At 41.8% G+C, this 112,526-nt stretch overlaps 5 protein-coding genes across 9 annotated transcripts; 3 read left to right on the top strand and 2 right to left on the bottom strand.

Annotated features, from left to right (window-relative positions):
• The first annotated feature begins 7,270 nt into the window (after positions 1-7,270).
• On the top strand, positions 7,271-24,762 carry rufy2 (RUN and FYVE domain containing 2). 4 transcript variants are annotated; one of them, XM_029640196.2, is made up of 19 exons: positions 7,271-7,462; positions 8,528-8,653; positions 11,946-12,119; positions 15,839-15,956; positions 16,258-16,359; positions 16,637-16,760; positions 17,103-17,167; positions 17,480-17,545; positions 17,909-17,978; positions 18,078-18,179; positions 18,309-18,425; positions 18,690-18,857; positions 20,245-20,342; positions 21,542-21,661; positions 21,806-21,935; positions 22,068-22,162; positions 22,475-22,523; positions 22,800-22,880; positions 23,059-24,762. In XM_029640196.2, the coding sequence occupies exons 2-19, from the start codon at positions 8,578-8,580 to the stop codon at positions 23,200-23,202; spliced, it is 1,899 nt and encodes a 632-aa protein (XP_029496056.1). In that variant the 5' UTR covers positions 7,271-7,462; positions 8,528-8,577; the 3' UTR covers positions 23,203-24,762. The 4 variants fall into 4 exon arrangements, with proteins under 4 accessions (XP_029496056.1, XP_029496055.1, XP_029496057.1 ...); XM_029640195.2 differs by lacking the exon at positions 7,271-7,462 and adding an exon at positions 9,447-9,634 and having other exon boundaries at positions 8,576-8,653; XM_029640194.2 differs by lacking the exons at positions 7,271-7,462; positions 8,528-8,653 and adding an exon at positions 9,117-9,634.
• A 4,226-nt stretch (positions 24,763-28,988) lies between these two features.
• hnrnph3 (heterogeneous nuclear ribonucleoprotein H3 (2H9)) lies at positions 28,989-34,723 on the bottom strand. The gene is made up of 11 exons (XM_029640193.2): positions 34,637-34,723; positions 33,844-33,942; positions 33,553-33,708; positions 31,732-31,875; positions 31,079-31,217; positions 30,280-30,464; positions 30,065-30,157; positions 29,842-29,975; positions 29,531-29,666; positions 29,366-29,422; positions 28,989-29,260 (listed from the first exon to the last, which is right to left on the bottom strand). Exons 2-11 carry the CDS (start codon positions 33,929-33,931, stop codon positions 29,187-29,189), a joined length of 1,206 nt encoding a protein of 401 aa, XP_029496053.1. The 5' UTR covers positions 33,932-33,942; positions 34,637-34,723; the 3' UTR covers positions 28,989-29,186.
• Positions 34,724-36,532: 1,809 nt separating this feature from the next.
• On the top strand, positions 36,533-39,539 carry LOC115113016 (phenazine biosynthesis-like domain-containing protein). Its single transcript, XM_029640192.2, has 9 exons — positions 36,533-36,686; positions 36,822-36,921; positions 37,165-37,263; positions 37,375-37,484; positions 37,612-37,641; positions 37,730-37,818; positions 37,932-38,107; positions 38,187-38,249; positions 38,598-39,539. The coding sequence occupies exons 1-9, from the start codon at positions 36,603-36,605 to the stop codon at positions 38,708-38,710; spliced, it is 864 nt and encodes a 287-aa protein (XP_029496052.1). The 5' UTR covers positions 36,533-36,602; the 3' UTR covers positions 38,711-39,539.
• dna2 (DNA replication helicase/nuclease 2) lies at positions 39,535-69,875 on the bottom strand. Of its 2 annotated transcripts, XM_029640191.2 has the most exons (23): positions 69,530-69,875; positions 59,474-59,530; positions 57,836-58,884; positions 57,516-57,689; positions 52,380-52,563; positions 52,135-52,283; positions 51,319-51,450; positions 50,978-51,206; positions 50,733-50,850; positions 50,458-50,611; positions 50,156-50,350; positions 49,581-49,814; positions 47,884-48,000; positions 47,682-47,791; positions 47,418-47,527; positions 46,645-46,866; positions 44,616-44,809; positions 44,121-44,210; positions 43,757-43,964; positions 43,458-43,547; positions 42,776-42,958; positions 42,446-42,592; positions 39,535-40,002 (listed from the first exon to the last, which is right to left on the bottom strand). In XM_029640191.2, the coding sequence occupies exons 1-23, from the start codon at positions 69,557-69,559 to the stop codon at positions 39,949-39,951; spliced, it is 4,230 nt and encodes a 1,409-aa protein (XP_029496051.2). In that variant the 5' UTR covers positions 69,560-69,875; the 3' UTR covers positions 39,535-39,948. The 2 variants fall into 2 exon arrangements, with proteins under 2 accessions (XP_029496051.2, XP_064868783.1); XM_065012711.1 differs by lacking the exon at positions 59,474-59,530 and having other exon boundaries at positions 69,530-69,874.
• A 36,508-nt stretch (positions 69,876-106,383) lies between these two features.
• LOC115112660 (transmembrane protein 100-like) lies at positions 106,384-107,296 on the top strand. Its single transcript, XM_029639689.2, has 2 exons — positions 106,384-106,467; positions 106,735-107,296. The coding sequence occupies exon 2, from the start codon at positions 106,857-106,859 to the stop codon at positions 107,265-107,267; it is 411 nt and encodes a 136-aa protein (XP_029495549.1). The 5' UTR covers positions 106,384-106,467; positions 106,735-106,856; the 3' UTR covers positions 107,268-107,296.
• The last annotated feature ends 5,230 nt before the right edge of the window (positions 107,297-112,526 follow it).

Below are 112,526 nucleotides of genomic sequence, written 5' to 3'. Positions count from 1 at the left end.
CTTCACAAGGTCCTTTGCTGTTGTTCTGGTATTGATTTGCACTTTTCGCAACAAAGTACATTAATCTCTAGGAGATTGAACTCGTCTCTTTCCTGAGTGGTATGACGGCTGCGTGGTCCCATGGTGTTTATACTTGCGTACTATTGTTTGTACACATGAAAGTGGTACCTTCAGGCATTTGGAAATTGCTCCCAAGGATGAACCAGACTTGTGAAGGTCTACAATTTTTTTTCTTGGGTCTTGGCTGATTTCTTTTGATTTTCCCATATTGTCAAGCAAAGAGGCACTGAGTTTGAAGGTAGGCCTTGAAATACATCCACAGGTACACCTCCAATTGACTCAAATGATGTCAATTAGCCTATCAGAAGCTTCTACAGCCATGACATAATTTTCTGGAATTTTCCAAGCTGTTTAAAGGCACAGTCAACTTAGTGTATGTAAACTTCTGACCCACTAGAATTGTGATACAGTGAATGATAAGTGAAATAATCTGTCTGTAAACAATTGTTGGAAAAATTACTTGTGTCATGCACAAAGTAGATGCCCTAACCGACTTGCCAAAACTATAGTTTGTTAACAAGACATTTGTGGAGTGGTTGAAATGCGAGTTTTAATGACTCCAACCTAAGTGTATGTAAACTTTTGACTTCAACTGTACATATCCTAACCAGAAGCCATGGATTACAGGCAACATCTACATTGAGCTAAAGGCTAGATCTGCCGCTTTCAAGGAGCGGGAGACTAATCCGGGCGCTTATAAGATATCCCGCTATGCCCTCAGATGAACCATAAAACAAGCAAAGTGTCAATACAGGATTAAGATTGAGTCCTACTAGACCGCCTCTGAGGTTCGTAGGATGTGACAGTGCTTGAAAACTATTACGGACTACAAATGGAAACCCAGATGCGAGCTTCCCAGTGACGCGAGCCTACCAGACGAGCTAAATGCCTTTTATGCTCGCTTCGAGGCAAGCAACACTGAAGCATGGACGAGAGCACCAGCTGTTCTGGATGACTGTGTGATAACTCTCTCGGTAGCCGATGTGAACAAAACCTTTAAACAGGTCAACATTCACAAAGCCGCTGGGCCAGAGGGATTTCCAGGACGTGTACTCAAAGCATGCGCGGACCAACTGTCAAGTGTCTTCACTGGCATTTTCTCCCTGACAGAGTCTGCAATACTTACACATTTCAAGCAGACCACCATAGTCCCTGTGGCCAAGGAAGCGAAGGTAACATGCCTAAATGATTATCGTCGGTAGCCATGAAGTGCTTTGAAAGGCTGGTCATGGCTCATTTCAACAGCATCCCCTGGACACCGTAGATCCACTCCAAATCGCATACCGCCCCAATAGATCCCCAGATGACGCAATCGCACTCCACACTTACCTTTCTCATCTGGACAGAAGGAACACCTATATGAGAATGCAGTTCATCGACTACAGCTCAGCGTTCAACACTATAGTGCCCACAAAGCTCATCACTAAGCTAAGGACTCTGGGACTAAACACCTCCCTCTGCAACTGGATCCTGGACTTCTTGACTGGCCGCCCCCAGGTGGTAAGGGTAGGCGACAACACGTCCGTCACGCTGATCCTTAACACTGGGGCCCCTCAGGGGTGCGCACTTAGTCCACTCCTGTATTCCCTGTTCACCCACGACTGTGTGGCCAAACACGGCTCCAACACCATCATTAAGTTTGCTGACAACACAACAGTGGTAGGCCTGATCACTGACAACGATGAGACGGCCTATAGGGAGGAGGTCAGGCAATGTGGTGCCAGGACAACAACCTCTCCATCAATGTGAGCAAGACAAAGGAGCTGATCGTGGACTACAGGAAAAGGCTGGCCAAACAGTGTTAAGGCCAACTTCCGGCGCCGACAGAGATGGCCGCCTCGCTTCGCGTTCCTAGGAAACTATGCAGTTTTTTGTTTTTTTACGTGTTATTTCTTACATTAGTACCCCAGGTCATCTTAGGTTTCATTACATACAGTCGAGAAGAACTACTGAATATAAGATCAGCGCCAACTCACCATCAGTACAACCAATAATATGTTTTTCGCGACGCGGATCCTGTGTTCTGCCTTACAAACAGGACAACGGAATGGATCGCATGCAGCGACCCAAAAAAACAACTCTGAAAAAGAGGGAAACGAGGCGGTCTTCTGGTCAGACTCTGGAGACGGGCACACCGTGCACCACTCCCTAGCATTCTTCTTGCCAATGTCCAGTCTCTTGACAACAAGGTTGATGAAATCCGAGCAAGGGTAGCATTCCAGAGGGACATCAGAGACTGTAACGTTCTGTGCTTCACGGAAACATGGCTCACTGGAGAGACGCTATCCGAGGCGGTGCAGCCAACGGGTTTCTCCACGCATCGCGCCGACAGAAACAAACACCTTTCTGGTAAGAAGAGGGGCGGGGGCGTATGCCTTATGGCTAACGAGACATGGTGTGATGAAAGAAACATACAGGAACTCATCCTTCTGTTCACCTGATTTAGAATTCCTCACAATCAAATGTAGACCGCATTATCTACCAAGAGAATTCTCTTCGATTATAATCACAGCCGTATATATCCCCCCCAAGCAGACACATCGATGGCTCTGAACGAACTTTATTTAACCCTTTGTAAACTGGAAACCATTTATCCGGAGGCTGCATTCATTGTAGCTGGGGATTTTAACAAGGCTAATCTGAAAACAAGACTCCCTAAATTTTATCAGCATATCGATTGCGCAACCAGGGGTGGAAAAACCTTGGATCATTGTTACTCTAACTTCCGCGACGCATATAAGGCCCTGCCCCGCCCCCCTTTCGGAAAAGCTGACCACGACTCCATTTTGTTGATCCCTGCCTACAGACAGAAACTAAAACAAGAGGCTCCCACGCTGAGGTCTGTCCAACGCTGGTCCGACCAAGCTGACTCCACACTCCAAGACTGCTTCCATCACGTGGACTGGGATATGTTTCGTATTGCGTCAGATAACAACATTGACGAATACGCTGATTCGGTGTGCGAGTTCATTAGAATGTGCGTTGAAGATGTCGTTCCCATAGCAACGGTTAAAACATTCCCTAACCAGAAACCGTGGATGGATGGCAGCATTCGTGTGAAACTGAAAGTGCGAACCACTGCTTTTAATCAGGGCAAGGTGTCTGGTAACATGACCGAATACAAACAGTGCAGCTATTCCCTCCGCAAGGCTATCAAACAAGCTAAGCGTCAGTACAGAGACAAAGTAGAATCTCAATTCAACGGCTCAGACACAAGAGGCATGTGGCAGGGTCTACAGTCAATCACGGACTACAGGAAGAAATCCAGCCCAGTCACGGACCAGGATGTCTTGCTCCCAGGCAGACTAAATAACTTTTTTGCCCGCTTTGAGGACAATACAGTGCCACTGACACGGCCTGCAACGAAAACATGCGGTCTCTCCTTCACTGCAGCCGAGGTGAGTAGGACATTTAAACGTGTTAACCCTCGCAAGGCTGCAGGCCCAGACGGCATCCCCAGCCGCGCCCTCAGAGCATGCGCAGACCAGCTGGCCGGTGTGTTTACGGACATATTCAATCAATCCCTATACCAGTCTGCTGTTCCCACATGCTTCAAGAGGGCCACCATTGTTCCTGTTCCCAAGAAAGCTAAGGTAACTGAGCTAAACGACTACCGCTCCGTAGCACTCACTTCCGTCATCATGAAGTGCTTTGAGAGACTAGTCAAGGACCATATCACCTCCACCCTACCTGACACCCTAGACCCACTCCAATTTGCTTACCGCCCAAATAGGTCCACAGACGATGCAATCTCAACCACACTGCACACTGCCCTAACCCATCTGGACAAGAGGAATACCTATGTGAGAATGCTGTTCATCGACTACAGCTCGGCATTCAACACCATAGTACCCTCCAAGCTCGTCATCAAGCTCGAGACCCTGGGTCTCGACCCCGCCCTGTGCAACTGGGTACTGGACTTCCTGACGGGCCGCCCCCAGGTGGTGAGGGTAGGCAACAACATCTCCTCCCCGCTGATCCTCAACACTGGGGCCCCACAAGGGTGCGTTCTGAGCCCTCTCCTGTACTCCCTGTTCACCCACGACTGCGTGGCCACGCACGCCTCCAACTCAATCATCAAGTTTGCGGACGACACAACAGTGGTAGGCTTGATTACCAACAACGACGAGACGGCCTACAGGGAGGAGGTGAGGGCCCTCGGTGTGTGGTGTCAGGAAAATAACCTCACACTCAACGTCAACAAAACTAAGGAGATGATTGTGGACTTCAGGAAACAGCAGAGGGAACACCCCCTATCCACATCGATGGAACAGTAGTGGAGAGGGTAGTAAGTTTTAAGTTCCTCGGCATACACATCACAGACAAACTGAATTGGTCCACTCACACAGACAGCATCGTGAAGAAGGCGCAGCAGCGCCTCTTCAACCTCAGGAGGCTGAAGAAATTCGGCTTGTCACCAAAAGCACTCACAAACTTCTACAGATGCACAATCGAGAGCATCCTGGCGGGCTGTATCACCGCCTGGTACGGCAACTGCTCCGCCCTCAACCGTAAGGCTCTCCAGAGGGTAGTGAGGTCTGCACAACGCATCACCGGGGGCAAACTACCTGCCCTCCAGGACACCTACACCACCCGATGTTACAGGAAGGACATAAAGATCATCAAGGACATCAACCACCCGAGCCACTGCCTGTTCACCCCGCTATCATCCAGAAGGCGAGGTCAGTACAGGTGCATCAAAGCTGGGACCGAGAGACTGAAAAACAGCTTCTATCTCAAGGCCATCAGACTGTTAAACAGCCACCACTAACATTGAGTGGCTGCTGCCAACACACTGACACTGACTCAACTCCAGCCACTTTAATAATGGGAATTGATGGGAAATTATGTAAATATATCACTAGCCACTTTAAACAATGCTACCTTATATAATGTTACTTACCCTACATTATTCATCTCATATGCATACGTATATACTGTACTCTATATCATCGACTGCATCCTTATGTAATACATGTATCACTAGCCACTTTAGCTATGCCACTTTGTTTACATACTCATCTCATATGTATATACTGTACTCGATACCATCTACTGTATCTTGCCTATGCTGCTCTGTACCATCACTCATTCATATATCCTTATGTACATATTCTTTATCCCCTTACACTGTGTATGAGACAGTAGTTTAGGAATTGTTAGTTAGATTACTTGTTGGTTATTACTGCATTGTTGGAACTAGAAGCACAAGCATTTCGCTACACTCGCATCACATTAAGGGGAAAAACTCATTTTGATTAGCTGGGCCTGGCTCCCAAGTGGGAGGGCCTATTCCCTCACAGGCCCATCCATGGCTGCGCCCCTGCCCAGTCCACTACCTGGATCTTTCATCTGCTGCCCTCTGCTTCATCCAGTCCATTCCCATTCCCCTCCTGAATCCTAATTTCCATTCCCTCAAATATTCTAAACCCAATTCAATGTCTGGTCTCGTGAATTTCCATCAGTATTTGAGTCGACCAATATTCAGTATGTGTATTATTCTGTAAAGCCACTTTGATAATCTCCTTTTGGTTCCTAGTTGATTTGCTTTTGGGTTCAAGCAGTGTGATGGTGCACTCCCTTAAGGTGATTATTTATCTATTGTGTATTTTTTAAATTTGTATTAACTTAATATGTAAGTTCAGTGGCTAATTGTTTTGTCTTTCATCAGGACAGTTTGTTACTGTTTTTGGTCGTCACCTGTGAGCAGAGTAGCTGATTTGAAGCCATTGTGTGTACTCTTACTGTATCCCTATTGCAAACCTTTAACATTAATTTAACTTTAGTTTTTTTAATCTGCCTAGAACATTCCATTTTAAATGGGCCTAGAACCTGTGACTTTAAACAGATATTACATTGAGTCAAAGTTATTTAAACAAAAGGGCACTTACATTGCATTAAATAAAATGTTCAAACACTGGTTTATGAAGGGTGCATTAGTTGGAATGTGTGATCATGTTAGTGTCTGGCAGCTGACTTTGAATAGGAACCACAAATTATTTTGTTTTCTTTCCACCATCCCTGTTTGACCACATGGTCAAACATTGCCATTATGATCCGTCATTGCTTTTATCAACACAAATTTGACAGATTCTCAATCTGATGGCAGAAGCTGGTACCATGACTCTTGCCTTGGGAGCTACTGCTACCTCCTGGGTAGGATATAGAACAGCATAATGGAAAGTAAATATTAACTTTTTACTGATCGGACCATAGCCCCTTTTCCAGTACACGACACACTGTCATCACACACAGATGCAAGCGACTCTTGGGGGCAGTAAGAACGCCATCGCCATCAGCGCCCATTCAATTCAAGTGTTTTTTATTATGGTGTAATGCAGTTGATTTGCGATGATGACACAAACATATTAAGCAGGACATTCATACGAGCCTTAAAATCGAATTATAATCCAAAAGTAGTGTGAAATGCACTCATACGAAACATGTATATAGAGTATTTTTTTGTCTCTTATTCTGCCATCAATTTGAGCGCAACGCCCTCGTGTGGCAATGTTTGCAAACACAGAACGGGATGTATTTTCCAGACAGTTGGATAACCATTTGAACGTAAAAGGGCAGTTCTTTGTTGTATGTCATAAAACAATGTGCTTCTACATAATACAAATATATTACTAAATGATTTGAAATTAATATCCATATTAATATTTACAGAATTTGTCACTGATACATATTGGGTGATCTCTTTTGTGACTATCATCTTAATATGTGTATGTTCCATGCATTTAGATAGTAATGCATTCTAACAGAGGTGTCGCTCAACTAAACCACTTCCTGAATGTCTTTGTAATTTATACTTTCAAAACTAATGGGAACTGGATGGGGGGTTAAAAGAGGTCGAATCATGACGTAGGTGATCTTCAGTTCGGAAAATTGGGGCTCTAGAAAGATGCCTGATATTTCGAGTTAGAATTTCGAGCTGGATGACGGTTCAAAACGATTTTCCCCAGTCGGCGCTCGTTTTTTTTCTCGAGTTCGCGGTTATTTTGAAAGCACTGAAATCGGAGATTTCCGAGTTCTGAATTCCCTGTTGTTTTGAACGCCGCATTACTGCAAGAGGGCAGGGGTTGGCTGGTCTGTGTAAATTTTTTCGTCCCCCTCAACAAAACTATGTCTTCCCCTTTTCAGTGGGAGACTCCTCCCCCGCCCTCATCGACCCCTCTACTCTGCTACCCGTATGTGTATTATGTGCTCCAAGTGGTTCCTCTGAGAGACATCCCCACTCCTTTGCCTGTAACTGCAGAGGGATTAGACTCCCTCGGTACCAAGGTCCAACGCAGCACAGCCAACAGGCCTCGGCCCCAGCCAGGGAAGGTCTGGAGTTACTGATTCAGTCTGAGCCCAGCTGAACCAATACAAATAGTGTGTTGCTGCTCTGCCTGAGGTAAGTTGTCACAATTTTATGTCACTCTAGTAATGCTGTAGAATCCAGGGGTCCATTTGGCAGAGTCAGACAGCAGCGGTTAGTTTAGTATCAGTGTATAATGTCAATTAGTATATGTCCAGTGTACATTCTACAAGAGAACACAGAAGGGAGGATGTTACAGTGCAGAGTACATACAGAATCTCAGGCCATGTTGGACTGACACAGAAGGGAGGATGTTACAGTGCAGAGTACATACAGAATCTCAGGCCATGTTGGACTGACACAGAAGGGAGGATGTTACAGTGCAGAGTACATACAGAATCTCAGGCCATGTTGGACTGACACAGAAGGGAGGATGTTACAGTGCAGAGTACATACAGAATCTCAGGCCATGTTGGACTGACACAGAAGGGAGGATGTTACAGTGCAGAGTACATACAGAATCTCAGGCCATGTTGGACTGACAGAAGGGAGGATGTTACAGTGCAGAGTACATACAGAATCTCAGGCCATGTTGGACTGACACAGGCGGGGAGGATGTTACAGTACAGAGTACATACAGAATCTCAGGCCATGTTGGACTGACACAGACGGGGAGGGTGCAGCAGGAAATTAGTCATATGATAGTTTAGCACTGACTGGCTAATCTGCAGGAGAACAGCAGAAACATGACTGACACTGTCAATGGACTCCACATAGTCCTGCTTCTGAAAATATAAGAAGGCTGTTCTGCCGAACAATGTTCAGTATCGAAGAACAACAGTTATAATCGTATTGCTTTATAACACAAACCAAATGATAATCTCCATGGGTTCATGAGTTGCTGTGTTATGATCCAGGTTCAAAACTAAGGACAATAAAGTGCACATTATTATATATGTTGGTTTATGGCAAACTGACTGTGTATTCCCTTCAGTTGGCCCTCGTGCACATAAATGAGATTTTCCCCCTTTAATTCTGTAAATTTCACATTTAAAATATCCACAAATTCATAACCCTAGTAATGTTGGTTTTGTATGAATGATAATTGCTGTTGGCATTCCTATTGTGTAGCACATTGACTACTCTCCTTTCTTAACGCAGAACAAATATTGGTGTGTCCAGGATCTTCTTGGGCCGAAGTGATCTTCACTATGTATTCCCCTCAGAGTTTACATCGCTGGGGCATCACTCATAGTGAGAGCATGGAGCGACTTTCAAACAGTCAAGGTAAACAAAAGCAGATACCAGAACCTATATTTTCTTCTCAATCACATGGTGGTTGGTACAAGACAATTGGCTACAACACAATTTATTTTAGAGACACTGGAATCCTACTGAAAGACTATATTGAATTATTTAAACTATCAATTTCAGATGATTAACTTCACAGGGACATGCATCACGTTTATCTACTGACTTAATTTTTTAATTCATGAGTAAGATTATACATTTCTGTTAACTTGTTGACAAGAAATATACATGGCTGATCATCACTTCCATTTTCTGTAAACACTAGGCTAGTAAAATATATATTTTACTAACATTTAATTAATCATATTTAACATTTTACTCAGTTTAAAGAATTGAAACATATATATGTATAATCAACTGGAGTTCTTCCAGCCAGCAGTAGAGGGTAGCAGAATCCCAAGTATGGCTCTCCATTACGTAGTGCTTTTGTTTTGTGAGCGTTTTTGACACCACCCTACGGACTTGAGGGATTCAGCTTCAGTAGGGTGTAAACAAATCTCTACACTACGCCGAATAAGGGATAATTTGTTATTGATGACTGTGAAAGCGGACTTCACTCGTAGAATGTAGACGAAATGTGTTGTACATTAAAGGGTTGGCATTGGATAATTTAGCAATGTTATCCCAAACATTTGTGCAACAATGGTCGCCAGGTGAATTGTCCATAACCATATGATATTTCGACGATGGCGACACCTGCAGAGCAAGACCTTGCATTAGCTGAAGCAGAAAGCAACAAGGAGAAGTCTCAAAGATTTGGAATCCTTAGGTTACAGGAAGAAAAATCGGCCGGTGAAAAAGCTAGCACCACGACCATGATGGCAGGGGATGGGAGATGGCAGGCGCCCATATTTGCCCTAGCCAGGAAAGCATCCGAGACCTTTTCAGGAAGCAGCAGTCACGTTCTGGCAAAGGTAGCGGAACCCACATCTTTTGTAAACGAATGGAGTGTCCCAGGTAATTTGGAGTAATGTGTTCATCATGTTGTTCTTGATTTTTGTTTAAATCAACAAAGCTGTCATGTCATCGTGTGCCTGCTCCCATGTTACAGTATCAAATGCATATGTCGGTCATTGTTGATTTAGTGCAACATACAATCAATTTAGCAGCATGCATATATTTTTCCGCTTGTGCATCAGAATCGAAGTCATATTCATTCATTGACTATTTGGAGAAGGGTGTAATTGCGGCACGCATTCCGGGGCGTTCCTGCATGTGGGCATTCCTTTATCTGCAGGAACCCCTCTTTATACTTATATTGGCAAATGTTTACGCGAGGACGCTGTACACAGGCGGGAGACTGAGCTGCTCCTGTACACTACTGTAGGTGCCGGTAATGCACCAAAACGCTGCTTTCTTGTAGATATGTTAACGACTGCGAAGCTAGCTAGTTAGGACTCCGGTACACAATAAGGGAAAGTCCAATGGGATGCTAGTGGGGGGGTTCTGGCACAATAGTGTGTGATAGCGGACCGCAATATTGTTAAATTGTGATAACTTTCTTGTGATAATGTGGTTTTTCTACAGACCAATAGCTGGTTCGAAACCACACCCCGCCCTATGAGCAAAATACATTGAAAGGACTTATTTTCAAGGTCTCGTGCTCTCTGGTCGGGCTCATAGCGTGATCCAGATGTGATGCTTGCTGCGGTTACTATGGGTGATGCAGGCACGCTGCATCTCGTATGAAGTTGGAATTACTGGGCCTGTAATGCAAGGATAGATCTCTCACACATGAAGTGGTGCGACAGAATGACAGCATACTGACTATGATCTGAAACAGAATAGCAACATACTCATTTGCCCAATTTACATTTTGATCATTTAACAGAGCTCTTATCCAGAGCAAGCGCCATGCTCTACCATGTGTCTGAATATTTGCGTAAATGTTATCCTATTGTCAGTGGCTCGCTCTGTCAACATGGGGAGAGTGTTGATTTGATTGGGGATAGGTTATTGTGCAGGGGTCTTTAATCTTATCTTGCCCAGGGACCCCCTCCCAGGCAAACCTGCGACCCAAGGACTCTCATCATATGTTAGCAAAACAATTAATTAACATGTCTTATCATGTTAATGATAATGGCAAGGAGAAGTACTCAATATTTTAAAGTAAATAGATTTGGTAGATAGTTTTTTATTATTTTGACCACCCCACATTATAATTGGAACAGGAAGTGTAAATTCTAACAGACCTTTCTAGCTAATAGGCTAACTCCAAACACAGTTTCGCTAAGAGCAACTGGTTAAACAAAGGTTAGCCATGTGTTGGCAAAAATGTCCAATTCCAGAAAGCTTACAGCAGCCAGCGGCATTTGTCGTAATGGTAGCCTGTTTGCGAGTGCTGTCAGATACTCCAGTGAGTATAATTTGCTCAATATTAGGAGTTGAAAAATAAAGCTGACTTCATTAGAAATATATTCTACTGCTGGTATGTTAATAAAAATACAAGTATTCTATTGTTGTGAGCAATATTCATAAAAACATCAGGGGGGGGGGGGGTACTGCAGGGGTAACTACCCCTTTTATAGACCACTAGTTCATCACTGAGGCCTAGACTCTGAAACTGTAGGCCTGCTGCCATATCTTGCTGGCCTTTCAAAAACGCAGAAGATACTGCCCAAAGCATGGCGCAGCGGTCTAAGGCACTGCATCTCAGTGCAAGAGGCGTCCTAGTCCCTGGTTCGAATCCAGGCTGTATCACATCCGGCCGTAATTGGGAGTCCTGTAGGGCGGTGCAATTGGCCCAGCGTCGTCCGGGTTTGGCCGGGGTAGGCCGTCATTGTAAATAAGAATTTGTTCTTAACTGACTTGCCTAGTGAAATAAAATGTTAAAAATCCATAGAATTACATATTAGAACTCATATTAGAAATGTAAGAAGTCATTTAATAGGATCTCTGTGGACCCTGCATATTTCCAGCTAGAGGCCAGTGCAAAACTGTTTCTGATCAATGTTTTTCTTCTGGTTTGATCAGAAGTGGTGAGTGACTCCATCAGAAAATATTATTTATTGGCCAAGATTAAATCCAATTTCGTGCCTACATACAGTATCATGTCTGTACAACACATGTTGTAGGCAATTATGAAATGTGAGATGTATCCATGACTGTTTGTTGAAATGCTGTAAGATGGGCACTATAGATGTCAATATCTGCTGTATGTATGTGTGCACTACTATGAAAAACATAATCGCATGGCTCTTTGTTGACATACTATAGGTAGTTTGAATTGACCACTCCCTATTGTGGGTCTGTTTCCTTCCCTCTCTAGCTCTGCGGGACCCTATGTCGATGGAGAGAACTAACCTGCTGAACATGGCCAAGCTCAGCATCAAAGGCCTGATCGAGTCGGCCCTCAGTTTTGGACGCACCCTGGACTCCGACTACCCTCCACTCCAGCAGTTCTTTGTTGTCATGGAGCACTGCCTCAAACATGGCCTCAAAGGTATTCACTCACTCATTGTTACGATGGTGCAGAACTAGTTGAATCCTATTCATAATGGTGACAGTATCAGCTTATGGACATGTTTTCATTGCATAATAATTTATGTTCGTTACATAATGAATACATACAGCTAGCTACACACAATTGCACACACAGCTAGCCACACACACACACAATCACACACACATACATACATACAGTGGGGCAAAAAAGTATTTAGTCAGCCACCAATTGTGCAAGTTCTCCCACTTAAAAAGATGAGAGAGGCCTGTCATTTTCATCATAGGTACACTTCAACTATGACAGACAAAATGAGAAGAAAAAAATCCAGAAAATCACATTGTAGGATTTTTAAAGAATTTATTTGCAAATTATGGTGGAAAATAAGTATTTGGTCACCTACAAACAAGCAGGATTTCTGGCTCTCACAGACCTGTAACTTCTTCTTTAAGAGGCTCCTCTGTTCTCCACTCGTTACCTGTATTAATGGCACTTGTTTGAACTTGTTATCAGTATAAAAGACACCTGTCCACAACCTCAAACAGTCACACTCCAAACTCCACTATGGCCAAGACCAAAGAGCTGTCAAAGGACACCAGAAACAAAATTGTAGACCTGCACCAGGCTGGGAAGACTGAATCTGCAATAGGTAAGCAGCTTGGTTTGAAGAAATCAACTGTGGAGCAATTATTAGGAAATGGAAGACATACAAGACTACTGATAATCTCCCTCGATCTGGGGCTCCATGCAAGATCTCACCCCGTGGGGTCAAAATGATCACTAGAACGGTGAGCAAAAATCCCAGAACCACACAGGGGGACCCTGCAGAGAGCTGGGACCAAAGTAACAAAGCCTACCATCAGTAACACACTACGCCGCCAGGGACTTAAATCCTGCAGTGCCAGACGTGTCCCCCTGCTTAAGCCAGTACATGTCCAGGCCCGTCTGAAGTTTGCTAGAGAGCATTTGGATGATCCAGAAGAAGATTGGGAGAATGTCATATGGTCAGATGAAACCAAAATATAACTTTTTGGTAAAAACTCAACTCGTCGTGTTTGGAGGACAAAGAATGCTGAGCTGCATCCAAAGAACACCATACCTACTGTGAAGCATGGGGGTGGAAACATCATGCTTTGGGGCTGTTTTTCTGCAAAGGGACCAGGATGACTGATCAGTGTAAAGGAAAGAATGAATGGGGCCATGTATCGTGAGATTTTGAGTGAAAACCTCCTTCCATCAGCAAGGGCATTGAAGATGAAACGTGGCTGGGTCTTTCAGCATGACAATGATCCCAAACGCACCGCCCGGGCAACGAAGGAGTGGCTTCGTAAGAAGCATTTCAAGGTCCTGGAGTGGCCTAGCCAGTCTCCAGATCTCAACCCCATAGAAAATCTTTGGAGGGAGTTGAAAGTCCGTGTTGCCTAGCAACAGCCCAAAACCTCACTGCTCTAGAGGAGATCTGCATGGAGGAATGGGCCAAAATACCAGCAACAGTGTGTGAAAACCTTGTGAAGACTTACAGAAAATATTTGACCTCTGTCATTGCCAACAAAGGGTATATAACAAAGTATTGAGAAACTTTTGTTATTGACCAAATACTTATTTTCCACCATAATTTGCAAATAAATTCTTAAAAAATCCTACAATGTGATTTTCTGGATTTTTTTCTTCTCATTTTGTCTGTCATAGTTGAAGTATACCTATGATGAAAATTTACCGGCCTCTCTCATCTTTTTAAGTGGGAGAACTTGCACAATTGGTGGCTGACTAAATACTTTTTTGCCCCACTTTACATACATACATGCATACATACATACATAATCACACATAGCTAGCTACACACCATCACACACAGCTAGCTACACACACACACAGATCGACCGATTTAATTAGGGCCGTTTTCAAGTTTTCATAACAATCGGAAATCGGTATTTTTGGGCGCCGATTTGACTTTTTATTTTTTTACACCTTTATTTAATCTTTATTTAACTAGGCAAGTCAGTTAAGAACACATTCTTATTTTCAATGACGGCCTAGGAACGGTGGGTTAACTGTCTCGTTCAGGGACAGAAAGACAGATTTTCACATTGTCAGCTCGGGGATCCAATCTTGCAACCTTACAATTAAATAGTCCAACGCAATAACGACCTGCCTCTCTCTCCTTGCACTCCACAAGGAGACTGCCTTTTACGCAAATGCAGTAAGCCAAGGTAAGTTGCTAGCTAGCATTAAACTTATCTTATAAAAAACAATCAATCATAATCACTAGTTAACTACACATGGTTGAGGATATTACTAGATATTATCTAGCGTGTCCTGTGTTGCATATAATCTGACTGAGCATACAAGTATCTAAGTATCTGACTGAGCGGTGGTAGGCAGAAGCAGGCGCTTAAACATTCATTCAAACAGCACTTTCGTGCGTTTTGCCAGCAGCTCTTCGTTGTGCATCAAGCATTGTGCTGTTTATGACTTCAAACCTATCAACTCCCGAGATGAGGCTGGTGTGACCGAAGTGAAATGGCTGGCTAGTTAGCGCGCGCTAATAGTGTTTCAAACTTCACTTGCTCTGAGCCTTGGGATAGTTGTTTCCCTTGCTCTGCATGGGTAACGCTGCTTCGATGTGGTGGCTGTTGTCCTTGTGTTGCTGGTTCAAGCCCAGGGAGGAGCGAGGAGAGGGACGGAGGCTATACTGTCACACTATCAATACTAAAGTGCCTATAAGAACATCCAATAGTCAAAGGTTAATGAAATACAAATGGCATAGAGGGAAATAGTCCTATAATAACTACAACCTTAAACTTCTTACCTGGGAATATTGAAGACTGATATTAAAAGGAACCACCAGGTTTCATATGTTCTCATGTTCTGAGCAAGGAACTGAAACGTTAGCTTTCTTACATAGCACATATTGCACTTTTACGTTCTTCTCCAACACTTTGTTTTTGCATTATTTAAACCAAATTGAACATGTTTCATTATCTACTTGAGGCTAAATTGATTTTATTGATGTATTATATTAAGTTAAAATAAGTGTTAATTCGGTATTGTTGTAATTGTCATTATTACAAATGCATTAAAAAAAAAGCTGCCGATTTAATCGGTATCGGCTTTTTTGGTCCTCCAATAATCGGTATCGGCGTTGAAAAATCATAATCGGTTGACCTCTAATACATGCATATCTATATAATCACACATAGCTAGCTACACACACATTATCTCACACACACACAACGGGCTAGCTACACACACACACACACACACACACACAGCTTCTTTTACACACACACACACACACACACATAATCACACATAATCCCACACAGCTAGCTACACACACACACACATAATCACACACACACAGCTAGCTGCACACATACATACATAATCACACAAACACACATACATACATAATCACACACAGCTAGCTATACACGCATAATCACAAACACACATATATGCATAATCACATACCCACATATGTCTATAATCACACACACACACACACACACACTCATTCATACATAATCTCACACGCAGCTAACAACTGCATAATCCCCAATGCCAGCCCTTGGCGGGACCTGCTGGATATACAAATATGCAATCTCCCCTTTCCCATGCATTATTTGATAGTTAAGGTTGCAAAGACACAATTTCTCGACAGTGTTGTGTAACATTACCCATGGCATAAGGATCAATGTTTGTTTTTGCAACCCTAGTGAAGAAGTCCTTTCTTGGATACAACAAGTCACTGTGGGGTCCTCTGGAGATGGTGGAGAAGTTGTGTCCTGAGGCAGGAGAGATTGCAGCCAGCGTCAGGGACCTACCAGGACTAAAGTACACACACACACACACCTTTTGATTAAGGGCTTGATTCAATATGCTTCACCGAAGTTCAGCACTATAGCGTGTTTGAAATGTAAAGGTAATTTCCAATTGAAATGACAGATGCAGCATTTAATGTGAATGCAGTCGCTGCTGACGCGGGAACTCTGAATTTAAATGTCAATTGTGCTACAACGCTGATCTTCAGCTCTACGGATTGAATTGAGCCCTCTTCACTTGGAATGTAAATAGGGATATAATATGACTATGGATTGTTGGACTAATAGTTGCAGTTTGTGCTCTGTTGTTGTAGGACTCCACTGGGCAGAGCTCGGGCCTGGCTGCGTCTGGCCCTGATGCAGAAGAGGCTGGCTGATTACCTCCGCCTTCTGATCACCAGAAAGGACCTGCTGAGGTACTGGAAGTACCTCCAGTCTCAATTCACTCACACTGTTTTTCTCACACACTGTTTCACCTCCAATCACACCCCTTGGGCAGGCAGACAGGGGAGGTTCCTCAGTGGTGGTTCACCATCTGCCTCTCAGCAGGCTAGACGCTAATAACTTCAGATGGGTAAAGGAGGTGTCAAAGTCTCATGCCATTTTCTATAAAGATATACGGTTAGTATAAACAGTAATTATATTTGTTTTCGCAATTTAATGTGAAATATGTTTCTTTGTGTGTACCCACAGTGATTTCTATGACAACTCTGCTATGATGGTAGAGGAGGAGGGTGCTGTCATCGTTGGCCTGCTGGTGGGACTCAATGTGATCGATGCCAACCTGTGTGTCAAGGGCGAGGACCTGGATACACAGGTGAGTCAACGCCCCTCAATTCAGTCATTGTTAAAGAATTCCCCATTGACAGCCTTTAAATTAGGCAAGTGAGTGGACACTGTTATTCAGGGTCCTACTTGCTGACAGAGGATTGGCGTTCCTTTCACCTCATGGAGATTTACTCGTCTCATCCCAACAGACTAGTATCTGGAAGAACTGTCACACTGCAAACTGTTCAGCTGTGCTTCTAATCTGCTCAGATTGTAGATGTGGACATTTTATAGTCTAATTATCTCAGCCCAACTTGAGAAGGAATATACTGGTCACAGTCTATGTAGACATTTCTAAATAATGGTGTATGTGACATTTAACATTTCTTAGGTTGGTGTCATTGACTTCTCAATGTACTTGAAAAATGACATTGATGACTACAGAAGTGGAGAAAGGTAAAGTAGATACTCTTGTTACTTTAATGCAGTGGTATTCAAACTTTTTCAATGGGGACTTCATTTTTCCCATGCAGAATTTCTGGGGACCCTGCCCCAAATCTAAAGACACAACGTTAAAATGTGTGTGTGTATATATATATATATCTCAATCACTGCTTTAATGAGATGGAATATACCCATTAAAACATCTACTACTATACTTTATTTGTCTTGGATAAGCTGACAAGGATAATAGTATGCTTGAAACATTTGAACATAAATGTTGACTAATTTACAGATTTTCTCTTCCATGATTTGTTTTCCCAATAGAAATGGTCAAGTAGCAGCCATCCTAGACCAGAAGAACTATGTTGAAGAATTAAATAGGCAGCTTAAGTATTTTTCTTTTTCTTTACCATACTGTATCATTTTTGGAGAAAAAAATGTTGGTGTGATAATTGCTCAACCATGTGTTTCAGCTCTTATTTAGGCCAAGTCATTGGTACTGGTTATGCAAGTACAGATGTCTCTTCTGTTGTATTGGCTTACGTTCCTTGCACAACCTCAAACACTACAGAACTCAAGCTCACTAGTTCAACGGCAGGAAATGTAATTGTAAAGGACAATGAAAGGACTACTCAGGTTCTTTTGTGAGGACTTGTAAGTCTGATTTGAACATGCAGTGTGTTTCTTCAAATGTCTGTTGGGAGAGACTAAATATGAAATGGCACTAAATTAGCAGTTGTTTTTTTGACACAGTTCTTCAGTACACGGCTTACAAGGGAGGGTCGATAACTTGGAGAAATCAAACTCTAAACTCATTGAGGAGGTATGGCATTCTCTCTTAATAGTACTGTACTAACATTCTGAAGCATTTACCATTTTATACATCTGATTTGGTGTTCATTTGAACCTCTCTTCATTGTAGCTGGCGATTGCAAAAAATAACATAATCAAACTGCAAGAGGAGAACCATCAGCTTAGAAATGAGAACACTATTATTCTCATAAAAGCTCAGCAGCAACTTGAGGTTTGCCTTTTACAATGTCCTGCTCTCTGTCTTGGTCAGTCAGACTTCAACATGTTCCTCATTTGTTGTGTTTGTGGTCTAAGGACATGTGGGTCTGGTCTAATCCACTAATGTCTCTGTCACTGTCAGGTGACCCAGGTTGACGTGGATGTGGAGCTGGACACCTATAAGCAGTCGAGGCAGGGCCTTGACGAGATGTACAACGAGGCCAGGAAACAGCTCAGGGAGGAGTGTCAACTACGCCAGGTCAGTTGTCATCCAGTTGTTTCCCCTTTATACTTTTTCTATAATGGGCACAGGCTGAGGAAAGAGCTACAGTAGAAAGTGGAGCCTGCCTCACCTATACAGTAGAGGCAACACTGCCAATGTAAGCCAACTCATAATTCTGAAATGGTCATCTTTGCTTGCAAGGTGCTATCAATAGCATTGTCTGTGTAAGGAAGGTCAGTGGTTTACAGTTAAGCAGGATTTGGGGTGACTGACAGCTGCTGTCCTTGTACCCCACTGTAGGATGTGGAAAATGAGTTGGTGGTACAGGTAAGCATGAAGCAGGAGATGGATCTGGCCATGAAACTGTTGGAAAAGGACATTCACGAAAAACAGGACACACTAATCGGCCTGCGCCACCAGCTGGATGAAGTCAAGGCCATCAATGTGGAAATGTACACAAAAATGCAGGTACTGTGGAGCTTTTTGTATGGCACATTTTGCTGGTGCTTTTGTGAATAGAGTAGGCTATATTGTTTGTTACAGTGCCTTCAGAAAGTATTCATACCCCTTGACTTATTCCACACAATACCCCATAATGAAAAAGTTAACATGTTTTTAGAAATGTTAGCAAATTTATTGAAAATTAAATACAGAAATATCTCATTTACATAAGTATTCACACCCCTGACTCAATACGTTTATAGAAGCATTTTAAGCAGTGATTACGTCTGGGAGTCTTTCTGGGTAAGTCTCTAAGAGATTTCCACACCTGGATTGTGTAACATTTGCCCATTTATTATTTTCAAATTTCTTCAAGCTCTGTCTAATTAGTTGTTTATCATAGCTAGACAACAATTTCTCAGGTCTTGCCATAGATTTTCAAGTAGATTTAAGTCGAAACTGTAACTCAGCCCCTGGAAAATTCATTGTCTTCATGGTAAGCAACTCCAGTGTAAATTTGGCCTTAGGTTATTGTCCTGCTGAAAGGTGAATTAATCTCCCAGTGTGTTGGAAAGCTGAACCAGGTTTTCCTCTAGAATTCTGCCTGTGCATAACTCCATTATGTTTCCTTTTTTATCCTGGAAAAACTCCCCAGTCCTTAACGGTTACATGCATACCCATAACATGATGCAGCCACCACTATGGTTGAATATATGGAGAGTAAGTACTCAGTAATGTGTTATATTGTATTTGCCCCAAACACTTTATATTCAGACAAAAAAAGTTATTGCTTTGCCACATTTTTTGCAGTATTACTTTAGTGCCTTGTTGCAAACAGGATGTATGTTTTTTAATATTTTTATTCTATACAGGCTCCCTTCTTTTCACTCTGTCAATTAGGTTAGTATTGTGGAGTAACTACATTGTTGATCCATCCACAGTTTTCTCCTATTGTAGCCATTAAACTCTGTAACCATTTTAAAGTTACCATTGGCCTCATGGTAAAATCCCTGAGTGGATTCCTTCCTCTCCGGCAACTGAGCATGTATATTTGTAGTGACTGGGTGTATTGATACACCATGCAAAGTGTAATTAACAACTTCACCATGCTCACAGGGATATTCAATGTCTGCTTTTATTATTTTTTGACCGATTTACTAATAGGTGACTCAAGCAATATTGACTCAAGACATTTCAGCTATTCATTTTTAATTCATTTGTTAAATAGATTACATATTAAAAACATATTCAACTTTGACATGGGTTATTGTGTAAGCCAGTGACAGATCTCAATTTAATACATTTTTAATTCAGGCTGTAACACAACAAAATGTCAAGGGGTGTGAATACTTTGAAGGCAGGGTATTTTACAGTGACTATACTGATCTGAGGGCTTTCTTGTGTTGTCAACCAGACTTCTGATGATGGCATGAAACAGAAGAACGACATGATCACTCGTTTGGAGGAGAAGACCAATCAAATCACAGCAACCATGAAACAGCTGGAGCAAAGGTAAGGGTGTTGACTTAAAGATCCTCTTAAATAATTTGGAATGAATATTTAAGGCCCGGTTTCCCTGATTAAGCCTGGCCCTGAACTAAAAAGTGCTTTCAGTGGACATTAAATGCTTCATCTGAGTGCAGGAAACCGGGCCATAATGTGGCATGCAAAGTATTTCCTCTTTTTGCATGTAGGTGTATTTTTTATAAATATATGTTTCACCGTATCAATCATTTGGAGCATTGACTTGGCTGTAGTCTGGTTGTGTTGTGATGCGACCATAGTTTTGTCACGTCTGTCAACACAGACCATCCTTCCCTTTGTCTTCCTTTGGTTTGCCATCTTTATGAGAATGCTTTGCTTAACAATTTCTTAAGGTTTTTGGTAAAATGGAGGTTCACTGATATTGACATCCTCTTTCCCTTTTTGCTTTCCTTCTTGCCTTTTATTTCTTCCATCTTTTACCCTCATACTTTTCATTTCTACATCGATATACCTCTTTCTATCATCCTGTACCCCCCCATCATGCCTACTTGATCTCAATAGTGATAAAGATTTGCTGAGCCAGACACGTACACTCGCCATGTCATTTGTAAAATGTGCCAGCACAGACACTGAGAACCAATACAAGCTTGTTAAAGACATCTCTTTCTGAGCTTTTAAACACAACCACTAACTCTCAGCAAACACTAGGCAGGGGATTTGTTCATATGCAGTATCGTAAAGTAACAGTTCATTGGTTTTTGTATCAGTCTAATGTTAAGATAAGCTTCTTTCACAAAAGGAAGTTTTGTAGTGCATCCCATTATTGTGGCACTGTAATAACTAATACACTCAAACATATCTGTAAGAGCAAATACTATACTCATTATAGCCAATAAGAAGTATAACAATTGTTTATCACATGAAACAATAAAGTTAAATGTTTTGAAATTGTGGTTGTGGAATGATGAAATCATTGGCAGCACCATTACGTTTGTCTTTGAGTGTAGTGAACACACCATCTTTAGCCCCATGAGTGTGTTCATGGAAATGTTAAACTGGCCTGCCACTGCCTGGCCATCTTCCCTCCAAAGGGGCCTGCCTGCCTGTAGGTGTTTGGTCTTCCCTTTTTCTTCTGCCAGTTTGTCCCATTGCATCCCAACCCCCTGTACCCCCTTTTCTTTGTGATTGGAGCCTCAGTTTTACCCAGTTGGTTTGAATTACACCAGATTACAAGAGGCAGAGCGGGACCGCTGGACTGCAGAAGATGGAGCTCGCAAATTCAAGCACGACTTTGCCAACAAAGCCGACAGCCTCCAAAAGCAGATAGCCCAGAGAGAGAAACAAATGTAAGTACACATACATACGGTATATTTATAGTAGCTCTTAGCACTTATTCCTATAAACAATACATATATTGTTTGTCTCTGCACCAAAATGAAGATTAAGGGATAGTAATCTGGCTGTAATCCAGGATTTTGTTCCTGTTGTAGGCTGCAGCTGGAGACAGACCTAAAGATTGAGAAGGAGTGGCGGCAAACCTTACAGAACGACCTGGAGAGGGAACGAGACATCGTCGCCCAGCTCAGTGCTGAAGCCCAGCAAATAAATGGACTTAAAAAGGTTTGAGGGTTCTTCGTGGGGTTTATTGTGGAATTAAGAAGTATTATGTTCAACATAGTTTCTGTTGCGTCACAGGTGTAGAGTATATTTATACACACGGTGGATTGATGGATTTCACATGTTTTTCTCCAGGAGTTCCACAGGCTGCAGGATGAGAACAGCCAGCTGAAGGGGATTTGTGAAGAACAGGAGCAGGCCCTGGAGGAGCTAGGCTGCAAACTCAGCGAGTACTTGTCTATTTTAAACTCATTTGATGTACGTTTTTATCAAACACTGTCTCTTTCAAATAGGAATTCGGCCTCTTTCCCCCATCAATTACAGCAATCTCAACGTACCTTTTAAGATAAAAGTGGAAAGGCTGTATCAGAAGCAACATTATTTTATGTTGTGGAGGGGCTATAATCACATACATGAGCCCCTTTCATTCTTCCTGGCCTTTAGTTAGTGCTCTTACTGTTTTAATGTTCCGTTCAGGATTTTTAAATTAATAATATGAGACATGAATTCAGTTAACTGATGCCTGGCTTTTCTTAATCCAGATCAAAACTTAAAATCGAAGACATAAAAGAGGCAAATAAAGCTCTTCAGGTAAGTGTCTTGAGTTCTACATCATTGTTCAAATGAAAGTTCAATCCAATCAGTACATTTTCTGATGAAAACAACTTAATTGAAATGTCTGAATTTATTTCACTTTTAGATTGTGTGTATTGTATTGCTGCACTGTTTGAGTGAGAAACATAAGTATTTCGCTGCACCTGTGATAACATCTGCAAAACTTTTATTTAATTTGAATTGAACTACCAACAAGCATGTTGAAATTTGCCAGTGCTGTTCCATGAGTGCCCTATCTAACAAATATTCCAGGGAGGGCAGGTCTGGTTGAAGGACAAAGATGCTACCCACTGTAAACTTTGTGAGAAGGAGTTTTCCATCTCTAGGAGAAAGGTTAGGATAAACTCATTACATTTTTCATGTGAAATTAATTAGGACAATGCTGAACCAGCAATCAACAAAGTGTAACATTAACAAGAATAGCAACTATGCAAACCATAACCCACCTTCTCCTTGGGGTGTACTTCTTGCCTAGATAAGCTGAGGTGTTTTCCATGTCTCATTTCTCTAGCACCACTGTAGAAACTGTGGGGAGATCTTCTGCAATGCCTGCTCTGACAACGAGCTGCCCCTCCCTGCCTCACCAAAACCAGTGAGGGTCTGTGATACGTGCCACGCCCTTCTCCTCCAGCGCTGCTCCTCCAATGCCACGTGAGATGCCCCCCTTCAGGCCCAGCCGCAGCTTTAACTCAATTCCCCGCAGCTCAGACTACCAGGAAACCTCTGAGCTCATGTGACTGATGTCAAGTGTGTACATTCTACAAGGTATATCGCTTTGTGTAGCATGAGATTTGAGATGTTATATCTGTGACACTAAGGTTCTTGTGATAAATGTCAACATTCCCTTACAAAAGATAAACCATTTGGGCAGCTGAGCATATCATTCCAAATCTGCAGTAAGAATATCTTGATGAGACAATTTTAAAGTATGTTTCTCTGTGTGACACAGTGGCTGAGCCTGATGTGATTAGGACTGGAGTCATATTTTTTGTTTTGAGTCATGTTATTTCACTTGAACGGTCTGAAAGGACGAGTACATTTTTGTTGTTGTTGACCAAATCTCTTTTTTATTTACATTTGTGTGCTTTCTCATTCCCATTATGGTGAGAACCTGGGAATGCTTGAACACGGAAAGTATCACTCGAGGTTAACAAAATGGAATAACATTGGATAAAGTTTAATGACACTTGTGTACAACATCTAAAGAAATGCATCACTATACTGAGTGTTGTCGTTTCTAAAAATATATATGTTTTTGGAGCTGTTTTATCTGTGTCCCTGCAACTGTAGAAAGAGCACGAGGAAATAACTTGCTGGTGGGGTTTCTCAAAACCAAGTGAAATCGCAAAAGAAGTGGCTGAACACTTCTATAGCATGCCATTTACAAAAAAAGAGATTTGGTTAAACAAAGTGAACTTCTTCTCCTATAACTGATGTAATTCACATGTGCCTCTAATAAGCCAAAATACTAAATGAGTACCTTTCAGACTTGTTTCTGCATGGTAGAATGCAGGCACATTTCAGAAGTATGTTTACCAAAAGCACTAATGTTCCCGATACTGCTTTGTGACGAAGAAGCAGAAACTACATGAAACGGCGCAGCAAATGTATGTTGTACTTTTGATTAAGTAGGCCTAATAAATTATTACCTTAAGTATTCAAATACAGTATCTAGAGCTAACAATTCAGTTTGGAAACATGCCAATCTTATTTCTTTTCAGAGACTAATCAGGCAAGTTAAAAAACTTGGATCACTAAGTGGCAAGGAATTTGAGATGCACTCATTTGTGTAACCACTTATACACTTGCTGGAATTTGTTTTGTATTCAATCAGCAAAGCAATGTTTGCAATATATAATTTTACAAAACTGGAATTAACTTTATTACAAATGGATGTGCTACATCTCACATTGATGATCAAAACATACTGTGTGCAGTATGTTTTCAATATATTGTCTTGTTCGCTAGAAGCCAGTTACTTTGCAAAGCATTAATTCATGTTGCCAATCATGTCATTTTGACTATGAAATTTAAAGTGATTGAACGGGATCTTAAGCATTTACAAATATGTAACATATTGTACGAATTACAATTCGTAACATATACAGATTGCAGGATTTTTTTTTCATAGTTTTGCTGGACATAAAATATGAAATGGATGTAGTACACAATAGCGGACATGAATAAAGATGGCGTCCCCCATCTACTTACAGAACCCTCAAAGTATTCATACCCATTTTAGTAATTTAGCAGACGCTCTTATCCAGAGCGATTTACAGTAGCGAATGCATACATTTTCATATTTGTTCATACTGGTCCCCTGTGGGAATCGAACCCACAACCCTGGCATTGCAAGTGCCATGCTCTACCAACTGAGACACACTTGACTTATTCCACATTTTGTTAAAGCCTCAATTAAAAATGTATTAAAGATTTCTCTCTCACTCACACACAATGTGAAAACATGTTAAAAAAATATATACATTTGCAGATTTGAAAAGGAAATACAGAAATCTAATTTACATAAGTATTCACAAACCTGAGTCAATACTTTGTAGAAACACCTTTGGTGCCAATTACAGCTTTGTGTCGTCTTGGGTGTCTGTATCAGCTTTGCACATCTGGATTTGGGGATTTTCTCCCATTCTTCCTTGCAGACTTAAGTTTGATGGGGAGCAGCGGTGAACAGCATTCTTCAAGTCCTTCCACATATATTCTCAATGGGATTCAAGACAGAGCTTTGGCTAGGCCACTGAAGGACTTTCACATTTTTCTGAAGCCATGTCAGTATTGCTTTGAATGTATGCTTCGGGTCATTGTCCTGTTGGAATGTAAATCTTCACCCCAGTCTGTTTGCTCTCTGAAACAGGTTGCGCATACTCGCCAACCATTTTCCCCTCTATCCTTACCAGTCTCCCAGTCCCCGCTGCTGAAAAGCATACCAATAGCATGATGCTGCCACTATGCTTCACGGTAGGGAGGGTATAAAGATGGGTGATGAGCTGTCTATTTTTTTCAGACAGCGCTTTGCATTCTGGCCAAGGACTTGTCTCATCAGACCAATCTTTTGCCTTATGCTGTCTTTTACGTGCCTTTTTGCAAACTCCAGGTATACGAACATGTCCCTTGTTCTCAGGAGTGGCTCCCGTCTGGTCATGCTCCCATAAAGCCCAGATTGGTGAAGTGCTGTAGATTGTTGTCCTTCTGGCAGGTTTCCATCTCAGCCAAGGAACTCTGTAGTTCTGTCTGGTCATTAAGTTCTTGGTCACCTACTTGACCAAGGTCCTTCCTTCCCGGTTGGTGTTTGGTTGAACGGCCAGCTCTAGGCAGAGTTTGGGTAGTTCCATATTTTTTTCTCCTCCATTTCCCAATGATGGAGACCACTGTGCTTTTGGAAACTTTCAACACTCAAATTGTGTTATACCCCTCCCCAGATATGCCTCATCACAATTCTATTTCAGAGATCTACGGACAGTTCTTTGGAATTCATGGTATAGTTTCTGCTCTGAAATGCACTGTCAACTGTGGGACCTTAGACAGGTGTGTCCAATCAATTGAATTGGCCACAGGTGGACTCCAATCAAGTTGTGACATCGATGATCGGTCCCACTATTTGAAGTGCATCTTATGAAGACTTCATAAGCACTGCATAAATGGGTCACAAATCTGTAACTGTATTTCATGCTCCATAAGATAAAATGTGAATAGATTGTCACAGTTATGCAACGTTACAAATCTTTATAGAGCATGATATACAGTTATAGATGATTTGAGAAGCATCTATGTAGTGCTTATGAAACCAAAAGATGCACTTCAAATAAAGCGGGACTGGATGATCAAAGGAAAGTTAACAAACCTGAGCTCAATTTGGAGCGTCATAGCAAAGGTGTGTGAATACTTCACAGTACCAGTCAAAAGTTTAGACACATACCTACTCATTCCAGGGTTTTTATTTGTACTATTTTCTACATTGTAGAATAATACCGAAGACCAAACTATGAAAAAATGCATTTGGAATCATGCAACCAAGTGTTACACAAATCAAAAAATGTATTTTACGAGATTCTTCAAAGTAGACACCCTTTGCCTTGACAGCTTTGCACAATTTTTTGCATGCTCTCAACAAGCTTCATGAGGTGCTTGCTCTCATGAGGACCGCCACAGGAAAGGAAGACAAGAGTTACCTCTGCTGCAGAGGATAAGTTCATTAAAGTCACCAGCGTCAGAAATTGCAGCCCAATTTGGTGTTACTTGATGTGTCAAGTAACAGACATCTCAACTTCAACTGTTCAGAGGAGACTGCGTGAATCAGGCATTCATGGTCGAATTACTCCAAAGAAACCACGACTAAAGGACACCAATTAGAAGAAGAGACTTGCTTGGGCCAAGAAACACGAGCAATGGACATTAGATTGGTGGAAATCTGTCCTTCAGTCTGATGAGCCCAAATTTGAGATTTTTGGTTCCACCCGCCATGTCTTTGTGAGACGCAGAGTAGGTGAACGGATGATCTCCACCATGTGTGGTTCCCACCGTGAAACTGTGGAGGTGTGATGGCCCTTTGCTGGTGACATTGTCAGTGATTTTATTTAGAATTCAAGGCACACTTAACCAGCATGGCCATCTGGTTTGCGCTTAGTGGGACTATAATTTGTTTTTCAACAGGACAATGACGCAACATACCTCCAGTCTGTGTAAGGGCTATTTGACCAAGGAGAGTGACGGAGCACTGCATCAGATGACCTGGCCTCAAACAATCCCCCGACCTCAACCCAATTGAATGGTTTGGGATCAGTTGGAGCGCAGAGTGAAGGAAAGGAAAAGCAGTCAACAAGTGCTCAGCATATGTGAGAATTCCTTCAAGACTGTTGGAAAAGCATTCCAGGTGAAGCTCATTAAGAGAATGCCAAGAGTGGCTACTTTAAAAAAAATCAAAATATATTTTAGATTCTTCAAACACTTTTGGTTATTTCATAGTTTTGATGTCTTTATTATTCTACAATGTACAAGTAGTAAAAAAAAGAAACTAATGAGTAGGTGTCCAAACTTTTGACTGGTACTGTATGTAAAATAGATTTCTGCTAATTATTTTTTAAATGTGCAAAAATTTCTACATATTTTTTCGCTTTATCATTATGTGGTTGATGGGTGAGAAATGTAAGCCATTTTGAATTCAGGCTGTACCACAAAGGAATAGTTTCTGAAGGCACTGTACCACAAATGCCTCATTTGCTAAATTCACTGTATGATACAGTGCTCTCCATTACTCAGCCTGTATGATCTTTAGCACAGTAAACTTTATCCCAATTATAGCTCCAAGACAGATGCAATTTTTAAAAACCTAGCGTGCTGATTTATTGGCACACTGAACCATGCTGCGCACCATAATTTAAAAACTGGGTAGTGCTAGAGGTCGTCACTAGTTACCACAGCAACTAAATCAAACCCCACAATTCATCTTAAAAATATGATTCTAACCTTAAAGGAAGACCAAAAAGCAAATGTTCATGAATTTTTACAATATAGTCATAATTGGCTATATCTGAATACTCCATCTTTATGCAACATTTTCAGGGGACCCGTTTTGGCTCATGAGCGCTACTTTCAAAACGACTGGCTGGAATTATAAAAAAATGTCTGTAGCATTAATAAATTAGTTATAATTCAAATTTAGATATCAATAGCTGACATACCTTGTTAATTCTAGGTAGATTTTCCATGAACATACCACCATTCCACATACACATCTTGAGCCTGGATCCATGTTTGTAAAAAGACCAAGGCAGGGAGAGCGCTGTCTAAGTCTTCTCTTACACTTTGGACTGTTCTCTGAACCCCCCTCCCTCTGCACTTTAACCCGTGCTAGCAATGACTTTCAAGTCTAAGGGCTAAATTCAATCAGATGGTGTCAGAGGTGGCACTGTGTTAAGAGCTGTCAAATCCACATGCGGCTCCTTGCGTTACCGTATCACGGACAATGCGATTGCATGCAACGAAACCACCCGATTTTACAATTCCGCAGCCGCGCTATAAATTCATCCATCCTTGTTACATTCAAACACTCGAATTAAACTGAGGCATGTTTTCGCGTTAATTTGGATGGGGGGATTTATAGCCTAACATCAATGGTTTGACATTTTAGTCATTTCTATCATCGATAGAGCCTACACTTCTAACATGGTAGAGATGAGGGAATTGTTTGACACGAGCAGCTGTTCACCGATTTGTCAGCTCATACCGCAGTTACACATCCAAAACCGCCACATAATCTGCTATGCAGATGTCGGCAAACACAGGTTAATGCTCGATCTGATTGAATCAAGCCGTAAAGCGTAGAAAAATGCAGACAGAAGAGGGGAAATTACCTAACAATAGTAGTAATTAACTAAAATATGCATTATAGCTAATGGTCTTGAAATGATCTTAAACTGAGACACAGAATTAAATATAAAATGTATTAAGTAAAATGTACAATAGTTGGTTAGCCTATGCAACTGCTCAAATATATACTTTTTATTCCACTCTTTGAGACTGGAAAATATTTTAAGTAGGTACTTTTTCTGAACATGTGAAAACATTCAAATACAAAACAAATCTTCAAAACTTGAACGTTTGGTTTAGAATGGTGATTACTCCTGTTTAGAACATCCCCCTCAGTCCACTCCGTCTCAAGCCCATGCCTCCTGAGTTACCATAGAAACCGCCGCCGCGGCCTAAAACCAACCAGGAAATAAATTCAGAAATGGCATTAAACATTGATTCAACCATTGTTGTCTGAGTGTTTCCTGAAATACTGGCAGGTGAGAGAAGAAACTTACCCATTTCAGATGCTCCACTAGCAGTTGAGTTTAAGAAGAGCTCAATGTATCGATGTTCTGCAGAACAAAAATTAATAAATCCCATTTAAAAAAGGTTATATTTTATGGTTCATTTTGAGAGTGGGGTAATCATAACGGGGTAAAACGAAGTAGGGATCCACGTACGCATGTGATTCTTGTCCTTCGACATAGCTGAAACAGCATCTTCATGAGACCTAAACTCAACATCGGCCTCGCCTGTGGATTTCCCATTTGGTCCAAAGTCGATATGAACTCGCACAGGAGTCAATGGGGAGAAGAACTAAACCAAAAAGGAACACGCATACACACCAAAGAGTAAGGGGCTGCTCTGACCACCATGATTGTATAAATTCAAGTTACATAATTGGACTGTCAATATTTACTTTAAAATGTGTTGACATCATTGGAAGGAGAAATGGGAGTGATTATGGGTACTAGAGAAATGTGATTCTTACATTGGCTATGTCTCCCTCAGTGGCACGGAAAGGCAGGCCCCTCATGTGTACAAAATGGCCGCTATGGAAGCCGCTGTGGGAGCCGCTGTGGGAGCTATGATCACCTGCACCACCGTAGCCATGGCCACCTACAGCTGCAAGCCAAGCACATAATACATTTTCCTGAGAAGGAAATGGAGGCACACCTTCAGTGTGACATTAAAAAGGAAAGAGCATATCTTACCTCTTCCTCTATCGCCCCTTATTCGGTCATCAAACATGCCATTGCCAAAACAGTAATTACTGAAGCCATTGTAGTTGTCAAACCCGCCATAGCCTACATGAACAGACACAAAGAATAGGGAATCAATGATCATCTTTTCAGACCATTGGCCATCCTCAATCCAGTCCATTCACAAACACTAAATTGACTTCACTAACCAAAACTATTGCACATACCCCCACTGTAGCCTCCTCCACGCATTTGGTCCAAAAGAGCACCCCCCCGTCCTGGACCAGGGAAGAACCCACCTCGCTCCATTATGGGCCTGTCGTAGGGACTGGGTCTCTGCCCCATCATCCTTCTGGGGAGCTCATAGTAAGCTCGGATCTCATTCCGGCTGCTCTTAAAGATTTCTATGTACCTGAATGGGTTTAAATGCAGGTGGGGTTATGACAAGAACACTACACGGGACAATAGCCATATGGAAAACATCAGCAGACAAGACATTGTGCATGATTTCATATGGGCAACTTTATCTAAGCCAAATAGTTGGGGTCAAACAGATAGCTTTATTGTACATCTAGAGGGGCAAGGAATAATACAATTTATTAATTTTAGCAATAGCAGTAACAATATGGCACAGCTTTCACATAATCTGCTAATATTACAGCAGGTTTTGACTTTGCACTTTCATCATGTATTAGAAGGCACTCTGACATAAATAGCCTAGTTCCCACAATTCAGCTATTAACAGCTCTATGGTGGTACTGTCATACAATATCTATTGTACTGTCAAAGCTCTCAATTCTGCAGCACTGATCTTAATTCCCTTTTCCCCCATTGCACTGCTTGACAAATAAATTCAATGGAAGACAATGCCCAGATTAAGCATGGTAACTGTCCAAGTAACACAAAAAATATTCAAAGTGTGATTTATGAATGATCATACCATCTTTAACTTATAGGAAAGATGCATGACCCCCCGCCCCATATTAGTCATAAAATTAATACCCAGCCCAGACTTTCCGTCCCCACCTGTGCCCTATTCTTTCCTTGTGTTTCCCCAGTGCCTTTTCTGCTATCTCCTTTGAGGCAAACTGCACGAAGGCTTCCCCTGTGCTCCTCCCCTGGTAGTCCATCGGCAATGTTATCCCATTTGGCACGATTTTCAACCCTTTAACCCAAGGACAAATAACCCCACAAGGGGAGACATGTTAAAAGCTGCAACATTCCCATATGTACAAAAGAAAAACCCTTTCCGCTTTTATTTGACTATTTCAATGTGATATCTCTTAGTATTAGACACACCAAAAGACCCAAGAACATACTGCTGAACTTTATTCATGAACACATTGACTTCATGTTATTCAAAGAACAGTAACATCAGAGCAGCATCATGCCATCCAGAAGATGTGGTGACTTTGCATGTGGTTTTATAAACAGATATTTGTACATTTGTGTGCATGTATGTTATTGAACTATAAGAGATTGAATATCATGCTATACTAAGTCACCACATTCTTATAAAACCAAATACAGATTTAATTATTTTGAATTGTATTTGCTTGTCATGCACTTACTTGAATGCCTGAAAACTCTAATCCAGCAATAGGCCTGTTTTTGCATTCATAGTTTAAGACATACACTTTGTTCATAGACACCTTACTAAAGCAACACTATGTATGTACCTGCAAAGAACTGCACTATCTCCTCCTTACTGCATCCAAAAGGAAGTCCCCGGAGACGTATCATACACCCGCTGCAGCTGTCGTAGTCAGTAGGGCCGCTGCGTTTCAACACCCAGTCCATCTCGCTACGGTTTGACTTGAAAACTACAAGACCGGACAGGAATGGCAAGGATTGACATTAAGGTCTGAAAGGTACTCGGTAGGTGGGCAAGTTTTGGGGCTTTTTTGGTTGCCAAAAGACTATGATCACTTGCCCGAAAGTATAAAATTAACTATTTGCACAAACACATTGGGGAGGAATCAGAAAGACCAGACTAGAGGTCGACCGATTAAATCGTAATGGCCGATTAATTCGGGCCGATTTCAAGTTTTCATAACAATCGTAAATCTGTATTTTTGGACACCGATTTTTTTTTACACCTTTAATATTCTTTATTTAACTAGGCAAGTCAGTTAAGAACACATTTTATTTTCAATGATGGCCTAGGAACGGTGGGTTAAATGCCTCATTCAGTGGCAGAACGACAGATTTTCACCTTGTCAGCTCGGGGGATCCAATCTTGCAACCTTACAGTTAACTAGTCCAACGCAATAACGACCTGCCTCTCTCTCGTTGCACTCCACAAGGAGTTCCTGTTACGCGAATGCAGTAAAGCCAAGGTAAGTTGCTAGCTAGTTAAACGTATCTTATAAAAAACAATCAATCATAATCACTAGTTAACTACACATGGTTGATGATATTACTAGATATTATCTAGCGTGTCCTGTGTTGCATATAATCTGACTGAGCATACAAACATACAAGTATCTAAGTATCTGACTGAGCGGTGGTAGGCAGAAGCTGGCGCGTAAACATTCATTCAAACAGCACTTTCGGGCATTTTGCCAGCAGCTCTTCGTTGCTGTTTATGACTTCAAGCCTATCAACTCCCGAGATGAGGCTGGTGTAACCGAAGTGAAATGGCTAGCTAGTTAGCGTGCGCTAATAGCGTTTCAAACGTCACTCGCTCTGAGCCTTGGCGTGGTTGTTCCCCTTGCTCTGCATGAGTAACGCTGCTTCGAGGGTGGCTGTTGTCGTTGTGTTCCTGGTTCGAGCCCAGGGAGGAGCGAGGAGAGGGACGGAAGCTATACTGTTACACTGGAAATTCTAAAGTGCCTATAAGAACAACCAATAGTCAAAGGTTAATGAAATACAAATGGTATAGAGGGAAATAGTCCTATAATAACTACAACCTAAAACTTCTTACCTGGGAATATTGAAGACTCATGTGAAAGCTGGTGGTTCCTTTTAACATGTTCTTATGTTCTGAGCAAGGAACTTAAACGTTAGCTTTCTTACATTGCACATATTGCACTTCTACGTTCTTCTCCAACACTTTGTTTTTGCATTATTTAAACCAAATTGAACACGTTTCATTATTTATTTGAGGCTAAATTGATTTTCTTGATGTACTATATTAAGTTAAAAGTGTTCATTCAGTATTGTTGTAATTGTCATTAATCGGTATCGGCTTTTTTGGTCCTCCAATAATCGGTATCGGTGTTGAAAAATTATAAAATCGGTCGACCTCTAGACCAGACTACTGGAATACTTTTTATTTTGGTTATCATCAGTAAAATATAATAAATCACCTGCCCAATGGGGCAACCTCTGAGCAGGCTCAACATGTGCAACTGCTCAGGTCACTTGTCCCGGACAACCCTTCATGTCAATCCTTGGGCGGGCAATGTCAGTCATAATATACTGAATAACAACTAGCTGACTGATTGAGAAGTCTAAATGTGACGACAGACAGATTAGAGATCTGTCAGACAAAATACCTTCAATATAGCGATGACCCATGTGTTTCCTATCCTTTGCTATGGCTTTTTTAAAATCCTCTGCTGATTTCAGCTCCACGAAAGCTTCTCCACTGGGCCTTCCTTCTTTGGAAAACGTGAAGCACACTCCATTCACTTTCCCGACAATGTTACAATCTGCAAGAGATACACAAGATTAACTTCATTTGAGCCTTCTTCATTGAGCCTTCATTCTTCCAGCCAGGTGCAAACAAACGATAAAGTGACTATTGAATGCCACCACTTTCAGTTTTTTGAACGTGGCCTACTCACCAGAGAAGAACCCTGCCACCTCTTCCTGGGTGCAGGACCAAGGCAAGCCACGAATTCTCACCACATACCCATCATCATTCACAGACATAGTCTCTTCCTCTGGACCATGGTTAAAAAGGGCAATACAAGTCTTCATTAACGTTAGCAATATTGTGCATAAAATGTACAACCTTACTAAAGTACTAACTAGGCCTACATGTGGAATTAGATTTCCTAGTAATTAACATGAGCTAGCTAATTGTTAACTAGTTAAACCAGCTAATGTTAGTTGTTTGCCTCAAGGTCGATTGCATCTTCTTGGGACTTTGGCGAACCTCGCAATTATTGACTAGTTTAACTTAACTAGCTACAAGGTTACCGGTCTTTTTTTTGACTATACAACTCGATAGTTAACGTTAGCTAGAATGAAATCAGAGATTCATTTCTCACTCAAGCGCTGTTAATTGTGTTCTGTCATTATAGATGTCCTTGATAGTTTACTGACTCTGTGACTAAAATAACAATTTCCATAAACTATCCAGATGGATAATGGTATGTTTTCGACAATACATTATTAGCTATCTAGCTAGCCAGTCTTGTTCCGGAGTAGACGCTAAATAACGTTAGCTAGCTAGCCAACTCTTGCTAAGCTAGCTAGCTAGGACATCGCAACGGTCAAACGGTCTAGGTCAGAAAACAAAACTGTCCATCCAGTTCCGAAAATATATCCATTCCAAAGCTAACAAAAATGCATGATATATTTCAATAGGAAGCTACAAACATTTTGGGAATAAAATGATAAAACGCGTCTTACAATTTATTTTCCCCGGTCTCAGTTCTTCTCAGGTGACAGGGAGTTCCGCAGCAGGTAATGTCGCGAGAACATAAAACCTATTCTACCAACAGCCGCCCTCTAAAACGCAGAGGCGCAACATCGCGAGACTTCTGGGAACGCTTACCAAATTTACCAAAGGCCCAGATTCACAAAACGTTCTTAATTGCAATTTTCCCTGAACTATACACTTAAGAAGAAAGTTAAGCAAAGTTGCTATTCCTCAAAAAGGTTATTGGAAATGTTCTTATGTTTCTCCTTAAACTAAAAATTAAGAAGAAATTATATTATTGAAAATAAAATTATTAATTCCAAGAAAGCTAAACCCTTGTCTTAAGCAGGGCAGTCAGAATAAAAGCTCCTGAAAGCCATTGAACATGTTTAATTCACACAAACTTTATCTGAAAATTTTACTATTGATTATTTTACACCCAAGAACATGTTTTAGAACAATAATCTCAGTAAGGAATATGCTAACATGATTGCCATTGCTAGATAAATAGCTTGCTAAAACGGTTGCCTAAGCAACAACCACATAACATTTGTAAGAAGATATTGGAGAAGTTCCTAAAAAAAATCATTCAATATTAAGATACTGTTGAGGAATTGCACTTACGAACTATTTGATTAACTTGTTGTTTTTCTTAATAAGCTTCTTAAGTTTTTGCGTAAGAAGTGTTTTGTGAATCTGGGCCCAGGTCGGGATTTGTAGTTTGAGAAGTCAATAAGAGAAGTGAAAAAATTATTAATTAGTTGTTACTTTTCACTAAATCTAAAGGCACAACCTAGATTCGAGCCAATGTCTTAAGTAGTTGAACATGTTATTACTCCAACCTCGTTAACGAATGTTATTTTTTTTATATAAACAAAATCAATACAAAAAGTACACGGGGGAACACAAGAATATAGAAAGGCCCATTGGGCTAGGGGATACAATATCACATTACACAAGGACCTTAAGGGACATACACACACTTAGACATAACATACATAACAGCTTTTTTGTTGGTAGAATATTTAATTGTCTTAAAATTTAGTTCAATTTATTTTGTAAGGTAAGAAAATGTGTTTTATTTATAAATGTACATTTGTGAATATGACATTTGGCCAAAATAATTAAATTAATGACCTATAATTGTTTCATATAGGCGCAGTTCTCCATAGGAATTAATAGAATTCTACAGTATTTCAATTAGAATGTTTGAATGACAAATTTACATGTATTTAGGTATATGTTTGTTGTAATGGGGACAGTACTTTTTCATGTTTTATTTTTATGTTTAGGTAATAATATGTAAAAGTATGCATTAAGATATCTGTAATAGAATACATGTGGCAAAAATGTATGTAGACATTAATAAATACATTTCTATAGCCTCCAAAATATATATATATGCCAAGATGGAGGCATGGTGGCTTTAATACAGTGCCCCCTATCTATCATCTAGTGTATATATAAATAATTGACCGCAAAGGCTGTTGAAGAATGGTGCGCGCACGGTTTTGGGGAAATGTGTCTTTCAGTACAAACCTTCACATAACCTAGCAAATGTGGAATCAAACTGAACGCACCCCTGTTTAAGATGGGTTCCTCTCCTTGTGATTTTGAAATATAAAAATAAAAATGAACCCAGGGCAGATGCGTACCGAGAGATAGCTACACCTGTCCGTTTCTATTAAATCAATTAAATATCGTATTCATCTGCACTACCTAAAAAGACAGACAAGAGCACTATTTCAAGGTGGGCCTATTCTATTGGGGAGATTGTCTAGCCAAGACAGCACTATCAAGTGAGTGCAGACGAAGGAAAGGAGAAAAGGAGAGGAAGCAATGGACTTTAGACTTTTGGGACGATACACCCACTGGTTAAAGTCCATTTGGAGGCGTGCAGCTCTTAAACTTCTGCACTTCTCACTGGGAAATCAGCATAGGCCACTCTAATAAGTAATGGAGATACCAGTATTCATTGTTGATGCATTTACCAATTTACCTTTCAAAGGAAATCCTGCAGCAGTTTGTCCCCTTTTACATGCAAGTATACTTTCTTTATACATAATTACATCTTATTACATATTCTCATGTATTGCTGAATAATCAACATTAGTATTTGCTTTAAGTTATCTAATCATGAAAAAAAAATACTGTTGACTGTTCTCAACCAAACAGGAATTGCAGGATGATATGTACCAGAAAATTGCTGCTGAGATGAACCTGTCAGAGACTGCCTTCATCATAAGGCTAAATTCAAAAGATGACTTCAGCTCAGGTATCTTTTTCGAGACATTCTGAAATAGAGTTGAAACTGTACTCTATTTCTGTGCAGAAGTTTTCCAAATCTGCCATCTGGTGGTACTCTATTTTATTGCAATTAACCAAGAGGGGGTGATTGATGCCAATGAGAATGAGAGTATATGGGACTCAGGAAAGAAAAGGTAAATCAACTCATCACAACATCCTGAGATTACTGACATGGGAACTTGTATGTATTTTGGTATGTGTTGTATTGAAGGAGCACGCTTCCGCTTGCGTTGGTTCAGCCCCACCAATGAGGTTCCTCTGTGTGGACATGCCACCCTAGCTTCAGCTGCTGTACTGTTTTACAAAAAAAGTAAGAATGACTGTCATAATACAGTATCTCACATGTAAGCAAGTGAATGGCAACTAGTACAAACATATAGTGCAATTCAATTGTTTCTATCCCACAATTCCCTTCCTAAAGAAAATGTCAACGCAACAGTGGTATTTGAGACTTTGAGTGGAGAGCTGTATGTGCAACAACAGGGGGAATCTATAGTGATGGATTTCCCTCTGAACAAACCTACTCCGCTGGTAGGTGATGAAATCAATGTGGTACACTCATGTTCAACATATATATACACACTGTACACGTTATAAGTTTTGCATAAAAGCCTTTGCCTTTTAATGTAACTTCAGAATTGAAACTTCATATCCACAGGGTCTCAATGAATTTAAAGACATAGTTAATGTAAGTGCATCATCCTTCTTACCACTGTTTCTATAATTTATGGTGAAGAATTAAGATCATGTCCATCAGTCTGAATATGTATGTGCAGGCTGCTGTGGGAGACCAGCCGGTTCGAGAAGTGTGCCTCTGTGGCACCACCAAAAAGCTAATGGTGCGCCTTGCTGACACTTGTGACAGGTAAAAAAAAAAAGTAAACACTTTACTTTATACATTATCACTGGTGCTGGGAAACAGGATGGAATGGCAAACTTCACTTGAAAGGGATTGAAAAAGTGACTTTTTGGTTTTAGGTCAGTGCTCACATCCCTGCAGCCAGACCCAGCAGTTCTTCTCCGTGTAAACACTGGAGGAAGGGTTAGGGGTCTGATTGTCACCATGATTGGAGCCCCTGGCTGTCAGCCTGGCTATGACTTCTACTCCAGAAACTTCTCCCCCTGGTTTGGGATTCCTGAGGACCCTGTGACTGGTAAGTACAGCGGACATTGGCAAGTCTTTTCTGTAGTCTTTTAGAAAGTTTAATTTGGTTTGTTTTTACATCATTGCAGGCTCTGCACATACTGTCCTTGCAGGCTACTGGTCTGAGAAACTGGGCAAGAAAAAGATGCTGGGTGGGTAACAGTGGAGGCTGCTAAGGGGAGGACGGCTCATGACAACAGCTGGAACCGCACAAATGGAATGGCATCAAACACGTGGAAACCATGTGATTGATACCATTCCACTTACTCCGCTCCAGCCATTACCACAAGCCCGTTCTCCCCAATTAAGGTGCCACCAACCTTCTGCGGTGGGTAATGTAAACAGCATTGCAACATGGAGTTCAAATTCCATTGCACAGAACCCAATCAATTTACAGATATTGATGGACAGGTACATCTAGAGTAAAATAAATCCAATAAATAAATAATGTAAACATCATTCAAAGAACTACCAAACTGCATTCTCCTCCTGTGTGACAGCCTATCAGTGCTCCAGTCGTGGTGGGGAGTTGGAGCTGGAACTACGGGATGATGGCAGACTGAATATCGCTGGCCAGGCTGTAACCGTCCTGCAAGGGATTCTAACTGTGTAGAGGCTATACTGTTCACGTCGACCTAGCCAAATAATCTGTAGACCTAGCTGTGGCTAGATTATTTGAGTTTGAGATTAACAATTTGATACAATGGAATAGTCATTTAACAGATGCTGTTATCCAGAGCGATTTACAGGTTTGGGTTAAGTGCCATGCCAAGGGCACAGGCAGACTTTTCACCAAGTTGGCTCAGGATTCAAACCAGCAACTTTTCAGTTACTGGCCCAACGGTCTTTAACCGCTAGTCTACCTGCCGCTCTAGTGAACACTCGGCATACAATCCTCACCATTTGTATTTGGACAGTAATCTTAATTTAACATTTAGGCTCTATAGTCCAGCATTTTGGATTTGAGATCAAGTTGAGTAGGAGGCGAGAATACAGAATGTCACTTAATGTGAGGGTATTTTCATACATATTGGTTGCAACACTATATACACAGAGCGTTGCCATTCTTAAAATTACTTATTTTGGTGTTCAAACTTTTGTTCATGTTTTATCTAAACTCTGGCACTGCAACATAAGCATGAGGAAGTGTATTGCTGGTTAGGGTAAGTTTCTGAAAACCAAGTGAAATCGCAAAAAAAGAAAGTGTCTGTAACCTCCTGTTCTCTACATGTGACCCCATGTCTGGACTCCAAAATGCAGATTTGGTTCCAATAAAGAAAACTTCTCATTTAATAAGACAAAAGCCCTTCATGAATCGTGTCCCCCCATTTTAAGTCAGAATTAGAATTTATGCTTCATTTTCCAAATACATATGGTGAGAACTGTATTTCAACAGTCTGGAATTTTACTGACAGGGACACAAGGGAAACAAAAATGTACAACACTTAAAATGATTTATTCACATAGAAATTTTCAAAATTAACGTCAATATAACAAGTAAAAGCTTGACAATCAGCACTGGCTCAGAAACAAGACTAATGACCAATCTTAATCTAACGGAGGTCTGTGAGGCAATGTCTGAGCAATTGCTACATAGCAGATTTAGTGTAAATGGTGCCTGTACTTCAACTTTCGAATGGTCACATTCTGTTGTAATAAAAATAATTAAAACAATAACACCACAAACATAGCTGCCATGGATTCTTGTTAAAAGATGAATTAAATATAGAGCATACTATCAACTATTTCAAGTAATCAATATTGAGGAATCGATACATTGCTTGATCAGTCTAAAGGCTTATTTCCAGATGGTGTGTGGAGGAAAGGCAATGTTCTACCTCAGATGTCCCGTCACAGGTGCATGGTGGGTAATACCTCATGGGCTGCTGGAGGGAGCTGGAAGACGTGGGCCAGTTAAGACAAACACCCTGAGTGGATTGAACAGTAATCATTATCAATCATCAAACAACTTCAACCTGTAAAACATTGTTAAAACCTGTAAAACACTGATGTCTACTGCCATTGGCCTGGGGGATAGGTTTATGAGTCATAAATACCTCTTCCCCCCTTTTCCCTCTCTCTACCCTACTGAGGTTACATTTGCAAAACCCTTGGTTAATCTTGAACCTATGGGGGCGCTATGTCATTATTGGATAAAAAAAACGTGCCCGTTTTAAGTGCAATATTTTGTCACGAAAAGATGCTCGACTATGCATATAATTGGCAGCTTTGGAAAGAAAACACTGACGTTTTCAAAACTGCAAAGATATTATCTGTGAGTGCCACAGAACTCATGCTACAGGCAACACCAAGATGAAACCTCAAACAGGAAATGAGCAGAATTTTTGAGGCTCTGTTTCCCATCGTCTCCTTATATGGCTATGAATGTGCCATGAATGAACCTAAGCTCTCTGCCGTTCGTCCAAGATGTCTGCAGCATTGTGACGTATTTGTAGGCATATCATTGGAAGATTGGCCATAAGAGACTACATTTGCCAGGGGTCCGCCCGGTGTCCTTTGTCTAAATTGTTGCGTAATCTTCAGCTGCATACATTTTGCATTGGATTCAGAGGGGAAAGCAGACTTCCACGAACCATATATCATCGAAGAGATATGTGAAAAACACCTTGAGGATTGGTTCTAAACAACGTTTGCCATGTTTCAGTCGATATTATGGAGTTAATTTGGGAAAAAGTTCGGCGTTTTGATAACTGAATTTTCAGGGTTTTTTTGGTAGCCAAACGTGACGCACCAAACGGACCGATTTCTCCTGCACAAATAATCTTTCAGGAAAAACTGAACATTTGCTATCTAACTGAGTCTCCTCATTGAAAACATCCGAAGTTCTTCAAAGGTAAATGATTTATTTGAATGATTTTCTGGTTTTTGTGAAAATGTTACCTGCTGATGCTAACGCTAAATGCTACGCTAGCTACGCTAGCTACGCTAGCTATCAATACTGTTATGCAAATGCTAGTTTTGCTATGGTTGAGAAGCATATTTTTGAAAATCTGAGATGACAGTGTTGTTAACAAAAGGCTAAGCTTGAGAGCTAGCATATTCATTTCATTTGCGATTTTCATGAATAGTTAACGTTGTGTTATGGTAATGAGCTTGAGGCTATATTCACGATCCCGGATGGCTAGTATCAAGAGGTTTTAACAGAGATTCTGGGAACATCAGAAGGTGGGGGGAAATTAACTATATTCTGGTAATCTGACCAATGGAACATATGCAGTGGTACTTAATGAATATGATGTCAGTTCGGTTGTCATCTGAGACATTCTCAATGATCAGATGACATAAACTCTACAGTGGAAAGTCTACACATTTGAGTTATCGGATTCACATGGAATTGTTGTTCAATTTAAATGTTTGAATATGAAATTATCCCTGATGGGATGAAATGTGATTTTAGCTTCTAAAATGTGATATTTGGGTTTTCATAAGATGGGGCTCTGCTCAATCAGTGGCCCGCCCCTAAGAAGGGACATGGGCTATAAAACTTTTCAAACACGCCCTCCTCTCCCTTCCTATATAAGCCCTTGATGACAATGTAACCTCCTGTTCCGAGGATGTAGGATGACGGTCCTATGTCAGAATGGTTCAGATAATAACTACAGAACGAAGCCAGCATCAGCGTGAGCTTTGGTTGCGAATGGCATGAACTTTGAACTCTTATTCACTACAGAAGTGATACCTCCTAGCTGTTGAGATAGCAACAGCAGATGCAACGAGGGTTAGGAAGGAACAGAGAGTATCCTGTCTATCACCCAACGACGTTACTACAACGTATCCAATTGACAACCAGAGACATTCTTCAAAGGACTCGGTTTGGCAACACGGCCTTCCATCTACCACCAACCTACCGAAGCGCAGCTCAGAGTGAATATTTATTGCATTTTCCTTTTCCAAATGGGCGGTAATTTAATGAATGCATCAGATACTGTATTTACGATAGCACAGCTTCTCCCTGTGTCCCTCAGTCTTCCCGCTCTTTCACTCAAACCCAGCCCTTTTCCTTTGTGTAACAAGCTGTCATATCTGTTCCGCCCGCTAGGGACGTTTTCCTTTATGACGTCATTTGTAATCAAGGAAGATAACAGCTCTATAAATATTATTTCGTGGTGCCCGACTCTCTAGTTAATTACATTTACATGATTAGCTCAATCAGGTAATATTAATTACGGATTAAAACAAATATAGAATAGCATGTCATATCACTTAATCCAGCATAGCCAAAGACACGACACTATACAACAAACATTATAGCACCTCCACAGCATCCATTCACCACTGCATTTCTCTCAGCCATGGTTAAGGCCATACTGGGCAGTGTAAAGGATATCATGCTCTCCTGTGTGAGGTGGTTGAGGAGTTTTTCCAGGGGGGCGTAGCGGCGCAGGGTGGGGGCCGAGCCCACCATGAGGAGCTTATGTTTAGCTCTCGTGATGGCCACATTCAGCCTCCTCCAGTCCTTCAGCAGCTCACCCAGCTGGCAACAGACGAGGTCTCACACAAATCAAAAATGTCATGACACATACAATATGTCCAATTTATATACAAATAACTCATGTTGAAATTTGCAGAGATTCTATTTGAACTATCCATCCAAAATTGAGGTACTTTGACAAAGGTCAAGATCTCAAGAGACATGGTCGGTTTAAGGTCAACTCACATTGCCTTCTGGGTGACTCCTGACAAAGGAAACGATGATGACGCTCTTGTCGCGGCCCTGGTACTTGTCCACAGTGTTGACCTCCACAGTGCTGAAGGCTGGCCCGGCTAGTAGGCCTGAGATGGCCTTCAGTTGTTGTCTGTAGGGAGCAATGACCCCGATGTCACTGGCCCTGCACCCAGCCTAGTAGAACACAAGGGTATAATTAAGCAATAAGGCCCGGGGGGGTGTGGTATATGGCCAACGTACCACAGCTAAGGGCTGTTCTTATCCACAACATAACACAGAGTGCTAGGACACAGCCCTTACCGTGGTATATTGGCCATTTATATCACAAATCCGAGGTGCCTTATTGCCATCATAAATTGGTTACCAACGTAATTAGAGCGGTAAAAATAAATGTTTGGTCATACCCATGGTATACGGTCTAATATAACATGGCTTTCAGACAATCAGTTAATAACAGGTTAGTTAGTGTAGTACTACCTCTACATGTATCAATGCAGAGCAATCAAAACAGAGCACTGAGTGACATTTTGAACCAAAGGGGTGGGGGGGAACAAAGACAGTTCTGCTGTTCTAACACAGTACATACAATCTCTGTCATTGCTGTGAGTCCAAGTAAATCGGATTAATTAATTGAAATTTGTGCATTTCATTTGACTTTTATTGAAGCTCCCACCTTCAATAGCAGCCTGACTATGCCGTGCACCAGAGCAGCTTCTGTCTGGTTGCTGATTCCCCCCTGGTCAACAGTCTCCAGGGCTGGAACCTGTCAGTCAGAGCAGCAGTGAGGCACTCAAAGAAGAGGCATGCATATACAGGTCGAATAACATACAAAGGTCCAACAACACCGTTACACACATATACACACGTCAAACAAGCCACACTTAAATGCTTATTTAAGTTTGTGGCATCATGTAAAATATAGTAATCAAAATAAAGAGTATTGTAAGAATAATATTGGCGCAAGAGACTGACCTGGGTGGTGTCCAGGAAGCAGACAGGGTTGAGAGGCTCCAGAGCTGCCTGGACCCAAGCCAGGTCCTCCGGCCGGCCCAGACTCAGCTCCAGCTCCCTCTGGACAGAGCCCTGGGAGGGCAGGGTCAGCATGGCGCTGGCCGTCCTCTCTGAGCCACACTCCAGCCTCCCTCCGTACATCAGAGTGTTACTTAGGGACATGATTTTACTGTGGAGGTCACCATGAAATTAGTGTAAAAACATTGGGTGTGACGAAAGGAAACAGTAACCATTGATAAAAATAGATAAACAATAGAAAAACAAATTGATGCTGAAATAAATGTTTGAAATAGTTGACATGATTTTGTTAGGAAGAATAACCCACCTATTCATCCTGTACTGGACGTTCAGCTGGACTACAGCCTCACTTTTACGCTCGAGACGCTTGAATAGACTCTCATCCATACCCAACAACCTGATGACGACTTGAAACATTAGAAATGGAGAGGAAACTCTACTCAAAGAGTCCACACTCTTATTGTATGTTTGGTTTCATCGATCCTGAGAGGTGGGGTCGGTGGTGGTTGTAGGGATGAGTCTACTAGGGCTGGGAATTGCCAGGGACCTCAGGATACGATATTATAACGATATGTTGCCGTTAGAATCGCTATACATATTGAAATTCGATACTGTGATTTTTTTATGTCATGGAAATAAAACAAATTGTCACCCTATTTAAAAAGATGGAGAACAAGCTATGAAGGGCAAATATTAATATTTTGGTGAAGATGGAGCAAAAATAATATTGCAATCTTGTCAAAACGATAACATCCCGGTGTAACTTTACCAATTTTTGACCCCATCACTAGAATCTACTCACCTAGCCTCTCTGTTCTGGACAATGGGGGGCAGCTGTTGGTGGTCCCCCACCAGGACAAAGCGCTGGGCATAGAACAGGGGCCCAAGGCACACTGGCTGACTGATCTGGGACGCCTCGTCCACAATGCAAAAGTCAAAACGACGACGGGAGAAAATGGGGTGCTTTACACCCATGCACGTGGTGGCCACCACCAGCTATGGAGAGATGGGAGGGGTTATTACATAAAAGTTTTTGTATGAGAACTGTAGTCTCTCAATGGTTGTGTTCTGCCATCTTGTGAGAGTCCATTTGAACAATTGTAGATCATGCGATAGGGCTGTGGCAGTCATAAAATTGTCAGCAGGTGATTGTCAAGCAAATAACTGCCTGTCTCACAGTAATTGACAGTTAATTAACAAACACATTCAGGATCTCCTGGCTTCCACCCATAGGGGTAGGTAACAACACATCTGCCACGCTGATCCTCAACACGGGGGCCCCCTCAGGGGTGCGTGCTCAGTCCCCTCAAGTACTCCCGGTTCACCCGTGACTGCATGGCCAGGCACGACACCATCATTAAGTTTGCCGATGACAACAGTGGTAGGCCTGATCACTGACAACGATGAGACAGCCAATAGGGAGGAGGTGTGAGACCTGGCCACGTGGTCCCAGGAGAACAACCTCTCCCTCAACGCGATCAAGACGAAGGAGATGATTGCGGAGGACCGAAGGAGGACCGAGCACACCCCCATTCGCATCTACGGAGCAGGTTGAGAGCTTCAAGTTCCTTGGCATCCACATCTAACGATCTTGGTCCAAACACAACAAAACAGTTGTGAAGAGGTCCCGACAAAGCCTATTTCCCCTCAGGAGAATGAAAAGATTTGGCATGGGTCCTCAGATACTAAAAAGGTTCTACAGCTGCAACATCGAGAGCATCCTGACTGGATGCATCACTGCCTGGTATGGCAACTGCCCGGCCTCCGACCGCAAGGCACTACAGAGGGTAGTGCGTACAGCCCAGTACATCACTTGGGCCAAGCTTCCTGCCATCCAGGACCTCTATTCCAAGCGGCATCAGAGGAAGGCCCTAAAAATTGCAAAAGAAAATTGCCAAATACTCCAGCCACCCTAGTCATTGACTGTTCTTTGCTACCGCACGGCAAGCGGTAGCAGAGTTCGTGTCGGGGGCTAGGGTCAGTCTGTTATATCTGGAGTACTTCTCCGGTGTGAATTTAAGATCTCCCTCTCTCAGGACCTGAGCCCTAGGACCATGCCTCAGGACTACCTGGCATGATGACACCTTGCTGTCCCCAGTCCACCTGGCCGTGCTGCTGCTCCAGTTTCAACTGTTCTGCCTTCAGCTATGGAACCCTGACCTGTTCACCGGACTTGCTACATGTCCCAGACCTGCTCTTTTCAACTCTCTAGAGACAGCAAGAGCGGTAGAGATACTCTTAACGATCGGCTATGAAAAGCCAACTGACATTTACTCCTGAGGTGCTGACTTGTTGCACACTCGACACGCTGTGATTATTATTCTTTGACCATGCTGGTCATATATGAACATTTGAACATCTTGGCCATGTTCTGTTATAATCTCCACCGGGCACAGCAAGAAGAGGATTGGCTACCCCTCATAGCCTGGTTCCGCTCTAGGTTTCTTCCTAGGTTTTGGCCTTTCTAGGGAGTTTTTCCTAGCCACCGTGCTTCTACACCTGCATTGCTTGCCATTTGGGGTTTTAGACTGGGTTTCTGTACAGCACTTTGAGATATCAGCTGATGTAAGAAGGGCAATATAAATACATTTGATTTGAAATAAAAATAGATAAAAATGCAGCTGAGCTTGGAGAAGCCTAATTACCATGACAAAACGGGTCAAGCGGAATTTGACTGCAGTCATAACTCGTGACCGCCAGTGTGGCGGTAATACGGTCACTATAACAGCCCTAATGGAACTGCTCTTCCTTAGCCTGGGTTAAGTGCAGCATAGTTGGGTGGCAGAGCATCGCTCTAAGTTGCCTCTTATCCCTCAGTTTAGCCCACTCACCTCCTTGTTGTAAAGATTCTCCAGCTCAGGGAGTGTGTGGATGCCGTTGGTCCGACACCTCTCCTCTGTGTAGGCCAGGATGTCTGGGTGGACCTTCTGAGCCCGGCCCAGACGCAGGAAGCCCACCTTGAACCTCCGGAGCTTTAGCAGGATGTTGTCCACAGCAGAGTGGGTGTAGCTGGTCAGCAGCACACTGAAGCCACATGCATGGAGAATACGCACCTGAGTAAGGACAGAGAGGAAGGAGACTCAACAACCATTCCAATGTTGATCACATTCACACATACATTGCACGAACAAGGGTCACAGTTCGTAAATTGTGCAGAATGTACAGAAAAACTGATTAATTTACGAAGCTCAACACCCTTTGAATATGGCCGGTGTCATTAAACGTTGGCAAAGAAATAGTAATTAAATTGTTGCCAGCAGCACAGTTAATGCCACCAATGCTCTGGATAACATGAACAGCCTAACCAGCTCGTCTAGGGTGAGTAAAATGGTCAGTGAGGTGTTCCCTCATTTGTGTCTGGAATTAGCTAGCAAGCTATCCAAAGTTAGCCAGTTACCTTGGGTGCTTGACTACCGTGAGGTCAGAACGCTCGGGTCAACCATACTCCTCGGGCAGAGTGCGCACTGAACGCTCCGAGCTTAACGCTCTGAATTTACAAACGGACAATGTGACAACACTGAGCACTCTGGCACTCCAGATTGAATTTACAAAATACACCCAGAGTATCGAAGTACAACAGGGAAATGACAAACACTGCTCTTACCAGTGTACATATAGTGGTGGTTTTCCCAGTGCCAGGCATCCCAACTATGAGCGTATAATCTTTGGAGAGCAAAACCTTCTTCATGGCCTGTTTCTGAGGTTTGTTGAGCCCTGAGACAGAGATGAAACACCAAGTTAGTGTTACAGTTCACTGGAGAGCTTTGAAATTAAGTTAGCAAATAAATAAAATGTTAATATAAAAATGTAATAACTAAAGTGAGACAAAGGAGAGCGGGGAACAGGGGTGACCAATCAGGGGACACACCTTTCAGGATGTTGGCGACTGTGTCCTTAGCTTCCCTGGGCAACACACTGCTGAGGTTGTCAATGAACTGAGGAGGGTGGAAATCCACTATCAGCTCCCTTAGTCTTGCACTGCAAAGGGGGAGGTGGAGCCATGAGTTAATACCTACTATTAGAGGTATGAGGTAAGTTACTTCCATTTCAGGCAGTAGTACTGAACAGACCTTGAAGGAGACCTTTTCATCATCTTGGAGAGGTTGACCAGATAGGTGCTCAATCCCATTACCCCTTCGTCCTGGTCCAGTCGGAACACAACATCAGAAGAACACTTCGAAAGGTCCCTATGGAGATGAGGGGAACAGCTTCAACTTCAGAAGAATACACATACAAATAGCAACAAAAAAACAGGCTAAAACCGATATATATATATATATACACACACACACAGTACCAGTCAAAAGTTTGGACACCTACCCATTCAAGGGGTTTTCATTATTTTTTACATCGTAGAATAATAGTGAAGACATCGAAACTATGAACGTGTATGGAATCATGTAGCAACGAAAAAAAGTGTTAAACATTTGAGATTATTTGAGGTTCTTCAGAGTAGCCACCCTTTGCCTTGGATGACAGCTTTGCACACTCTTGTCATTATCTCAACCAGCTTCACCTGGAATGCTTTTCTAACAGTCTTGAAGGAGTTCCCACACACGCTGAGCACCTGTTGGCTTCTTTTCCTTAACTCTGCAGTCCAACTCATCGCAAACCATCTCAATTGGGTTGAAGTCAGGTGATTGTGGAGGCCAGGTCATCTGATGCAGCACTCATCACTTTTCTCCTTGATCAAATAGCCCGTACACAGCCTGGAGGTGTGTTTTGGGTCCTTGTCCTGTTGAAAAACAAATGATAGTCCCACTAAGCGCAAACCAGATGGGATGGTGTATCGCTGTGGTAGCCATGCTGGTTAAGTGTGCCTTGAATTCTAAATAAAATCACTGACAATGTCACCAGCAAAGCGCCATCACACCTCCACAGTTTCACGGTGGGAACCACCCATGCAGAGAACATCTGTTCACCTACTCTGCGTCTCACAAAGACACGGCGGTTGTAACCAAAAATCTCGAATTTGGACTCATCAGACCAAAGGACAGATTTCCACCGGTCTAATGTTCATTGCTCGTGTTTCTTGACCCAAGCAAGTCTCTTCTTGTTGGTGTCCTTTAGTCGTGGTTTCTTTGGAGTAATTTGACCATCAAGGCTTGATTCACACAAGTTCTTAATTTTCTGGTTTGACTGACCCTCCATGTCTTAAAGTAAGGATGGACTGTAATTTCTCTTTGCTTATTTGAGCGGTTCTTGACATAATATGGACTTGGTCTTTTACCAAATAGGGCCATCTTCTGTATACCACCCCTACGAAGACGTGGATGTCGATTAAGGCGGCCCCCCGCACCTCTGATTCAGAGGGGTTGGGTTAAATGCATAAGACATATTTCAGTTGAAATCATTGTTGGACAACTGACCAGGTATCCCCCTTTCCCTTACCCTGTCACAACAAAACTGATTGGCTCAAACGCAGTAAGTAAATAAATAAATAAAGGCACACCTGTTAATTGAAATGCATTCCAGGTGACTGGTTGAGAACGCCAGTGTGGAAAGCTGTCATCAAAGCATGGCTACTTTGAAGAACCTAAAATATAAATATATTTGATTTGTTTAACACTTTTGGTTACTACATCATACGTGTAATTTTATAGTTTTGATGTCTTTACAATTATTCTACAATGTAGAAAATAGTAAAAAGAAAAACCCTGGAATGAGGTGTCTAAACGTTTGACTGGTTCTGTATATAGAAACTCACTAAACCTCCCATTCCCAGATTACCATAGTGTTTTGAAAGACATTGACACTGCCATCTTACCGATCCAGGGAGCAGCTTACTGCAGTGCTGCTCACGTCTGTGACGTATCCAGCTGCCACACCAATTAGCTGCAAATCATGGTCGCTCACCACAACTCTGTCGCCAACAATCAAGCCCGTCACACCCTGTTCCCCACCACGACGGCGCTCAAAACGGTGGATATACACACCGTCTGACTGGTTCTTCACTGGGCCAATCAGCTGCATGTTTCCCATACACCCCCCACTCTTCTCCCTGGACACCAAAAACAAATTAGACCACCAAATCACCGGCAAAAAAGGACCACCATTAGGGGAGTTGGAATCTTCTAGCATAAAATGTCTTTGCATTCAAATTTAGAGTACATTTTGTCAGTGAATGTAACAGATTGAAGACCTATTATTACAGATATAAATTGTTGAACAAACATCCATTGTGAAAACTGATGTAATTTTTTCTAACAATTATAGCCCCCCCCCCCCCCAACACTATCAGCTCACATATGTCACTGTCAATGTTCACAGTTCTTTCTGTAAGTCACATTATGTAAACCACATCTGATTATAGATTATCCGATACATAGATTTCTTCCGGACCTCTCTTGGGCAGACTGCAGCCAGATGTTGTGCCGGCCTCCCTTCCTCTCCATGGTGTGGGTCTCCAGGGCACAGAGGAGCAGCCAGTGGCTGAAGTAGAGCAGGTGTGCCTCTGTCAGGTGCTCACTCTCCTGCTGCACCAACAACTGCTGTGACTCACTGGAGTAGTAGTCTGGAGCCCTGCTCTCAATGGCCCTGTGCGCACACACACACCAGCCGATTTTTAAGGGCATGAAGTTGCTGTTGTCCTGAATCTCCTATCAGCATATAAGTAGTTAACTCTGGAAGGAAGGCAGTTGTACCTGTCATAGAGAGCACAGTTCCTGATCTGGGGACACCACTTGCAGGCCTGTCTGTCTGTGATGATCCCTGGTAGAGGTGCCATCCGTGTCTTGCCTTCCTTCTCCATACTATTGCCAACGTGATGCGCCAGGGTGTTCCTTAATTTCAACAGCTCTGAGAGAGAGAGATAGAACATGAGTCAACTATGAGGTCCTGTCTCAAAAGAAATGAATAAAAACTAAGTTCCCCATGGAAAATAAAATTCCAAACACATATTTTTGTGGTCAGGGCTTACCTCTTCTGTCCATGTGGTTCCCGACTATAGGATGCAGGTTGCCAGTCTTCAGGTAGAGCAGGAATCCTGCCTCTGCATCACTGCGTCTCTCTAAGCTCATCAGAGTGTAAAGGATGACCTGGACAATAACAAGAGTTTTTATTGGTTTGAGCACTGTTGCAGTCATAACGCATGGATGGTTCATAGAGCTCAATATTTGCTATCTGACTGCCAGACTGTGCGTGTTCGTTCCACTGGTGTAGTACCTGGCTGCGGTGTTCAATGGAGTTGGACTCTTTGCCAGTCTTCAGCTCCAAAGGCATTACCCTGTTGAGTGGAGGCCTGCCCTTGCGATGAATACGCACCCCTGCTGTCACGTCAATTTTACCCTTCAGGCCGAAACGTGGCGACCAAATGTTTTCCTCAATGTCCACAAAATCTGTGACAGCAATGCTGCATGCGGAGTCCTGCCAGCTCAGTGCCCCATCACTTGGCCTGTGGGTGGGGAGGACCAACATTTTTTAAACTGCCAGTCTTAAAAGATTTTTTTAAGACATAGAATGGAGAATCAAATTAGTTAGGGGTGGGGTGAGTTGGTACTACTCACAATTTGAGAGTTAACAGTTTCTTGCCTGCCTGTGGAGAGGTGTGAAGGTAATCTCTGGCCCATTCTGTCAGTGCAGGCAGGTACTCCCAAATCTCCTGCTTCATGTCCTCCTGAGTCAGTTTCAGGGTGTACCTATGAGGAGGGTTGAGAAGAATTACAATAAAACCCAGACTTAAAGCTGCAAAATGTAACTTTTTGGGTCACCCACAATTCAATGTGAATTTGGTAGGATTATAGATCTGTCATCCTCATTGAAAGCAAGACTAACATGTGGTAAATCTGTTCAATGAGCGCTATATGTATGCATCCCATGCTTAAGTTTTTATGTCTTTTACTTTCGGTTTTTGGTCACCAGCTTCAAAACAGGAGAAAATACAATATTTTTCACAGCAGTTTAGATGGTACAATGATTCTCTGTACTTGCTTGTTTAGAATTTTAACAACCAACGCGATTTCTGCATATTGCACCTTTAAAGGGATACTTTGAATTTTGAAGCCTTTTTTCTACTTCCCCAGAGTCGGATGAAATCATGGAGACAATTTATCTGACTTTGTGTGCAGTTTGAAGGAAGTTGCTAACTAGTGTTAGCGCAATGACTACAAGTCTATGCTATCTACTAGCATGCTAACACCAGTTAGCAACATCCTTTAAACTACGCAGAGTCAGATCAATGGTCTACACGAGTTCATCTGACTCAGGGGAAGTAGATAAAGGGCTTCATTGGCAAAATCCTGAAGTATCCCTTTAACATTTCCTAAGAAACTCCCAATGTCAATGTATGATGGCATTGTATGGTATAGTATAATGACTCTTACATGTCTCCCAGGTAGTTGGGGCTGAGCAGGGCTTGGTTGGCCAGCAGTTGCAGCCTTTCCATAGAGAAGTCTCCAGACATTGCAGCTTTCTGGAAGATGTCATGAACTATCGTACCGTTCAGCATCTGTTTGGAGCCTCCGTCGAAACACTAAGGCAAAGGTGAGGATTACATATCATTACAATAAGGTCGTCAATCAATTCATAAACAGACAGGATAACCGAGCCTTGTATTTCATGGTCATACCTTGAACATTTCCCCCAGCACGGCCCGTCTCATACAGCGGATCCCGCTGGCGATGCTAGTGCCAGATATGAGCACGTCAGGGAGAAGCACCAAGAATCCTGACTCCCTGTCTATCAGCCAGGTACCTGAGACACATTGGCCCTCCAGGTGAACCACATCACCCATGGACACTGGTGTCGACTCCCTAGAGAAGGCAAGACGTACTATTATTTTCACATGAACTATATTGTTTGTCTGAAAGTAAACTTGAGCAATATTACCCAGAATCACGGTCTAAAATGTGCAAAAATATTTTGAGTTCGATACACTGTGTACATAACTTTAAGCACACCTTCTTAATATTTAGTTCTGCCATCAGAACAGCCAAAATTAGTCAGGGCATGGACTCTACAAGGTGTCGAACATGGTCCAGCATCCCTGTGGAACATGTCGACTCCAACGCTTCCCACAGTTGTTAATTTGGCTGGATGCTCCAAGGCAAGCAACACTGAAGCATGCATGAGAGCACCAGCACCACCTTTAAAAAGGTCAACATTAACAAGGCCGCAGGGCCAGAAGGATTACAAGGACATGTACTCCGAGCATGCGCTGACCAACTGGCAACTGTCTTTACTGACATTATCAACCTGTCAAAGTCTAACAAACATGTTTCAAGCAGCCCACCATAGTCTCTGTGCCCAAGAACACAAAGGTAACCTGCCTAAATAACTACCGACCCATGGCACTCACGTCTGTAGCCATGAAGTGCTTTGAAAGGTTGGTCAAGGCTCACAAACACCATCCCAGAAACCCTAGACCCACCCCATTTGCATATCGCCCCAATAGATGACGCAATCTCTATTGCATTCAATACTGCCCTTCCCCACCTGGACAAAAGGAACACCTACGTGATAATGCTATTCATTGACTACAGTTCAGCGTTCAACACCATAGTGCCCTCAAAGCTCATCACTAAGCTAAGGACCCTGGGACTAAACACCTCCCTCTGCAACTGGATCCTGGACTTCCTGACAGGCCACCTCTAGCTGGTAAGGGTAGGTAACAACACATCTGCCACGCTGATCTTCAACACAAGGGCCTCTCAGGGGTGCATGCTCAGTCCCCTCCTGTAATCCCTGTTCACCTATGATCACATGGCCAAGCATGACTCCAACACCATCATTAAGTTTGCCGACGACAACTGTGGTAGGCCTGATCACCAACAATGATACAGCCTATAGGGATGAGGTCAGAGACCTGGCAGTGTGGTGCCAGGATAACATCCGCTCCCTCAACGTGATCAAGACTAAGGAGATAATCGTGGACTACAGGAAAAGGAGGACAGGTTGATAACCCCAGCTACAATAAAGGCGGCCTCAGGGTATGTAGTTTGAAGTTTGCATGAAGTCCAGTGAAGTTCCTTGAGGGCCGTCTTGGTATCGGCTTGAGGGGGAATATACACGGCTGTGACTATGAGGTATTCTAGGTTGGTGAACAAAATTACTTGATTCTGTATGTTATCACAATCCCGTCATGAGTAGTTAATCATGAAACATACACCCCTATGTTTCATGATTAACTACTCATGGTGGGATTGTGATAACATACAGAATCAAGTCATTTTGTTCACCAACCAACGAAAGGTAACTGAACGGAAAACTGGGACGGAATCGAGGAATTTTCTATAATTTGGCTGAATTTTTTATTTTTTTTAATCAAAAGTAGGCCTAATATATTGTAGTAACCTAAATGAGAACTGTAAAATTACAGACAAGTAGGCATAGAGAAATTTTTGAGAGGGGGTCGGTCAGGTTTAGGACCCTTACGTCACCTCACAACTTGGCTGTCACTGAGAAACTTGTAGAAGAGGCCGTCTATGCCGGCCAAGAAGTAAACTATGAGTCAGGCGATAAGCTGTTTTGAAAATTCTCTCAACGTACTATTGATTGGACCCGTAAAAATGTGTGACGACCACTTAAAATCTAAAGCCCATGTGAAGAACAAGGAAAAGCACTGTGTTAGCCAGAGCATGTCTCTTCAAACTACCATTACTAGTGCAAGCGCATTAGCAGATTTAAGACAATTTATTTCAGGACTTTGTGGCTGTGTGCACCGAGTCTGACATCCCCTTAGAAAAGAGAAGAAAGCTACGGCTGTTTCTAGTGAAGCATTGCAAACAGGGAGGAGCGTTGCCCGAAAATGAGAGCAGCCTCGGTCAAACTCACCTGCCCTGTGTGTTCGACCAACATATGACTGTCGTTCTACAAAAGAGCCGTGGGAAGAGGTTTGGGGTGGTTGTTGACAAGACAGATGCAAGGGATTGCAGCGGTCTAAACATTGTCATTGATGAGTTCATTTAACAGCCATTGATATACCGTTGCATTAGCCTACATTTACATTCTGCACTGTGAATTGTCCGCAAGCAAATTGTGATATTCCAAACAACGAGCTATCGTGGTGAAATATAGCGATGTACGTCAGCTAAATGGAGAGACAGACAGCTGCTAACTATCGCTGTATCTATATTGTGTTTACACTTGAAATGACTTATTTTGTCACTTATTTTAGGTTAAAACAGTTTTTCCTTATCTTTCATTGCAGGTGTTGAAAACCAGTACTTTCTGGTGGATGTAATTTTCATGGACAGAAGCAACTACTCAACGTTTTCCCAAGCTATACTAGCCTCCCTCCACAGCAACGATCTGAACCTGAATGATGCCTGGGCAGTCACAGATAATGCCTCCTACTGCCTGAAGGCATACAAGGAGGTTCTGAAAAGAGTGATGCCCAACAGTGTCCATGTAACCGGTCTCTGCCATGTCATCAATCTGGTGGGTGAGACCTGGCAGCACTACAAATACTTCGGAAGTTGCATCACTTGTGACATGGATGAGAGGTCTTCTTCAAAGAAGCCTGTCAGAAAGAGAAGATGGGTGAGCTTCCTCATTATGAAGGAGTTTGTGCAGACCAAGACTCCTCCTAAAGCAGTGATCTCCAGGTGAAATAGCTCCAGGTGAAGTACCATGCACAGCATGTTCATCTGTACAGAGTTTTTGTTGGCAGAAAAGTCATCATCCCAGGCAGTCACAAACATCCTCAGCCAGCTGGAAACAGAGGAGAAGGTGAAGGCCTTCACTGTTAAGCTAACCTTCATCTCAGAGGGCTGCTCCAAACTGATGACAGCTCTATCAATCCTGGAAGGAACCAGTGTCTGCATACAATGTCATGGAGGATCTGGGCTCTTATCTAGTGAATGGAACGGCAAAAACATGTGGGTATGGTGCCAAAACAGATGAGCTATTGAGAAGGATGGGGATTGGAGAGAGGAGGGAGGTGCTTGACCATCTCCATGATGCATTCCACTTGGCCTTCAAAGTTCTCAAAGCACTGGGACACACATCAAGCCAGAGAGGTCTACAGGCTGGCTAGGGTGTTCAATCCTAGGCAGGCTCCAGCCATGGAAAAGCAGATTGAAGCCTACACACAACTGAAACCCATAGCAAGCCCACCAACAGAGCTCAGTGAAGAATGGATTGCCTATCACCACTGTGTGTCCAGGGAGCCCTCACCTGCTTTGGAGCTTGCTGATTACTAGAGGGGCCTGAGTGCAAGATTCCCAAGAGTTGCAGAAGTGGCAGTGCCCTACATCTACTTCCCAGTCAGTTCAGTCAACAGAGGAGTTTCAGCAAATACAAGACTCTACTCACAAACAAGCGAGAGGCACTCACCGAGCTAAACACAGAGGCTGACAATCATGTACCTCAATGGAGATATCTGTGATAGATTGAAAACTTACAATGGGCAGACATAGGAGCTCATAAGGTAGTTCCATAGGTTTTGCCTATTGCTGCATTATTGCCTAGATTCTTGCATTCATCTTTTATTCCATTTATAAGTTCAAATAAAGTGCTTCACAAGTGTTACAAAAAACAAAAACATATTTTCTTTACATAAGTATAACTCTAGGTTTTGCCTATTGCCTAGATTATTGCATTACTTTTTTTAAATGTATAATGAAAAACTTAGTAGAACTCTGTATTGAAGCACTTGCCTTAATAAAACAATTGTGCAATGACGTATTGCATCATTACAAATTTACGGTTACACATCTTATTAAAATTGATGTCTTATTCATTCACATTATTAGAAACTCTTTCTAATGATAGAATTAGCGTAAAACACAGAATGCAGATTTTTTTTTTAAACAGAAAAAAACAGAATTTTGGGATTTAAAAAAATTGCGTATGAGTTAAGGCCCTAAATACCCCACAAGACATGCCACAAAAGGTCTCTTCACAGTCCCCAAGTCCAGAACAGACTATCGGAGGCGCACAGTACTACATAGAGCCATGACTACATGGAACTCTATTCCACATCAAGTAACTGATGCAAGCAGAAATATTTTATTTATATATATATATATATATATATATTAAAAAAAAGATAAATACACACATTATGGAACAGCAGGGACTGTGAAGCAACAAACATAGGCACAGACATGCATTCACACACAATAACATACGCACCACAAACACACGTGCACATGGATTTTGTACTGTAGATATGTGGTAGTGGTAGCTACCAAAACTCAAACCAGCCACACACAAATCATATTCAAGTCAATAGAACACCTAACATCACACACATTGTATAGAGGCACTGTACAGCTAAACCCCCAAAAAACAAGAATCAACGTTGTCCAGGTCATTGATCGTATTAAAAAAACCTTACTCGCAACTACAAGGAGAAACACACTAGATTGTATTGGGAATGCACATAGTGTGTTGTGAAATTTGTGAATGTATTGTAATGTTTTTAAAATTGTATAAACTGCCTTAATTTTGCTCAACCCCAGGAAGAGTTGCTTCTGCCTTGGCAGCAGCTAATGGGGATCCATAATAAATACATCTGCTAAACGTGTATGTGACAAATAACATTTGATACAAGCCATGTCTCAAGGCTTACAAATCATTTGTTAACCTGTCTCCTCCCCTTCATCTCCACTGATTGAGGTGGATTTAACGAGTGACATTAATAAGGGAACATAGCTTTCACCTCGATTCACTTGGTCAGAACGTGTCATGGAAAGAGCGGGTGTTAATGTTTTGTCCACTCATTTGGGTATGTAAAATAATGTATTGTGCAGAAAATTACCATCCATCCTTCAGAATACAAATCTCAGTAGGGTGGGAGGTCTTGGAGGCAGTGATGGACAGATGTTTCTCCACAGAGCCATGAGCACCATGGATCTCCTGCACATCTAGTATCCAGTAGCGGTTGTGCAGCCCAGTGGTCAGAATAACGTGGTCTGGGATGCCTTTCTTTTTACTGGTTAGTGAAAAACAACAAAAGGGTAATTTCATATGCACAAATATCACGCCATACCAGAAAAAGGGCATTTCAGGCATATAAATAAAAATCCATTCAATTTTTTTTTTAGACTATGCCTTGTAAGTTAGATGTGCTCATCATACCCAACATTGGATTTCTCCTCAGTTTTACTGAAGATCTCCTCCATTTTCTCATCAAACCAGTTGTCCTCCAGCCCCTCCAGGTGGTTTTCTGATGTTACTCCTTTCCCATCAGTGCCACGGTCTCTGACAGCACTGTTTTCAACTTCCATTAAGCTCTTATTGGGATTGGGTGGACACGGAAGGATAGTTTTTACACTACTAGGCTTCTCAAAGCTAGTAGAGATCACATGCCCACCACTTGTATTCAAGTCTGTAGGGCAGCCAATATATTCTGTGGCATCTTTCTGTTCTGTAATGACCGTAAAAGCACACTCCTCTTCACATTCACTCAAGCTGCTGGGGAGAGAGCTCTCATTAGAGGACAAGGACGAAGCTCTTTTGACAGACAGTGGCTTTAATGATGGCATGACGTTTCTAATCTTCTCCTTGGCACCTGATGTCAATACACTGTAACCTAAGTGTATCTGACCAACCTTGGATGGCTTTCTGCCATTCACAGCTTTGACAACTAGGCCTGTGCCCTGCTGGAATTTAGTACCTTTGGAGTTTTGAGTGTCACCAATGACCTGCAAGCATTCGCTCAGGAATTCCTCTCCATGAAGGAGAGGCTTCCGCAAAGGGCTAATAGAGGGCCTCTTTACTGGCATGGTTTTGGGACGCTTGGCAACCTGCAAGTCATCGGGACTGAACAGTCTTTTCACAGAGCAACGTTGCATGTTACTGTTCTTGGTGCTCGTCTGTACCTGAGGCGGGGGACTGATCTTACTCCTCAGGGAGAACATAGCTGCCTTGGGAGAATTTTCCCTTATTAAGCTGACCCCTCTGGAGCACGGTCTGCGGCAGATAGGAGAGAGATGCCCATCTTCAGGCTTTCTGGCAGGGTGAGAGGTTCTGATCTGGCTGTCGGGGGTCTCTGGGACAGATAAGAGGTCAAAAGACAGGGGAGAATTTTCAATGCCTCCCAGGACACTGCGCTGGTTAGAGGTGACATTTGACGAGTCCATCTCAGTTATGCTGCATATAGTTCTCTTTGAGGGAGGCGTTGACTCCTGAAACCAACACAAGGTCAGACTTAAGTTTGTCAACAATTGTACACAGAGTGAGGATAATTCAATAAGAAACGGTAAAGGCGTCAGCATGCTTCAGTTCAGTTGGTGCCTAGCCAACTCTGCTAACCGAACGAGTGTGTTCACATGCTCCCTTAAAAAGACCTATGCTTGAAAAATTCGAGAAGAAAGCAGCAATAGTAACATCCATTGAGACGCCATAGCCAGTATACACTTCTAAATAGTCCGAATTAATCTAACTCAATAAATCGGTCATTCATAGTTGAATGTAAAATTGCGCGACTAAGATGTTTGGTGCAGTTATGATTTTTTGTTGTTGCATAAAACGAGTTGTCTCTCATTGAATGACAAAGACTATTAAAGAATCCCTACTGTTGAGCAATCACCGAGGAAGGGGAGTAGGCTTTCCCTGAAATTCTGCTTGCCTCCAGGAAAAAATGTGCGCCCAAACAGCGGAATAAACTCACCCGAGTCCAAAAGAAAAATATCATAGTATATGCCAAACTCTACCGGCTGTGAAGCATGTGGACGCCTTAACTCAAAGGACAATGCAATGGGGGGGGGGGGTCACCTTGAGTTTGTTTGGGTAGAAAAATGAAGAGAGGGTCTTCTGATGGCCTCCAATTACCTATCGTTGGGACAAAGTACAGCAAATTAGCATAGAGCCTTTATGGTGTTAGGGTAAAGGGGGATACCTAGTCAATTGTACAACAATGCACGTCTTTCGCATTTAACCCAACCCCTCTGAATCAGTTATCATATCGTAACGAGACCAAAATATCCACAGGAAAGTATTAAACTGATTTGGTAAAAAAGCTGGTACTAGTGCGCTCAGACTTCTGTCAAATAAAGCATGTGCAAAATCATGTAACACATGCACGAGCTGCTAGTCTGTATGAATTTCATGCATGTATTTACATTGTGTGCGCATGCTTCAGGTGAAATCTGAATGCACTACCAGCATTTTGAAAAGTATGTTTGGTAATACTTTTCTTGTGGATATTTCACCTCAAATTTCCAGCAGCACCCCCACCACATTTACTTAACCTTTTTGGGATAGGGGGCAGCATTTTCACATTTGGATGAATAGCGTGCCCAGAGTGAACTGCCTCCTACTCTGTCCCAGATGCTAATATATGCATATTATTATTAGTATTGGATAGAAAACACTGGAGTTTCTAGAACTGTTTGAATGATGTCTGTGAGTATAACAGAACTGATATGGCAGGTGAAAACCTGAGACAAATCCAACCAGGAAGTGGGACATCGGAGGTTTGTAGTTCTTCAAAGCTTGGCCTACCGAATACATAGTGTCTATGGAGTCAAGTTGCACTTCCTACGGCTTCCACTAGATGTCAACCATCGTTAGAAACTTGAATGAGGATTATACTATAAAGGAGGGGCTCATGAGACCTCTGAGTCAGTGGTCTGGCAGAGTGCCTTGGTCTCATGACGTGCGCTCCCGACAGAGTTACCTCTCGTTCCAGTGCTTTTCTTCAGACAAAGGAATTCTCCAGTTGGAACATTATTGATGTTTTATGTTAAACATCCTAAAGATTGATTCCATACATCGTTTTGACATGTTTCTAAAGGACTAACGGAACTTTTCGAGTTAGTGTCTGGACGAAGTGCATGCGCCTCATGAAGATGGATTACCGGGCTGAACACTTGTTGTTAGCATGGCTATTTGGACATAAGGAGACTTTATGGAACAAATCAGTCATTTATTGTCGAACTGGGATTCCTGGGAGTGCCTTTGATGAAGATCAAAGGTAAGTGAATATTTATGGTGTTATTTCTAACTTTGTTGAGTCCAAAATGGCAGATATTCCTCTGGCTGTTTTTGGTTCTGAGCTCAGTTCTCAGATTATGCTTTTTCCGTCAAGTTTATTTGAAATCTGACACAGCGGTTGCATTAAGGAGAAGTATATATTTTATTCTGTGAATAACAATTGTATCTTTTATCAATGTTTATTATGAGTATTTCTGCAAAATCACCAGATGTTTTGGAATCAAAACATTACTGCACGTAACGCGCCAATATAAACAGATTTTTGGATATAAATATGCACACTATCGATCAAAACATACATGTATTATGTAACATGATGTCCTACGAGTGTCATCTGATGAAGATCAAAGGTTAACCTCTTCAACCTATGGGGGCGCTATGTCATTATTGGATAAAAAAAGTGCCCGTTTTAAGCGCAATATTTTGTCACAAAAAGATGCTCGACTATGCATATAATTGGCAGCTTTGGAAAGAAAACACTGACGTTTCCAAAACTGCAAAGATATTATCTGTGAGTGCCCCAGAACTGATGCAACAGGCGAAACCAAGATGAAACTTCAAACAGGAAATGAGCAGGATTTTTGACGCTCTGTTTTTCATTGTCTCCTTATATGGCTGTGAAAGCGCCACGAATTAGCCTGCCCTTTCTATCGTTTCTCCAAGTTGTCTGCAGCATTGTGACGTATTTGTATGCATATCATTGGAAGATTGGCCATAAGAGACTACATTTACCAGGGGTCCGCCCGGTGTCCTTTGTTGCGTAATCTCCAAGCTGCTCGCATTCATCCATGTGATTGAGACAGAGAGGAGACTTCCAGGAATGATATATCATGAAGAGATATGTGAAAAACACCTTGAGGATTGATTCTAAACAACGTTTACCATGTTTCAGTCGATATTATGGAGTTAATGTGGAAGAAAGTTTGGCGTTTGGATGAATGAATTTTCGTTTTTTTTTGGTAGCCAAACATGACGCAGAAAACGGACCGATTTCTCCTGCACAAATAATCTTTCAGGAAAAACTGAACATTTGCTATCTAACTGAGTCTCCTCATTGAAAACATCCGAAGTTCTTCAAAGGTAAATGATTTATTGAATGTTTTTGCTGGTTGTGAAAATGTTGCCTGCTAATGCTAAATGCTAATGCTAACGCTAAATGCTAGTTTGCTATGGTTGAGAAGCATATTTTTGAAAATCTGAGATGACAGTGTTGTTAACAAAAGGCTAAGCTTGAGAGCTAGAATATTGATTTCATTTCATTTGCGATTTTCATGAATAGTTAATGTTGCGTTATGTTAATGGGCTTGAGGCTGTAGTCATGATCCCCGGATCCGGGTTGGCTCGACGCAAGAAGTTAATGATTAATTTAAACTATTTCTGTTTTTTGTGACTCCTATCTTTGGCTGGAAAAATGGCTGTTTTTCTGACTTGGCTATAACCTAACATAATCATATGTTGTGCTTTCGCTGTAAAGCATTTTTTAAATCAGACACTATGGGTAGATTAACAAGATGTTTATCTTTCATTTGCTGTATTGGACATGTTAATGTGTGAAAGTTACATATTTCCCCAAAAATATTTTTGAATTATGTAAGCTGCCCTTTCAGCGGAATGTTGTCGAGGGGTTCCGCTACCTAGAAAGGTTAAACAGGTAGGCTAGCTGAGAACAAGTTCTCATTTACAACTGCGACCTGGCCAAGAAAAAGCAAAGCAGTGCGACAGAGTTACACATGGAATAAACAGTATCAATAACACAATAGAGAAAGTATATATACAGTGTGTGCAAATGAGGGGGCTGAGGCAATAAATAGACCATAGTGGCGAAATTATTACAGTATGGCAAATTAAACACTGGGGTGATAGAGGGGCAGAAGATGAGTGTGCAAGTAGCGGTACTGAGGTGCAAAGGAGCAAAATAAATAACAATATGATGATGAGGTAGTTGGATGGGCTATTTAAAGGTGCAGTGATCTGCTCTGACAGCTGGTGATTAAAGCTAGTGAGGGAGAGATGAGTCTCCAGCTTCAGTGATAAATTGCAGTTCGTTCCAGTCATTGGATGCAGAGAACTGGAAGGAAAGGCGGATGAAGGAAAAATTGGCTTTAGGAGTGACTAGTGAAATACACCTGCTGAAGCCCGTGCTGCGAGTGGGTGCTGCTATGGTGACCAGTGAGCTGAGATAAGTTGGGCCTTTACCTAGCATTGACTTATAGATGACCTGGAGCCAGTTGGTTTGGCAACGGATATGAAGCCAGGGCCAGCCAACGAGGGCATACAGGTCGCAGTGGTGGGTAGTATATGGGGCTTTGGTGACAAAACGGATTGCACTGTGATAGACTGCATCCAATTTGCTGAGTAGTGTTGGAGGCTATTTTGTAAATGACATCGCCGAAGTCTAGGATTGGTAGGATAGTCCGCTTTACAAGGGTATGTTTAGCAGCATGAGTGAAGGATGCTTTGTTGCAAAATAGGAAGCTGATTCTAGATTTAATTTTGGATTGGAGATGCTTAACGTGACTCTGGAAGGAGAGTTTACAGTCTAACCAGACACCTTGATATTTGTAGTTGTCCACATATTCTAAGTCAGAACCATCCAGAATAGTGATACTGGATGGGTGGGTAGGTGTGGGCAGCAATTGGTTGAAGAGCACACGTTTAGTTTTCCTTGCATTTAAGCGCAGTTGGAGGCCACGGAAGGAGAGTTGTATGGCATTGAAGCTCGTCTGGAAGTTAGTGTCCAAAGTAGAGGTCGACCGATTATGATTTTTCAACGCCGACACCGATTATTGGGGGATCAAAAAACCGACACCGATTAAATCGGACAATTTCTTTTTTTTTTTTTTTTTTTACAATTGTTTTTATTTGTAATAATGACAATTACAACATTTCATCATAGGTACACTTCAACCATGACTGACAAAATTAGGAGGAAAAATCCAGAAAATCACATTGTAGGATTTTTTATGAATTTATTTGCAAGTGATAAAAAAGTATTTGGTCACCTACAAACAAGCAAGATTTCTGGCTCTCACAGACCTGTAACAGACAGACCTGTAACTTCTTCTTTAAGAGGCTCCTCTGTCCTCCACTCGTTACCTGTATTAATGGCACCTGTTTGAACTTGTTATCAGTATAAAAGACACCTGTCCACAACCTCAAACAGTCACACTCCAAACTCCACTATGGCCAAGACCAAAGAGCTGTCAAAGGACACCAGAAACAGAATTGTAGACCTGCACCAGGCTGGGAAGACTGAATCTGCAATAGGTAAGCAGCTTGGTTTGAAGAAATCAACTGTGGGAGCAATTATTAGGAAATGGAAGACATACAAGACCACTGATAATCTCCCTCAATCTGGGGCTCCACGCAAGATCTCACCCCGTAGGGTCACAATGATCACAAGAACGGTGAGCAAAAATCCCAGAACCACACGGGGGGACCTAGTAAATGACCTGCAGAGAGCTGGGACCAAAGTAACAAAGCCTACCATCAGTAACACAATACACCGCCAGGGACTCAAATCCTGCAGTGCCAGACGTGTCCCCCTGCTTAAGCCAGTACATGTCCAGGCCCATCTGAAGTTTGCTAGAAAGCATTTGGATGATCCAGAAGAAGGTTGGGAGAATGTCATATGGTCAGATGAAACCAAAATATAACTTTTTGGTAATATCTCAACTCATCGTGTTTGGAGGACAAAGAATGCTGAGTTGCATACAAAGAACACCATACCTACTGTGAAGTATGGGGGTGGAAACATCATGCTTTGGGGCTGTTTTTCAACAAAGGGACCAGGACGACTGATCCGTGTAAAGGAAAGAATGAATGGGGTCATGTATCGTGAGATTTTGAGTGAAAACCTCCTTCCATCCGCAAGGGCATTGAAGATTAAACGTGGCTGGGTCTTTCAGCTTGACAATGATCCCAAACACCGCCCAGGCAACGAAGGAGTGGCGTCGTAAAAAGCATTTCAAGGTCCTGGAGTGGCCTAGCCAGTCTCCAGATCTCAACCCCATAGAAAATCTTTGGAGGGAGTTGAAAGTCTGTGTTTCCCAGCAACAGCCCCAAAACATCACTGCTCTAGAGGAGATCTGCATGGAGGAATGGGCCAAAATACCAGCAACAGTGTGTAAAAACCTTGTGAAGACTTACAGAAAACGTTTGACCTCTGTCATTGCAAACAAAGGGTATAAAACAAAGTATTGAGATAAACTTTTGTTATTGACCAAATACTTATTTTCCACAATTCCATAATTTGCAAATAAATTCATAAAAATCCTACAATGTGATTTTCTGGATTTTTTTTCTTCTCATTTTGTCTGTCATAGTTGAAGTGTACCTATGATGAAAATTACAGGTCTCTCGTCTTTTTAGTGGGAAAACTTGCACAATTGGTGGCTGACTAAATACTTTTTTGCCCTCTGTATAATACATCAATAAAATCAATTTAGCGTCAAATAAATAATGAAACGTGTTCAATTTGGTTTAAATAATGCAAAAACAAAGTGTTGAAGAAGAAAGTAAAAGTGCAATATGTGCTATGTAAGAAAGCTCACGTTTCAGTTCCTTGCTCAGAACATGAGAACATGGAACCACCAGCTTTCACTTTTAACATGATTCTTCAATATTCCCAGGTAAGAAGTTTTAGGTTGTAGTTATTACAGGACAATTTCCCTCTCCATTTGTATTTCATTAACCTTTGACTATTGGATGTTCTTATAGGCACTTTAGTATTGCCAGTGTAACAGTATAGCTTCCGTCCCTCTCCTCGCTCCTCCCTGGGCTCGAACCAGCAACACAACGACAACAGCCACCCTCGAAGCAGCGTTATCCATGCAGAGCAAGGGGAACAACCACTCCAAGGCTCAGAGCGAGTGACGTTTGAAACGCTATTAGCGCGCTAACTAGCTAGCCATTTCACTTCAGTCACACCAGCCTCAGTCAGATTATATGCAACGCAAGACACGCTAGATAATATCTAGTAATATCATCAACCATGTGTAATTAACGAGTGATTATGATTGATTGTTTTTTATAAGATCAGTTTAACTAGCTAGCAAATTACCTTGGCTTACTGCATTCGCGTAACACTCCTTGTGGAGTGCAACGAGAGAGAGGCAGGTCATTATTGCGTTGGACTAGTTAACTGTAAGGTTGCAAGACTGGATCCCCGAGCTGACAAGGTCAAAATCTGTCTTTCTGCCCCTGAACGAGGCAGTTAAAACCTCTGGGATAGGGGGCAGCATTTTCACTTTTGGATAAATAGCGTGCCCAATTTCAAATTCCTGCTACTCATGCCAAGAATATAAGATATGCATATTATTAGTAGATTTGGATAGAAAACCCTGAAGTTTCTAAAACTGTTTGAATCATGTCTGTGAGTATAACATAACTTATGTAGCAGGCAAAACACAGGACTAAACTTTCAGATTTTTTTTTTTTTAGGTCTCCGTCTGCTCAGTGAGTTCTCGTTGGCAAACAATATTTCTTAGGAACTGGTTTTCAGTTCCTACCGCTTCCACTGGATGTCGAGGTTACTGTATGTCGAGGATGTTGAGGTTATTCATTTGTGCAATGAAGAAGTAGGCCATCTAGGAACTGCTGAGAGTTGCGCAAGACTTGAAAAGTAGCATGTTTTTATTTTTATTTATTTTACCTTTATTTTACTAGGCAAGTCAGTTAAGAACAAATTCTTATTTACAATGACGGCCTAGGAACAGTGGGTTAACTGCCTGTTCAGGGGCAGAAAGACAGATTTTGACCTTGTCAGCTCGGGGGTTTGAACTTTCAACCTTCCGGTTACTAGTCCAACGCTCTAACCACTAGGCTACCCTGCCGCCCCAGTTTGTTGTCTTCCTGTAATTTAATTACTTGAACACAGATAAACCAGTCTACAATTTGATCGATTATTAACGTTTAAAAATACCTAAAGTTGTATTACAAAAGTAGTTTGAAATATTTTGGCAAAGTTTATAGGCAACTTTTGAAATATTTTGTAGTGAACTTTTTGGAAGCAGTTTTTTTCTGGATCAAACGCGCTTTATAAATTAACATTTCGATATATGGACGGAATTAATCGTATAAAAGTACCAATTGTGATGTTTATGGGACATATTGGAGTGCCAACAAAAGAAGCTCGTCAAAGGTAATACATGTTTTATATTTTATTTCTGCATTTTGTGCAGGGCTGAAATATGCTACCCTCTTTGTTTACTGTTGTGCTATCATCAGATAATAGCTTCTTATGCTTTTGCCAAAAAGCCTTTTTAAAATCTGACATGTTGGCTGGATTCACAACGAGTGTAGCTTTAATTGAGTATCTTACATGTGTGATTTAACGAAAGTTTGATTTTTATATTATTTTTTTGAATTTGCCCAGCTGCATTTTCCCTGTTTTTTGCCCAAGTGGCACACAACCATCCCCTATACCATAAGAAGTTAACCCACCGTTCCTAGGCAGTCATTGAAAATAAGAATGTTTTCTTAACTGACTTGCCTAGTTAAATAAAGATCAAAGGTGTAAAAAAAAAAAAAAAAAAAGTGTCCAAAAATACCAATTTCCGATTGTTATGAAAACATGAAATCGGCCCTAATTAAAGCGGCCATTCCGATTAATCGGTCAACCTTTAGTCCAAAGCATAAGGACCAACCACCCAGACAACCAGTAGAGGAAGTAATTAAATGTACAACTAAGTCAGAAAATTACATACACTTAGGTTTGAGTCATTAACTCATTTTTCAACCACTCCACAAATTTCTTGTTAATAAACTATAGCTTTGGGAAGTCGGTTAGGACATCTACTTTGTGCATGACACAAGTAATTTTTTCACCAATTGTTTACAGACAGATTATTTCACTTATTGCCTTGATATCATAGGCCTGCAGTGGCTAAAGTTGAATAATAGACATTTATAAACTTTATTAGGGTAATATCAGAAGTCAGTCAAGCAATTGTTTATAAGTACATTATAAACTGGGTGGTTCGAGGCCTGAATGCTGAAAGACGTGGTATATCAGACCGTATACCACGGGTATGACCCCAATTTTTTAAAAGTTGGTTACCAGTTTATAAAAGCAAAAAGGCACGTTGGTGGTTTGTGGTATTTGGCCAATATACCATGGCTAAGGGCTGTGTCCAGGCACTCTGCGTTGCGCATAAGAACAGCCCTTAGCTGTGGTTTATTAGCCATATGCCACACCCCCTCGGGCCTTATTGCTTAAATAATGCCCAGTTTACATTGTGACGCATTTCATTAAGCCATACAGCATCTACACCTCTGGCCTTTTTGCTTAAATACAATCAGAAGAGAATATGTAAACAAGGTAAACACACACATTACCCTGAACCCAATAGAAAAAAACAACCCTCCCCAAAGCAAAAACAAATACATTTGACAACCCTTGGATCACCCCTCCCCCAGTAAATTTTGATATTCCGCTTACATGTTGCAGTTTAGCACAGATCCATACATTTATGAGTTCCTCTATTGACAAAACTACACTTTCTGAGTTAGGCTTATACACAGGTGTTCGGGGAATGCTAAGCCGTTTAGCATCCTAGACCTTGCTGTCTATCTCCGACATTTGCAACATTGTTTAAATATTCAAATTCGATCTCTAGCTGTCCCATAGTAATGAACATGGTTGGGAGGAGAGCGAGAGGAAGGCAGCGTTTCTCAGCTAGTTGAAATCATGAATCAGCTGCCATCATTTTTATGGATGTATCCAAATAAATGTCACTAGAGAACAGCTTATGCAAATGTAGCTACTGTTGTTACGTGACTGTAAGTTAGCTGTAGTTGGCTATCTAGCAAGCAAGTAATAAGATAGTTGCCAGCCTGGATGGCAATGGAACATTTAGAATGAATGACTGGGTCGCGTCCATAGATACAGAACAAAAAGACTGAACGACTGGGTTGTATCTGGCAACCGAACCGATAGAACGAACGACCAGGGTAGCAACCCTATATTTGGTTTGGGACTATATCTTGTGGAAGGACGAAAAAGTATGAATACATATCAAAATAAAGTTTAATGAAAATATGGCAATCATTATTTGAATATGTTGGTAACCAGTTGTATAAAAGTGATAATGCCGTCAAAGCCGGCGTTTGGAAGATATATTGGCACAGTTTGCAACACTCTCAGGCATTAATCACTTAATTGTGTACGTCTGTAAGTTGTTTGTATGTATGTATATATACACAAAAATTCAATCAAAATAATTGATACACAGCTTGTTAGGGTGAGTGTACCCAAAAGGCCATATATCGATTTTACAGCACGTTTATGGAAAACAGGCGGAAGTTGAGGTGACCATCTGATGTTAAAATGCCTGCAGTAACTTGTGGAATAGACAACGGCTGGAATGCACTTTTAACCAATCAGCATTCATGATTATACCCCCGTTGTATAACTCAAAAAATCATTAGATTTTTCCATCGTGTTAATGATGGCGGATTAATTTACTTTAAATATCATTTTTTTCAAGATGAGAAGAGAATCGTCCACCCCCATGTTTTAGAATATGCACAAGGTGTCTCAATTCAACCGTTAGTTTTTTGAAAATCATTTCTTGCTGATATGAAAGGTCCTTATGTTTACAAAACCATACCAAGTGACGGGTGTTAATGTTCAGACTGAGCTTCTGGGCTTTTAACAAATCTCCCCCATACAGAAGACGACTTAGTCCAATGGCTGATTTAGCTATGTGTAATGTAATGGAACTTAGAGTCATGAAGAGCTACGGGATCCCTGCGAGCTAGCGAGCTAACGTTACGTATTCATGTGACAAACTATTACTTTTACATGCATCATAAAAATGTGCAAATACTCACAGAGTTCTTCTTTAACTTGGTCCTCTGCATTGTAACGTTAGAGATCTGACGACGTGCATGTGTGTTTGGAGGATAGCTAACTTAGATGACTAGCTTTAGATAGCTGCAGCTAACCTGAGTGGCTAAATTACTTTAGTTAACTTTATTGGTTTTAGTCAACGCAAGCTTACATATTTCGTTAGCTAGTTCCTAGCTGGAAACGTATTACTTCACTAATCACACATACACATGCCTACCGGTTACATATATAAAGGTAGCCAACCTCGTCAAAAGACTTGCCTAGCCAGCTATTTCAGGTTATTTCATTCATTGCGTTCCTTCTTATTTTTCGCGCTAAAATCATTAATGGTAGTTAGAATCAAGACACTCCCACTCCATAATATTTTCTTCTTCTTCTGTGAGTTTTATGGCAGACTACAAACCAAAATGCTGTATTACCGCCGCTAACTGGACGGGGTTGAAAAAGGTCAAAATAAAACCAATACGTGATAGGGAAAATGTACTTAACCAACCCAAATAAAACAAATACATTGACAAAACCAAAACCCCCAAAGCTCCCACTTCTTCCTTACCTCAAATCTTCATATCTCCCTTCACAGACTCTATGACCTGCGAAGGTGGTACAGCTTGCGAAAATACTCCACTGCTGAGAAGTCTTTCAGTCCCAGGAACCGTTCTGCCACATCCACAATGATACTGTATATATTTTCCTGGACTTCCTCTCCATCTTGGCAGTGCCATTAATCACCATAGCTATAAAGGCCACAATGTCCACATTCTTAACTGTACTCCTAACATATATTGCAGTGGTTCCCCAACCGTGACACAACTTGATGGGATAAAAGATTATGTGGCACACCAGAACTTTTCCGAATAATTTATTTAGTGGTAATAACCTCCATCTCATCTGATCCATACAGCAAACCATCAATTTCCGGCAATTTTTTCCCCAGAGATTAAATAGGGGTTATTTTCAAGTATTTTCATAGTTCCTTAGGCTTACTCATGATGGTTAATTGTGTGTACAGTGCCTTCAGAAAGTATTCACACCCCTTTACTTTTTTCACATTTTGTCATGTTACAGCCTGAATTTAATTAACTGTAAGGTCCCTCAATCGAGCAGTGAATTTGAAGCACAGATTCAACTACAAAGACAAGGGAGGTTTTCCAATGCCTTTTAAAGAAGAGCGTCTATTGGTAGATGGGTAAAAAAATATATATATATATTTAATATCCCTTTGAGCATGGTGAAATTATTATTACACATTGGATGGTGTATCAATACACCCAGTCGCTACAAATATACAGGCGTCCTTTCTAACTCAGTTGACGGAGAGGAAGGAAACGTCTCAGGGATTTCACCATAAGGGCTAAGGTGATTTTAAACCAGTTACAGAGTTAAATGGCTGTGACAGATGGATCAACAACATTGTAGTTACTCTACAATACTACTGTAAATTACAGAATGAAAGGAAGGAAGGCTGTAGAGAAAAACAAAACAAAGCACTAAAGTAATACTGCAAAAACTTTGGCAAAGAAATGAACTTTTGGTCCGGAATACAAAGCATTATTTTTGTGGCAAATCCAACACAACACATCATTCAGTACCACTTTTCATATTTTCAAGCATGTTGGTAGTTGCATCATGTTATGGGTGAGCTTGTCATAGGCAAGGACTAGGACGTGTTTTAGGATAAAAAGAAAAGGAATAGAGCACAGGCAAAGTCCTAGAGGAAAACCTGGTTCAGTCTGCTTTCCAACAGACACTAACCACATTTCCACGTTTTTTTTGCGAGTAAAGTCAAACCGTATTTTTTTTATTTAAATCAAGACACCTGTGATACAAACAGGAAGTTCGGTACAATTTTATAAAGGCTGACAGATCATTTGTTCATTTGACATGGTGGGACCTTTTTGTGTCGGTCAAATTAATTATGCAAGAAATGGTGGTAGAAATGCCTTTATGCACAAATATTGATTTAACAACCAACATATCGAAGTAAACTTGGAGTCACGCAATGACATGGTGTGTGGTACTCCCACTACGACTCTGGAAATCATGCAGTTTATTAGGCTACAGATACAATAAATGATGATGAACTTCACAGTGTGGTGAAAGTGCGTGGTGATCTTGACGCTCCTTAATAAATATAGAGAGTCTTATTCTGGTGACATGATGATCGATATTTGACTGCCGTTTGACAAATACAAATACTCTTGCTCTTATCCATAATAATTTCATCATGTAGATGAGCCTACCCGCACAACGTTCCTGCAGTGTATCTGCGGGCTGATGGTTAGAGCGCACGTGCCAAGACCAGAGTACGCACATTTGCTATTTAATGCAATAGTTTTTGTTGAAAATGCAATGGAAACACATTGAACTTAAAAAAAGATTGGGTACATAAAAACTTAAGTGAAAAGTAAATTGTGTGCAGTACGTCATCACACACAGATTGTTTTATCTGCAACAAGTTTGATGGAAACACACCACTGGTTGGAAAATGTGCATATTCTCTTTATTTGAATATTCACATGGAAATCTGTTGCCAAATGAATGGAAACCAAGCTACTGGGAGACAAATCCACCTTTCAGCAGGACAATAACCTAAAACGCATTGCATATTTTTGATACTGAATGTTACCAGATCTTCAACCAAAACCTAATATTAGATAGAGGGAAACTGAGTGAACAAATAACACAACAATTACATACTTATTTCATAAACAAAGTTAGGCAACACCCAATGCAGCTGTGTGAAAAAGTAATTGACCCTTACACTTAACACATCTGTCATCTGTAGCTGCAATGACTCCAACCAAACACTTCCTGTAGTTGTTGATCAGTCTCTCTCATCGCTGTGAATGAATTTTGTCCCTCCCTTCCATGCAGAACTGCTGTAACTCATCAACATTTGTGGGCTTTCAAGCATGAACTGCTCGTTTCAAATCCTGCCATAGCATTTCAATTGGGATTAGGTCTGACTAGCTCATTCCAAAACCCATCTACCAGGGGCGTTGCTAGGATTTGAGGACATTGGTGAATTAGCTCAGAACCAGAAGGTGAATCTTAGCAGTGGGGGTCTCCCCCCACACCCCAACAAAAATAATTTAAACAAATAAATCATGTGGACTTTGAGATGAACTTTGAGCGATTAAATCTACAAAGAATGTTGTAAAGAAACATATACAACAATAATCCACTTATGTCACCTCGATTCAAAAGCCAATACAATATAAATACAATACAAGACATTCAGGTAATTTCCACCTTCCCACCTGCCACAGCAGACACCGCCAGTTTTTAATTACAGTAGCTACTGTGGGTCTCTCTACTCTGGAACACATGGATCTAGTGTATGCCAAACAACCGCCATACCACTCAACAACTTCAAACATAGGTTCTGAATGACCTGTTCAATAAGCCAAACTATAAAGAACCCCACAGTTAACCTCTCTCTCTCTCTCACACACACATTTCAGAAAAGGAAAATAATAAAATGCTTACAATTGTTGTCAGACTCACAGGACAAGACAATGGGTCTTGGTGTTGAAATTATTCCTGAAAATTATATGATAATCCAATGACTCAGTTAGTTCTCTATCAAAGGAGAGATGTGGCTGACCTCTAATGCCAGAGTACAGCGCATTCCACTGAATACATGCATTTTCTGTACAAAATGTACTGCCCTATTAACACATTTGTTTTAAAATAGTGATGACATTTGATTTCTTTTTTAGGACCCTGAAATTCATCTGTAAGAATTATTTAATGAATCTTTTGAATCTGGCCTTATAAAAAAACACAAAGTAATGTAAAATCAGGTGATGCCAAATTTAAGTCTGAAATAAGTACACTCGTGCTATCTAGAACCTTTAAGGGTTTTTCAGCTGTCCCCAGAGGAGAACCCTTTTTGGTTCGAGGTAGAACCCTTCTGGGTTCCATGTAGAACCCTCTGTACTAAGTGTACAAAACATTAGGAACACCTTCCTAATATTAAGTTGCACCCCTTTTTGCCCTCAGAACGGCTTCAGATCGTCGGGACATGGACTAGAAGGTGTCGAAAGCGTTCCACAGGGATGCTGGCCCATGTTGACTCCAATGCTTCCCACAGTTGTGTCAGGTTGGCTGGATGTCCTTTGGGTGGTAAACCATTCCTGACACACTAACCGGTTGTGCCTGGCACCTACTACCATATCCCATTCAAAGGTACTTAAATATTTTGTCTTGCCCATTCACCCTCTGAATGGCACACATACACAATCCATGTCTCAATTGTCTCAAGGATTAAAAATCCTTCTTTGACCTGTCTCCTCCTCTTCATCTACACTGATTGAAGTGGATTGAACATGTGACATCAATGAGGGATCATAGCTTTCACCTGGATTCACCTGGTCAGTCTGTCATGAAAAGAGCTGTTTTGTACACTCAGTGTATATTGTTTAGTTTCTTTGACATTCAGAGGCTGAGGAGACAAAATTTTGACTTTAATTGTGAAGTAATCTAATGTTGTTACTATCAGTAGATTAAGCTATTCACTTTCTGTACAATATAATATTATTAAACCTGGACAGCTTTTGGGGAAACACTTGTGACCTTCTCTCGTTGTGTTAAACAACGGAAGAAGAGTCGCCAGCAGTTAAAACTTACTATTATCTGCGTCGGTAGGCCTACTCTGTCTGGGGTGGAAAGGTATGCCTAACTTTTGAAAGTACCATGCTCAGATTCCTAATGACCTCTCAGATTTAATTATTTGCGAACAGGGACAGTTTTGATGCAAACAAGACACGCTGATTTGGCATTAGAGAAATATGATAAGATGAACACATAGGCCTATCTCTCTGTCCAGTCTTAGCCTGTCATTTTGGTAATACAGTATGTATGTGTGGTATTAAAAAGATTCAGCTAATATGTAAAATGACATAGAATTGCATGACATGTTTATAAAAGGCATTTTTCCTCAAACCTGCAAACACAATGGCAGATTCATCAAACAGGCTTGGGAGTTGTAAAACGGTATATCTAACATGCTGACCAGACTGGACACGTCGCGTGCGCGAGTGTCGCAAAATAAATGTAGAAATTGAATAAATGTATTCAATTATTGCACCCACACTGCTCGCGCGCGCCAACGAGCGTCTGCGACACCAAGGGCTATTCGAACACACCGACTGCGTCATTGCATCACTGCTGCATAACATTTTGCGCAGCTAGGCAACTATACTGATGCAGGTACCTTTTGCAAATGGTCGCATGCGGTTGGACACATGGAGGAGAGAATCATTTTCGCAGTATCCTCAAAACCATGTCTTTTTGACACAACTGCTGACCGCTACAGGGACATAAACACAAAAAAATGCTGCTTGGAGACAAGTGTCCACGATAGTAGGATTGCCAGTGTGTGTGTGTGTAAGAAATAGTCAAATAAATTATGCTAGTTACTACCCCTGATAACTTTACCAAATAATCATGTTTGAAAGAGTGTGAGTGTGTATGCTAGATAAATAGTAATAGAAATGGTAGATACTACTGTACCCCTGATAATTTGGTCAGATAACTGTGTGTGTGTGTGTCTGTGTACAGTAGGTGACATGTCCATGATAGCTATCCAATAACTATAGTTATGCTAGGTAATGGTTTGGCTTATCATGTTCATGTCTATGTAGAAGAATACTGTAGGAGGAAGTAGAGAGGACTCAGGGACAGGTATCAGAGAGAGAGAAGGGCAGAGAAAGATAAGAGGTCTGGGTCAGCAGCTTCAGGCCAGCAGCTTTGGCGCTTCTGCAACATTCTTTCTTGTCTGGATCCATTTATTGTGCCTAGGGTAATGAGTGGCAATTTTACAGCCAGACCCTCTACTACGTCATCCACAAGTGTTGTCGCCACAGGTGCATCAAGACCCTCAACGTCACCTACAAATGCGACCATCACCTCCACCGGTGGAGTGAGACCCTCTACAACATCATCCACGAGTATGACCACCACTGGTGCAGCCATGGAAGATGATGAAATGGAGGAAGCACCTCTGGATCTAGGACCACCTGAGATCATTATGAACCTCACGGAAGTGACCACTGAGGACCTTGTTGAACAGGATGTGGCCGTGGAGAGAAACAAAGAGGAACAACGTCACACTGGGCATCATCGGAGGTACCAGCCCCCGGATCCACTCAACTCATTTCAGCAGAGGCTCTCCTCCAAGCCGTCGAGAGGGATGCAGCCCAACCTGATGCTCACAGGAAGGAGGATGAAGAGACCCTCTTTGCCATGAGCCTGGTGCCAACACTGAAGAGGCTGCCTCAGCAAAGAAAAGCAGCAGTCAAGGTTAAAATGTATCGGCTGCTTTTCGAAGCCGAGTTCAATGGTATGTTTTCTTTTCTCCACATCACAGGTAGTGTCATAAGTGTGCAACTGTGAAGTAAAGTAGGTCATTTTTACAGTATAGTCATGTAGGTTTATTGGTATTTCAGATCTATCACGCCCTGACCTGAGTGTTCTTTGTTTTCTTTATATATTTTGGTTGGGTCAGGGTGTGACATGGGTGATGAATGTATTTTGTACTGTCTAGGGGTTTTGTAGGTTTATGGGGGATTTTTCCATCTAGGTGTTTATGTATGTCTATGGTTGCCTAGATTGGTTCTCAATTAGAGGCAGCTGTTTATCGTTGTCTCTGATTGGGAGCCATATTTAGGCAGCCATCTTCTTTGGGTATTTCGTGGGTTATTGTCTATGTTTAGTTGCCTGTACGTTTGTAGTATAGCTTCACGGTCGTTTTTGTAGTTTGTTTAGTGTCCGTCTTCATTCAAATTGAACATGTATTCAATTCACGCTGCGCCTTGGTCTTCTCACTACAACGACCGTGACACGATCAAAGTATTAATATGAGGCGAATGTATAGCTGTTGTTTCTGGGTTAGAAAATATCCTAAAACAGTTTGCTGTCGAAATATCTGCCTGTCATATTCATCTTTTGATCTGAAATACAAATTCCATGAGTAAACAGCTAGTATTACCAACTTTACCACACTGTTCCTATATTTATGCCACTAACTACACTATACAAGCAGTATTTAGTTAACATAAATCTCAGCTTTTATGGTGTCATATTACTTGTATGTGTTCTCTTCCCTTTCAGAAATGGAGTCAATTTAGCTGACCAGCTCACAGGAAGGACAGGAAGAGGAGTTGTCTGGTTGTTTTGACCTCCCTCATTGTACCTTTCTTTTCACACACGTCAGGTCTGTTTAAATTCAGTCAATTCATAAAGTCATTTGTTTATAAAGTCTTAGGATAGCATTCATTATTAGTGTTAAATAGATTTCTTTTTTTTTCTTCATTTTTTTTCATTTCAAATATTTTTATTAAACACACACAAGAATGGTGTATAGGTATACATGACAGGTATACAATTCTTATCTAAACATAAAAGAGCATACAGGAACAACAAGACCCAGAGTTCTGGGTGCAGAACAAATAATACAAAACACGACATACAAAACAAGGACACGTAGAAAGAAAGAGGGAAGATGTCCCCCCCCCATCCCCTATTCCCCCCCCCCTCCCCCATCCCCTATTCCCCCCCCTCCCAACTGCTCAGGTGGTAGGGCCAGCACACGCTGCCCAAAGGTAGATTAAAATATTACAATTGAGAGTGCGTTAATAAGTACAAATTCACAGCGCCGACTCGTCCAAGTAGGAGAGGAAAGGCTGCCAGATTTTATCAAATGTTGATAATTTATTGTTCAGAATATATCTAATTCTTTCTAAGTGTACAGTGTTTGCCAATTCACTGAGCCATAATTTGGTAGAGGGCGCTTCCCTCCTTTTCCAAAACAACAAGATTAGTTTTTTTGCCGAGATGAGACCATACGAGATTAGTTGTTTTTGGGGGTTGGTTATGTTAAATAGATTTCTGAATTGAAACTCATACAGTTTTCACAGATGCTCTTCGTCTCTTATGAGATTAAAGGTCAATATATTTTTTTCATTTAAAACCACTTGAAAACCAGGGTGTTAACTTTTTGTGAAGTTATGTTCCATCGACTGGTCCGTGACGTCCAGGGGCCATTTGTTTGTTTAGCTGTGTTATGGCTACATATTATTTCATTTTTTTCAGAGACAGACACACACACACCTCTTCGTACCTCTCCAGTGCCCTGCCCTCTCTCTCTTTATGGCCATGTCTGAAGTAGAGGTCAACCGATTATGATTTGTCAACGCCGGTACCGATTATTGGAGGATCAAAAAGGCTGATACCGATTTAAATCGGCCGATTTAAAAAATAAAAATTAAATGAAAAAGTAAAATAAAAAAATGTATTTGTAATAATGACAATTACAACCATACTGAATTAACACTTATTTTAACTTAATATAATACATCAATAAAATCAATTTAGCCTCAAGTAGATAATGAAACATGTTCAATTTGGTTTAAATAATGCAAAAACAAAGTGTTGGAGAAGAACGTAAAAGTGCAATATGTGCTATGTAAGAAAGCTAACGTTTCAGGTCCTTGCTCAGAACATGAGAACATATGAAAGCTGGTGGTTCATTTTAACATGAGTCTTCAATATTCCCAGGTAAGAAGTTTTAGGTTGTAGTTATTATAGGACTATTTCCCTCTCTATCATTTGTATTTCATTAACCTTTGATTATTGGATGTTCTTATAGGCACTTTAGTATTGCCAGTGTAACAGTATAGCTTCCGTCCCTCTCCTCGCTCCTCCCTGGGCTCGAACCAGCAACACAACGACAACAGCCACCACATCGAAGCAGCGTTACCCATGCAAAGCAAGGGAAACAACCACCCCAAGGCTCAGAGCTAGTGAAGTGTGAAACGCTATTAGTGCGCTAACTAGCTAGCCATTTCACTTCGGTCACACCAGCCTCATCTCTGGAGTTGATAGGTTTGAAGTCATAAACAGCGCAATGCTTGACGCACAACAACAAGCTGCTGGCAAACCGCACAAAAGTGCTGTTTGAATGAATGTTTAAGCGCCTGCTTCTGCCTACCACCGCACAGTCAGATACTTAGATACTTGTATGCTCAGTCAGATTATATGCAACACAGGACACGCTAGATAATATCTAGTAATATCATCAACCATGTGTAGTTAACTAGTGATTATGATTGATTGTTTTTATAGGATAAGTTTAATGCTAGCTAGCAACTTACCTTGGCTTACTGCATTTGCGTAACAGGCAGTCTCCTTGTGGAGTGCAAGGAGAGAGAGTCAGGTTGTTATTGCGTTGGACTAGTTAACTGTAAGGTTGCAAGATTGGATCCCCCGAGCTGACAAGGTGAAAATCTGTCTTTCTGCCCCTGAACGAGGCAGTTAACCCACCGTTCCTAGGCCGTCATTGAAAATATGAATGTGTTCTTAACTGACTTGCCTAGTTAAATAAAGATTAAATAAAGTTTTTTTTTTTTTTTATCAAAAAGAAAATCTTTAAATCGGCGCCCAAAAATACCGATTTCCGATTATGAAAACTGGGAGTATTGAGAGAGGGAAGGGGTTAAGGTGTGGTCTTTACTCCCAAATTTCACTTAAATTTCACTTAAATATAGCTTCCAAATGAGAGACAATGATACATAAAGTAATCTGGGGGAAAATGCAATTCTATGGACAGCAGTGGAGGGTTCTTAAAAGAACCTTTGTGTTATGGGGCTCTTAAAAGAGCCGTTTCACTCCACGGCATACTGCCATGGGACTTCACGTGCTGGCGATGAGAAGTAGGTGGTCAGCTTCTCCCTCACCTGGAGTGCCTGTCTGGGGGCGTTGTTGGCACCTGCCCTGGTGACATCAGGAAGGTGACCATTTGGCGTGCCCATCTCCATCCGGAGCGGCTCCTGGAATGGCCTCCGCAGATAGTTGTGGAGAACACATGTGGCCTTCACACAGGCATCGACATTTGAGGGGCTGAGACCAAGCACTCTCCAATATATTCTCCATCAGGCTGCCAGAATCCCAAAGGCGCATTCAACAACTAACCTTGCCCTGGACAGTCGTTTGTTAAAGATCCTTACAGGCTTTGGCAATGGCAGCTGGCGTCCAGCGTAGGGCCTCACGAGGTTGGGTCTTAAAGGGAAGGCCTTATTGCCGATGAAGACGCGGGGAACAGGTCCCAGGTCTCCAGCCCTAGGGAATGATGCAGGTGGTGGAATATCCAGGGTGCCATCCTGAAGTGCCTGGCCAAAGGCAGTCTCGGAGGGTCACGCCATCACTTCCCTTGCCGTAAGCACCAACATCGACAACACGGAAACAGTAGATGGCATCTACTACAGCCAAGAGTACAACTGAATATGTACCCTTGTAGTTGTAGAATTGCAAACCTGAGCACGGTGGAGCCTGGATTACTACATGTTTCCCATCAATGGAGCCAAGACAGTTGGGGAAATTCCACCTCTCCGGGAACTTGGCAGCGATGGCCCTCCAGTCTTCCTCCTTGGGGACAGGCATGTATTCACCAACCAGACAGTCCCAAATGGCTTGTGCCACAGAGGGGACAATGCCTGCCACCGTGGACCGTCCAACTCGGAAGCTGAATCCTATGGTCCTGTAGGGCGGCGGCAGGGTAGCCTAGTGGTTAGAGCGTTGGACTAGTAACCGAAAGGTTGCAAGTTCGAATCCCCGAGCTGACAAGGTACAAATCTGTCGTTCTGCCCCTGAACAGGCAGTTAACCCACTGTTCCTAGGCCGTCATTGAAAATAAGAATTTGTTCTTAACTGACTTGCCTAGTAAAATAAAAATAAATAAAAAGGAAAGTCCCCTTTCGCCAAGAATCTAAAATATAATTCAAAATAATGATCAATATTGTGTATAACTTGAATTCCACCCACATATTATATCTACTCATATAGCTACCTCATTACTGTTTATTATGCTTTACTAATTATATTGTAATACTCATCAACCATCATTAACAATGCCTTGAAACAGTACAATTCAGTCTATGACTATATCAATAAACTGTAGTCCAGGCCAACTCTACTCTTAGAAAGAATGGTACTATCTACTTAAAAGGGTTCCCTGGCTGTCCCCATAGGAGATCTCTTTTAGGTTCCAGGTAGTACCCCTTTTGGTTCCAAGTAGAACCCTATTGGGTTCCATGTATTAAGTATTATACCTGGAACCAAAAATGGTTATCCTATGGGGAAAGCAGAAGGACACTTTTGGAACCTTTTTCTCTGAGTGTATAAGAATGTAATGAATGACTGTAACTGTCTTGAACAACAATGGGTCCTGGAGAAGACTAGCCTACCTTCATCAGGGCAGAAGGCACCTTTCTTTTCATTTGGTAACATTGCATAATTAAAAAAGGATTATAAACCAACTTTGGGAAACGTTATAGTCCCAATGAACATTCTGTCAAAGTACATCTGATGTCAAATAGGGACTATTAACCAGAGCCCTTTAGCTAGCTAGGTTGCACATAAAAACAATATATCAAATATCAATCAATTATGGTATCAAAGGCTTTAAAAATGTACTAGAATGTAGCTTACTGGAGACAAATCGCCAGGCGTTCACCTGGGCTGATGGACTCCCGGTAGTTGGTATCCATCCGGGTGATCCTGGCTCCAACCATCTGGAGCAGGTGATCGAACTGGCTTCGGTCCAGACGAAAGTAACTTCGGAATTCCTCTCCAAACAGTCGAAGCTATTTAATAAGACGGTGGAACTCCCCTGCCTGCTTTCGGGACTTTAACCATCTTTGGACCCACACAGACCTGCGCTTTCGGCGGGGCTGGTCCCGGGCCAACAGCGCGATCAAGACCACCTTCCTCAACGTTGGTCTCATTGTTGAAAGAGCCTACTCTTGACTATTTATTATTGCATTTCGCTCCAAAACTGCATTTTGGAGGGAAATTATATTATAGGCTCTCACAATTAATTTGTGGATGTTATCGAATAAATAATATACTTGGCAAATAAATTAATAAAAAATGTGAAGAAATTATGCAATCAAACTGTTTTTATGCACATTTTTACTGAATAAAAATGCAAAAAAAATCTACATTCATATTTTGCTACTTTCTGTCAAGTCTACGCATACAATTTGATGCATGAACGTATGCACCACACAGAACGTACTGCAACTGCCTCTGCAACGCAATGTTGCAAGGCAAATTCAGCGTTCCATTGGAAATGAATGTATCGAAACGCAAAAACACAGTCGGTGTGTTCGAAGCGTAAAATATAACTCATTCCTATTTCTAACGCAGATCGCACTGAAAGTCCTGCCTCTCCCATCTCCTCATTGGTTTATAGAAGCAGGTACCCACGTGCCATCTCCTCATTGGTTATACCCATGTGGGTGAATGAAAGACAGACTGTTTTTGCCAGTAGTCGTAGTAATACAATGAAACGATGAAAACGCCTGGAAGGAGGAGAGATGACTAGAAACTATTCGGTTGGCAGTGATATGTGTGGCTTAATTGTCGAAGTAGAGGTCCTTGTGCATTTCAGGTTAAATAACCACTCAATGTTTATATCCCAGGAAAAATTAGCTAGCAGGTGCAAGCTAACTAGCTAAATTGCCATGCATGTTTAATGCTTTTCGACCTGTCCCCAAAATAATGTCATTGGTTCAAAGTTTGTTTTTATATTTTAACCTGCGTGTCGTGATCGCGTTTGGTGTGGGGGGACAAAATAAACTTATGCACGATAGCGCACGTGCGCAGCCGGGTTGGGTTCAGTGTAAAGCTGGTCTGTCCAATAAGTTAAGGTAAATTGTAAGCATGTTCTCTGCTATCCACTTTGTTTTAATTATTATTTTGGGTACAGGGTAGTGTTTGGGTAAAATATATTTTGCTGAATGAGGGCCATCCATTTTCATTTCAGAGAGGTATAAATAACGTTCACTCTCTTACGAAACCCCACATGGTAGTTTCTTGTCATTGTTGGTAGCTATCTGGCCATCCAGAATCGCAACAACTTCGACATCTGCCCCATTGAAGCGTGCGCATTGTTTTCGGGAAGTTCTGCGCTAACTCATCTATCTACAGTATATCAACTGCAATGTCTCTCTCTCCCTCCCCATCTGGTTTTGGATGAGAGAGGTATTCATTCAAATGTTCTATTCATTCAAGTGTGTAAAGAGCCGTTAAATTCTACAACCACCTAAAAGGAAGCAATTCCCAAACCTTATATAACAAAGACATCACCTACATAGAGATGAACCTGGAGAAGAGTCCCCTAAGCAAGCTGGTCCTGGGGCTCTGTTCACAAACACACCCCAGAGTCCCAGGACAGCAACACAATTTGACCCAACCAAATCACAAGAAAACGAGAAGAAACAGGAGAAAATATAATTACTTCACACATTGGAAAGAATTAACAAAAAAACAGCAAACTAGAATGCTATTTGGCCCTAAACAAAGAGTTCACAGTGGCAGAATACCCGACCACTGACACAAATTTAAGGAAAGCTTTGACTATGTACAGACTCTGAGCATAGCCTTGCTATTGAGAAAGGCTGCCGTAGGCAGACCTGGCTCTCAAGAGAAGACAGGCTATGTGCACACTGCCCACAAAATGAGGTGGAAACTGAGCTGCACTTCCTAACCTATTGCCCAATTTATGACCATATTAGAGACACATATATCCCTCAGATTACACAGATCCACAAAGAATTTGAAAACAAACCTGATTTTGATAAACTCCCATATCTACCGGGTGAAATACCACAGTGTGCCACCACTGCAGCAAGATTTGTGACCTGTTGCCACAAGAAAAGGTCAACCAGTGAAGAACAAACACCAATGTAAATACAACCCATATTTATGCCTATTTATTTTCCCTTTTGTACTTTAACCATTTGTACAGTGTTACAACACAGTATATATACATAACATGACATGTGTAATGTCTTTATTCTTTTGGAACTTCTGTGAGTGTAATGTTTACTGTTAAATTGTATTGTTTATTTCACTTTTGTATATTATCTACCTCACTTGCTTTGGCAATGCTAAAATGTTTCCCATGCCAATAAAGCACCTTGAATTGAATTGACTTCTGCAGTGGCCATCTCAGGGTAGCCTAGTGGTTAGAGTGTTGGACTAGTAACCAAGAAGGTTGTGAGATCGAATCCCTGAGCTGACAAGGTAAAAATCTGTTGTTAACCCACTGTTCCTAGGCTGTCATTGAAAATGATAAATTATTCTTGTTCTTAACTGACTTGCCTAGTTAAATAAAGATAAAATAATCCCTCAATAAATTCCTCTGATAAATCTAATTTATGCACCACACAATGCACTGTGTTAGATTGGGCTGAACAAGAGGCAAATCTATCACAGGGCCTTACCCCCAGCAGAAAAGCATTGTGCCCCACTTTTCTTTGGTATGAATGGGCCAGGGATCAAAAGCCCAAACCTCCAATCTCAGGGCGGACACTAACCACAAGGCCACTGAGTAGGCCTACACAGCACAGCCATTGGTTAGGGAGCACATTAAAAAAAAAACGTATTTGATCAGCAAGGCCAGGGCTCAGGGTTGGAATATCCATTGCAGTGTGAAATGCAGCCTAGTTGTATTTACACCATCCCAGCAGCTATCTTAGAAATATAACTTTGCTCTGTGCTTCTCCTAGCATGCACTTCGTAGCTTATAGTCTATAGGCTATAGATCATTTGATTGAGACCACACTAAATAGCCTATAGGCGCACTTGATATTGTACACAGCGGAGAATCAGAGATGAGGGGCAGTATCGGGCACACATTGATAGCCTAATAAGGAACACTTTAAAACACTGAGAAATATAGACATTTCATCAAATACAAATTACATGACCCTCCCCTGTACTATATTTAAAAATACTAAACCCTTCCCTTGACTGAAATTTTAAAAGCATGACACTCCCCCATTTTCCTAACCATTCTGTAAATTTCAATCCATCCCTAAGCACAAAACTATTTAACAATCCAAGCAACTTTTCTTCTAAAACATATTACACAATTGAATAATTCTACCAAACTATATTACACTCTTGAATAATGCAACAATTCACAAGCATTTGCAGACAATTAAAGGGTTTATTTTCCCATCCGTACACATTCAATTAGTTGACAATCCACAGCTAACTCCTGTTAGCTAGCTAGCTAACTGACAACATGCTTCTTGATCAAGTAACTACCCACTGTGTACACACATCAGTTCAACGTCTAGTTTTCATTTACATATTGGTTGAGATGACAACTAATGTAAATTCAATGTGAAATCAACCAAAAAAATCACTATCATTGACTTTAGACTAAAAGTTTTGGGGTTGAAATTATGCAGAAACATTGATTCAACCAGTTTTTGCCCAGTGGGTAGGTGGCAGGCCAAAGCCGAAAAACATAAAGTTGATCAATTTCCATTAAGGGAGGAGCATATTTATTTGAATAAGAGAGTAAAACATTCTTATGATGACTATGACATTTGTTGGCACCTTAAATTCTTGCACATTTTCCCATTAAAAGTATATTTCAACACTGTCTGCTCAGGCAACTTTGCTGAACTGCTAAACTTGGAACCAATCAGAACCCTCAGAACCCAGAACCAATCAGAACCAATCAGAACCCAGAACACTAATTGTATTGATTGTATGAAGAGGTAATTCCATTGACCACTTACCCAGTGTATTGAAAGCTAGCCAATGTTACAGTTTGACTAGCCTAGCCAGCTACTGTAAATGTCAATTTGCCTGCTCAGGAAGCTAGTGTTTCATTATCTCTCTCTCTGTCGGTGAATTACATTTTTGAATCATGTTTTGTCATGGTCAAGTAACTAGCTTCAGGCTTAAAGAGACATTCAATCATATAATTGACATAGAAACCCAAATAAAATCATGTAGATAGAAAAGTGTGCGTGTGTCATATATGCTAGAATGGAGGTTTAAAAACTACAGCTGCATATGCATATTAGAAGACATGACATATCCTACACATACCTTGCAATATAATCATCACTAAAAACAGCTGGGCAAAATTAATATAGGTGTTGGTTTATACAAGGTGACCAGAGTTTGATTTCTAAACCAGATGAGTTCTCAAATGTCAGCACTTGCCCAATACCACGGTGGGCATGCAAATGTTGAATACATTGGAATAAGGTATGGAGAATGACAAGTAGTCAGTAAGAATATAGAAAAAGCAGTTTGAAAATAGTAAATGTTCTGTGAATGTGAATACAGTGCATTCGGAAAGTATTTATATTTTTTCCAGTTTGTTACGTTACAGCCTTATTGTAGAATTGATTACATATTTTTTCCCCCTTCATTAATCTACACACAATACCCCATAATGACAAAGCAAAAACAGGTTTATAGAAAGTTTGCAAGTGTTTAAAAAAACAACAGAAATATTATATTTTTTTAAGTATTCAGACCCTTTACTCGGTACTTTGTTGAAGCATATTTGGCAGCAATTACAGCCTCGGGTCTTCTTGGTTATGACGCTACAAGCTTGGCACACCTGTATTTGGAGAGTTTCTTCCATTCTTCTCTGCAGATCCTCTCAAGCTCTGTCAGGTTGGATGGGGAGCGTAGCTGCACAGCTGTTTTCAGGTCTCTCCAGAAATGTTTGATCGGGTTCAAGTCCGGGCTCTGGCTGGGCCACTCAATGACATTGAAACACTTGTGCTTAGGGTTGTTGTCCTGTTGTTAGGTGAAACTTTTCCCCAGTCTGAGGTCCTGAACGCTCTGGAGCACAGTTTCATCAAGGACCTCTCTGTGCTTTGCTCCGTTCATATTTCCCTCGATCCTGACTAATCTCCCATTCCCTGCCGCTGAGAAACATCCTCACAGCATGATGCTGCCACCACCATGCTTCACCGTAAGGATGGTGTCTGGTTTCCTCCATTCATGCCAAAGAGTTCAGCTTTGGTTTCATCAGACCAGAGAATCTGGTTTCTCATGGTCTGAGAGTCCTTTAGGTGCCTTTTGGCAAACTCCAAGTGGGCTGTAATGTGCATTTTACTGAGGAGTGGCTTCCATCTGGCCACTCTACCATAAAGGCCTGATTGGTGGAGTGCTGAAGAGATGGTTTTCCTTCTGGAAGTGTCTCCCATCTCCACAGAGGAACTCTGGAGCTCTGTCAGAGTGACCATCTGGTTCTTGGTCACCTCCCTGACCAAGGCCCTTCTCCCCCGATTGCTCAGTTTGGCCAGGCGGCCAGCTCTTGGAAGAGTCTTGGTGGTTCCAAACTTCTTCCATTTAAGAATGATGGAGGTCACTGTGTTCTTGGGGACCTTCAATGATGCAGACATTTGTTGGTACTGTTCCTTAGATCTATGCCTCAACACAATCCTGTCTCTGAGCTCTAAGGACATTTCCTTTGAACCTCATGGGTTGGTTTTTGCTCTGACATGCACTGTCAAATGTGGGACCTTATATAGAAAGGTGTGTGCCTTTTCAAATAATGTCCAATCAATTGAATTTACCACAGGTGGACTCCAACGAAGTTGAAGAAACATTTCAAAGATGATCAATGGAAACGGGTCTGAATACTTATGTAAACCTTTGTCATTATGGGGTATTTTGTGTTGATTGATGAGGGTAAAAAATAATTTAATAATTTTTAGAATAAGGCTGTAACGTAACAAAATGTGGAAAAAGTCAAGGGGCCTGAATACTTTCCGAATGCACTGTATGTTTAAGTGGTTTAAATTATCAGGCTAACCTTCCTCTGAACCTTCATTCTTGCCAATTCATTAATCTACTACTAACTATGACTGAGTGTGAGGCTTGTTTTCTAATAATGTACGTTTCATGCATATACATTCGAACAAAAAAGAACATCACTAACCACGTTTCCATCCACAGTTCTTATTCCAGTAAAGTCATACAGTAAAAAAAGAAATCGACATCTGTGATGGAAACAGGAAGTCTCGGTACAGTGTTGTAAATGTAGACAGATCATTTGTTAATTCGACATGGTGGGATCTTTTTGTGTTTGTAAAATTGCGCAGATATTGGTATAATCACGATGATATTGAAGTTAACGTGGAGTCACATGATGATATGGTGTGAGGTCCTCCTGCTACGACTCGGGAAACCATGCAATTTATTAAACTACAGATTAAATAATCTATGATGACCTCACTGGGTGGTGAAAGCGCACCGTGATCTTGGTGCTTTCCAATAATTATCGAGGGTGTCATGCCCTAATCTGTTTCACCTGCTCTTGTGCTTGTCTACACCCTTTGACCCTTGCCTGTCCTGACCCTGTACCCACCCGCCTAACCACTCTGCCTGTCCCTGAGTCTGCCTGCCGTCCTGTACCTTTGCTCCTACTCTGGATTATCGACCCCTGCCTGCCTTGACCTGTCATTTGCCTGCCCCTGTTGTTATAATAAACATTGTTACTTCACACAGTCTGCACTTGGGTCTTACCTTGATACCAGCTAGAGGGTCTTATTCTGGTGACGTAATCGATGCTTGTGTGCCGTTTGACAATGTCGTGTCTTTACTATCATTAACTGAAGACTGATAGTTTTTATCAAAGATTCTATGTAATTAGTTATTCGATTAAACTGAATAATCATGTAACTGTAATTAACTAGGAAGTTGGGGCACCAAGGAAAGTATTCAGATTAAAAAGTTATAATTTCCCTGATCAAGACTATCTGATCAATAGTCTTCTCATTAATGATTTATTTTACCTCACGTTAGTCTCATTCCAAACGTCCAAATTGTTAGTTATCTGCACGAACCCAGTCTTCACTACGAGTCATCCATACATCAATTGTCTTAAATCATTTATTTATTACTAACTAAGTAATTCACAGAAATGCATAAACAAACAAACAAACTTAGTAAATGTGGTTACATGAAATGATAGGAGAATGTGCCCTTGTGGCTGAACCGGCATGGCGGCTTGTTAGACAAAGGAGAAATGGGGGGTCAACTAAGAAGTCACCACAGAGTTAATTATAACAATTAAAATGCTAATCCTTTACACATGAACGCTCACTCATTCGGGAACAATTGCAATCAATATATATATTTACGCTCAGTGTGTCGTCTTGATCGCTGGTGAAAAGTTTGTGTCTTTTGTAGAATTGTCCGTCTCTCTCCCTCTCTCTCTCTCTCTCTGTCTTGGTTAGAGGGGATAGTTCAAAGTGACATTCGTTATAGAATGGATGTTTCGGCGGTTGTCGTTCTTTGCACTCAATGATACCGAATTCCTAGCTGCAGACTAGTAATTAATATCAAAGACTTATTCTCATTCTGTCGGTATCGATAGTCTAAGAGTTTAACCACGTGGTATGGTTAAAAGATTCTACAACCTTTAGCCATCTCGTAATTGAGGTAAGCTCGGTCTGCTGATAATTTCTCAAAGTTGGGTTTTATTCGGAATGGCAGAAGAGGGCTGTCCCAGGATGTCTGACTCTAACTGGGCTCAATGGCGGTCCTCTGATTTAGTTCAAATCAAAAGGGAATTGAATTTTTCTTCATTAAACAGTCCACAATCATATTACCCAATTATACAAACAGTATCATACTCATTCATTCATCTTATACAACAATTAGATATCATATCTGAGGCTATTATATAAACAGCGTTATGGTAATGTGGCCACACTGTCTCTCTTGAGCTTCCCAAGTTGTGACAAGGGGGCCAACGTCATGACAACAAATACAGATTTTCTTGCTCTTATCCATAATAATCTAACTGTATCTGTGAGCTGTTGCACGTGCCAATACCAGAGTAGGCACATTTGCTGTTTACCACAACAGTTTTTGTGATAAAAAGATCAGTAAAGTTGAAAATATGATGGAACACATTGAACTTTCGATTTTTTACTCAGTACTATGTCACCACTTACTGATTTTCATCTGCACAAGTCAGTTTGGTGAAAACACCACTGTTGGGAAAATACCCATATTTTCTTTATTGTGGATTTTAGAATATTTGCATTTAAACCTGTTGCCAATTGGATGGAAACCTAGCTACATTTAGTGTTTTCCCATTTGAGTATGGAGACAAAAAACAAAGGTGTTTCAGGCAGTATTTGAAGTATCGAAATTTAGTGTCTTGGGGGGGGCTCACAATCTTACAATGTTGCAGTCCAGAAATGAACGCATTACCATATGCCAAAAGCCTGAGCCTCTGATGGAAACAGTAGAACTGTCATCAACGCATACTTCAGTATTCCACCCTCTCTCTAGAAGCATTTGTGTGCCCAGATTCCATAGGTGTATCTAAAGGATCTCACCCTGGTCACCAATGTAGCCAACCGATGTTGAGAGAGAGAATTGACGGGGACAATATCATTCTCATCACTGCATGTTACAATAGTAAAACAATCTGTTTTTCACCTCTTCAAACTGATTCTATATTCAATTAAGTCTTTGAGATGCTCTAACAAGCATGTGTATCTGTAGTTGGTGCTCTTAAATGCTAAAACTCTCTTGACTGGTTATACTGTGTATAACAAAACCTACAAAGAGAAAACAACAGGCAAATGCATATGGGGTCTCAATGTGTAATAGTGACGGCAGGTCTAGTTCAAACAGCAGTAGGATGGCTCTCCTCACAGGTGAGTCCATGCTTGGTGAATAGCAGTTGGTTGATCTCTGGGAGCAGGACACAGGAGAGAGTTGAATAGATTATGGGAGACAAAAGGTAAAAACAAGAATGAATCAAATAAATCATCACAGCAAAGGATTGTAGTTTATGAGCTAGAAATGCTGACAGTCTAAAAAAGTACAACAACTAGGCAACTAGGATAAGGATAGAGGTAGAGTTATATGCATCTTACTCTAATTTAGCTCTCAAAGTTTTCTTATCCGTTAGATTTTCAGTGGTTAGCTTAGCCCACGGTTGGCTGTGTGTGAACTACAATTAAGATGCTGTGTATTAACGTTTAGAAACTTCAACAATCATTGCTTGCGAAATGTTTTTTTAGAAACAGAATCTTTCAAATAAAAAAGATAAACTACTACAGTAAGTGTTGCACAGATCCATAAGCTGTGTGTGCTTCCAGTTGACGAACTACACTTTTCCCCAGTTACTCTTACACGGGTGGTTCGGAGCACACTAGATGGCTAATTAGCACAGGTGGGCACCTATGTCTTCAGTATGTCTTCCGTAAACAATGTAACAAAAGAGTAAAAATAAAGAAAAACCCTGGAAGGAGTACTCATTTAAGGCTTTTTCTTTACTTTTACTATTTTCTACATTGTACTATAATAATGAAGACATCAAAACTATGAAATAACACATTATGATATCATGTAAACTCAGCAAAAAAAGGAACGTCCCTTTTTCAGGACCCTGTCTTTCAAAGATAATTCATGCAAATCCAAATAACTTCATAGATCTTCATTGTAAAGGGCTTAAACACTATTTTCCATGCTTGTTCAATGAACCATAAACAATTAATGAACATGCACCTGTGTCATGGTCATTACGACACTAACAGCATACAGACGGTATGCAATTAAGGTCCTGTAACGGTTTTCTTGAGTTGAAGGAGAGGCGGACCAAAACGCAGTGTGGTTTCTATTCATGATTCTTTAATAAAGACTCTACACATGAACAGACTAACAAAACAAGAACCGTGAAAACTGCCTGAGTTACACCAGGAAAGCACAATCCTTCATCAGTGCTCAGACTGTCCACAATAGGCTGAGAGAGGCTGGACTGAGGGCTTGTAGGCCTGCTGTAAGACAGGTCCTCACCAGACATCACCGGCAACAGCGTCCCCTATGGGCACAAACCCACCGTCGCTGGACCAGACAGAACTGGCAAAAAGTGCTCTTAACTGACGAGTCGCGGTTTTGTCTCACCAGGGGTGATGGTCGGGTTCGCGTTTATCGTTGAAGGAATGAGCGTTACACCGAGGCCTGTACTCTGGAGCGGGATCGATTTGGAGGTGGTGGCTCCATCATGGTCTGGGGCAGTGTGTCACAGCATCATCATACTGAGCTTGTTGTCATTGCAGGCAAACTCAACGCTGTGCGCTACAGGGAAGACATCCTCCTCCCTCTTGTGGTACCCTTCCTGCAGGCTCATCATGACATGACCCTCCAGCATGACAATGCCACCAGCCATACTGCTCGTTCTGTGCGTGATTTCCTGCAAGACAGGAATGTCAGTGTTCTGCCATGGCCAGCGAAGAGCCCGGATCTCAATCCCATTGAGCATGTCTGGGACCTGTTGGATCGGAGGGTGAGGGCTAGGGCCAATCCCCCCAGAAATGTACAGAAACTTGCTGCTGCCTTGGTGGAAGAGTGAGTAACATCTCACAGCAAATCTGGTGCAGTCCATGAGGAGGAGACTTATTAATGCAGCTGGTGGCCACACCAGATACTGACTGTTGCTTTGATTTTGACCCCCCCCCCTTTGATCAGGGACACATTATTCCATTACTGTTAGTCATATGTCTGTGGAACTTGTTCAGTTTATGTCTCAGTTGTTGAATCTTCTTATGTTCATACAAATATTTGCACGTTAAGTTTACTGAAAATAAACGCAGTTGACAGTGAGAGGGCGTTTCATTTTTTGCTGAGCATATATGTGTATATACAGTTGAAGTCGGAAGTTTACATACACTTAGGTGAGTCATTAAAACTTGTTTTTTTAACCACTATGGTTTTGGCAAGTCGGTTAGGGACATCTACTTTGTATACGACAAAAGTAAATTTTCCAACAATTGTTTACAGACAGATTATTTCCCAATTCCAGTGGGTCAGAAGTTTACATACACTAAGTTGACTGTGCCTTTAAACAGCTTGGAAAATTCCAGAAAAGGATGTCATGGCTTTAGAAGCTTCTGATAAGCCAATTGACTGTGACTGATGATTGTGTCCCACTTGTTGTTGATTCTTCACAAAAAAATACAGTTTTATATCTTTATGTTTGAAGCCTGAAATGTGGCAAAAGGTCGCAAAGTTCAAGGGGGCCGAATACTTTCGCAAGGCACTGTATGTATATATATGTATATGTCTGTCTGTCTGTCTGTCTGTCTGTCTGTCTGTCTGTCTGTCTGTCTGTCAAATCAAATTTTATTTGTCACATACACATGGTTAGCAGATGATAATGAGAGTGTAGCGAAATGCTTGTGCTTCTAGTTCTGACAGTGCAGTAATAACCAACGAGTAATCTAACCTAACAATTTCACAACTACTACCTTATACACATAAGTGTAAAGGGATAACAAATATGTACATAAAGATATATGAATGAGTGATGGTACAGAACGGCATAGGCAAGATGCAGTAGATGGTATCGAGTACAGTATGTACATATGAGATGAGTAATGTAGTGTATGTAAACAAAGTGGCATAGTTTAAAGTGGCTAGTGATACATGTATTACATAAAGATGCAGTAAATGATATAGAGTACAGTATATACATATGAGATGAGTAATGTAGGGTATGTAAACATTATATTATGTGGCATTGTTTAAAGTGGCTAGTGATACATTTTTTACATCAATTTTTACATTATTAAAGTGGCTGGAGTTGAGTCAATATGTTTGCAGCAGCATCTCAATGTTAGTGGTGGCTGTTTAACAGTCTGATGGCCTTGAGATAGAAGCTGTTTTTCAGTCTCTCGGTCCCTGCTTTGATGCACCTGTACTGACCTCGCCTTCTGGATGATAGCGGGGTGAACAGGCAGTGGCTCGGGTGTTTGTGGTCCTTGATTATCTTTATGGCCTTTATGGTGTAGGTGTCCTGGAGGGAAGGTAGTTTGCCCCCGGTGATGCGTTGTGCAGACCTCACTACCCTCTGGAGAGCCTTACGGTTGTGGGCGGAGCAGTTGCCGTACCAGGCGGTGATACAGCCCGACAGGATGCTCTCGATTGTGCATCTGTAGAAGTTTGTGAGTGCTTTAGGTGACAAGCCGAATTTCTTGCTGTTTCCTGAAGTCCACAATCATCTCCTTTGTTTTGTGATGTTGAGTGTGAGGTTATTTTCCTGACACCAACTCCGAGGGCCCTCACTTCCTCCCTGTAGGCCGTCTCGTCGTTGTTGGTAATCAAGCCTACCACTGTAGTGTCATCTGCAAACTTGATGATTGAGTTGGAGGCGTGCATGGCCACGCAGTCGTGGGTGAACAGGGAGTACAGGAGAGGGCTCAGAACACACCCTTGTGGGACCCCAGTGTTGAGGATCAGCGGGGTGGAGATGTTTTTACCTACGCTCACCACCTGGGGATAGCCCGTCAGGAAGTCCAGTACCCAGTTGCACAAGGCGGGTCGAGACCCAGCTTGATGACGAATTTGGAGGGTACTATGGTGTTAAATGCTGAGCTGTCGTCGATGAACAGCATTCTCACATAGGTATTCCTCTTGTCCAGATGGGATAGGACAGTGTGCAGTGTGGTTGCGATTGCGTGGTCTGTGGATCTATTGGGGCGGTAAGCAAATTGGAGTGGGTCTAGGGTGTCAGGTAGGGTGGAGGTAATATGGTCCTTGATGTATGTATGTATGTATGTGTGTGTGTGTGTGTGTGTGTGTGTGTGTGTGTGTGTATGTACAGTACCTGTTAAATATTGGGGGCTTCCTGTGAGCTGTGATGTGCTATTGTATGTAAGATCGAGTACGCTAGCATGCTCTTATTGTAATGGTTGCATTAACTCCCTGCTAATTCACAGTCATTTCCATGCTAACACACAAATCAACAAATCAACGGACTTCTATCCTGCATATTTATTGGGCTTCCTTTGTGTCTATTGTCAAGTATTTACAAGTATTTACACATATTGTATTTCGACTAATTGTGTCATTGCTATGATCTTTGATTACAAATGCCCAGTCTGATAATTATATGCAAGCAACGAATCACGCGTCTACAGCCATCAACATATTGTTGTCCTGCACATATAATGTGTTTCCAACACAACACTGAGAAATACCGTCCCATTTGTTACATTTGTTAAGTGCGTGCGTGTGTACTGATAAAAGCCTGTTGTCATCTAATGGGCGAGTTGGCATGGCAGTGAATTTAAAGGGTTCTAATCTTCAGCCACTTTGGCTGAGATAGACTGACATGCATTACCTTCCCCTATCAATCACTCACTGTCCATCACTGAGTCAACAAGATTAAGGCTAAGCATAAAACAATCAAATAAGTCACATAAAGCCAAAGCTAGCTCCATAGAGTCCTTCTGTAGCATCATAGAATACTGATGATTTTAACCATAAATACAGAACACTGTTTTACCTCTATGGTTTTACCCCTTTCCACATTGCCTCTCATTAGACAGGGCACAAGCTGTGGCCAAAGACAGACTCCGAATGGCAGAAGACTGTTGCGGCCTTATGTCCCACCCGAGATGAAGAGGACGACGTAAGTACGTACATGGTGTCCACCTGCCTCTCTGTTACCCAGGTGATATAGAATGTCTTGCGTCATGTGAGTTTCCCTCAAGGTTCTGTAATGACGTCAAACTTCTAGAATTGAACTACATGGCTATCTGAGATCAGTGATAATGGCCAATAACAGCTGAGAAATGTGGAAAACAGATCGAGCTGCATTTCTTTTTTTCTTTTTATTCTGTACTGTACTATATATAGATTTACAAAAGGAAAGGAGAATATAATGATGTTTTAGCCTAGCTAGGAGATTAAAATCACTTCTATGTAAAGGGAAGATTGTTCCAATCATTACAGGGATGAAAGAGTGAAAGAGGGTAGTTATCTGTTTTATCTCTAGTTGATCATTAATAGCCTATGTAACATTCCACATTATGTCTGTGGGTGTATTGTACTATGTGATTCAGGATCTGGGTTGTGATCTTACAGTATTGACTTCCTGTAGATCTGGACCCATATTCATAAAGCACCTCAGAAGTGCTGATCTAGGATCAGGTCCCCCATGTCAATATAATCCTATTCATTATGATCTAAATGGCAAAACTTCTCATTGATCAGCACTCCTACTCTGATCCCAGTGCCCAGGGGGTTAGACAGAAGGACATGGGAGGCAAAAGGTCCTGTGTGTGGGGCAGACATTTGAAAGTAGACCTAGGTAATGGCAGTACTGACATGGTGTCAGTTGGCAATGGCAGGCACTAGACGGGGTGACAGGTGGGGGTTTTGTGTTTGAGAGACTGACAAGTGCCAAGGCCCTGTTTTACCTCACTCACACTCTCACACACACACACACACACACACACACACACACACACACACACACACACACACACACACACACACACACCTCCATCGTCCCACCCTCTGCAACAAGCACCTTTTTAGGCACCCCTGAGTCATCAGGATCTCTTCCAGGAACAACTAGCTTTTTATCGTCCACCTGAGATCTGTAATACGTCTCCTGCTTCTGCAGTAACAGAGGAGAGAGAGAAGGCACTCGATGAGTGCCTTCTGCTCTTTTAACAGTGCCTCTTTACAAATGGCTCTGTATCATTGGCCACACAGCACAGGCACGGATACACACACACATTACAGTACACTAATCACTTCTCTGAAATGGATTTCTTTGTTTTCATCTTTCCATCAGCAATCAAGTGCTTCAGTGACCTGGAAGTAAAAGCCTGGATTGGGAACTGTCAGAACTAGTTGTCAGGGTTGAGAAAGAGGTCCTTTGGTGTTTCGTACAAAAGACAATCTATTGTTTTTGAGCGCAAAAAATATTACAACATGTTGGCAATAATGTGACAGATTTTTCTTTAGCTCTCTCTCCCTCCTTTTTCTTTCCAGTTCTATCTAAATCCTGCTTCGTCTCTCATCCCTCCCTCTATCCCTCCTTCCGTCCCTCGCTCTTCTCCCTGCGAGTGTTGAGTAATTCAGATCATCCATTACTCTGGGCCTGTGCTTTGTTATTAGATTGACCACCATTGCTTGCTCGCACATGCACATACTTACACTTTCACTTACACTTACACACACACACACACACACACACACACACACACACACACACACACACACACACACACACACACACACACACACACACACACACACACACACACACACACACACACACACACACACACACACACACACAGTTAGAGTGAGGGAAAGAGTAAATGGGTGGGTGAGTGAGTGAATGTCCTAAAAGCGTTCACGGTCTCACGTCAGAATTAGATGCTCATCCATGTTTCTGAAATGTCACATTTCGAAATGATTCCAAATGTCAAATTTTGTGTTTCAGGGAAAGTTTAGGCATTACAGTTTTTTTCGATTGCTAAACGACAGTGGACACAACTGGAGTCACATGTGCAAAACTCTAACTACAGTCTGCACAGCAGCAGTTCATGTGGACCAAACTCTAGTTCATTTTTCATTGCTTGAACACAGTTTTCAAAACTCTACACACTTATCCCATGACTTTAACCACAACCTGCACAACACTGTGGATTTACAGCACTTTGTTCAAATGCTAACACACTGCTGTCAAAACTGTGAACCACACATTCAAAACGGAATAGATTTCAGCCTTGTGCCTTTCAAACACTGCTGATTGCAATTTCAGCTGAAAGGCTAAGCAGGTGTCTTGTTTTAGACTTGTCAGTGAACACACACACATATTACAGTATATATAGGTAGAGCTCAGAAAGACTCATTTTGGAAATGGAACAAGGAAGATGGGTTCGTGGAGGGAGAAGGGTGGCAGGGAGAGGGCGGATGCGTGGAGGAAGACAAAGAAGACAAAGAGCTGTTATTTCAGATGAAATAAGGGCTACACTTATAGACCATGTCGTGAACCATGGTCTCTCATTGAGAGAGGCAGGGTTGAGGGTGCAACCCAATCTGCAAAGATCCACAGTGGCATCTGTAATGCGAATTTTCCATCATGCAAACAGGTGAGAGTTACATCCTTACAGTAAATGAAAACATTACAGGAATCTATTTTGTATTGCAATTATAGAATATTTACACAGATATATATTACAGTAAGTTTGACTGTAAAATATATTTTTACAACAGGACCCAAAGGCTGGCCCCAACAGAGGGAAGAGGAAAAATATTTTCAGATGCACAGAAAAATGCTATTGTTTACATGGTTGTTGTCAACAATGCAATATAACTGCGGGAGATTCAAGATAGAGTGCTGGCTGATACTGATATATTTGAAAATGTTAATTCTGTCAGCACAACAACTATTGCTCGAGTCCTAAAGAAACACCAAGTTACAATGAAACAGTTATACACTGTACCGTTCGAGAGAAACAGTGAACGGGTAAAAGAGCAAAGATACCAATATGTCCAGGTAAGACGTCTGAGGTTACGTACACAGCTATACAAAATATTTACAGTAAAAAAAAACACTAGCATTTCTACAGTAAAACTTTGCACTTACTGTTTTTCAGAGAGTAATGGAGGTGGAAGCACTGGAAAGACCACATTCATTTGTATTTATCGATGAAGCTGGATTTAACCTTGCCAAAGCACGGCGCAGAGGAAGGAATGTTATAGGTCAAAGGGCCACTGTGGAGGTTCCAGGCCAAAGGGGGGGAAATATCACCATGTGTGCTGCAATGGCCAATGATGGTTTGCTTCTCAACACACCACTCATTGGCCCATACAACACAGAAAGGCTTATAGCTTTCCTAGAACAGCTCTATGCTCAGCTAATGCCAGCAGAACAGGGGGAGCCAGTAAGAAACCCCCAAGTTTTTTTCATAGTTTGCGATAACGTTACTTTTCACCACTCTGCAGCTGTCACAGATTGGTTTGCAGCACATCACAGATTTATGGTTTTGTACCTGCCTGCATATTCACTCTTCCTCAACCCAATAGAGGAGTTTTTCTCTACCTGGAGGTGGAAAGTGTTTGGTCACCACCCACATGACCAAATGTCTCTTTTGGAAGCCATGCGTGCCGGATGTGAGGACACGAGTCCAGAGGACTGCCAGGGATGGATAAGGCACTCCAGAAGGTTCTTCCCCAGGTGCATGGCTAGAGAAAACATTAGATGTGACGTTGAAGAAAACCTGTGGCCTGATGCTAGAGAGAGGCAGGATTAGCCCCTCAATTATTTGTTCGAATTACAGTATGTACTTTTAGTTTCTACCTTTTTTTTCTCATTACTGTAATTCCGTAAATTACTACAGACTATTGAAGCAAACTGCTAATTTTCATTTACCTTAAAGAATTGTTATGTTCTAAAAAATTTAATAAATCATGTGAAAGAATGTCACTCTTTTCTTTGAAGAAAATATTACTTTGTATGAAGTCACTGAAATTGTTCAAACTGTAAAGATGAAAAGTTTGTATTTTCTGTATTGGTGTTTGATGCTAGTGTTTTTACTCTCAGTGTGTTCTGAGTGACAGTGTGCGTTATCTCAGTGAGGGTTGTGCATAGTGTTTGGCTGCACTGAGCGTGTTTTGAGCCATGTGTTAAGAGTTGTGTTGCTTGGAATGAGTTTTGCAGGTGATGTGATCTGTTTAGCTCAGGTGACTGTTGGTAGTGCAGACTGTAGTTAGAGTTTTGCACATGTGACTCCAGTTGTGCCCACTGTCGTTTAGCAATCGAAAAAAACTGTAACACAAAATGGTTTGGTAAGGGTTAAGGTTTGGGATAGGGTTTAAAAATAACATGTATTTATTTATTTATTTATTTAATGCTGCATTCAAACATGCAACCTTTGGCACCAGAGGCAGATGCTTACACCCCTCTGCCGTCCTTGTCCACAATGCCCTAGCAAAACCGAAACTTACTTGAAGGTAACAGCGCTCACTGTTGCCCCTAGTGGTCGGGTTCCACATCATCTCTGGACGTCCTCAGACATGGATGGACGTTGAATACTGACTTCTATCACGGGGGACCTGCCTGGAATGTCAGCCGGTGACAAGTAACAGAGGGGTGAATGAGTGATTGAATGGGTGAAAGAATTAGAAATGAGTCTGAAGTATATTGAAGTCTTGCAACTTCATTGTTTATGCACTTTATTTAGTATTGCTTTTTTGTTTATCAATACATTTGAATTACTTTGAATATTACATTTATTTTGAAATGTTAATAGTGTATTTGTAACAAACTGTTACTTTTTGTACCTACTGTTAATTTCCTCCCTTCCGTTTTCAATGTAATGCATGGAAAAGATCATGTTTAACAATGTTCAGGTAACATTAGCGAAATTAGCTAATTATCAAGGTCAATGTTTTTATTTTAAAAGTAACTCAATTACTTTTACTCTGAATAATTTTTTTACACCTATAGTTTCATTTCTACTTGAGGACAATTTTATTAAAGTAACAGCACTTCTGCTTTAGTGGGATATTTAAGTACTCTTTCCACCCCTGAAAACAATGTTGTCCCTCACATACACAGTCACATAGCTTCTCTTACTGGTATGCAAAAACAAACACAATCACATAGAATCACACACAATCACAATTCCACTCATGCCTGCAATGATTTTTCAGGTCATTCTGTCACGACTTCCGCCGAAGTCGGTCCCTCTCCTTGTTCGGGCGGCGTTCAGTGGTCGACGTCACCGGTCTTCTAGCCATCGCCGCTCCACTTTTCATTTTCCATTTGTATTTTTCTTGGTTTTCCACACCCCTGGTTCACATTCCCTCATCTGACTAAATGTATATTACCCTCTGTTCCTCCCATGTCTGTGTGTGGAATTGTTTGTTTGTTACATGTGGTTCGCATCAGGCTGGTTTGCGCCGGGTATGTGTTTGACCCGTGTGTTTTGTTTATTGTACCGTTTGTGTACTTTGGGCGTTATCGCTGTTTTCCTTGGGCATGAATAAAGTGCGCCTGTTATCACCCATCTCTGCTCTCCTGCACCTGACTTACCTTCAACCAGTTGTGCACATTGTGACACATTCATTCTTAATTTTCACAATGCTGGATATTTTATGCCCTCCTGGTATGTTATTATCCTTTCAACTGTCTCAGTGTTAAGTATAAACCAAGGTTTTTGCATTCTAGATGGTTGTATTTCTGAGAGCTTCGTAAATCAATGCTTTTGTTTCTATTTCAATGTAAACAACCTTGGAATTTAAACTTTAAACTCAGCCAAACATTTCCCTGACAGCTCTCTCTTTGTACACAAACATTCAGATCAGCCAGGTCGAAAGCCGTCGACTGCGTTTGGAGAAATGTTGATGAGGCTGAGATCCTGTTTCTCAAAACACCCACCCACTCTTTATAATATTTCAGGTCATCTCCAGTGGACAACAAAGGGGACAAACTCCCATAATGTTCCTGTTTCCTCATTACTTACTGTGTACAGGTCCCCTAGTAATTTTCTCAGTAATACTATATGTCTGGTAATGCATGATACAGGGCTCCCTTATAAAATAAATACAGTGCATTCGGAAAGTATTCAGACCACTACTTTTTCTACAATATTCTAAAATTGATTACATTTATGTTTTTCCTAATCAATCTACAGAAAAAAACCATAATGATGAAGCAAATACAGGTTTCCGAAATTTAAGCAAGAAATAATGACCAAATACCTTATTTACATAATTATTCAGACTCTTTGCTATGAAATTCTAAATTTTGCTCAGGTGCATCCTATTTCCATTGATCATCTTTGAGATGTTTCGACAACTTGATTGGAGTACACCTGTGGTAAGTTCAATTGATTGGACATAATTTGGAAAGGCACACACCTGTCTATGTAAGGTTCCACAGTTGACAATACATGTTAGAGCAAAAACCAAATCATGAGGTCGAAAGGAACTGTCCGTAGAGCTCCGAGATGGGGAAGGGTCACAGATCTGTGTCGAGTCACAGATCTGGGGAAGGGTACCACAACATTTCTGCAGCATTGAATGTACCCAAGAATACAGTGACCTTCATAATTCTTAAATAGAAGAAGTTTGGAACCACCAAGACCTTTCCAAGAGCTGGCCACGGATCATGGAGGTGATCAAAAACCCGATCGTCACTCTGAACGAGCTCCAGAGTTCATCTGTGGAGATGGGAGAGCCACTCCACCATTTAGGCCTTTATGTTTGAGTGGTCAGACAGAAGCCACTCCCCAGTAAAGGCACACAGAGTTTGCCAAAGGCACCTAAAGGACTCTCAGACCATGAGAAGAATGGGAGAAACGACCCAAATACAGGTGTGCCAAGCTTGTAGAGTATGGTGGCAAAATTGCATGATTATGTTATAATACTTTTATTGCATCATGGTTGTTTTATTCAACAGAATAGAGAATTTTGTTAACTATTGTGTGTGTGTTCTACTGAGGATGGGCCTCTGGGAGATAACACTGACAAGAGATTTACAATGTCTTTTGGGTGATAAAACCTAAAGAGCATTCCAGAGTATGAGCTAATGTTTCTGTTCTATATGGTACCAGAGAGAGATGGTTCCAGTTTGGAGTCGGAGGGCCAGACACTGGTCTATACAATGAAAACTGTTGACACAGAAGACACTGTCTGCTATGTATTATAGGTATCTTTCATACAAATCTTAACCTTGTGACCCATTATATGTATCTGTTGTTCGTCATGTAGGTTGAAAGGGGTATATCTTGGCTATAAAATACCTTTGTACTTTTGTCTCGTCGCTTTTCAACGGATCATCAGAAACGGTGATTCGTCGACAAGCCATTGCTATTGCAAAGCTCTCACTATTAAGATTTAGTTTAAGTATAACTCTGACTTGTGTGATAAGTTTGTCTATCCTCATTTGATAGTAAAGAAATGAACCACCACAAGAGTCATACCTAAGAAGACTTGGTGCTGTAATCACTGCCAAAGGTGCTTCAACAAAGTACTAAGTAAAGGATCTGAATACTTATGTAAATGTGATATTTCATTAAAAAAAATGTTTTTTTAATTTTTAAAAGTTGACTGTGCCTTTAAACAGCTTGGAAATTCCAGACAATTATGTCATGGCTTTTGACGTTTCTTATAGGTTAATTGACATAATTTGAGTCAATTGGAGGCGTACCTGTGGATGTATTTCAAGGCCTAACTTCAAACTCAGTGCCTCTTTGCTTGACATAATGGGAAAATCAAACGAAATCAGCCAAGACCTCAGAAAAAAAACGTTTTAGACCTCCACAAGTCTGGTTCATCCTTGGGAGCAATTTCCAAACACCTGAAGGTACCACGTTCATCTGTACAAACAATAGTGCTCAAGTATAAATGCCATGGGACCACACAGCCGTCATACCGCTCAGGAAGATGACGCGTTCTGTCTCTTAGAGATGAACGTACTTTGGTGCGGAAAGTACAAATCAATCCCAGAACAACAGCAAAGGGCCTTGTGAAGATGCTGGAGGAAACAGGTACAAAAATATCTATATCCACAGTAAAACGAGTCCTATATCGACATAACCTGAAAAGCCGCTGAGCAAGGAAGAAGCCACTGCTCCAAAATCGCCATAAAAAAAGCCAGACTACGGTTTGCAACTGCACATTGGGACAAAGATTGTACTTTTTGGATAAATATCCTATGGTCTGAAACAAAAATAGAACTGTTTGGCCATAATGACCATCATTATGTTTGGAGGAAAAAGGGGAGGCTTGCAAGCCGAAGAACACCATCCAGCAGCATCATGTTGTGGGGGTGCTGTGCTGCAGGAGGGACTGGTGCACTTCACAAAATAGATGGCATCATGAGGAAAGAAAGAAAATTATGTAGATATTTTGAAGCAAAATCTAGGGAGAGTAGCATCAGGTCTGAACTTTCTCCATTTATAGACAATTTGTCTTACTGTGGACTGATACACATCAAGGCTTTTAGAGATACTTTTGTAACCTTTCCCAGCTTTATGCAAGTCAGCAATTCTTAGCTTTAAGAGAAGTCAATTGCCTAGGGGTTCAAATACTTTTTCCAACTTACAAGTAAAATCAAAGTGTATTTCTCACGTGCGCCGAATACAACAGGCATTACAGTGAAATGCTTACTTACAGGCTCTAACCAATTGTGCGGAAAAAAAGGTATGTGTGTGTGTGTGTGTGTGTGTGCGTAAGTAAAGAAATAAAACGAAAGGCTGGGGCCTTTGACAATTGTTATGGCCTTCCTCTGACACCACCTGGTGTAGAGGTCCTGGATGGCAGGCAGCTTTGCCCCAGTGATGTACTGGGCCGTACGCACTACCCTCTGAAGTGCCTTGCGGTCGGAGGCTGAGCAATTGCCATACCAACCAGTGATGCAACCGGTCAGGATGCTCTCGATGTTGCAGCTGTAGAACCCTTTGAGGATCTCAGGACCCATGCCAAATATTTTTAGTTTCCTGAGGGGGAATAGGCTTTGTCGTGCCCTCTTTACCACTGTCTTGGTGTGTTTGGAACATTCTAGTTTGTTGTTGATGTGGACACCAAGGAACTTGAAGCTCTCAACCTGCTCCGCTACAGCCCCATCGGTGAGAATGGGGGCATGCTCAGTGCTCCTTTTCCTGTAGTCCACAATCATCTCCTTAGTCTTGGTTACGTTGAGGGATAGGTTGTTATTCTGGCACCACCCGGCCAGGTCTCTGACCTCCTCCTTATAGACTGTCTCATTGTTGTCAGTGAGTGTTTAAATTCTGTAATCAATATAGACAAGAAAATACAATAATTAGTGGTATTTGTTTTAGCACACTATGTTTGTCTATTGTTGTGACTTAGATGAAGACCAGATAAAATTTGATGACCAATTTATCAGAAATCCAGGTAATTCCAAAGGGTTCACATACTTTTTCTTTCCACTATATATACTGTATTCTCTTCTACTGTATTTAGTCTATGCCACTCTGACAATGCTCATCCTAATATTTATATATCCCTTAATTCCATTATTTTACTTTTAGGTTTGTGTGTATTGTGTGTATTGTTGTGAATTGTTATATATTACTGCACTGTTGGAGCTAAAAACACAAGCATTTCGCTACCCCGCAATAACATCTGCTAAACATGTGTATGTGACCAATAAAATCTGATTTGAACCTGTACACCACACACACACATGAACACACACACATGCGGTAAGGTCAGGTTAGCCCCTCGGGTGGTCTGTCACATAGTCAAGTGTGCTCCCTCTCCGGCCCCTAGGTCACCAGGCTGTTTGTTATGGCGCACACCTGTCACCATTGTTACGCGCATCTGCGCATAATGACACTTACCTGGACTCTATCACCTCCATGATTACCTGCCCTTTCTATGTCACTCCCTTTGGTTTCTTCCCCAGTTGTCATTGTTTCTGTTTCAGTTTCATGTCTGTGCGTTGTTTTTGTTTCTTGTTTTGTATTATGTTTTCATTTATTTATTAAATGATTCACTCCCTCAACTTGCCTCCCGACTCCCAGCAACACGTTGTAGAATGATGATTCACTCCCTCAACTTGCCTCCCGACTCCCAGCAACACGTTGTAGAATGATGATTCACTCCCTCAACTTGCCTCCCGACTCCCAGCAACACGTTGTAGAATGATGATTCACTCCCTCAACTTGCCCCCCGACTCCCAGCAACACGTTGTAGAATGATGATTCACTCCCTCAACTTGCCTCCCGACTCCCAGCAACACGTTGTAGAATGGTGATTCACTCCCTCAACTTGCCTCCCGACTCCCAGCAACACGTTGTAGAATGATGATTCAACAAAGGGAAGTATCAGGGAGTGTTTTTTATTTTTTTTGTGTGTTGGAGGTGATGTTCGGTCTGGGGGTTGGAGCCGGAGCTACCTGGGAGGTCTCCATACCACAGCTGGCTCGACAAGCTCCCATGCGTTAGCCGGCTCATCAGGCTCTCACGCCTCAGCCAGTTCAGTTGGATCGACAGGTTCAGCGCCTTAGCAGAGGTCAGCTCCTGATCCCCGGGATCGTCATCTTGGTCATCTTGGTACTGTCAGGTGTGCTCCCTCTCCGGCCTCTAGGTCACCAGGCTGCTCGTTATGGAGCACACCTGACACCATCGTTACGCGCATCTGCGCATAATGACACTCACCTGGAGTGTCATTATCCATCACCTCCTTGATTACCTGCCCTTTATTTGTCACTCCCTTTGGTTTCTTCCAGCGTTGTTTGTGTTCCTTGTTTTGTATTATCTTTTCATTTATTTATTAAATTATTCACTCCCTGAACTTGCTTCCCAACTCCTAGCACACACATTACACACATTCACAGGCTCGAATCTCACCTCTTTATTGTCTGTGAGGAGAAAGAAAACCTGAGTGGCTGGGTGACGCGAAGCTCTGAATGAGAACTTGTGAGTAGATTGCCATGAAGATACAGTGGATTTGTTACAGTGTGTGAACAGAAGGAGGGAGACACTGAGGATACAGTCTGAGCGAGAGGGTTATGTTCATGATCTATAAAGCCTATACTAGACAGAGTACTGAGTGCTGCGCACACAGCACACACACTCGTACACACAGCTGGCATCCTTCTACTCCCCACATGCACATGCAGACAAATTGATTGGAAGTTTTGGGTAAATTAAATGGGATAGTAGATAGAGGAACCTGCTATCCAGAAAATCGGACGGTCCTTATTCATGTATCCTGCTTGTTGGGCTATTTATATCGAGGGGTAGCAAGAGTGTGTGTGTTCATGCATGTGTATGTGCGTGCGTGAAAGTGTGTGTGTTTAAATCTAAGATTTGTTTTACTGTGTTACTGCCTGCTTACGTCAGATTAAATGGCTTTGCATCATAAAGGTAACTGAGGTGTAGATTATTTGAAACAACATTATGGTTAGATGGTATCATCGCTAAGCCTGGGCTGCTTTACTATTTTCCATCAACGCACACACATACATGGATCAATCAGAGTAGAGGAGATAAAGAGGAGATGGAACAGTTAACTATCTCCCATCGTCCCCCTACTTTCCAACCGCAACCCTCCGCGTCCCTCTGCATCCCTCTTGTCTTTGACGTCACTGTGCTTGGGCAGCCAATCAGGTTCCTGAGTCACACCAACCACCTCTCCTTCACCCCTCCTCCTCCTCTCTGTCTCTTTAAACCTCAAAGGCTGTGGAAACACAACACACAATGTGCTGCCGCCACTGGGAGGGCGGACGGATGCAATGCAGAACACACACCACACCACGCACCAAACACATCGAGACAGAGTAAGTGGATCCTCTTGCAGAGAGACTGCATATGAAGCCAGAGCTCATATCTCTTTCTCTCTCTCCCTTTGTCTTTCTGTCTGAATCAGTCTTTGTTTTCTCTGTGTCTGACTTCATCAGTCTCTCTCCCCATCTCCATCTCTTTTTATTTCTCTGGATAACTTCTCCATTTCCCCCTTCACTCTGTCTCCCTTCTGCCTCTCTGTCTTTCTCCATATATCTCAGTGTCTCCCTCCTGATCTCTTCTCCCTGTCTTTCACCCTCCAGGCACAAGCTGTGTCCAGACGACAACAACAGAGAACGCAGCAGCCCCTGTAGTAACAGAAAGAAGAGATCCACCAGAAGAACCCCTCTCACTCCTCTCCTCTCCCTAGGACCGCAGCTCTGAAATGGGCTGCTCTTCGGGATGCCAACCCCCGGCCCCGGTGCTTCAACCAGACCTGAACTGTGGCAGCAGCATACCTTCGGAGTCTCCCCATAGAGGGGACCTGGTCCAACCCCCAGAGTCTCTCTCCACACTAGAACGACTAGCCCAGGCCACTGGCGGCACGGAGAAGTCTTGGTACCGCTGTGTGTTCCCATTTGGGGTGATCTCCCTGGTGATTGGTGTGGCGGGGACAGGGGTCACCTTCATGTATAACACACCAGACCTGCACCAGACCAAGGTGGTGTCCATGGTGTTGCTGGTGGTTGGGATGGTCATGCTGTTGATGGCGGCAGTCTGCTGGAGGGACCACAGGCTAAAGAGAAGGAAGAAGAAGGAGGGAGGGTTCTTCTGCTCTGAACAGGGCACATTGTGAGGTTTGGAGGAGGAAGAGAGATGTATGGAACAGAGATACAGACAGATGAAAGGATGGATGGATGGAAAGGTTGAAAATCTGTGAGGTCCAAACCGATCAACCTGCCACATGCATCAGCGAGACGCTAGATTTCAGGGTGGTGGAGAGGGTTGAGAGTTCCTATATCTTCTTTCTCTTGTTTGGAAATATAACCTCCTCCTTCTTTACTTTTTTACCAGCCCCCATGTCTCTGAGGAGGTTTACTTTGTTTTTCACTGTGTGGAGGAGGGAGGGCGGTGTTTTCAGGGTTTCAAGTTCAGAGAGTTCTGTCAACGGTTAACCGTAGACCCTGATAACCTACTGAAGCAGTAAGATTTCCCATCAGAACGATGAAATCAGACTTTGGATGTGTACCAAATGACACCATATTCCCTACATAGTGTATACCCTATTCCCTACATTGTGCATAGTGTAGGGAATTGGATGCCATTTTGGCCCAGCATTTGTGTCCACACTTTTCATTCATAGTGATTTACGAATTTCTGCTTTCCCCTTCAGTTGGCTTCGCAGTTTCCTAAAGATGAGGACATCACTGGATCTGCCACAGAATTGGCTGAGATGTTACATTTTTACCAGTGGTTCTTTTTGCTGCCGTGTCAGTAATAAATTGTGATGAATTGACTTGCGTGTGTGTGTAACCGATGTGAAATGGCTAGCTAGTTAGCGGTGGTGCGCGCTAATAGCGTTTCAATCGGTGACTTCACTTGCTCTGAGACCTTGAGGTAGTTTGTGGCTTTTGTGGAGCGATGGGTAACGATGCTTCGTGGGTGTCAGTTGTCTATGTGTGCAGAGGGTCCCTGGTTCGAGCCCAGGTTGGGGCGAGGGGACGGATGAAAGTTAAACTGTTACATGTGCACCTCGAAGTGGTATGAATTTATAGTTGAAGGTTTCAGATAATGACATCACCCTGCGACAAGACTGCTGTAAGTTTGTCAACTTTGCATTCTTCTGTATGATATTACATGTATGTTTGGTGCGCTCTTAGATATGCAGAGGTTTATGGACTGATACGTCATTTGGATGGCATTCAAATCACATATCACTACCTGACCTGGGTCAAATATAATATGTCAAATAAAAGCTGCGCTTGATTTAGTATTGTCACGTTCGTCGTAATAATGGTCGGCCCAAAACGCAGTGCGATATGAGTTCCACATACTTTATTATTAGTGAAACTTAACTAAACAATAAACGCACAAACTGTGCATACAGAGGTGCAATGTGCACTAACTCCAAACAATATCCCATAACACACAGGTGGAAAAACACTACTTAAGTATGATCCACAATTAGAGACAATGATAGCTTGGGAATTCCTCTAATTGGGAATCATACCAAAACACCAACATAGAAAAAACAAACTAGAACCCCACATAGAAAATATAAACTAGACTAAACCCCTAGTCACGCCCTGACTTACTCTACCATAGAAAATAAAGGCTTTCTACGGTCAGGATGTGACAGAACGGACTCCGACCGCAAAACCTGAAAAAAAAGAAAGGGTTGGGGGGTGTCTAGTGTCGGTGGCGGCTCTGGTGCGGGTCGAAGAACCCGCTCAGCTCTCAGATCCACCATCTTTGGTGGTGGTTCTGGTGCTCGCCGAAGAACCTGCTCATCATGTGGATCCAGCCTTGGAACCATGCTGAACACTGTACCTGGACTAGACCTCGGTGCAGAAGAAGACTCCTGCCATGGAGCGGGACTGGACGCCGTGTCTAGACTGGGCATCAGGGCAGAGAAGGGCTCCTGCCATGGAGCTGGACTGGACACCGTGTTCGGACTGGACATCGGCGCAGAGGAAGGCTCCTGTCTTGGAGCTGGACTGGACACCGTGTTCGGACTGGACATCGGCGCAGAGGAAGGCTCCTGTCTTGGAGCTGGACTGGACGCTGTGCTCGGACTGGGCATCTGCACAGGGGAAAGCTCCGGTCATGGAGCTGGAGGTTCCGGACCGTGGACCGTCTCAGGAGGATACATACCGTGGACCGTCTCAGGAGGTTCCGGACTGTGGACCATCTCAGGAGGTTCCGGACTGGGAACTGTCGCCGGAAGCTCTGTACTGGGAACTGTCGCCGGAAGCTCTGGACTGGGGATCGTCGCAGGAAGCCTGGTGCGTGGGGCCGGCACTGGTGGCACCGGGCTGGTGACAAGCACCCCAGGGCGAGTGCGGGGAGCAGGCACAGTACGTAGCTGACTGGGAAGGTGCACTTGAGGGAGAGTGCGAGGAGCAGGCACAGGACGTACCGGACTGGGGACACGCACTTCAGGGAGAGTGCGAGGAGGAGGCACAGGACGTACTGGGCTGTGGAGGCGCACTGGAAACCTGGTGCGTAGAACCGGCACAAATTGTACCGGAACAATGACACACTTCGCACGGCGAGTGCGGGGAGCTGGCACAGGACGTACCCGGGCTGTGGAGGCATACTGGAGACCTGGTGGGTGGAGCTGGCACAGATGGTACGGGACCAATGACACGCTCCTCAGGACAAGTATGGGGAGCTGGCACAGGTGGCACCGGACGGCTAACACGCTCCACAGGGCGAATGCCGTGCATACTATGCCAAACCAACAGCTCTCTCGCTTCACTCTCCTCCAATTTATCCAACAACTCCTCGAAGGTCTCTAACTCACCCCTCCGTTCACTCTCCTCCAATTTGTCCAATAACTCCTCTACGGTCTCTGACTCACTCTGTTCGCTGTCCTTTTTTGGGGCTGTCTTTTGGGCTTGCGTCGAACCCCGGCGTCGTCGCTGTCCTTCCTTCTCTCCCTGCGTCTGCTTCAACGGAAGGCTTTCGTCTCCAGCCATAATTTCCTCCCAAGTCCAGAATGTCTTCTCCTTCTTTCTCTCCTCCCAAGCCCAGTGTACTTTCTCCACCTGGGCACGCTGCATGGTCCTGTTATGATGGGATATTCTGTCACGTTCGTCGTAATAATGGTCGGACCAAAATGCAGCGCGATATGAGTTCCACATACTTTATTATTAGTGAAACTTAACAAAACAAAACAATAAACAATAAACAAACAAACAAACCGTGACGACAGAGGTGCAATGTGCACTAACTCCAAACAATATCCCATAACACACAGGTGGAAAAATGCTACTTAAGTATGATCCCCAATTAGAGACAACGATAGCCAGCTGCATCTAATTGGGAATCATACCAAAACACCAACATAGAAAAAACAAACTAGAACACCACATAGAAAATATAAATTAGACTAAACCCCTAGTCACGCCCTGACCTACTCTACCATAGGAAAAAAAAGGACGTGACAGTACCCCCCCCCCCCAAGGTGCGGACTCCGACCGCAAAACCTGAAACAAAGAGAAGGGGGAGGGGGGGGGGGTCTACTTTCTAATATTTTGAAGTATTTGAAGTAATGTATTTGCCGCAGGTCTGATCACTATTGTGTCTTGCCACGTTTTGCAATCAATGTACCTCTTTAAATGAATGTATATTAATGTCTATATATAAAGATTGTGTACAGTATAGTTTATTGGGAGATTTTTTTGTATTTGAGATTTCCTGTTTAAATGATTCAACTAGAGAATTTTTAAAATTTGATATAGCTATCCGTCCGTTTCCTTGCTGCAAAATAATGTTTTTTGACTTTACAGAACATCCTCTGCATTACCATTCTGTATCAATTTCTTTCTGTTGGGTAGATTTAATGTGCATCCGGAATGGCACCCTATTTCCAATATAGTGCCCTACCTTTTGAAAGTAGTGTACTAAGTAATGTATAAGGTTTCATTTGGGACACCATCTTACATTCCTGTGGGGAAACATTGTGTGCAGCTAGCTATTAGTCAGTCACAGCATTTGCCGTGGCTTTTATTTCAGTGCCTTTATTTCAACATCAATATATCCCTGTAATGGTGTCATGACTGACCACGAGAATCCAAATAGGTCAGATTAGGTTTGCAATTAATTACTTCAATCAGACCCCCTTTCACCCGTAGAGGGGGATTGACACTCACGTCCTGTTTTAAATCAAGGGAGAAGATCCAGGCCTGTGCTCTCCAAATTCATCTAAGGAATGTGCTTTGTCTCAACAGACCTTTTTTTTGCAGCTGAAACTCTAACACGTTCAAAAGCGAATACTGGAACAATATTTTGAACGTAGAACGTGCGGAAAAGTCAGGCGATCTATAAACAAAAAGACATTAGTGTTCTGTTATTTTGTGATGTCATTAAAAATGTTATAATGGAAATACTGTAAATTGGAAAGTATACCCACTACATAGATAGAGTTTCCATACTATGGGTTGTGCATGTAATATGAAAAATTATAGAAGTGTTTTTGTTAAAAGAGGGATGTGATTTGAGAAGCTATAACAGATATGTTTTTTGCCATAACTTTGCACAGTGAGTAATCACCGCAAAGTTATGGCAGCCAGCCAGCCGGAACCACCCCTTTCAAGCAAAATGTATAAATGATGGGTTACGAATTAACACATGGAACCAGAAAAAGTGTAAAGTGGCAGCTACGCGTTTACAATGGTTTGAACTTTGAATCTCAACACGAGGTCGAGACGATAGATTCACCTCATGATTTCTTGCTCAAAGCGGGCATCGGTTTGTGTGCAAAGTATATGGTTATTGTAGGCGAGAGTAGTTTCTGAACATGGCAATGTTAAGTGTCTCTGTCCCTCTCTCTCCCTCTCCATCTCTTCTTTAACAACATCCATGTTGTTGTCATTCCGCTAGGGACCTGTTTTCAGCGTAATAAGTCTCCAGTCAATAACTGGTGCAGATTGTGTGTGTTTATCCTGTGTTCCCATTTAATTAGTTAGTAAATAAATAATTCAACCAATTTGTGTAGTACTGAATCATAAGTAAGTCTCAGGGTTTTGCAGGTGCAAGGACGTTACGACTGTTCAGAATGGTGACATGATAAGAGGTTATTATTAATAATTTGACTGTTTATAGATGTGATAGGTAAAAACCTTTTAGAGTTTAATTTGGGAGATGGTAACACTTTAAAGAACCACTCTTGTGGTGCCTCAGATCCTAATGAGTGAATTAATTGTTACATGATTAATTGAATCAGGTAACAATTAAACATAGTTAGTTAATTAGATAAATAACCATTTTCAGATTGTTAGTCAAGTCACGACTATGGGTTCACCCAAGCTGTACACCCACTGTGCCAGTACTAGAGTAGCTGATGAAAAGGAGATGTTTCCATTATCTGTTTGTGTAATCTGGTTGTATA

This window comes from Oncorhynchus nerka, linkage group LG28 (genome assembly GCF_034236695.1).
Source record: "Oncorhynchus nerka isolate Pitt River linkage group LG28, Oner_Uvic_2.0, whole genome shotgun sequence".
In the NCBI taxonomy this organism is placed as follows: domain Eukaryota; kingdom Metazoa; phylum Chordata; class Actinopteri; order Salmoniformes; family Salmonidae; genus Oncorhynchus; species Oncorhynchus nerka.
The sequence above is the reverse complement of the archived record's forward strand: the minus strand, read 5'-3'. Positions and strand labels throughout refer to the sequence as shown.

Bases quoted from the DNA above. Each gene is read 5' to 3' on its own strand.
- rufy2 (XM_029640194.2), top strand. From the start codon at position 9,364: ATGGCGACACCTGCAGAGCAAGACCTTGCATTAGCTGAAGCAGAAAGC. The intron at 22,163-22,474 runs GTACTTGTCTAT...TTCTTAATCCAG, and splicing joins CTAGGCTGCAAACTCAGCGA to ATCAAAACTTAAAATCGAAG. The intron at 22,524-22,799 runs GTAAGTGTCTTG...CAAATATTCCAG, and splicing joins AGGCAAATAAAGCTCTTCAG to GGAGGGCAGGTCTGGTTGAA.
- hnrnph3 (XM_029640193.2), bottom strand. From the start codon at position 33,931: ATGTCTGTGAATGATGATGGGTATGTGGTGAGAATTCGTGGCTTGCCT. The intron at 30,158-30,279 runs GTATGTGCAATA...CTGTTCATGTAG, and splicing joins TGGAGGAGGCTACAGTGGGG to GCTATGGCGGGTTTGACAAC. The intron at 29,261-29,365 runs GTAAGTTTCTTC...GGTTGGTTTTAG, and splicing joins TAGTGGAGCATCTGAAATGG to GCCGCGGCGGCGGTTTCTAT.
- LOC115113016 (XM_029640192.2), top strand. From the start codon at position 36,603: ATGGAGATACCAGTATTCATTGTTGATGCATTTACCAATTTACCTTTC. The intron at 37,642-37,729 runs GTAAGTGCATCA...ATGTATGTGCAG, and splicing joins AATTTAAAGACATAGTTAAT to GCTGCTGTGGGAGACCAGCC. The intron at 38,250-38,597 runs GTGGGTAACAGT...CCTGTGTGACAG, and splicing joins GGGCAAGAAAAAGATGCTGG to CCTATCAGTGCTCCAGTCGT.
- dna2 (XM_029640191.2), bottom strand. From the start codon at position 69,559: ATGCAGAGGACCAAGTTAAAGAAGAACTCT. The intron at 57,690-57,835 runs GTATGATGAGCA...TTCACTAACCAG, and splicing joins GAGGAGAAATCCAATGTTGG to TAAAAAGAAAGGCATCCCAG. The intron at 47,792-47,883 runs GTCTGTTCAGTA...CCCCCTTTGCAG, and splicing joins ATGAAAAGGTCTCCTTCAAG to TGCAAGACTAAGGGAGCTGA.
- LOC115112660 (XM_029639689.2), top strand. From the start codon at position 106,857: ATGGGCTGCTCTTCGGGATGCCAACCCCCGGCCCCGGTGCTTCAACCA.